We start from the raw sequence: 135,775 nt of genomic DNA on the forward strand, positions 1-135,775 counted from the left end.
GAATCAAAGTGATGATGTGGATACAACGTACACTTGATGATTCCACATCAACAACGATTTGATGATAACAAAGAGGAATGATTCAAAGACGAAGCAATATTCAAAAAGCAAATGTGAAAGCATGCACCAAGTCTCAAGCATCAATCCAAGTCCAAAATCTCAAATGATATATTTATTTAGGACTTAAGAAAAATATGTAAAGATGTATAGATACAAAGCATTGCATGAGCTCAAGGTCATTCATCACTCATATATTTCAAAAGCATGCATCCTTAAAAGAAAAATCAAGACAATACGTGATACAAACTTTTCTAGATAATTTCCATAACCAATAACATGCATTACAAGTCATAAAAATCATTTGGAAAGAGAAGAAACTCAGAATTCGTACAAAAAGTATGCTGCCATGAAATATCCGAATATTTCACTTAGAATATTCGGATATCCAATATCCGGATATGGAACAAAAATATCCGGATATGGAACCAAAAATATCCGGATATGTGCCCGATAAATATCCGGATATGTACGGATTACAACGGCTACAAACCGCTAGTTTTCTTATGAGGTGTCATTATAAATACCCACATCAGCTGGGATGAACAATACACGACCCTAGATCATTTATTTGCTAGCCTTTTATTGCTCATTAATGACTTACTTTGATCATTGCATACACTTGAGCTCATCTTTCCTTTGAAGTTATACATCTCTTAGTTCTTCAATTTGTTCAATCTGTACTTTGAGAGTACTTAGCCACTTCTAATCACCTCAATATTACTTCTTGATTTGAGAGGGGAGTGAACCCTATACTTGAGAGGTTACCAAATTCTTAAGTAAATTTGGAGTGAAAAATTGTGAGGCATCAAGAGCCCGAAGTCTTGAAAGATTCTAGAGGTTTGTCAAGCACCCTCAAGCTTGATAGTTAGTGAAAAGAATTGATCGAGCGGCTTCAATCTGGACGTAGGTCACGGTGGTGGTGACCGAACCAGGATACATCTAGTTTGTAATTTCTCTAATCTTTACCTCTTTACTTTATTATTGAAATTGCATCTTTAGATAGTCTTTATTAATTCGCTTGCTTACTTTGTTAATCTCTACACTTGCTCTCACACTTAGATTTTTTCCTTATTAAATCACTTTATTGAAGAAATAGTCTTTAAAATTTCAAAGGAGATACTTTGCGAAAAGATTTTGTAAAACTCAATTCACCCCCCTCTTGAGTATTGAAACCACTTGTCCAACAAGTTTGAGATAAGCTTATCTCAAGTGACTGTAGAAATGTTTTTCTTATATATATATATGGGGTAGGATCCTTTGACACCAGTGTCAAATTTAAAATTAATTTGACCCCTCATCTGAAAGCTGTTAGATCAAAAAAGATCAATGATGTCACATGCTTTCAAATCAGAGTTGTTGATCTTTTTTTATCTAACCGCGCTTTCAGATAAGGTATCAAACTTTAAATTTGACATCAGTGTCAAAGAATCCTATTCATATATATATATGTCAAGATTATTTTATAACGGTATAAGTTATCCCCTTAATCTTAATTATTTATCTAAATATAATTAACGACTCCGATTTATTAGATAGTTAAGCTGTTAGATTTAAGTAAATTAATAGTCAAAATTTAATGTAATATTTTTTATTCTTAAACTACTATAGGAATAGTTGAAATTGGTCCTAAAAATATTTACCAAAAAAAAGAAAAAAGAAATTGGTCCTAAAAATTATGTCATTACTCGTGCTATTGCTGCGCGTTGTGATGGAGTGAAGGACCAAAATATGCCAATGCCATCTTTAAATGCATGCTGGTCCTTTACGTGGAAAAAAAGAATGAGTCTCTATCTCCTCACTCTCTCTCTCTCTCTTTCTCTCTCTCTCTCTTCAGGGCTATATCCGTAATTTCACATCGTTTGTCATTGTAGAGCTTATTATAAATGCAGAAGATAATAGCAGAGACAAAAAAAAAAAACGTTGCTAATGTAAAATTTCTGAATGGAGCAACAGCCACACTGCGCTACCGAAGATGACGTAACCGCCGCAGCCACCAGCGCCGTTTCGAAATCCGATAACCCGCGCGTGGGGACGCGCCACCCTGTCTACCGCGGCGTCCGGAAGCGGCGGTGGGGCAAATGGGTGTCTGAAATTCGGGAGCCACGCAAGAAGTCTCGCATATGGCTCGGTTCCTTCTCGGCGCCGGAGATGGCGGCGAAGGCCTACGACGTCGCCGCCTACTGCCTGAAGGGACGCAAGGCGCAGCTCAATTTCCCCGACGAGGTGCACCACCTTCCGCCGCTGCCTCCGCCGTCAGTCTGCACCGCCAGGGACATTCAGGCGGCGGCTGCCAAGGCGGCTCACATGATGATGAAGGCCGCTTCGCCTGAGAAGAGCAGCATTACTTCCGACGGCGATGGCGACAGCGGCGGCGATGATTTTTGGGGTGAGATAGAGCTGCCGGAGCTCATGAACAGCAACTTGTGGACTTCCTCCGGCGAAATCACGGCGTTTCCGGAGGCTGAGCTTCCGCCGCAACAACCTTTCACGGCGTGCCTATAGTGTGTATTATTATGGAAAACTGTTTTGTGTTTTCATCCTAATAATAATATTATATTTATGATTAGAATTAGTAATTATTTTCACTAATTATTTTTTGCTACAAATTAATCCCGTGAATGCATAGACATGTGTTTTAATATATACTTTATTAATAATTATTACTTTATAATGGTTTCTTATTTTTAATTCCATGCCAGTTTTTAGGTTCCATGTGGTTGATTTATTATAATATGTAGCCTAATAAGCCGCATCATATAGCAGTATAGTAAAGTCTTGAAGCTTTGGCTTTTGATTTCTGAAAGCTAAACCAAACATAATGTTCTTTTAAATTTCAAGTTTGAATCTAATCTCTTATATATTTATCTTTGTTCAGACTTGGAAAGAAGTGGTGCATTTTTTTTGTTTAATTTGTTGAAGTAACTATATGTATGATAAGTAGTCTCATTCAGATCAAGACTTCTCGAAGAGTAATTAAGAGTAGAAAATTATAGAGAGAGAGAGGCAAAGAGAGTGTGTTTGTTTATGCATCTAATTTTTGTCTTAATCATCTAAATGAAAATCTCTCCTTAGCTCTCGCGTGCAAGTCAATGTAACCGAGCAAATTGTTTAAATCCATCTCTTTTTGAGTAATGGGGAATACACATACTTTTTCCATTCACCGCAAGAGTTTTATAGTTTGAAATTTGAATCAACCTCTTGCATGTTTCTTTTTATGGACCTATTTTATTACATTGATACTTACACATTTGTTTCCATTAACCAGGGTTAGGAATTTCATTTTGAGAAGTCAAAGATTATTTTAAGGTTTTAAGGAAACTTTTGAGGGTTGTGCTAGCCCTCCTTTCCTCACTCATTGCATGGGCCTACTTTGACTCTTGTTAGTACCTATATTAAATATCTTCTTAATTAATGTCATTTCTTCGTTTATAAAAATTTTAATTTATGACTTCTTCTCTCAATCTGATCCCCTCAAATGAGAACTGTAGATCTTATTTTTCTCTGTTGGTAATTTACTGTTAGTCAAAACCCAATTAAGCTAAGAAAAATTGAATTCTAGGTAGGTATATATATTTTCTCCATGAAATGGCTAATTTAACACTGAATGATGACCTCCACTAATTAAAGTCAAATTTATATAGCACGTCATTAACTAATTTGTTATAGGGATTTCGTACAGCAATGCATTGATGTTACGTTTGAACTATTGAAGAATCTTACATATATAACATTATTACGGACAATAATAATTAATTATCTGACTTAGACCTATTAAGAAGGATATTGTGCTACTTTGGGGGCATTACGTTGTCTGAGAATCAACGACTATTTGTATTTTTCAGGGAAAAGTGACAGGTAATTGACCTTTTACTCGCCGTTTTCATATCATAATTTGTCTTTAATTCAATATAAGTTAGTGTATCAATGTAACACTCAATCATGATGTTTCTAATTTTAGAACAATGTCGTGAACGTGGTGATTGTTTTGGCCAATCCCCATTCAGAATATTTAACTGTACTGGATCTTTCCTATGGGAAAATTAACCTCAGGGTAAGGAGGAATATTCAATCTTAAGAATATAAAATTTATTTAGAGAAAATGATCATTAAATTTCCCTCAACAAACAAAAGAATTGTTAAAACAATAGTTGTCAATAATAATAATAATTATAAATGAAGGTATATATATGAGATATATTATGTTAGAACGAAAGTTGTAAATAACTAAATGCTTATTATTGAGATTTTTTTTCTTTTTTTGGTAAAACTTATTGAGAAGTTGTTTGTTTTTACTAAGTGATGAATAATAACTAATAAAGTTCTTTTTAATAAAAATATATAAAGTTGGGAATGAAATAAAGAACTATTAATTGTTAACGAGTGATTATTGCTTTGTTTAAAGTATTTTTGTCAATTATGTGGAATATAAAGATCCTTCTTTTTAAATAAATTTTATGTGATCTTTATTAGCAATTTAAACCTTTTATTTCATTGGACATTAAAGATTGCTTATTATCTGTCTTTGGCATTAATTTTTTGTTTGTGTGTCAATTGAGATAAGGTAGGGTATTATAATTGATAAAAATATATTTTATAGCGAAAAATGCTGATTAAATAACAATGTTCTATAGAACAGGTATAAAATAAAAAAAAAATAGATTAGATAGATTATGATAATAAGGTGATGATGGAGTCATGAAAAAAAGATAATTTTATTTGGATTATATATATAAATGAGGGAGTTATCTCACTTTCTTAAAATCCTTCTCGATGAAAATAAAACTAATTTATAGATTTTTCTAATGGAGACATTCAACACCTTCAAGTAATTAAAATTGTTTAGGTGAAAATTGATTTAATGCCACTCCATCTAATAAAGAAGCATCTCAACTTGAAAGATATGGAAAAGGCCAAAATGGAAATACAAACACAATGATATGCAGTAGAATCAGTTTCCAGGGCAGAAATGACCCAGCAAGCATTTAAAACATTGCAATGAAATTGAAAGCCAATACAGAGTAGGAAAAATATAGGTATATAGCAGTAATAATGAATGTCATTTTTAGACCTGTTTAAAGTCATTATTAGAAAAAAGGCATAATTCATAGCAGAAATGTAGTAATTCCACACTCTTCATATAACCCCACTTCCCCTCATTCATTGATCATAAAACTTATATCTCTTGATCCCAAGAGTGGTACACTTGGTAATATTCGATTCCTAAGCGAAGCAACTTGGAACCAGTAATAAAAATCTTTACGAATGGAATTAATCTCATCCAAATTGATGTAGACACCTTGAAATAAAAATTATATATATCCTCATAAAACCAAAATTTTAATTGCTGATTCCATAACAAAAGTTCATTAGCCTCACATTAGAATTATTGTTGTTGTTGTTTTCTTTGAGTAGTCCGCGCCAGTAAAAAGACAGAGGCCTTCTAAGATTCTCTGAAGAATTCCTTATAGCCCATGGGAGAAGATATACTATAGACAAAGACACAATTAAGAAGAGGTTGGAAGAACTCAATCCACCCACTTCTATTAGAAGAAGCAAACAAATGCTTATCAAGCAGAAGGACCACATTGCAACTAGTACCTACAAGTTTAAAGGACATGATTCACCTTGCAACCATAAGATTGTTATAATAATTGTGAAGGTTCTAAAATGCACTTGTGGATCTTTATGCGCCGTGAATGCATTTTAACCTCCTTACGTACCTTTCAAGGTCAAACCTGCCACTAATGTGTTTGTACTGGTATAAATAATACACCGCAACTTCCAAAGAAGGAAAACTGAAACACCAAGATGTGACAAGATCGACTTGCCTACCCATTATAGTAAGAAAACAAAAAAGAGAACTCATCCACCACAAACCCCCACTCCATTTCAATTTCCAATTATCCTTTCAAATAGTCCTTCCCAGTGTTTTTTTTTTTTTTTTTCACAAATGTCAGTAAGATAACAGTTTCATCACTATTAAGCTTGATGTTAGCTATTGAGACCCCTCACTGTCAGTGGGTGATTGATTCTTTATATAAAAGGTAAGAGCACAATTTGCTTTGGTTGCAGGAAAAAGATTGCATGTGTTCTGGTGAGGTGACTATATGCTATTTTTTTTAAAGAAAATTACTATTCTAGCCCATAATCAGTCACCAACACAAGTTTTCATCTACAGCATGCAAGAATCATAAAGTTCTAACCCCCGAAGTTACTTTCAGTTGGCAACTGACTGTCCAAATATTTGCTTGGTTCAAATCTTGATCAAAGTAAATTCTTAAAATTCTTTGAGGATTAAAGAGAAATTGTCTCTCCTTCGAGGAGGAGTTAGTCTCACCCTTCCTCGAGTGAAACTAACAGTGGTCTAATGCACCATTTGTCTTAATAAAAAACTAGTTTCATAAGCCGTATTCCGAAAACAAGATGGCAAAAAAGATTGTGCGGAAATATTTACAAGTTATCTAAAAATAAAAAATCATTTTATCCCCTCATTTTTAGGACAGGCCACTCAAATTGATAAATAGATACCTCCAATATCTCAGCACAAAGTCCAAAATATATGTATTGTCCCTTATCTCAGTTATTTCATTATTTGGGGCGTTTGTTTTCTTCCTTCTTATGAATGAATAATAGAACACTGTCATACACAAAATACTTTGCAGTAGTTGTCTTCCATTCTTGAAGAAGAAGAAAAAATCCGGTGCACAAACCTTATCCTTATATTTTTCAGTGACCTTCTGGCCTTCTGTTGTCACTTTTATGTAAATGTTATATATATATATATGGTGCCTTTTTCTACAGTAACTGTAACTGCACACCTTTATTTGATGTGGCAGACACATAAAAATGAGTCTCACTGATCCTGGCTTTATATAATGCTGCTGCAAAAGTTTTTTTGTACAGAGTTACAGGAAAGCTATACAACTCATATATATATATATATATAGGAATATCCATTTACACTTTTTTTTAACAAATTACACTAAGTATTACTTAGTATAGTTTATAAGAATGTAAACAAAAAGTTTGTAAATATAACATTCTTCATATATATATATATATATATATATATATATATATATATATATGGGAAAAACTATTCTTATGTCACATGACATAAGTTTTCTTTCCTACACACTCTTCGATAATTGTGTCACTTTTTTTTTCTTTTTTCTTTTTTCAGGTGGTGGAGCCCACTGGTTTGTCTCTATGACATGAGATAATTATCTCCTTTAACATGAGATTAATAAAACCCTAATATATATATACATAGAGAGGTATGATCCTTTGACACCGGTGTCAAATTTGAAGTTTGACATCTCCTCTGAGAGCAGTTAGATTAAAAAAGATCAACGGCTCTGATTTGTAAGCATGTGACACCATTGATCTTTTTTTATCTAATGACTCTCATATGAGATGTCAAATTTCAAATTTGACACTAGTGTCAAAGGATCATGTATCATATATATATATATATATATATATATATATTTGCCATTTGGTGCTAATTAAAAGTCTTCATCCAAATGTTGAAATGTGGAGAAAGAGTGCTCCTTGAACAATTCCACTTCAAGAATTAAGGCAGGAACATAGTATGAACAATTTTTATGGTAAAAGCTTAAGCAACAGGAAACAGGAAACGCGATTGCAGAGTGGTTTTGTAGAGTTTGAGACAGAAACATACTAATGAGCAGAATGGTGAAAACTGAGCATTTTGAACTGCTACGGAACTGAATAACATTGTGTCAACTGTCAAAGGAAGAGAAAAATTCAAAACACGTTTATTTTGTACGGGGAAATGTGGTAGTATTCATTGTCAGAACCGTGACTTGTCTATAACAACAGTTTTGGAAGCCAACGAAGGGGACGAAGAGCGGCAAGTGGGTGGCGTATGAGACAGAACACAATTTTGTTTGGTAATATAAGTACAAACATTGTATGCTCACTTAGTCACCATAAAATGGGACCAGCCTATTCTCCCATAGAGAGCATCACGTGTAAGTAAAAATTAAATGACGAGATTATATGATTCATGTTGAAAATACAAGAATTCATATTTGTCAGAAATGAATTCATTGATAATCATATAAATAGAAAAACCTATAAATTTAATATTTTAAAATTTTGGGTTCGGACGTAGTGTTATTAATTTATCTTTGCTTTGTACCTCATGAAATGAAATTTATCTTTTTCAAATCTATTGTTATTAATTTTTCCAATAACAATGCTCATGTTAATAGTTCCCTTCTCTTCTTCATCTTATCAGTTTTACATGAATTATGCATATATAATCTCATATAGTGTAACTTGGAATAAGAGTATCAGTGGCATTAAATTGCCAGAATATTATACACGTTTTTTTTTTTTTCTTTTGTAGATTTACATGTTTTTAGTTTTCCTATGCTTGATATTCCTGTATCTGAAATTTCAAGTGCTGTAATGCCGTTTGTATAAATTTTTTTTTTTTGTTATAGTGTTGTTTCATACCTCTGGTACCGTACAAGATGCATTATACGCTTATGGAGAGAAACAATAGGATCATGCTCTTTCTTTACAATTGCTCCCAAAGTTTCAAGGCGAACTGAATCAAATGGAACTGAACTATAAATTTCAAAATCAATTTTAAGAATCGAATTAATTTTATAAATTAATTCAAAAAATTAAATCGATTCAGAATCGATTTGTATATCCGAACGATTCTGAATCTGCTCGGAACCGATTATAAATCAATTTATCATGAACCGATTTCAAATTGGTTCGGGAAAAATAAAATCAATTCAAATTAAATGAAACAATTTGGTTCAAGGAACCAAATTAATTTAAACGCATTCAATTCGGCTGAGGAAAACAAAACAAAAAACACTTCGCATCACCGTTCCCCTTAATTGCCATATTGGAAGCTTAGGATGGATACCACTAGCACATCTTGGGTACTACAAAGGCATCAAAAATTGAGAGTGTGATATTGACTTTATATTACGTATTACTTTTAGTACATAGTATAAAATATAAGAGTTATTTTTTATTTCTTTTTTTATTATAATTATAGTTGACATGGCGCACTTCTATTCACTAAATCTATCTATTCCAGTAGAATATTAGATTTTTCGGTATACCACATGAACATGCTATGGAACGTAGAAATAGTACCATTATTCCATTATCAATGTGTTGTCAAACCCAAAAATTTTCCCAGTCACTTGGCAAAAAAAAGCCCAACCCGTTTCTATTTGTTATGTTTCCTTGGGTTTGTCTAATCCAAGCCTGTTATTATAATGGGCTCTAATATGAAATTGTTATACCCAATCTATCATAAACCACCGCGTCTATTTTTATCTTTGTTTTTTAAATTTTGTTTATGAAGAACTTTTATTTTATTTTATTTATAGGGAATTGTTTTCTTATTTAACATGAGATAAACTTATTTTCCTACACTCACATATTGAGTGGTGGGACCCATTTTGTTACAAGACGCGGACTTGTAAGAATGAAAAGAGAAATCAATGATTCACTATTTGCAAAAAAGTGAGTGTTACAGTAACTAACTGGTGTCTTTATATCCTAATGACACCTTGTCCCTTACGTGTCCTTGTTACAGACGGTTACACGGCCACTTGTATACCAATAAGCCTATCAGAATAGTAACTACCTTTCTATACACAATTTGGGCTACAACAATTAATACCTATCAGAATAGTAACTAACTATCTATTTTCACATTGGGCTTCAACAATTATTGTACATGGTCAATGGCCCAAGAAGGAAAACCCTTAATCCTGCAAGGTCTCCCTTTAGATGTTGTGCAACTCGTATCAACAGCCCTCTCTTCAACAGCCACCTTGTCCTCAAGGTGTGGATAAATGTGACACAATTCCTTAGCATTTTCCCAAGAAGCATCTTCCGGTACTGAAGCCGACCATTGCACCAAATATTGGAGTTCTACTTCCCCGCGTGATGTATGTTGTCTGGATGCCAAAATAGCAACAGGTACTTGTAAAGGCTTGCTGTCCACACTCCTCTCTGGTAGAGGTTCATGACTGATATCTGAAGAACCATGAAATGGTTTCAATAATGAGACATGAAATACATGATGTATTAAACTACCCTCTGGTAATGTAATCTTATAGGCTACCGAACTAATCACTTGTTCCACAATAAAAGGGCCAAAATATCTTTTTGCCAACTTGTGATGGGCTCTTCTAGCAACAGAAAGCTGCCGATAAGGTTGCAGTTTAATGAGAACCTTGTCACCGACATTAAACACTCTTTCTTGACGATGATGATCAGCCTTATCCTTCATCCGCTGTTGTGCTCTCTGCAACTGCATTTTAAGTTCATTTAAAACTTGTTCTCTGTCGTATAACATGGTGTCAACAGCTTCCAGCTTCACATTCTCCTTATTATATTGGGGAATTAATGTAGGACACTTCCCATATACAGCTTGAAAAGGAGACATATTTATAGAAGAATGGACGGAAGTGTTATAATGGAGTTCAGCCCATCCCAAGAAGTGAAACCAGCGGCTGTTTTGATCATGACAAAAAGCACGTAAATATTGCTCGAGATATCTATTGGTCACCTCCGATTGGCCATCGGATTGCGGATGATATGAAGATGCAGCATGTAATTTGGTACCACTTAATTGAAAAAGTTGGCGCCAAAACTTGCTCATAAACACCGGATCTCTATCCGATACCAAAGACTTAGGAAACCCATGCAATTTAACAACCATGTCACAAAATAGGCGAGCCACAATTGCTGTTGTATAGTGTGAATGTAATGGTCCAAAATGAGCATACTTGGATAAACGATCCACTACAACTAATATAGTAGAATAGCCATAGGACAAAGGCAGAGCAGTGATGAAATCTAAAGTTAAATCATCAAATATAATATTAGGAATAGGTAATGGTTGTAATAAACCAAAAGGAACCTGAGTAGGGTTTTTAATCTGTTGGCAGATTATGCACTCCTTAATAAATTGTTCCACATCTTTGCGCATAGACTTCCAAGTGAAAGAAGTTGACAATCGGAGAAACGTACGCTGAATTCCAGCATGTCCTCCAAGAGGAGTGCAATGAGCTTCGGTCAACAACACTTCCTTTAAGGCTGATTTGGATCCCAACAGGCATCTATTTTTATGGAATAGCATGCCATCTTTCCTAAACAGTGCTGGATCAGAATTGGACCCATCATCTAAGCCTTGGTGAATTGCCAATAATTCTGGATCAGTAAGATTTTCTGATTTAATCTAAAGCCAAATATCCAGTGTAGGTTCAGAGCGCAGAGCACAACAAACAGCCACTTCGTCATCTGGAAATTGTCTAGAAAGTGCATCTGTTACCATATTGGATGCCCCAGATTTGTACTCAATGGTAAAATTATATCCCATCAATTTGTATACATATTTTTGCTGATCCGCTGTTTGAATATTTTGCTTCAATAATTCCCTCAGGCTCTGATGATCTGTTTTGATAACAAAATGAGACCCCAACAAATAGTGCTTCCACCTTTTGATAGCTTCAGTGATGGCATAGAGCTCCCTAACATAAGCTGAAGATGCAGCCATTCTGGGACCTAGTTTCTTGCTAAAAAAAGATACTGGTTTCCCCCCTTGCAAAAGAACAGCACCCACCCCCACATTAGAAGCATCAGACTCAACTATAAAAGGAGAAGTAAAATCTGGTAAACACAAGATTGGTGTGGAAGACATGGCAACCTTAAGTGATTGAAACGCAGCTGTTGCCTCTGGACACCAATGGAACTTGTCTTTTTTTAGTAACTATGTCAATGGATGAGCCAATGAAGCATACCATTTAACAAAACGCCTATAATAGCCCGTAAGACCCAAAAAGGCACGTAGTTGTTTAATGGACCGAGGAATAGGCCACTCTAGCATTGCTGAAATTTTTTTGTAATCTGCCTTAACACCTTCCGCAGTAACCAGATGACCCAAGTAAGATATCTCATTGACCCCAAATTCACATTTGCTTGATTTGACAAAAAATGAATTGTCCAGTAAACATTTCAGAGCTGTTGCCAAATGTAAGACATGAGTTTCCAAAGAGGGGCTGTAGATGAGCACTTCATAAAAAAAAACAACAATGAACTTCCGAAGAAATGGACGAAAAATCCCATTCATAGCCGATTGGAATGTGGCAGGTGCATTTGTCAACCCAAAGGGCATGACTTTGAACTCATATTGGCCTTCATGTGTCCTAAATGCAGTCTTGTGAATGTCCTCTGGCTTCATTCTTATTTGATGGTAACCTGATCTCAAATCCAGCTTGCTAAAAATCCTAGCCCCAAACAATTCATCCAACAATTCATCGATAGTAGGAATGGGGAGAGCATCCTTAATGGTTAAAGCATTCAAGGCTCTGTAATCCACACACATTCGCCATGTGTTATCATGCTTTTTGACCAACAAAACTGGGGAAGAAAAAGCACTGTGACTGTGCTGAATCCATCCAGCTTCTAACAACTCTGAAACCTGCCTTTCAATTTCAGTCTTTTGATGGTGTGGATACCTATAAGGTTTCATCTTAACAGGTTTTGATTCATCCACCAACTGAATAGCATGTGGTCTTCCACGAAAAGGAGGTAAGGATTAAGGCAGTGCAAAAACTTGTTGATAACAGACTAACACATCCCACAAAATTACAGGAACTTTATCTTTAAAAAATAAAAGTTCAGAATGCACCTCATTTGATTGTGATGCACAAGGTTGGACAGCAAGTGTGTTACAGTTTTCTTTGAAATTCTCCAGTTCGAGTTTGTGTGGAGGAATAACTCCTTGCAACCTTATCAATGCACCTTCCCAACTAAATTCCATGGAAAGCTCTGCATAGTTGTGAGTAACACGACCTAAAGAAACCAGCCACTGCATCCCCAGAATAATACTCATGTCACACAATTCCACCACATACAAGTCAGTTATAAACTGATGACCCTGAATCAGTAACGGAACCTGCACACATTTTTTTCACACTGTAAAAATTCCCCATTACCCATAAAGACCCGCATCCTTGTTGCTTGGACCATAGGTAAATTTAATTCCTCCACCAAGCTTCTACTGATGAAACTGTGAGAGCTTCCTGAATCCACCAACACCTGAATCTCCCTCTCACGAACCATAGCCAACAGAATTAATGACTTAGCATCCACATTACCTGACAAAGAATGTAATGTGGCATCCCCTTTTGCAACACTAGACTCCCCCTTCCGCCAAATGTTTTCCTCCTCAATCTCCTCTTCAGAATCCTTTGGATCAGCTATCATTATTGACATTTTGGCTGGGCAACGGTGTTTAGAGTTCCACTTCTCATCACAAGTATAACACAGCCCCAAATCCCTTCTCTTATGTAAATACTCGGTTGACAACTTCTTCACAGGTAAAGAATTGGAGTTAGATGTTGATGCTAATGAGACAGAAGGCTGAATAGACTTGTCAACTGTTGCCTTCTCTGTTGTTGTTCCCATTGATTTGGAATACCCAAAATTTTTCTTTTGATGCCCCGTAAAAGAAGAACGCAGTTCCCCATGGTGATGATCAAAAGCTATAGCTAATTGCATAGCTTGATGCAAAGAATTTGGCCAACACAATTGGATAGCTCCTTGAAGATCTGCTTGCAAGCCAGATATAAAGAAAACCATCAACATCTCATCGCTGATGTCAGAAACTTGGTTCATCAATTTCTGAAATTCAGCCATATAATCTTGTAAAGAGCCTGTTTGAACAAGCTTAGACAATATTCCCCGCACATCCTTGTAATTGGATGGACCAAACCTTTCACGAAGAGCACAAACAAATTCCTCCCAAGAATTTATTTTTCCACTTCGAAAAACCCACTGATACTAATCAGCTGCGACTCCCTCCATGCGTAAACCAGCCAATTCCACTTTCAATTGATCTGGAACTTGCTGAATTCGAAAAAATAAATCAGCTTTAAAGATCCATGTATTTGGTTCTTTACCTTCGAATTTGGGTATTTCCGTCTTCACATATTTGAGGACTGCCCTAGAATCCTCCATGCCTGAACCCGAAAGCTGAACACCCTTGTGTGGATGAACAATGGATTCCGATGAGTGGGTCCCCGTTTGTGGCCTAGATCCCTAAACAAAAGTTTCCCGCAAGCAGGATTCCAGCGACTGAAAACGAGATTCCATCTCCTGAAATCGCGAACCCATCGTCTCCAAGATCTGTTCGAACCGCTTGTCATTTTTCTCACAATGCTGTGAGAATTCCTCGGCTAATTCCTGCACATGCATGGCGGATACAGTGAATTCACTAGAATGGAAGCACCAGTTGTTACAAGACGCATACTTGTAAGAATGAAAAGAGAAATCAATGATTCATTATTTACAAAAAAATGAGTGTTACAGTAACTAACTGGTGTCTTTATATCCTAATGACATCTTGTCCCTTACGTGTCCTTATTACAGACGATTACATGGCCACTTGTATACCAATAAGCCTATCAGAATAGTAACTACCTTTCTATACACAATTTGGGCTACAACAATTAATACCTATCAGAATAGTAACTAACTATCTATTTTCACATTGGGCTTCAACAATTATTGTACATGGTCAATGGCCCAAGAAGGAAAACCCTTAATCCTGCAAGGTCTCCCTTTAGATGTTGTGCAACTCGTATCACATTTATACTTTTTCTCTCTTCTCTATTCTCTCTTCTCTCTCTTATATATGTGAGTGTAGGAAAATGAGTTTATCTCATGTTAAATGAGATAAACAATTCCCTTTATTTATTTGGGAGATATTTCAATTGCTTCATCACTTCGCGACTAGTCTGATTTGGGGCGAGTCTCGGGATTAAGGCTTTAAACTCATCTCAAAGATGATACTAGAGAAGATCGAATGGACACTCTCATCCCCACATACTTAGTATCCCGTTAATTGAACTACCATTTGGTGTTTTATCTTTTATTTTGTTAAACTACAGTACTATACTACTATGTTGCACCGACACCGATACGAGATATGACACGACACGACATTCCGACACGTTAATTCTAAAAAATATTAGATTTCGACACGTTAGGACACGTTTTGATATTAACTAACTTTTTTAATATATGTACTGTATACTATATTTAATATTCAATAATTTAATAAAAAAGTGAAGCTAGACTTATAATACCAATCAATTTTACAAAAAAACATAAGATATCCTAAAGATTTATATTAAACTCAATAAAATGGTAATCGTAATCCAACGAATCTAATAGTTTGTACTAAAAACGCAACGCAACGCAACATTTGAATTCTTTTTTGAGTCTCTGAAATGCGTGTTGGAGTGTCGGAGTATCAGGAAAAATCAAAAAGTGTCGGACACGACACGTCGAGATTTTTGAAGTGTTGATGCTTCATAGCTCTACTATTCTTCGAGGTAAGTTGTTAAATGGCCGTCTAAGTTTTAATTTCTTTTAAATTATTTGTTACTTTAAAAATTGTGAAATTAAAAAAATATTAATTATTTTAGTTTTTTAGTCTCTTAATATTTTCATTGAGTTGAATGATAAAAAAATAGAATAAAAGGATAATATAGTCTAGTATAATTATTTCTGGAAAAAAAATCAAGGGAATTTAATGACATTTTTTAATCTTTGTGTAAAATCTTACACGAAAGTTATTTTATAATAGAGATAGTATTTTATACCATGAAATAAGCTATAGTATTAAAATTGTAATCAGAGTGAGAGACAGTGATTGCCTACAAAGCTGATGTGACACAAGGCATAGTATAATATTTTTCTTATCATGGGATGGGAGCATATAAAATTATCTCTTATGACTGAGTTTAACTTGGTTAGAACTTAATCCAATATTTAATATGATTAACTTTTTAAATTTGAAGTTGATCTAATTATAACATGACTAATTATTGATGACTAAACTATTTAATTTTAAAAGTTCAAAACTAGAACTAAAGAATATTTTATTATATATTCCGAGATATATTATATTAATATAAAAGTATTACCGTATTTTATAATAAGCATTAATTTAAGTAAGAAAGTCTTACAACTTATTAATTTAAAAATAGGGATAGGATATTGTAACAATCAATTAGTGTTAGTTTTTTTTGACCCTTTTATCCTTTATTAATTAATTAATAAGTATTTTTCCCCTTATTCAAAATTATCTATCAATCTGTCCGTCTTTAATCGATTAACTTGAAGACTTAATCGATTAAATGGTCAAAACAGGTAAAAATGGTTAAATCGAGATTTAATCGATTAAATCTTCAAGTTAATCGATTAAATCTCCCAACAGGCAATAAAGGTCAAATCTCCTCCATAAACAAAAGCAGATTTCATGCATATGAAGCAAATCAACAATCATAGATAACAAACAAACAAAGAAACCAACAAAAGAAAAACGATTATTGGAAACTGGATTGATTTACATGAATTGATTTTGTTACTTTCCTTTTGACATAGTACGCCAACCTATTAGGTTTTAAAATATGCTAAACAAGCAAATCAAATAAACAAAAAAAAATCGCCGAGTACGCCAACCTCAAGCTGCCACGCACCCTCTTGGATCTTCGCCTTCTCAAGTACTTTCCTTTCTTACCTATTAGGTTTTAATGATTATACGATTCTTTTGTTCCTGAAAATTTTATTTTTATTTTTTTAAAATATGAAATACTTTCAGTTCTTTGAGAGAATTTGAGTTCCAATGTATTGGTTGATGGTTAAAATCTATCTGTAGTAGTTACAATGTTTTTTTTTTGTCTTGTTTTTGCATAGATAAGCAAATGCAAACATTGTTAATGGTTTGACTTAGCAATAGCACGAAAAGAAAAACAATTCTTGGAAACTGGATTGATTTACATGAATAGGGCTGGCTCCATTTCTACCTCTCACATGAAAACCTTGCTTATTACATGAAAAACAGCACAAAGTGATCCTATTGTCAACATCGGAACGATGACAGCGATCAAGGCGAACAACGAACCCTTCCTGTCTTGCATATTCATCATAAAAATACTTAGCAGAATCTTCAATCAGTTTTTTGTGTTTGTCTCATTCAATCAATACTTTCACGCTCATTTGAGATATTTAATCGGACTTTTTGACCTTTTTATCCCTCATTAATTAATTAACAATCATTTTGCCCCTTACCCAGAACTATCTACAAATCTGCCCCTCTTTAATCGATTAACTTGATTATTTAATCGATTAAATGGTCAAAATAGTTAAAAATGGTTGACTCGAAATTTAATCGATTAAACCTCTCAAGATAACACTCGAATTTCGTTTTCGAGTTCGTTGCGGCTAAGATCAACATAAGTTAACAACTTGCATTGACTGATCTCTGAGGCAACAGGACCCGAGAGTTTGTTGTGGCTAAAATCAATCTTTGAGAGTTATTGTAACCTACCAATCTGAGGGGGGATTGGACCCGAGAACCTGTTGCCATTAAGAAGGAGCTTTTGCATGCTGGAGAAGTTACCAATCGAAGGAGGCAAAGGCCCATAAAGTTGGTTGTTGGAGACAGTAATCTGACCAAGATTCAGAGAAAAAGCATCAGCTTCAGGAAACTGGCCAGAGAGATAATTGTCCTGAAGATCAACCTGGGTGAGTTGAGGAAGTCCAAAAAGGCCTTTCGGAATGGAGCCATTGAAAAAATTGTCACCCATTCGAATTTGTTCCAGAGATTGGCACCTACCAAGGGATTCAGGGATTGGACCAAAGAGGAAGTTCTCCAAAGCTAATGAGCCTGCATAGGTGAGGTGGAAGAGTCCCAGTTAACTTGTTTGAAGAAAGATAAAGACTAATGAGCCTATCGTTCTTCCCCAAACTCTCAGGAATGCTCTCTGTGAAGTTGTTCTACCGCAGTTGAACCACCACCTCCGAAAACGAAATTCGAGTGTTATCTTGGGAGATTTAATCGATTAAGAGGGAGATTTAATCGATTAAATCTTGAGTCAAACCATTTCTACCTAATTTGACCATTTAATCGATTAAATATTCAAGTTAATCGATTAAAGAGGAGCAGATTGGTAGATAGTTCTGGATAAGGGGCAAAATGATTGTTAATTAATTAATAAGGGACAAAAGGGTCAAAAAGCCTATTTAATTGATTAAATATAAGTGTTAATCGATTAAATCAATTAAAAGAGATATTTAATCGATTAAATCTCGAGTCAACCATTTTTGCTTGTTTTGACCATTTAATCGATTAAAGAAGGACATATTGGTAGATAGTTTTGGATAAGGAGCAAAATTGTTATTAATTAATTAATGAAGGGCAAAAGGGTCAAAGAGCCATTAGTGTTACTACCAATCAATTTCACCGTTAGATCGATTATGTGGATCCAACGGTTATATTTATTTCCATATTTGTATGGTTATGATTTTTCATATTTTATGTGAAAGCATTAAATATGAGAAATCATAACTATACAAAGGTAAAAATAAATACAAAGCATTAAATATGAGGAATCATAATCATACAAAGATGGAAATAAATATAACTGTTTGATCAACATAATCGATCTAACGGTGAAATTGATTGGTAGTAACATTGATAGTAACACTAATTAATTGTTACAATATCCTTTTCCTTAAAAATATTATAAATATTTAAATTTTAAATAATATCAATTTAGAACGAAGCGACGTGAAAACACCGAATCTATTTTTCATAACTCAAAGTAAGTATGATTAACTTAAACAAAATTGAGTTATTAGAAAGAAAAAAAAATCAAGAAAAAGAGTTATTGGCCAATTTGAATATTGAGATACTCTGTTTAATACTTCCTTTTAAACACATTGCAAGTGGCTCTGCCAGTTCTAATTAGAATCTTAAAGAGAAATATATTTTTCATGGGGTAATTTTGTCTCGTGTAATATATAAAAAATAGATGAATATTTTTTTTCTCTCTTTTCTTCGTAGTAGATTTCACTCACTTTTTATGTATTGTATTAGGATATATTTTCCATAGGATAAATTTTCTAAGGAAGAATATATATATATATATATATATATATATATATATATATATATATATGAGGTAGGATCTTTTGACACCGGTATTAAATTTGAAATTTGACACCTCATCTGAGAGCCGTTTGATCAAAAAAGATCAATGACTCTGATTTGTAAGCATGTGATACCATTGATCTTTTTTAATCAAACGGCTCTGAGATGAGGTGTCAAATTTCAAATTTAACACTGGTGTCAAAGGATCCTACCTCTATATATATATATATATATATATATATATATATATATATATATTTATTTATTTAATTCAATTTAAAGTGTACCTAATAGACTTAAACAAATTAATAGATCTAAATTAAAAAATTTACTTTTTAAATATAGATCCAATCATATTTATAATTTAAACTTACATAAAACTAAGGGGTTTGTATTTGTCATTTAACATTACACAACAAACTTTCCTACACAGATAACATTTTGTGAGACACACTCCTTTTGAAGAAAAAAAAAAATTAGAGCATGCAAAACGAATCTCTATAACATTAAAGACTCACTTCTCTTACAATATAACTCTGATACAGGCTAGACTGTAAACTATTTTTTAAGGTGAAGTCTAGCTCGTAAGCCTATAAACCCTTTGGTTTTTTGCCATTCTCTAATCTCATTTCATTTGAAAAGCGGATTTTCGAAAACATAAACCCTAGCCACTATGGAATGGAACCCTCAGACTGTCCAATTTCTCTCAGAATGCTTCCTCCACACTCTCTCTCCGGCGCCGGAACCTCGCCGCCGAGCCGAATCCTCCCTCGCCGAGGCTGCCGACCGCCCATACTTCGCCCTCACTGTTCTCCGCCTTGTCGCCGAGCCATCAATCGACGAGCAGATACGCCTAGCCGCCTCCGTCAACTTCAAGAACCACCTCCGCCTCTGGTGGACGAGATCAAATGATGAGGAGGAGATCAAATCCCGCATCCTTGAACCCGAGAAGGAGCAGATCAAATCCCTAATCGTCCCACTCATGCTCTCCGCTACTCCCAAGATCCAATCGCAGCTCAGCGAAGCCCTAGCCGTTATCGGAAACCACGATTTCCCCAAATCGTGGCCCACTTTGCTCCCCGAACTCGTCTCCAGTCTTCAGAAAGCGTCTCAGGTCTCCGATTACGCCTCCATTAACGGTATTCTCGGCACTGCTGACTCTATTTTCAAGAAATTTCGATTCCAGTACAAAAGCGAGAGTCTCTTTCTTGATTTGAAGTACTGTCTAGACAATTTCGCTGCTCCTTTGCTCGAAATTTTCCTCAAAACCGCGTCGTTGATCGACGCTTCAGCCGCATCGGCCGCAAACCTGCGACCCCTATTCGAGTCGCAGAAGCTTTGCTGTAGGATATTTTACTCGTTGAATTTTCAAGAGCTCCCTGAGTTCTTCGAGGATCATATGAAAGAGTGGATGGGAGAGTTTCGGAAATACCTTACCACTAGTTATCCTGCTCTTGAGAGCAGTGGTCCTGATGGTGTTGCGCTTGTCGATGAGCTTAGGGCTGCGGTTTGTGAGAATATTAATCTTTACATTGAAAAGAATGAGGAGGAGTTTCAGGGGTATTTGAATGATTTTGCACTTGCTGTGTGGACTTTGCTGGGGAATGTATCCCAGTCATCTAGCCGTGATCAGCTTGCTATCACCGCGATTAAGTTTCTGACCACGGTTAGCACCAGTGTTCACCATACTCTGTTTGCTAGCGAAGGGGTTATACCACAAATTTGTCAGTGCATTGTGATCCCGAATGTTAGGTTGAGGGAAGAAGATGAGGAACTGTTTGAAATTAATTATATTGAGTTTATTAGGAGGGATATGGAAGGTAGTGATCTTGATACTAGGAGGAGGATTGCTTGTGAGCTACTTAAGGGTATAGCAACACATTACGGAGATGCTGTCAGAAGCATTGTTTCTGCACAAGTGCAAAGTTTATTAAGTTCGTTTGCTGCAAATCCAGGGGCAAATTGGAAGGACAAGGATTGTGCTATATACTTGGTAGTCTCTCTTGCAACCAAGAAGGCTGGAGCCAATTATGTCTCTACGGAACTTGTTGATGTTCAAAACTTTTTTGAATCTGTCATTGTCCCTGAGCTGCAAAGTTCAGATGTTAATGGGTATCCTATGCTCAAGGCAGGTGCGCTCAAATTTTTTACCATGTTCCGGACTCAAATATCGAAGCATGTCGTATTGAAGTTTTTCCCAGATTTGGTTCGTTTCCTTGCTGCCGAATCGAATGTTGTTCATTCTTATGCTGCAAGTTGTATTGAAAAACTCTTGTTGGTAAAGGATGAGGGGGGTAGAGCTCGTTATACTTCGGCAGATATCAATCCATTTTTTGCAATGCTGATGAACAGTCTTTTCAATGCCTTGAAGCTCCCAGAGTCTGAAGAAAATCAATATGTAATGAAATGTATTATGAGGGTTCTTGGGGTTGCAGATATATCTGTTGATGTTGCGCGAGTTGGCATTGAGGGGTTGGGCTCCCTTCTTGCAGAAGTTTGCAAAAACCCAAAAAATCCCATCTTCAATCACTATCTCTTTGAGTCGGTGGCCATTCTTGTGAGGCGGGCTTGTGAGAGGGACTTATCTCTTGTGTCCGTCTTTGAAGCAAGCCTTTTTCCTAGGCTTGAAATAATATTGACCAATGATGTAACTGAGTTTTTCCCATACACATTTCAGTTGCTTGCTCAGCTTGTTGAGTTGAACAGGCCACCCATCCCACCAATCTACATGCAGATATTTGAGATTCTTTTGTCGCCTGATTCGTGGAAAAGAGCCCCAAATGTTCCTGCCCTTGTGCGTCTACTCCAGGCCTTCCTTCAAAAGGCATCGAATGAGATCAGCCAAGGGGATAGACTGACCAAAGTGCTTGGCATATTTGACTCACTAATACAATCTTCAAGCTCATCCGAACAAGGATTTTACGTGCTTAACACTGTCATTGAAAGTCTTGAGTACGATGTTATCAAACCTTATATTTCTCACATTTGGGCTGCCCTTTTTAGAGAGCTACAGAGAAGGCGGACAGTAAAGCTCATCAAGTCTCTCTTGATATTTATGTCACTCTTTCTGATTAAACACGGTTCTTCAAATGTTGTTGATACTATGAACAGTGTTCAGTCTGGTATATTTGTTGTGATTCTGAATCAATTTTGGATTCCGAATCTTAAACTAATCACTGGAGCTATAGAGCTCAAGTTGACTGCAGTTGCTTCAACCAGACTCATCTGTGAGTCTGCAGTCCTTTTAGATCCGGCTGTTTCTGTGTCCTGGGGTAAGATGGTGGACAGCATCGTCACACTACTTTCCCGGCCAGAAGAGGATAGGGTTGTGGAGGAACCTGACATGCCAGATATTACAGAAAATGTGGGTTATACTGCCACCTTTGTCCGTCTTTACAATGCTGGAAAGAAAGAAGAAGATCCACTTAAAGATATAAGAGATCCCAAGGAATTTTTTGTTGCTTCATTGTCCCGACTTTCTGCACTTTCCCCTGGGAGGTATCCTAAGGTCATCAGTGAAAATGTTGATCCTGTGAATCAAGCAGCATTGCTTCAGCTTTGCAACACTTATAATCTCTCAATAGTTTGAGCGAGAGTAAGAAGGTCTTGAGTTACTTTCTCCTTTTTTTATTATGCTTATTGGGTTTTTGTCAATGTCTTTTCCTTAATTTACAATTGAGATATGGGCCTAGTGGATGAGGGGCGCCACTACCTTAATTCAACACAAGATATTGTTTCCAAATGTTAAATATTATGGATGCATGGTTGATCTTTTAAGTCGTCAAAGGTTTGCTTGAAGAAGCATAGGAATCTGATGTTGCTACTTGGTACATTGAAAATACAAATGGATGGGGAACACACCTGGTTCATGAGGTCCTGTCGGGTGATAAGACACTCTCTCCCTCATATAAATGATATCCAGCATACGTTAGATCTAATGGTTGAAAAATTATGGATTGAGGGCTTCTGGCCCATGCCGTGTAGGGCCAACCTGTATAGTCCTAACTCACTTGAAGTCAGCCCACATATGATGTGGGCCTTTTGACCTGGGCTTATATGGATTAAAATTGGGTGGGTGGGCTTATCCATACGAAGAGTCCTAATCACAATGTTCTATTTGTTCATATATTATGCACGAAGCTAGCTAATCATCTCGCGGAAGAGCTGTAATTTGCAAAAGATAAATATAAACACCAAAAGGAGGTGTATTTATGTACATAGTAGATGCAAAATCAAATCCTAAATGAAAACTCAAATTAAAATATAATAACATATAAAAATAAGATAAAATTTTAAATTTTTCATTAGTAGAAACAAATTATTAAATTAATATGCTTATTCATTTTAATTTGAACTCTATTGCATCTTCTAGTACTAAAAGACAAATGTCATATTTAAATAGACATTGTCTTCCTTTTTTTTTAATACCCACACATTATATTTATTGCATGTTCATGGAAAACTTACGAGTTTAAATGTTTTATATTATTTTTTTGGCACAAATATAAGTAACATGAGTTAGTCGCAATTCCATTTTTTTAATTATAAAGAATTAAAAGGGTTTATTTTAGTGTTAAGATAACTTCAAATACAAATTATTTGAAATATGTCAAATTTAAATATCCCTGGCTGTGAAGAATGTATACCTCTTTTTTTTCTTTTTTCTTTTGAAAACAATGTACACCTCTTTTTCATGAATGAATGAATGAAGTTTCCTATCTTTGGAGGATTTTTACACTCCAAAGAACGGGTCGTATCTAACACGGCGGAACAATTACCAATATGTGAGCGAGTCAAATTTTGTTGTATTATTATCCTATCTATGTTTGTGTTAGTGTCCATGCTTCTAGGATTCAAAGTCATAAAATATTAATGATATGTTGTTACATACAAAATTTAATTTAGTTACTTACTCCATCCCATAAAGTTAAAAAAAAATTGTAATTCATTAACTTCTTATTTTCTTTTTATGACAATTGCATGATATGAATTTAAATTTTAAAAATATGTTACACTCTCTATACCTGAACTTTCATATTTTAAAAAAAAATTAAAAAGAAAAACCTATTTGAAAAGCAAACCCACATTAGGCATCTAATTCTTTGGAAAAGTCAATTTTCAGGTCTTATTCAATGTAAAATCCACATTCTTGCTCCAAAGTCGACAATATTCAAAAGTCCATGTCTTTCTGGAAAATATAATAATAAGGTGTGCTTTAGAAAGTTATAAGAAGAGGAAGTGTAAAGAAGAAATAGGCCCCATAATTAATAAACTGTGGTGCAAACCCACTCACCTATGCTCATTTTAACCCAATTGCCCATGATTGTCTTCACATGTTTTTAACATGAATTCCGACATCAAATGCACTAAAAGTCAGATGAACCAAACCTTAATTACTACAAAAATATTAATTAATAAACCAACATATAAAAGAAAGTGGTTAACAAAAAAAGTGACCAAACCTGAGAGAATAAATGTGCCTATGTGTTGTACCGTTCATGATGGGGTAATGTGTGCAGTTTGGGGAAGCAAAGGAACACAAACTGAATTGGTCTTCACATGGGGTGTGCATTCAAATCACTTGCCCCACCAAAATTGTAGTTTTCTAATATTATGTCCCTAGCTAAAGGCAACCAATAAGGAAACAGCATAGAGAGGTCAACTCTCTTTCTCTCCCTCTCTCATAGCCATAGAGATGAGAGAGAAGGAAAAGGGTCTATTTCACAACCCAATCCAAAGTAATGGTCATAATGTTTACCAAAAAAATAAAATAAAAAAGTAATGGTCATAAGCATTTAGAAGATTCTGCCAAGATACTAGCTTTATGCGAAAATTAGAAATTAATTATAGCTAGGAATAGAATCATTTAGGTCAAGTCAGATCAGGAGGACAAAATTAGCTATATTCAAAGCAATTGTTACCAAATGATACAATCTCTTAATGTTTGATTAATGGAGGGATCTGATCCCTAATCTAAATGGAATCTACAGATCAGCATAATAGAATTATATGATAAGGTTAATGCTGCTTTTGCTATTTAGGGTTATTTATACATATATATTAAAAAAATGAAAAGAAAGAACATAGCCCTTGAGAGGGGGCAAAAGTCATTTCATATCTTAATAAAAATTCCAGCAATTGTTGGCATTTATAGAATACCAAATGCTGGCATTCTAATAATTAATAGGAAGCTTTTATATACTCCACTTTGATAATTGTGCCACTACAATTTGGCCACAGAAGTATACTCCAATGTTATTGGGTATGTCCTCTAGCCCAGTTTTTGTCCCATGTTATTATGATATTTATATCAAACATTGTGGAACCAGAAATTTAATTATTGATGATTTACAAGTTTCAACAGTCATGGAGAGAAGCATTTTCATGAGTGCACATTAATGAAAGTCAAAATGCATTTTGCCCAGAAGGAGGTCACTATGCATTTCAAGATTGTTCTTTGAGCCTGCCCATGAAGTTTTGTTTAAAAATACTAGGCTGTTTCAGTTTTCTTTTTTTTTCTTTTTTTTTTTCCTTAGTCAAAGTATAATAATATTTAATTGTATGTGTAGTAGCATCTTACAAGTAATTAAACAAATATGGGACTAATTTATGTCTTATGAGCGTCAACTGTGTAAAAAAGCACACGCCATTTCTATCCCTTAGCTTATGAGATGTGCGCCAAATTAAATTAAAAGATGTTCAAGACTGCCTAGGTTAAACTAATTCTTGTAAATTCATATAGATTTATATTGGTCTTTAAATACATGATAAGGAAACAACTTATTGAAACTAAATAATTAACTTTGTGTTAGATTTTTTAACCAGTTTTTCAAATTTCATGTAATTATCATACCCTAAAAAAAAGTTAAATTCGATCGCACAGTTATATGATTTATAGATGCTCACAGGCATTCCCATATGATAAAAACGGTAGATATATAAAGTGATGTTTGTTGTGTGTATGTATATTTAGCATATTATTCTTCACAACTAGCATACAACTCATCGTGCTGGTTTATTGTACGTGTTGCCAACTAATAAGACTTTTGGCAAGTGTACTAAGTGGCGCGAGTAAAAAAAGTAAGAAAAAAAAAATAGTATTGTTCCCCACGGATTAAGAATTACCAAATACTAATCACTAAAAGCAATTCTATTTGGTCGATGGATTGTGGATTGAAGAGAATTTTAATATGATAAAATTATTGGGATTAAGAATTCAAGCATGAGTAGTGAATTAGTTCCACATTAGTTAGAAATATGTTAAGTGATCGAGAACCATATAAATAGAAGGACACATAAATTTAATGTCTTAAAATTTTGAGTTGAGATATGACATCCAAATTTATTTATGATATGTTGGTAGGTCTCATTCTATCATGGAATTGGTCCCGCATGGCCCAACAAAAATAAAATATAAAATTAAAATTGACAATTTAATGGATAAGAAGTAAAATATACTCAATGAGAATGTTTGGATTTTAAAGATGCAGGAAAAAGCATGTGTTAGGATATTGATTTCATTCAACCTTCCACATACAATCTAACTTCACCTAATTGAATCATTTTAATCTTACGTATTACCAGCTCCTTAGTTAATTTCTAAAGATAAGATGGGATTAGAGGTACAAAAGATTCATAAGCAAACTACATTACTTAAGTACTCTATTCGTGGTGCAACAAAAATAAAAGAAGCAATTATTAAATTCTGTTCATGCATAATTTTTTTTTATCTATCAAATTTGTAACACAGTTATGTCTAAAACTTAAACTCGAGACCACTGATTGAATTAGAACAATCTCATATCACTTTATCCACGTACTAGATGGTCATGTATAAATTTTCTAATCGATGCATAAATCATAATTCAATTTAATATTGACCAAATTGAGACTATTTAAAATAAAGGAGAATTGCTCAAATCTTTAAGAGTAGAATACTAGATTAAGAATTACGTTTCAATTTCACAGTCCAGTATGAATTTAATCACCATCTGAAGTACCCGAAAGTTTAGTTACTCATTAATTAGCAAGTAAAAATATGAAACCCTGAGGAAAGACTGTGAGAGAAGTTGGCAATTAATTCAATGTGCAATCATGTTGTTCTCCATTGATTCAATGGTCCAAAACTAATAAAAGTATCAAACTTTGATGGTGACTTCTCCTCTCTATAGTCAAATGCAAAGGCTCAAATCACACGCGGGCAGTTGCATTTACGCCTCAGTACAATGGAAAAAAATAATCAGTCTTTTTTATTATTTTACCATTATAAAGATAATAATGAATCTAATGTCGAATATGAATTTTCTTATTGATTCTCTAATCTATTTTTTGTTAATAGTTGATCATGTATCATATATGCATGCCATGTTTCTATATTTGTGACTTTACGTGCAGATAAGATAACTGTAGCCAAATATACGAACTTATACTGAGTTTTTTTTTTACCCCCGAAAGATAATGGTTAATTGGTTATATTTACAATAGTTGACATCATAAGGATAATCTTAAGAGTTAATTGGTTAATATGTTTAATTTTGTAATTTAAATCCATTGCGGTTTCGAAATTGTATCATTTAGACCTGTTGTAATTATATATATATATATATATATATATATATATATATAGGGCTTATCATTTCTCAAGCTGCCGGAGATAAAATTATTTCTGGCTACTAAATCATAATCGTACAAATATAGATCAATGGTGATAAAGGAAGAGAGAGAAAAAGGAAATCATAATCATTCAAAGGTGAATCAATACATGATATAAGGAAATAAATAATCAAAACGACGTAGTTTTGAGGTAGCGAGAGATAAATTTATCTCAAGCAACTTGAGAAATGTTTTTCCCATAAATATATATATATACATATATAAAGTTTTTATTTTCTCTAATTTTTAGCCTACATTGTTATGGTATTATGGTTATCAATTAAAGGTTTAATATAATTATGTTTTAAATATTAAATTAAAAATTATCTAAATTTGTTTATTTAATTTATTTTAAAAATTTATTGCAAAAAATAAATTAATTATTTAAAATTATCTTAATAATCAAAAAATTATTATTTAAGACAAATCAAAAAGTATTATTTCAAAAAATGATTTTAATAAAATTTTGAATAATCATTTACTTTTAGATTTATTTCAATCGATAATATTATAATGATGTAGAATGAAATTTTGGAAAAAAAAATTATTTGACTTAAATTTTTTAGCTAAAAATAAGGGAAAATAATTTTTTTAAATTTATTTTAATTTAAAAGACAATATGATTTTATTTTGGTTTTAAAGTTTCTACTAAGTTATATATATTCACTCACAAAACGACATCATTTTAGGTTGAAAGATTAAAAAATTATAATTACAAAAACTATATACTATAACCTTGAATAAATTATAATTACAAAATCACCTTGATTTTCGTCCAAAAATGACGTCGTTTTGATCTTACAAATAACTTTTTGTTTTGTTTTGGTGAAAAGATCTTACAAATAACTTATCTGTATTCAATGCAGAAAAAAAGAAACTTTTTTTTATAAGCAAAAAACAAACCCTTTTACTTTATCTTAAACATGTTTTCAATTTTTAAAATAGCTTTTAAATAAATAAATAATTTTTAATGATCATTTCTTAAATAATATGAAATAAAAACAGGAAAATAAAAAGTTATATGGGAAAGGTTATACTTATGATATCTTTTTCTTTACAACCTCTTATGACCGTTTTTATGGTTGTTGGATCAAAATTAAATCAATGGCTCTCACTTATTATCATTTTATAATCTTTGGTTTAATTTTGATTCAATAACCATAAAAAAGTGGTTGTAAGAAAAAAGAAGTTGTAAGTATAATCACCTCAAGTTATTTATATATATATATATATATATATATATATATATATATATATATATATATATATATATATAACCACTAAGAGTTTAAGTGGTACAATTTTGTAACCACTTGGGTTTAAGAAAACATAGAGGTTAAGTAATATTCTCCAATAACTATAAATAGTCTAAGTAATACAATTCTATATGACCACAAGGGATCTAAGTAACAAATTTAAAATAAGATGATTAACTGATACGCCATGTGAATTACCCAATGGTTGAAAAAAGAAGTTTTTCATTTTTTTATATTTTTAATATTCTTCCACTTTTATAAGAAGGTACGACAGATTTGATACCTTTTTAAAATTAAGAAAGATTAAAAAAAGTTAATTACAATCCATTGACATGTTCTCTAACCTTCACTTTGTTTATGAACAGTAGTGTGAATGATTAATATTTGTTTGTAAATGCAACTCATGCATGGCATCTGCTTTGGGAAAAGTTTGAAGATTATAACTAACAAAAAATATATTCCATAAGATAAAAGGTGCTTCAAAATAGCTTAAGAGTTAAGAGGATAAGACCATCATTGAGAAAATTTATTAATATTTTGATATCCATGATCCTTTTAATAGTTCATGATCGTTTCGGTGCCATATATCTCTTCTCTATATGGGCTCTCACGGCGTAATGGTATTACTATTGCATAATTGACTAGTGTTTTACTTTTTTGTTTTCAAAACAATAAAGACAAGGAAAATACATAATTAATTTGGATATCTATAAAGTTAAATAAAATCAGTTCCATAATTTGTTCCAAGCTTATTGCTTTCTGCCTAAGAAAAGGGCAGGAAAGAGTTATGTTTATGTATGTAAAAGAAGATCCCATTTGTCCAATTTGATTGTTTTTAATGTTTAACTTTTCAACTTTGATTTTGTCATCATCAATCTCTTTTGAAACACAACCACTAGAAACAACATATGTGTATATTAAAGAAAGATTCTATATATTTTTCATGTCGTTGAAATTTTTTTTATGTATTATAAATAGTTTATAATTGATAAAATTATTATTTTTCGTCATGTCAGTCGATAATGTTTGAAAAGAAAGAAAAATAAAATAATTTTAATATTATAACTATGTATTACCCGTAATATATAATTATTATTTTTTATATGAGAATTTTTTTTTAACAACATAAAAAAAGAATTTCCGATTAAAGAAATTAAATAATCAAATGTGCTTAATATATGAATTGTTGACTAGTGGTTCTTAGTTTCATGCACTGAATGGCATATATATGGAATCATGAATCTAATTACTAGTTGACAAATGGAACTTATTAATATTAACTAGCAAAAAGACGAAAAGATTAAGTCACGTAAACGAGGGTAGAACCTATGGAAGTTGTCTACATGTAGAATTTGTAAAATTTTCAACTAACAGGCTAAACGGATGCGAAAAACCGGGCCCCTCCTCCGCTCCCAAAAAAAGGGATTTCAAATAACACTTACGAATATTTTTATTTATATTATTATTACTTTATTCACTCTTTTTTAATGTAACGCTTCTTTATTCGCACTCACTCATAACTCGTTTGAATAACTAAGAATGTCAATGTATTTCATAATTTGAATTGCTACATCAGATTCATATTTGCAATGCATAGAAACTAGTCTCACCCTTTTGTGGGACTCCTCAAATTAAACTCATGTCAATGCTGATATAATCATAGAAAAGTCACCCATTTTCGCTAGATTTTCTAAGCACTTCAGTTCCTATACTCTTACGATCTTTTAGAGAGTAGTTTCATTATTCCTACACCTAGAAATGGTATAAATCAGTTCTATTGTTTGCCTAGAAAAAAAGAGACATATGTTATTAGTTTATTAATCAAATAGTACCTGTTGTTAACCAATAATTAATTCATTATTATTATTATGTATATAGGTAGGGTATATAAGAAGGGTTTTATAAGAGTTATGTTGTAGGAAAAGTGATTGTGTAATGTTATAGAGATTCGTTTTGCGTGCCTTAATTTTTAATTTATTTTTTTGTTTTAAAAAGTGTGGGCCCCACAAAATAGTGTGAGAGTAGAAAAGTTTGTTGTGTTATGTTAAAGGATAAAACAAAAACCCATATAAGAATTTATGTGTAGGTGAAACATTTCTCTCCAAAGAGCTACCATCCCCATTAAACCCAAAACATATTGGGAGGAGGAAAGGGAAGTACCAAATTAAATACCATTAATTTTTAGCTGTTAAGACATTAGGAGAATGCGGAGGCTAGAGGCTAACGAAGATAATGCAAGCCTATATTATGTTCTCTTCTTGGATAATGAACTACAATTTTCTCCACACATAAATTTTATAATCAAATACTGTGTGATAGATTTAAGTTTATTTCTCTACTAAAGAGGTTGGTTTAAGTAGTACATGCTTGATTCCGATTAAACAACGTCTTAGGTTCAAATCTTTGTGAATACAAATAATTTCCTTTGGGAAAGTTTGCCCCACCATAACGTGGATATTCCCGACTCGAATATAATTGTCTAATGTGGTTTATCAAAAAAAAAATCTCTTTAAGAAGTGTTGTAAGTCAATATAACAAGGGTTTGCTTTTCTAAAGTTACTTTAGAAAAACTTGTCTAATATTCACTGAAACGACGTTATTTTGGGATGAAAGTCATGGTGTGTTTGTAATTTTAATTTATTTAAGAGTTATAATAGTCTTTATCATTCTAATTTTTTAATCTTTCAACCCAAAAACTATGTCATTTTAGTGAACATTACACACAAATTTGTAAAGTAACTTTAGAAACTTTATTCTCATATAACAATGATATAAAAACGGAATAATATAGATTTCTCTTATCATTGGAGAATTTTATCTACCTATAAATACCCCTCATTTTTATTAAGTGAAACTTTTTTCTTACTCAATCTCCATATTGTTGTGATGCCAAAATTCATTCTAAGTCATGGTGCCATACACTCTTTCCTTAATTCTCTACCAGTATTTAAAACTCATTTATGGTAACTCGTGTTAAACTTATGACTATACATTTATCTCATTAAATTATTATTAGTGCACCCTTTGAAAATGGGGTATTTGACCCATTTACCCTTTAAATAATTAAAAATTACCACTTCGCCCCCATTTACAAACTATTTAAAATATTTGACTTTTTCCTTAAACATAACACTAATCTGCCCCTATTTGATCGTCGACCAAAAATACAAGACAATATACTCAAGTATATTGTCCTGCTTGAAGATATTCATTATTTCTTGAATTATTTATCCGAGTATGAACCCTCTTACCCGAGTATCACAATGAATACTCGAGTATACATCGGCCAAAAACCCTTAAATGAGTGGGTTTCTGCCTCATTTGTCACTCACACGTTTTCTACCACAAAATCTCCCTCGTCTCTCATCTCTATTCCAAGCTATGAAGTTTGTATTCCATCCCATGGTCTTCAAAGTTTGTATCTTGTGAAATCATTGTCAATACACTTACAAATTCAATTTTTTTTTTAAAAAAATATGAATCCAAGCCAAACCCTAGACCAAATTTGAGTTGAAAGATGAGCTCAAGTTCAGACACTTATCTTGCAGTTATCTACCACAATGAGAGAGAAATTGAAGGTCTCAATGGTGCCCGATTTGGAGGAAAAATGAAAACAATAAAAATCAAACGGGGCACTACATATAATGAACTGAAGGACAGAATTCATCAAAAATTGGGGCTACAAGGCAACCAATCCATTTATCACATGATATCCAGGTTAGAGACTGTAGTTGATATGGATACAATATACTACATTGGTAACAATATCAATGATGAAGAAGATGTGAGAAGTCAGCTCGCCCTGTGAATAGTGGAGGTTCTAGTAGAACGCCTTCACCATAACATCCGAATAGGGGCACTCCATCCGAGCAAGGACATGGATGTGAAACCAATGCGCTTAAAATGAAGAGTTCATTTATACAAGAGTTTTGATGATAACAAACAAGCATAGAAGCGACGTCAAAGATAATACAACTCGCAACAATCAAAAGTCCAAGGAAACAATTCAACAAGACAACAAGAGCAAATCATTCAACACACAAGATCAAGATTGCAACATGTTCTTGAGAGCTTGGATCTAAATGTAAAGGTAATTGATTAATGATGCATAAATGAGCTCAAAGGATATTTAACTCTATGCATGCATTATCCATGTCATCAATCACTTGAAAGCTTTAATTATTATGAAAAAGACCCTTGACATATTTCGTAACCTCAAAACATGTTCTACAAGTCAAGGAAATGCATTAAAAGTGATTAGAGACAAAAAGGAATGCATTACAACTCATAAAATTGCATTATTAATGTTCTGTCAAGAAAGTATTCGAATACTTTCTTGACGGTATTCGAATACTTGTGCTGAGAACAAAGTATTCGAATACCTTAAGAAAAATATTTGAATACCTGTTATCAAAAAAAAATAAAAATATTTGAATACCAGATGAAGTATTCGAATACTTCACGAAAAGTATTCGAATACTTACTGGACAGTAACCAGTGTAACGGCTATAAACGGCTAGTTTCGTGCCAACACCTATATAAACTCATATGTTACGAACCAGCAAGCCAAGTTTTACTGTTCCATTGATTTTGCAATCATCTTTTATCATTCTCATTGAATTAAACTCATTCATTGCTTGTTTCTACTCATTTTGATCATAAAACTCCTTTGAGCTTTATTCTTGTGTCATTGATCAATACCCATAAGCTTCAACTTGTATAATCTGTACTTTAAGAGTACAAATCCATTTCCAAACACTCTCATTCTGTTTATTTGAGTTGAGGGTAGTGAGACCCTAGTGTAAATGTTGCTCATAGCCTAAGAAAGTGAGCGGAAGTGTAAGGGTTTCAAGAACCAAAAGTCTTGAAGGTTGTAGTGGTTTGTCAAGAACCCTTGAAGCTTGATCATTAGTGGAAAGTTGAACGGGCGACTTCAATCTGGACGTAGGTCACGGTGGTGGTGACCGAACCAAAATATATAGTGTTTGCAATATCTCTAACCCTTTATCTCGTTACATTAGCATTATTTGATTACTTGAGCTTATTTAAATTTACACTTTGCATACTACTTGCTTGTATTGATTTCTATTCTCTTAGTCTTGCTTGTGTATAAATCATATTAATTCAAGAAAATCTTTTTCAAGAAAGAAAGTGAGGCATTTTGCAAAAATATTTTTAAAACTCAATTCACCCCCTCTTGAGTTTGAGGCCACTTGTCCAACAATGGAGATGTGTCTGTCCCAACAGTGTCACAATCTGGAACCTCTACAATTTGATGAATGTCGAATCAAGCCATTTCGGCTCACATATGTTGCGGCTCATGAGGGACTTAACGAACCGTTCGTGTGCTGCGACATCATCCTCAAATAAATACCCAAAAGGCATGTCAACATCCTCCTCAAAATGTGGCTCATGCTGAGAGGATGAGGACCCGACATGGCAACGCTTTGTCCTATGCTCGGTCGGTAACTTTTTCCTTGAACCACGTCTGTCAATCATTTTTGAAGAATTTCAACCTGAAAAATAACAAAGGATAAGAATATGTTTCAGATACTCATGTGAAACAAAACCAATTGAAGTCTTGTAAATTGGAAACTCAAAAAATAAATGAGTAACAGTACACAAAACCACACAATCGAAAATCAACATAAGAAAAAGCAAAACTCAAAGAAAAAGCTTTAAATGATATAGAAACAACAAACCAAGAGAAGAATCCACAGAAGCAATGAAAATCCGAGCCTAAAAACCCAAATTTCGAGCCAAATAACAGGTCCCAAATTGTGCTCTAAAAACGTGGATGGAATGGCCCAAAAAGATAGGGGTTTTGTTTGTGACACTTGAATTAGTGAAATAAACGGTTCAATTTGAAGAAAAAAGGGGATGAAATTGAAGAGGGAGGGCTAGGGTTTCTGGTTTAGGAGGGTGTAGTCGGGTATTGGTTATGGGGGGAAATGAGAGAAGAAAGGCTTTTAAAAAACCCAATTCGCGATAGATAGGGGTGATAAATGAACCAGGGGTCTTTGGCTCGGCTTGTGAAGGCATGAACTTACATGCCTAAAATTGATTGTTGGAACCAGGCTTGGACTTGTATAAAAGCTCGTTTAATAAAATGGTCTCAGGCTTCAATTCAAAAGTTCGGCCTTAAAGCCTCTCAGGCTAGCCTAGTATATTAATTTTTTATACTATTTATAATAGCCATCTATCTCTCCTCAATCAATTTCACCCCATTTTATTAGTTAAACAGATTTTTTGAAAGATTTTGTTCTATATTATATTGTTTGAATATACATTAAATTTATAAATATTTATGAAATTACTAGTGCTGTTGATTGTACATTCTGTTTGGATAAATTTTTGTTATCTTATTTTTTTTAAACAGACTAAATCAAGCTTTCATTTTTTGTAAATAAATAAGTCAGGCCACAAGCGATAATTATATTCATAACAGGTAACAAGCTTGATCAGACTGACACATTTAAACACAGATTTAGCCTTTTAAGACCAAAGCTCGACTCGACTCGACTCGGCCGGTCAGTTAACACTCATAGGGATAGATGCTCGAGTATCCATGAGAATACAGGAGTACATAATTCATTAGATTTCCCAGAATATGAACACTACCCGAGTAGGGCACGTCCATACTCGGGTATCCATTTTCTTGCGCAATATACCTGTGGGCCGTGTATTCTTTCATATACTCTGGTACATAATTGAATCAACGGTAAAATATGGGGCAAATGAGTGATATGTTTTTAAACGGGGCTGAGTTGATAATTTTTAATTAATTAAAGGGTAAATGGATCAAATACCCTTGAAAACGATGTTGATTCACCATACAATTACACGATAAACAAAAGGCAAAAAAAATATGAAATTAATATTTTTCATATTATAAGATAGGGGTGTCAAAACGGGTTGACACGACACGAATACATCAACACTAACACGACACAAATTTTTATTCGTGTCAAAATCTTCAACACTGACACGACACAAATTTTTTGCGGGTTGACACGACACGACACGACACGAATAACACGCAAAATAAGGGTCAAAAAGGTAATTGACAAAAAAATTTAAAAAAAATAGTTCAAAATTAATTTTTTTTTTAAAATAAAAATAAAATAATTAAAAAAATATGGGTCGACACGAACACGAATACCTCAACACGAACACGACACGATTCTTTACGTGTCATTTTTCCTAACACAAACACGACACAAATTTTTTTACGGGTCAACCTGAACACGAATTTTCGTGTCGTGTCGCGGATCGACCCACGTGTCATAACCTATATTGACACCCCTATTATAAGATATAATTTTATCTTTTACACATACATAAAAATATAAGAGGCTCATGTGGAGCCACATGTGGAGAAAAGAAACAAAAATAAGCTCCATATATTTCTTATGGGTTTTCGTTTTATCCTTTAACATAACACAACAAACTTTCCTACACTCACAACATTTTGTGGGGCCCACACTTTTTAAAACAAAAAAATAAATAAAAAATTAAGGCACGCAAAACGAATCTCTATAACATTACACAATCACTTTTCCTACAACATAACTCTTATAAAACCCATTTCTTATATATGATAGATAAAATTAATATCTTATAATATAAAAAATATTATTAAAAAAATATATGTGTAGGTTGAAGACGGAGAAAAAATGACTAATTCAATTGAAACTCGGTGGCTTGCGCTTTCTTAAAAGCCTTCAGAGTGTCAGAAACACATTGTCCATGCATTGGGAGTCGCAAAGCTAGGGGATCATGTATTGGCCTAATGGCGGAATTATGACTTCAAAGTTCAAATTTCTAACCATTAGTATCATGTCTATAATTTTTTTAAAAACTGAACATCTTTGTAATACTTCAGAATTTTTTTTCTGTAAATAGCATATTTATTTCTTATGTTAATGTTGGGTTTAATATTTTTTATTTGTAAGAGATAAATTATTTTATACACACATATTATAGTATATTAAAGTATGTTGAATTTTTTTTTTATATGATCCATGTACTTTTGTATATATATAAAAAAAGAAAAATGTGTATCATTTTAAATGATATAAAGTTATGTTATTTTAAGTGAGAGAAAGAGATAGATAAAAGGGAAGAGAGAGAGTGAAAAAAAGAAGAAGAAGGAAAAGTGTGAGTCCTACCTCTTTATGAAAATAAAATGATATAAATTATATCATTTAAAATAATAAATATTTTTTTTATAAAAAATAAATTATAAATTTATCTTATGAGAAACGTTAAACAGTTTTAAGTTTTCTTTATTTTCTTTCTTTTAGATGATTGCGACTCTTTCTGTTCTTGCCGGTTGGACCACTACAGCAAAATCGTTTTTTCAGTAGGCCGTATCTTTATCTAAGGCTCCACACACACCACACACACATCACATTCCATTGTCATTGTGTAGCATCCTCTCTCTTTTTTCCTCCTATCTTCCTCCCCTTCCCCACAGATATTCAATGGAGGAATCGAATGGATCCATTCTCGGGTGATTTCACATAATATGGTTATGTGGAAAGTTATAAATTATTGGTAGATAAATTAAAGGTTATTTTTTTTCTTTCATCTTTTCATGATTGATTTGTCTATTAATGGATAATTTTTTTTTCATATAACCTAATTATTGAATAAGTGGTCAAGAGAGAGTAAATTAAATTTTATAAAATCTTTTCACAAAATGCCTTCTTTGATATTTTTGAATAATATTTCTTCAATTAAATGATTTAACAAAGAAAATTCTAAGTGTACGTACTAGTGTGTGATTAATAAATATAAGCTAGTGAACAATTAAACAAAATCTAATAATGCAATTTCAAGATAAAAGTAAAGACTTAAAGGTTAGAAAAATTACAAACAAGATGTATCCTGATTCGGTCACTATTACTGTGACCTACGTCCAAATTGAAGTTGCTCAATCAATCTTTCACTAACCATCAAGCTTGAGGGTGCTTAACAAACCACTACAATCTTCTAAGACTTCGGGTTCTTCGATGCCTTTACACTTCACTTCAAATTTTCTAAAGTATTTGGTAACCTCTTAAGTTAAAAGGGTTCACTTCCCTCTTAATTCAAGAAATCAAATAGAGGTGTTTAATAATGATTAAGTACTCTCAAAATACAGATTATACAAGTTGAAGAACTAATAGGTGTATAGCTTGAAATCAAGGATGAGCTCAAGTATATCGTAATGATCAAAGTATGTAATCAATGAGCAATAATGAGTTAAAAGGAGTAATAATGGTTGAACAACTGATATATTTTCGTCCAACATGGATTATTGTAGCTATAAGTATATATAAAAGCATCTCCAACAAAAATTAGTCATTTATAGTCATTGGACACTGTACATATTCAGATATTTGTTGGGGTCATATTCGGATATTGATATACGGATATCATATTCGGATATTGATATCCGTATATTTATATCTAGATATTGAAATTCTCATATCAATATGCATGTCATATGTGTCTTATTGTGTTATGTCAACCCGTATTAAGTGACTTGGTGGGTTATTCATTTTGTATCGTGTCTGCCTGTAAAATAAATATGTCGTATTTGTGTTGAATATTTTGACTCATTTCCTAATTTGTGTTATGTTTGTATTTAATGTATTCATATTCGTGTCATGTCAAGTGAAATCACACGTAAAAAATCCATACAGAGTGGAATATATTTATTTACATATACTTAAATATATCATTTTATATTAACATTTTCGTATTAATTATACTTGATTCTACATTTTATTATGTATTTTTTGAAATATTCCAGTCGGTTCATCGTTTCATAATTAATCCGATTCGGAGCAAGTCAAGGATTAAGACTTTAAATCCCTCTCAAAGGTGATACCGAAGAGATTCATTTTATTATGTATTTGTACTCTAATATTATCACATAACTTAAAATGAGGGGCATTATATGAGTCGGGGATAACTTATTTCGAAGAGATAATTATTGATAATTTAAGCGACAATTCATTGTAATAAATGAAGCTAATATTATACCTTAATCTCAAATTTTAAATAATTGGACTCATGGATCTTTTCCTCTATATAATTGTCACGTAATTTATTCTTAATACAACAAATCCGAGTTACGTCAATCACCATGCATTTTCAAATATTTGGTCTTGACAATTTTTTTATTAAACATAATTTATAATTAAAAAAGTTTAAAATGAAAAAATAATTATTAATTTTTTACTAGATCCTATTAATAGTAGAAAAATACTCACACATTAATCTGGTATTTAAGAGATTTTTATTAAGAATGAAGGGAGGAAGAGAAATTTTTTTTATTAAAATTGTTAAATCTCTAATTAAAAACCTACAAATAATTATTTCGTTTGTATAAACTAGATACACGACATAAAAGTTTTTAAACTGTTCTTATTGAAAACTCAACTAGTTCAGTTTCAATAATTGTCGGATCCATATATGATTACTTTTTTTTATAATTAAATAGAGAAAGGTTATACTTATAACTTTTTTTTACAACCTTTTACAATCATATCTTAACACCGTTGATTTTCGTCAATCAACGGTTAAGATTTATTGTGAATTAATAATTAATTAATAAATTTAATTTCTAAAAATCTTAACCGTTAATTGCAAAAAATCAACGGTTAAGATATGAGTTGTAAGAGGTTGTAAAGAAAAATAGGTTGTAAGTATAACCTTCCCCAATTAAATAAGGGAAAAAAGTATCTAATGTTACTTTAGACAACTTTGTATAATGTTCATCGAAACGACGTCGTTTTGAGGTTGAAAAATTAAAAAATTAAAATAATAAAGACTATTATAACCTGAAATAAATTAAAATTATAAAAACACTATGATTTCCGCCCCAAAACGACGTCGTCTCGATGAACATTAGATAAAATTATCTAAAGTAACTTTAGAAAAAACAAACCCATTAAATAAATGGTTTGATGTTTGTCATTTAAAATGACATAAGTTATGTCATTTTAGAAGAGAGATAACCACAGGAAAATGAAAATCATGGGAGAGAGAAAGTGAATGATTTTTTAAATTTAAAATTTAAATAAAAAAATTCTGTGTCTATCTTTCTTAGAATGACATAATTTTATGTCATTTAAAATGACAAATATTTTTCTCTTAAATAAATATAAACATGTTTTTTTTTTAAGTAAAATTTGGTATCACTGTCTATTTTGGAAAGTGACAAGCGAGTAAAAAAGATAAATCGGATAGGGTAAAATGGACATTTAAAAATAAAACATCTGATGAATGAAAAAAAATTGAAAATGGATGCCGGGTTTGGTTGAACAATGAGGTTTGCCTGCCACGACGACAGAGAAAGCAAAGACGAAAAGGAAGAAACGGCGTTTGAGGCCATCAAATATAACGTAAGGGGTGAAATATCCGTTACAGTAGAATGGTCACGTTTCCCGTAGCGCCGTCAGTTTGCTGTTATTTGATCCGTTCTCGTATTCAATGCCCGTAGCCGTTATCTGACGGTTGCCGTTTGCTTCTTTGGAAGCGTTTCTGCACAGTTCTCGCAACCAAACCAAACCAATGGATGTAAGTTTTATAAGACTTGTGTTATTTTAAGTGAAAAAAAAATATAATTTAATATTTTTTATTTAAAAATTAAATTTAAAAAAAATCACACACTTCTTTTTCTATGATTTTCATTGCTCGTATTTTTCTCTCACTTAAAATAACATATACTTATTGCTCGTATTTTTCTCTCAGTTAAAATGATATATACTTTAAAGAGGAAAGTTATACTTACAACCTTTTATTTTTACAACCTTTTACAACCATATATCATAACCGTTGATTTTCGTCAAACAACGGTTGTCATTTATTATGAATTAATAATTAATGAACGAATTTAATTTGCGAAAATCATAACCGTTGATTGGCGGAAATCAACGGTTATGATATATGGTTATAAGAAGTTGTAAAAAAAAAAGGTTGTAACTATAATTTATCCCTACTTTAAAAGGACAAACATTAAACGACGTGCCTCTCTCCTCAAATAGGGAATTAGTCTATTCCTTCTTTCGGTGGTGAAACTCAATGCATCAGCTGTTCCAATGAAAGGTAGCCTTCAGGACCGTACTCCGAGAACAAAGTGACCGAAGGAGGTTGAATAAGTTATAAAAAAAGGACAAACACTAAACACATAAGTTTATGAAGTGAATATTCTTATTATAAAAAAAATCAGTACCAATTCATTACCTATCTAATAATTATCAGATCAATATTTTCTCTTTTTTTAGAAATTTTTCAACATTCAATAGTGATTAAATAGATAGTGAGTTAGGAGTGATTGTTTTGTAATAAGAATATCCCCTCTAAATTTATTACTGATTACTATCTCTCTTGAAACTGTTGGATAAAATCAATTCAACTCTCTCATTATTCAATCATTTTCTTCAGCCTCTCTCTTATCTCCCATTTTTCTATTATATTCTACCCCACTATCTAACGCTTACAGAAAAAATAAATAGTAAGAGTTATGTTGTGAAATAAGAAGAAAAATGTAGAGAAAGAGATGAAGACATATAAAAAAAGAAAAGTAGACAGTTGAAATATGGATTCCAAAAGTCTAGCTCTTCAGGAACTAGCTATGATATTTGTTTTCTGATTCTTGTTTTCATAAGATACATCTCATAATAGAAGAAGAGGTTACACCATGTATATAATGAGGGGGGATATTTTGACTACCAAAAGTATCCACTACCACCTTACTACCTATCAAATCACCATTGGATCAAAGAGAGAGAATGTTAAAAAGTTTTTGAAGAGAGAGGAAATGTTAATCCAATGGTGATTAGATAGGTAGTAAGTGGTAGTGGAAATTTTTTGTAGTCAAAATATCCTCCCTCATACATAATAGGTAGGTTAATGCCATTATTTAGGAATACAAAATTTTCTAACCTTGAAGCATATAATCAAATCTAATGATTCGTAGGTTGTAACCACAAAACAATTTAAGTAGTCATCCACCACGTCAAACATGTGTGTTTTACAACACTTCTCCTTGAACGACTACACATTAAAAATATGTCTCACTTTTCCTTGGATGACTCCACCATGTAAAAGCTTAGCGAAGAAAAAAGAATACAATATTCATAATCAATTTACTTCTCTTGATTATGAAAAATATTACTCAAATAACATAAACTAATATTTTACAAAGCTGTTCAAAAAAATTTAGTAGGGTGAGACAACGATATTGATAATGACTTTGCAAACAAATGTTTATTTGAGCAAATCTAATGGACATCTGTCTCACAATACCTTTGAAGCAGATTTAGCTAGCGAGTCTGTGCAACGATTTCCTTTGCGATGAACATGTATCACCTGTGCAAGTTAGAGTTTTCAAATATCACTTGGATATTTGGTCAAGTTTTGAGTTTCACATCTCACCCATTTTATAGGACCTATTTCACGTAAAAAGGAGCAAGATGATGGACCCGAAAGTGCTTGAAATCTTCCTTAGATGCTATTATTTTTGTTGAATGTTATTTATGAACTTTCCTAGATTTTTTATATCTATTATAATTTTTTTTTGTCTTACTCACATTCAATCTGAGTATGTATTCTCTTTTAATTATGATATAAAAAAATAGTGAAAGCGTACAAAAGAAATTGAAAGAAAAAGCTCATCTTGATTGACGAATTCCATGTTAAGAAAAAGAGAAAAATATTTGTTCTTTAAAAAAATGAAAGGATATACTTATCACGACAAAAGTTTATCACCCTTACAATCAGTCTAATTACCGTTGATTTTCGTCAATTTAACGACTATAATTTATTAGGTTTATTGAGAATCAATAATTAATTAATAAGAGTGACTCAATAAATCCAATAAATTATAACCATTAAATTGACTGAAATCAATAGTGATTAAGTTGGTTGTAAAGGTAGTAAATTTCTGTGGTGATAAATATATCTTGCCCCTTAAAAGATAATATTAAAAGAAAAAAGAAGTCTCATATTATAGGAAATTTTCAATCATGTTATAGATACAACAAATATGAAATCTACCTATTTAAAAAAACAAAAAATAGAAAAAGAGCGACACATCTTTTTATGGTATTTGTCGTAAGGGTTTGTTTTCTCCTACTGCATAAGAAAAACAAATCTCTTAGTTAAAATTTGAATTAAAAACAAAAAAGTATTTATCATTTTAAAAGACATAAAATTATGTCATTTTAAGAGAGATAGACACATAATAATTTTTTTCTTTAAAATTTAAATTTAAAAATAAAACCGCTTTCTCTCCCATAATTTTCATGTCTTGTGTCTATCTCTCTCCTAAAATGACATAATTTCTGTCATTTAAAATGACAAACGTCAAATCCTTAAAAAAATATCTCACTTTTTGATCTCCCCATAATTTTTATTATATAATTTTTTCTTATTTAAAATGACATAATTTTATATGTTTTTAAAGAACAAACATCGATTCCTAAGAAAAATGTGAATGCTAGTTTTTTTTTTGTAAGCAAAATAACTTCAGTCATAACGTCAGTGCATGCTTTTTATATAGAAAAAAATAATAAAAAAAGAGTACGAGATGTGCATCCGGAACAAAATTTCAATGCGTATGATTTTTAAGATTCTAAAAATTGGCACAGAATCCATATAAATATATATATTTATATCTTATAATAAATAAACTATTTAGTGCATCGGCTTTGCATCCGAGTGTTCTGTGTTCATATATTTACTATAATATATTTTTGTTTCCTAACTATTAATTTTAATAATTTAAAATTTTCTAAAAGTTCCATAGAAATTTTGTGTTTTGTAATAATATAAATAAACTGTGTTTAAATAGTAGCCAATGAGTGTTTTGGAGAATAAGTTGCAGTGTGAAGGTAAATGAATGTTCAATTTCTCAGACAAACAGAGAGAGAGAGAGAGAGAGGGAACACTCAGCACAGCATGATGATAAAGGCATAAACGTTGGCAGGTTGGTAACGTGGATTCAGAGGTCTTTTGGGGGAAACAATCAACGACAACGACAGCAGAAAAAAGGAGAAGAAGACGACCCAGAAGAGCTTTCAGAACTCTCACAAGGCCTTTCAAAAAGTGGTTTTTGGAGTTTCAAAGTGAAGAGAGAAAAAAAGAAAAAAAGAAGAAGTGATCTTTGATTCTTGGTTACCATGTTTTCTGTAACCGAAATTTGAAGCAAGTCGTTACAGAAGAGAAGAGAAGAGATAAAGAAAAAGAAAAAGAAAAACAACTCAGTAATTATCATTAACTCACATTTAACTGTCGTGTCTGGTTGGTGTTTTCTCTTTTGAGGTAATTGAAAGTGTAATCTATTTGAGGAGGCTGCTTTAGTTGTTACCCTTTTGTCTTTCTTTTTTTGTGTTTTTGTTCTCTAGGTGTTTCTGTGGTACGAGGTGGTTTAATGGCACATCTTGGGAATTCTCATTCTCAACCGGAAGAAGGTACAATGGGTTGGGGTTGGAATTTCATGTTGGATTTCTCTGTTTGGTTACTTAGAAAGTTAAGCCATTAATGGGAAATGCTTGTGTTTTTTTAGCAAGTGGGGGGGATGTATAGTGTTTTTTTTTTTTTTTTTTTTTTTTTTTAATAATGAAATTGAGAGATGAATGCCCCTTTTCCCTTGTGAACATGGAGGAAACTGGGGCAGGGCTAAGAAGAAAAATGAAAGAGAAAAGTAGTTAACTTTCTAAGAAACCATGCAGAGCCATTAAGCTTCCGTTTTTTTCTCTTCTTATTTGTTTTCATTTTGTGTTTGACAGGTATAAGACATGACGATCTGTATAAAGAGTTATGGAAGTTGTGTGCAGGACCTTTGGTTGATGTTCCTGTTACTGGAGACACAGTTTTCTACTTCCCTCAGGGTCACATGGAACAAGCATGTTTCTTTTTCTGTGGCTGTTTTTGTTTTGTTTTTGTTTTGTTTTTTGTTTTTGTTTTTGTTTTGACTTTTTGGCCTTGTGGGATTTTTCTTTGTTGCAGTTGCAAGCATCAACCGATCAGGAATTGAACCAGGAAATTCCCCATTTCAATCTCCCGTCCAAGATTTTGTGCCGTGTTATGAACATTCAGTTGATGGTACTATTGTTTTATTCTTTTCTTTTTCCTTTTTTTTTTTTTAATTTTTTGTTATGAACATTCAGTTCGTTTTGTTGTTGAATTCGAGTCTATTTATCATAGAATCTTGTTAATTTTTGCAGGCGGAAAAAGAAACTGATGAGGTTTATGCTTGTATCGCGTTGCTTCCGCAATCACATGTGAGAATTTATGTGTCTCCTATCCTTTTTTTGTTTAGTCTTGTCGATCTGTTTGGTTAATGAGAGAATGAGATAAAATTTCTGAACCAAACTTATCCTCATTATTTTCCTATCTAATTCTGCTTTATGATTTTCGAGCTACTGACAGAAGAGGCCTAATACTAAAGAAACAAATTTCAGGTAGAAAAAAATGGGGGTCGAAACTTTATCAGTTTTTAAAATAATCTTTTTTTTTTTTTTTTTTTTTTTTTGGTGATGGTTTTATAAAGCAAACTGAGGCTCCACATCCTGATCCAATTCCTTCCGAGGCTCCAAAAGAAAAGTTTCACTCATTTTGCAAGATATTAACTGCCTCTGATACTAGCACACATGGAGGATTTTCAGTTCTGCGGAAGCATGCTACTGAGTGTCTGCCTCCTTTGGTAATTAGCTCTGTGAGTCTCCTTTAGCAGAGGTTGAATCTATATATTTAGTTAAGAGAGAAAAAGAAGATAAAATTTTCTGAATTTTAAATGCTTTTTATATATATATTGTAGGACATGACCCAAGAAACCCCAACTCAGGAGTTGGTAGCTAAGGATCTTCATGGAGTTGAGTGGAAGTTTAAACATATATACAGAGGTAATTTGGTTTTTATATTGTGAGCCTTCTTTGATAGGTTTTAATTAATGAATATCATGATTTGCAATGAATGAGGAATGCTAGGTACTTAGTCCTCATATTCTGCTCTATAACTGGGGATTTTGCTTATCCCTTTCACTAATGTGATCAGGTCAGCCAAGGAGGCACTTGCTTACAACAGGCTGGAGTACATTTGTTGCATCCAAAAGATTGGTTGCTGGAGATGCCTTTGTTTTCTTAAGGTATTTAAATTTTGATGCCTTGTATAATATTCTGCTTTTGATGTTGGCCTCCCTCTCCCTTTGTGGTTGTCTGCACTTTGGTCTTGACATGAATGTTGCAGGGATGAGCACGGGCAACTGAGAGTTGGTGTTCGGCGTTTGGCTCGGCAACAGAGTTCTATGCCTTCATCTGTGATATCAAGCCAGAGCATGCATCTTGGACTGCTTGCCACTGCTTCCCATGCTGTTATGACTTGTACCATGTTTGTGGTTTATTACAAGCCAAGGTTTGAAATATTTTTGAATTGTAATTTAGATGTCATTAGCTTATAATGCAACAGTTTGTGTAACTTTGCCTGAACATGCCTTTTGATCCATTCAGGACTAGCCAGTTTATTGTTGATGTGAATAAATATATGGAGGCAGTCAACAATAACTATTCTGTTGGCATGCGTTTCAAGATGAGATTTGAGGGAGAGGACTCACCTGTGAGAAGGTATCCTTGTAAACAGTTTTTATGGTCAGTGTCCCCTTACCCTGCAAGTTGGTATGTTATTACTGTGTAATTATTTGGTCAGGTTTTCTGGTACTATTGTTGGGGTTGGGGACATGTCTCCGGGATGGTCCAATTCTCAGTGGCGGACATTGAAGGTTAAACATTGCTCTAAATTATCCATCTCAATTCTTTATCTGTTAATTGTATACTCTCCATTTTGAGCATTTATAATTTCTTGCTGCTTAGATTCAATGGGATGAACCGGCAAACATTCCAAGGCCAGAGAGAGTTTCTCCTTGGGAGATAGAGCCTTCTGTACCTTCTACTGTTTTGAATGTCATTCAACCAGTGGTGAAGGGCAAAAGGTCCAGGCCTGCTGATGTTTCATCTTCTGGTAGGAGTGACTCTTGTCCTTAGTTCTCTTAATGAATTGTTTATTGATTTAGCATTAACTGGATCTAGATATTATTTCTAATTCAACTGCTTCAGGTTTCTGTTATCACGGGTCTTCCCATGCTCATGAGCTTACACAGTTAGGCGCTGCTGCTGAAGTAGTCCAAAGCAATGAAAATCAGGTTGTATGCTCTATGAGACAGAGAGACATTAATAGCAATCCTATTAATACTAACTCTATCAGTTCTAGTGTTCGGTTGGAAGGAAAATGGCCTTCTTCACCACATTTGAATGTCACTTCTAACCTTTTCCATGAACCCTCCAAAAACAAGAAATCAGGTACATCACAATCATCTATCTCTGGTTATCCTAATGTTTCATCTAGAGCAAGTGATGGCTTGACATGTGATCTAGTGGAAGATGGGAAAAAGACTGAGAATCCCATGAATTGCTGGTTATTTGGAGTTAATTTGTCCCAAAACTCTAGCAATGTTATTACTCCTTCAGACAAAGAACTTGGATGTCCGAGTGCAACTATTGTTCCTAGTGGTCCCAAAGAATCTATTCCTGCTGCTGCATGTGAAACTGAGAGGGTTCAGACCCCCAACCATTCACTGTCCAACAAGGGGCAGAAGCAAATTATTTCTGATGTATCACCAATGGATTGGCAGAACATGCAGGCCTGTGTACCATCCATGAGGACTCGGACTAAGGTACATTTTCAGCCTTGAGCGTAATAATGTAAGATTCCTTTCATATTTAGGTGGAAAGTCATATAATGTAAAATAGAAGGAAATTGGTCATCCTTTAAGAAATAAGGTTCAATGGTAGGTAGGAATTTTGACTGAAAATTCTTAAAATTTCCCTTCACAATTCAGTTTCATTTTTTTTAATTGTTTTAATATTTCTATTATATATGTTAAGGGATGCTAACTTTAATTTTTTTTTTTTTGAGAAGGTGCAAATGCAAGGTGTTGCTGTTGGTCGTGCATTGGACTTGACCACATTGAATGGCTATGATGATCTCATAGATGAGCTTGAAAAATTGTTTGATATTAAAGGACAGCTGCGTCCGCAAAGCCAATGGGCAGTTACTTTCACTGATGATGAAAATGACATGATGCTGGTTGGTGATGATCCATGGCCGTGAGTAACATGAACCTTGGTAGTTGTGCTTTTCAAATGCTTGTTTCGTTATGACATTTGTTTTTAATTTTCTTTCCTACTTGTGCCACCTTATTTGCAGGGAGTTCTGCACCATTGTGAAGAGGATTTTCATTTGTTTAAGGGAGGACTTAAAGAAAATGAAATGCAAGTTACCTGCTTCTTCATCAGAGGTTGTAGAGACTTTGATGAGCCCAGATTCACTTAATATGGATGAGACTCAACAATCTCACATGCCTTAGACAACTTAACTTTTTACCTTTTTTTGGATTAGGGAGGGGAAGGGTAACTGATGGTAGGGTTGCTTAATTTTATGGAATTTTCTCAGCAACTGCACAAGTGTGGACTAATATATAATATAAAAACCTCAGAAGTTTCAGTTGGATTTTAGGTATTTTTTTTATTTTGTGAATACCCTTTTTTTTTTTGGGTCCTACAGTGCCATCAGCATGTAAACAAATATGCTTTTTCCCATTAATGGATTGTTTGTCTGTGATGTGTCGGTATGTTCTGCTAAGTTATCATGTTTTGCGAAGTTTGTCCGTATATATCTCCCTCTATGTTTTGTGTTGTGGCCTTGTGGTTGATAATAAACATAGGAAGATGATAGAGCATACAACACTATGATTTTTTTAACGGCAATTATTTTAATTAATTAGTAATTATAAGTGTTGTGTGTATTAAATAATGTTATATACATATACAATTGTTTAAGTGTGTTGTTTAAGGTAATGTGAAGGTGTGGAAAGTTTGAATATATGCAATAAAGCATTTTTCATGTACATTTGGCCACACAGTCCTTTTGGGAACAGACAGTGACATGACATGACATGACAGGAATAGACAATTTTAAGTGTCCTTCAAATATGCAACTTTAGAACAATGATTGACTTAGTATCAAAAATGCACCTTGGATGGCTGCTAGTATTTTAAATAAACCGTGTTTCGTGCACGCTTAGTCATTTAAATGGAGGAATGTTCCTTACATATGTTTTTATACATACCCTTTACACATGTTTCACCATTTAATTCTAACTAGTTTCCCTAGAATTTCTACTTTATTTATGTGAGAAATATAAGATACAAAAATGAGAGGAAAGTATCATTTTTTACTTTAACGAGGCTGCACACAGAGACAAAGAGGTGGTAGAAATTGTTTGGGCTAATGAGAGGAATTGATGTTCCTTCTCTACCTTGTAACAAGTTGCCCAAAAAGTGGAGGCAAAGTTTGGTTTCAACAAGATTCTTTGTTCTTACCGATGAATTATAAACTATAAAGTTGTTTTAATTTTCAAAACAAGCAAAGAAATCAGTCATTGAAAGCAAGCTCAGCATTGTGTTATAAATGGGAACTAATTAAGTGCAATAACTAGAAAGTAAAAATTAGTTTTGTTGCCTTGCAATTCAATTTTATTTGTAAAAAACATTACTTACAAGGTCCACTAGACCACTACCACTGTACCACTCGTCTTGCAATTTGTTTTGGATTTGTCACTCTTATATTTTTCTTTATCGTGTCCACTACGTATTCGTTTGATCAAAGCTAATAAACATTCATAAACATATTTTTGTGTGATATGTTATCATAATAATCTCTAGAGTTTTCATGCATGCATGTATACGCATGTCAAGAACATACCTCACATCCTTCAACATAAGTTGACATCTAACATCCGTGGTCAGGGTCACATCACCGACACCAACAATATTGTTGGTCACCTGATTTTCCATCTTCACCACTCCAAAATCACCACCTGGGTAAGAGGAGAAAAAACCTTTGTGTGGAGTGACGTGGAAGGAGGCACCAGAGTCAACAATCCAGGTACAGTCATCATATGCAACATTCAAATAATTATCCTCACCAAGGAGGAATATCTCGATATTCGAGTTGGCAGCCACCGCAGTGGTGCTCTTGTCTTCCTTCTTCTTGGGAATAATCTAATCTGGCTTCACAAAGCCGTTCTTCTCGTCATTCTGCAGAGTCCAACAGTTTGGCTTCTTATGCCCTGTCTTCCCACAATAGAAGCATTTCAGCTCATATTTCGGCTTTGACCGACCTCTGTACTTTTCTCTTCTGTCACGATCTCGACCCGGGCTCTTGCTTCTACCCCGAGAGTCGGATTTTCCTCTGTTCTCAGCAACATTGGCCTCAGACGTGATGGAAACACCTCGTTCTCTTCTCCTGGCTTCTTCATTCAGGAGACTATCTGTTACGACATTCATCTTCAATTTTCCTTCTGGAGCCGAATTACTCAAAGTTGTAACATCCCGAGCGCTGACGAGGGCGATAAGTGATCGCCGGTGCATAGAGGCACGGACAAGGAGCGACTCCTGACAGGCTTCCAGCGGGGGGTTACATGCATGAATGAATCGAATCGACACCCGAAATAGAGGGATTTCAAAGACTGTGCAGGTATGAGACTACACAGTTTGGGATAGCTTATAAGAATTAATTGGTACTACCTATACTAACAAGATGCATCTATTTTTTGGTAGCCTGGAACAGAAGAACTCTATAGTTAAGCGTGCTTGACTTGGGGCAATTCTGGGATGGGTGACCTGCTGGGAAGTTTTTCCGGATAGTGTGCGAGTGAAGAAAAAGTACACTGAAAAGTCTCGTGTTAGTATGTAGCGATAGTCATTGATTCTTGAAGCAGCCAGACATTACAAGTGGTATCAAAACAGAGCCTCTCTTTCAGTACGGTGTGGTTCGAGGACGAACCAAGCGGAAATTGGTGGGCATGTAACATCCCGAGCGCTGACGAGGGCGGGGAGTGACCGCCGGTGCAAAGAGGCACGGACAAGGAGAGACTCCTGACAGGCTTCCAGCGGGGGGTTACATGTAGAATGAATCGAATTGACACCCGAAAGAGAGGAATTCCAAAGACTGTGCAGGTATGAGACTGCACAATTTGGGATAACTTATAAGAATTAATTGGTACTACCTATACGAACAAGATGCATATATTTTTCGGTAGCCCGGAACGAAAGAACTCCATAGTTAAGCGTGCTTGACTTGGGGCAATTATGGGATGGTTGACCTCATGGGAAGTTTTTTCGGGAAGTGTGCGAGTGAGGAAAAAGTACACTGAAAAGTCTCGTGTTAGTATGTGGGGATAGTCATTGATTATTGAAGCCGACAGGCGTTACAAACTCACCACCAGAGTATCCCAGCTTTCTGGCAGCGAGCTCAACAGCAGCAAAGCCTGCATTTTGTCATCAATTTCCATCTCGGCTTTAGACAACTGATTAACAATACCTTTGTAGGTGTTGAGGTGTTCAATCATGCTTTTGTCGTCCTTGTATTCCAGCTTCACAAGTCGGCGAACCAGGTGTGCTTTGTTCTTGGGAGTCTTCTTCTGAATCATGGACTCCAGCTTCGTCCACAACTCGTACGCGTTCGTGAACTAGATTTTAACGTGAGAAAACCTTCTCCAATGAAGAAGTAAAAACCCACGGGACTCAATGGACTTGAGGTTAGCATTGAAGGAGGAAGTCCAACATTTGTGATTTATTATATTCTGCATTTTAGTGTAAGTTATAACTTACATTGATTTCTCTCTCTCACTCTCTTTTTGTTGTGGAATTTATATTTTATTCTTTTATGCTTCTATCATCGATGATTGTCACTATGTTGTAGTTGCAGACGTTTGATCTTTTTCTTTTTCGGGGTTAAATCCTTTGGAATAGGGTTCATAGACATCAAATATCGAGATAAGGCAAACATATAATTAAAAAGAATAAAAAAAAGCTGATGAGATTACTCCGATAATTGGTGTGATTTAAGCTAACTGTATAACTAAAATTTTGATAAAATTAAAAAATATAATTTCTTATACTGAAGTTCCTCGCAATGTTTTCTCCATTGAATTTGTATATCAAAGTACACCTTACGTAGTTACGTTGATCAGCTTGCTATTTAAGTAATCAAATAAGCACAAAGGCCTGTGTGCTGGGTCAATTCCATCTTTGTCTTCTTTTCATAGTGGTGTTCTCAATAATGGACAAGGGAAACATGGAAGAACACGATAGGAGATGCAAGAAAGTGAAATTAGCTTTTAATATAAAATCTTTTGAGGTTGGTTGTTTCATTCTTCAGAGCAATATTAATAATATACTTGTGATCACACAAAAAGAAAAAAAGAAAAATGTTAAAAATATAATTATGAAGAAGATAGCGAAAATTCAAAACAATACAATCTAAGTAGGGCCTTCTATGATTTTACATTAAAAAACACGAGATAGGGGGTATGAACCGAAAAAGGAAAAATAAATATATTAGATATTGTAGCAAAGATGGTGGTTATATGTCACCATGAGGTCCATGACATTGATGTTCACCAGTTTCAGTGTGGAACTTTTACTTTTCGTCTTCATTGCTCTTTTTTTTTTTTTTTTTTTTGTAAATAAAGAGGGGTTAAGCCCCAGAAACAGAAAGAAATTACAAATCAGAAACTAACAAGCTAGACATATTTCTAGCATCAGCAACTATAAGTTCCATCAACTGAGGAGGAGGATCTTTAAAAATCTTGAAATGGAGATTATTAGTTTGCCCAGCTTTAGCTAACCAATGAGCACATTTGTTGTTTTCTCTCTTGGTATGAACAAGATGAATAGTCCAATCTGCTTTTAACCATAATCTCAATCTGCTAATGACTTGAGAGTCCCTAGGATCTTCATGCTGCTCCTTTAACATCTGGATGGCTTGGCTAGAATCACATTCTAGCTCTATTCTTTTTAATCCTGTTCCCCAAAGCAGTTCCAAACCTTTCAGTAATCCCCATAATTCTGCATCAAGAGGATTGCATGAACCTAAATTACAATAGAAGCTTCCCAAAAAGGATCCATTGTGATCTCTTAATATACCACCACAACTAGCTTTTTTCATGCCACTAGAAGAAGCTCCATCACAATTCAACTTAACCCACCCTTGCTTGGGGGCTGTCCAAACGCTATCGTTGGAATCACCACGGCGCTGATAAATTCGGGCTTGCAGAATCTGTTGGACAAACATCCAAATTGAAGCCTGTGATTGCTCATCATGACAGAAATGATCTTCATGGATCTCCAAATTTCTCCACTTCCACAAAAACCAACAAGTAGTAAAGAAAATATCCCTCCAGTCCTTCACTTTATTGGATGACCACATGTTATCGATATTTAAAGTCAACCAATCCTGCAAATTCGAATTCATAAAGGAATTGGGTATCGAACATGTAAACCAAGATTGCCAAATTTTCCTAGCATGTCTACAATCACGAAGAACATGAATAATAGTTTCCTCATGATTTGGACAACTGGGACAGACATTTGAACCTCCGCTCCACTTACTGGTTCTGCTGCGCACTGAAAGTTTAGCAAGCAAAGTCATCCACATAAACACTTTCACTCGTTCTGGTCCATTCCACGACCAAACTTTTTTCCATAAGCTAGTGTGAACATCTGCTGGGAAGTTCATAAGAATTGTTTTTCAATATTTATTTCAATTATTTTCTTTTTCAATTATTTTTTTCAAGAGTTTTTCGACGGAATTATTTTTCCGTCGAAAAATTTCGACGAAATCGAAATTCCGTCGAAAAATTCACAATATTTATTTTCTTTTTCAATTATTTTTTTAAAGATTTTCGACGGAATCTAAATTCCGTCGAAAAATTCACAATATTTATTTTCTTTTTCAATTATTTTTTAAAGATTTTCGACGGAATCGAAATTCCGTCGAAAAATTCACAATATTTATTTTCTTTTTCAATTATTTTTTTAAAGATTTTCGACGGAATCGAAATTCCGTCGAAAAATTCACAATATTTATTTTCTTTTTCAATTATTTTTTTAAAGATTTTCGACGGAATCTAAATTCCGTCGAAAAATTCACAATATTTATTTTCTTTTTCAATTATTTTTTAAAGATTTTCGACGGAATCGAAATTCCGTCGAAAAATTCACAATATTTATTTTCTTTTTCAATTATTTTTTTAAAGATTTTCGACGGAATCGAAATTCCGTCGAAAAGTTAACCATATTTAATTTCTTTCTTTTATTATTTTTTTCAAGAGTTTTTCGACGGAATTGCTTTTCCGTCGAAAAATTCACAATATTTATTTTCTTTTTCAATTATTTTTTTAAGAGTTTTTCGACGGAATTGCTTTTCCGTCGAAAATCTTCGACGGAATCGAAATTCCGTCGAAAAATTCACAATATTTATTTTCTTTTTCAATTATTTTTTTAAAGATTTTCGACGGAATCGAAATTCCGTCGAAAAGTTTACCCTATTTAATTTCTTTTTTTTTTTATTTTTTTCAAGAGTTTTCGACGGAATTCCTTTTCTGTCGAAAATCTTCGACGGAATTTCTTTTTTCGTCGAAAACTTTCGACTGAATCTATTTTTCGTCGAAATTTTCGACGGAAAACAGATTCCGTGGAAAATTCTGTCAATAATTTCAGCGGAAATATTTTCTGTCGAAAAATTCCGTCGATAATAAAGACTTTTCTAGTAGTGTTTATTTTTGGATTACAACGAGTTATTTGAACAAAATGATTGATGTAACCATCTTTTTGGTCTACATATAGCATGGCCAGGGATCGCTATACCCTGGGTGACATATACTTAACATGAATAAAAACACAAAATCACATTTTCATTTATGAATATATAAAGTAAATGAATTAAGTTGAGATTTCATGGTGTAACAAGAGAGACAATAGAAAAGTATGGAAATTGGGCATTATTTTTCATTTTATTTCATTTTTTGTAATATGTGTTTTCACTTTTCACCTTCACCAAACTCTAGATAAAAAGAATCAATGATTCATAATTAGACTATTAACAAACTGTTCCTTACCAGCTGCTAAAATAGTACCCTGGATAATTATAAAAAAAAAAAAGTACCCCGGATGATTTTGACATATCAATACATGAAAATCTTATTATTCAAACCAACGTAACACAACCATGAAAGTTTGACAACGATATGAAGCTCAAGTAAAATTTAAGAATTACTCAAGTGGTATAGAGTTTGATATATTATGTTATTTTAAACTTTTATACAACAAAGAAAAAAAAAGGTAAAAAAGTAGGTTAGAAATTTAGCCTTTCCTACAAAGATACTTTGAGTAGAAGATTAAGATATTAAGGCATATATGAACCTCAATTCTCAGTATGTGAATTTCAAATATGTGTGTTGCGAAGAAAAGCGTATGGGATTTGGTGGCAAATAGGAATGACTTGTTTTGAAGGGCATATAAATGTTGTGAGTTGGTACCAATCAAAGTCCATTATAGTCCATGCCTTGTTCACACCACTCAATTTTCCATCACAATTTGGCGTCCAAATCATATGGCATGGTCCAACAAGACAAATAAACTGTTTTACGTTTGTGTAGGCTAAAGGTTTAGGGTCCAAATCCATTTAATACGTGAAACTCGTGTGGGGTTTATAATATAAAATAATTCTGGTTCATTCGATGTGTAACGTGATGCAACTAGGGGTGGCAATATGGGTTGAGCCCGACGGATCAACCCGCCAAAACGGGGCGAGTTGGGTTGAGATTTTCAACCCACCAACCCGTCCCGCCTGGAAGTGGGTCAAAACGGGTTCAACCCACCGCGGGGTGGGTTGACCCGCCGGGTTATGATATATATATATATTTTTTATAATTTGATAGTATTTCATCAATCCTTAAAATTTTGTGATATCTAATTTTTTTTTTATCTTAGTACTTCCTAGAAAAAATAAAGAATAACAATTTTATTTATGACAAATGTTATCTATATATAAATTCTTAAAGAATGTTTGACAAATATTAGTATACATTTAAGATTGAGACTAAAAAAATATAAAGAAGTGTGAAATAAAATAAAATAATATTAGAAAAATTCATAAAATACAATTTATTTTTGAATTTTAATTATTATTTTTTTAATTGGCGGGTTGGTGGGTTGACCCGCCAACCTGTCAACCCACCATAAAACGGGGTGGGTTCATTTTTCTAACCCATATTTTTTGGCGGGTCAACCCGCCCTGCCCCGTTTTTGGTGGGTTGGTGGCGGGGCGGGGCGGGTCAACCCAAATTGCCACCCCTAGATGCAACTAAGAATCGTTTAATAGGGCCAAGGGATGCTTACAAGGTAAAAGTGTTGAAAATAAATGAAATTTAAAACGACATGTTTTTAGGTTTGTAAAAAAAATAAAAATAAAGCGCATTTTTAAAAATTACAAAAAGAAATAAAATTATCACAATATAATGTCTTTTTTTCTCGAAAACTTAAAACTAGATCATCTTAAGGTTGTAGAAGATAATTTCATTAACTATCTTTAACAAATTTACACTCACATATTATTTTATAGTTTTATATTTTTTTCATTACTTAATTATAGTTAGTCTCATTTTAATTTTGTTACCTCGTATAAATGTGAGATGATATGCTTAGTATCGGTTGTATTAAGCATTATTTTTTGGGTTCGTTTTTTCTAAGTTATCTGCAGTAAGCTTAATATGACGTCATTTTGAACAGAAATTATGGTATTTTTATAATTTTAATTTATTTTAGGATTATTATAGTCTTTATAATTATAATTTTTAATGTTTCAATCCCAAAACGACGTCGTTTTGAGAGTAAATACAGATAACTTATCTGCAGTAACTGCATAAATATTTTTCTATTATTCTTTATGTTAGAACTAAGGTCAATATATTTACATGATTTAAAATAATTTATCTTTTTTATAATATAAATTTCATCACGAAGAATTTTTTTTAATGTACAAAATATTTATAAGAGTAGAAGTTGATCCATTTCAATAGTGGCGGAGCTAGAAAAAACCCAGTCAATGTCAAAGTTATATTATTTTAAAAAATCCAACTAGTGCCAAGTATGTACCATAAATTTTAAAGAAAATCTATATTATATTTGAAAATCAGCTTGTACTGAGTGGTTCCGCCACTACATTTCAAGAAGATGCATGACACAAGTTTAAGTAAGGACTTAAGATAATATTTAAAATTAACTTAACGATGAGTGTTCATCAAACTTTTTGTCGATTTTGTTGGATTCTACCAGTAGCCCTCGTTAACAATCACAATAAGCTTTGAATCTTAAAACTTTCATGATAGAAATGCTTGTTAGCGAGTCATGACCAAGAAAGATGATGTATATTTTGAGTCTTTGACACTAAACAAAAATAATACTTAAATGCATTTTCACGTGCCAACAAAGGTGGGTACAACTAGCTAAGAGTTTGATCTATATCTTGTAAGGACGTGAGTTCAAATCCTACCGATCAATATGATAATTTTATTGATGAATAATATGTAATTTCTCACAATTTTTTAAAAGAGATCTAAAAAAAGGCATTTTCATACTATTTGGCCACTTTGGAAAAGTAAGCAGCTACAATGATGACAGAATTATGAAGTCAAAAAATATGACATTTTTGGAGGATTGATTTTCACTATTTTCTTTCATTTTTTTTAGGGCCGATAAATGGTAATATATGAAGCAATTCAAGTTACAATCATGATAGCTAAAATCAGAATTTTATCTAAAATTAAAATTTTATCTAAAATCGAAATGAGATTAAAAATTTGTAAAATATAAAATTTTAACGTAAAAAAATTTATAAAATCGTAAAAATATTTAAAATTTTAATAAAAATAATTTAATTAAAAAAATCATAAAATCGTAAAAACACATGTTTTAATTACGATTCTATACACATATTTTCAACAAAGCACACTAGAGGATGGTCCTTTTTGGATCTTGCTCCAGAGAAAGGCAAATACGACCAAAAAGACTAACATTTTTCTGCTGAGGAGCTTCCCTTTATCTCTTTTCCATTGTGACATTGTCTTTCCTTTTGTATGTTAATGTCATCAAAATCAAAAGCATAGCCAAAAGCTCAAGACTTCTAGCACAGAGAGAGAGAGAGAGAGAAAGACAGTGTGTTTGTGTGTGTGGTGATGGGTGGTTCTGAAGCAGAGGTAGAGCAAGGGAAGACAAACATACCAAAGCTACCCTTGTTCAGCCCTCCACAAATGCATTCACCAGAGAGATCAGGAATGGTAACTCCTCCACTTCACACTTCTGCTTCAGTCCCATTTGGATGGGAAGAAGAACCTGGAAAGCCAAGGCCTTGTACTGCTCTTGTGAGCTTCTCCAAGTCCACTCCAAAGTGCTTGGAACTTCCTCCAAGGTTTCTAGTTGATGCCAAGCTCAACAAACTACCCTCACCCACCACATTCCTGTTGGAAGGACCCTGTAACAGTTACCAGTCTCTATCTTTCAGAATGAGTGAGGATTGTCATGGTTATTTTAGTGCCAAGAGAGGACAACTTGGGACTACGATTCTCAGCAAAGGTGTGGGGATCAAGGATAATGGGTGGTTTGGTTCTTGGAGAGAAAAGGCCTTCAAGGTTAAAAGAGAAGTAAGTGGGGGTAGTCATGTTTTTCCATCTTCTGCTGATAAGGATATTGATCATGTTGGTACAATTGGAGGTAGTCACAAGAAGGTGAGGGTAAGAAAGATGAAACCTTCTGGGAGCTTTTCCAACCTATTTTATGTCAAGTCTCGTGTGTGGGTAAGTTTTAACTTTTCACACAATGTCATTGTTGTGTTTTCTTGGGGTTATGATTAGAGATTTTCTCAGTGCTTGAAATTGTACTTCACTATAGGCTAATTAAAACTTGTGTTACAATGTATAGATTGTGTAGCTTTGTTGTAGCAATTTATATCTGGGCTCATGTGGTTTTGAAGGCCAAGCTTCACTGGTTGGGGAGGAGAATAGGATTCTAAGAATAAGGGATTTTACTTAACTAGGATTATTGTTGTTTAGTGCAGGAAGCCATAAATAGAACTTTTTCTTTTTTGGCTCATATTGTTGGATCTAGTTTAGTATATCCAAGATATTTGTGCTATCAGCAATATGCATTTGGAATAATAATGCTGCAAATTTTTCTCAATTCTAGCGCTAGTGATTTTTCTCAATAGGGACAAATATAAAGTAGTTGATTTTTGTCTCATAAAACTGGATTTTTCTTTTATTTATTTTTTTGGTGTGTGTAAGATCTGTTATTTAAGTGAAAATGATCCCCTAATCTTGCACTACTTTTGATTTTGCAGACAACAATCTGGGAGGGCTTGAAGCAGGTTGTTCCATGGAGGACTAAAAAACTGAAGAAACATGGGTGTGGGGGCCCTTGGCTCTAGGACTTTTCCTTGGATACCATGGTCAAGTCAAAATCAATTATCTGCTAATTCAGCCACTGCATATGTACTATTTCCCCCCCTCCTTTTTGTCTTTTTCTTCTATCACATAGGTGGCATTCTGAACCTGTTTCTTCTGTTGCTATACCACTGTCCATTGCTCGAAACTTTTGTTTTATTATCATGGGACAAGATGTACAAGTTTTCAAGCCTTCATTATATGGTGTCTTGATGGATTATGGCAGTGAAACTGTGTTATCTATCCAATTCTCACAGTTGATGCCCATAACCATTGAGGACAGTGCTAATCCTATTTATTTCATTGCCTTTTAAAAAAAGATTAAAAAATTAAAGGTAACATAACCCTTAACAGGAAAGGAAAAATCCAAAACAGACTGATGGTATGGAACAAATATGATAATGCATGAATCAATAATTATTTCCATTACAGTTTTTTTTCCATAGTTTTTAAATTGTCTTATTTATTTGGAAAAATATGATCAACATGTACATGATTTAATGAAAATCTTAAGTTTGCATTTTAGTTTCTCTCACTGTTCCATCATCCTTCAAAGTAAGTAAACGTGTTTTTTTTTTAAAAAAAGCACAGCTAATACATGTAGTTACAAACGACGATCTCATTGACTTCATTTATCTCATTATTTCCTTTACTAATAATTAAGGACCCAAATCAAATAATTTTTTTTTTGGTGAAAAAAAGTTTAAGTGAGGTTAGATACTAGTATCTCACTAGAAGGGGTGTTCGCGATCTGGATTGGTTTTTGGTTTTATGAAAATCCTAAAATTTGTTTCATGATTATTGTGCAAATAACATCCTTTGTATATATTGACTTTGTAATTTTTTGTTTTTTGAAATACAAAAGCATTTTAGTAAACGATAATATAGTTTTTTTGTGGGAAAATAAGATATGAAGCTCCTACACAGATAAAATTTTGTTGATGAGACGTGACTAGACTTTTCCTTTGGTTTAGTTGATGGATTAATGAGTTTTGGGTTTAGAAATTTTTGAGTTATGATTGGAAAAAGATCCAAGTAGGTAGAGGGGAATTAATATATTGGATTGGATTGGATTGATTTTAATCAATCAATCCTAAAACTGATCTAATCCAATTAAAATTTGTGATTTTTTTTGGTTTTCGATTTATTCGGTTATCAGTTTTTCAGTTCGGTTTACCGCAGTTTGAATCAGTTTGTATCGGTTGATGAACACCCCTACTCACTAGGGTTAGGAATAACCCAAAAGAACTATGAACGAAGAAATTTTCTCACCAAGTAACCATCAAGGGCCGTCCACCACAATAAGCTGCTCACCACAACTTCAACAAAAAAAAAGTCCAGGTATTAAATTCATAGTTGCTACCACTTATACAGTCCTTACTAAATATATTTCTAACCAACGTGAGATTTCACTACTCATACTTGGATCCTAGCACCTAGCCATTAATCTTCCTTACGTTTAGTGCACCAATTTGAATAGAATTAGCTGCCTCATCATCTTATCAAATGTTTATGGACAAATTTAGCATCCATTACAGAAGCACAATGCAGAATGCATATTAGTGACTAACAAATCTACACAACTGCATAGACATCTGATAAATAAATTGGCCTTCTTTCTCTATTTTAACTAATTTCCCTCGTTTATTAATCGACATATAAAGCAGGACTTAGCTCTAAATCCAACAAAACTATAAACGAGGTAACATCCAACCAACATTCCATCCTAAGAGTAAGCCAGCCCCAACAAGACTCAATCCTAAAGCAAATGCAACAGCATATGTTGTAATATCAATAAATGGCATGCCTAGCATTTCTTGTTTGGTATTAGCAAATTTTTGCTTTCTCTTCTGAGGTTTCCTACCTTCAAATGACATCCACGGAAAAGCCCCTGGGAAGGGAGTAGAGATTGGCTGATCCTTATTCTTAACCTGAATGTTAAGAGTTTCCAGCTGCAATAGTCGAAACCATTGCTTATAGGCAAAAAGTTGTGATGCTTGTTCAAAAAAGAGTGCAATTATGTACTCTTTCTCAGCATAAGCCTGTTTTGCTACTTCTTCTGCTTCCCTAGCACGTGTTTGAGAATGACACAGTGCTTCCATAAGTTGAGTTTTGTTGGGGTCTCCCTCAAAAACTTGTTCAGTGACACCCTTATGGATGGTGGTATAACTGCAACAAAAATTGCAAGTCCAAGAAAATCTGTTACTTGTTTTATTATATCTATTTTGGAAGTAAAATATAGTCAGTTAAGGTGATAGTGCAACCTAGTGAACCAACATATATTAAGAGGAAAATACCTTGAGGATTTGTCAGAAGCAAAATACAAATGCCCTCCATTGGCTGAAGGCCCCAGATTTCTATGCATCAATCCTGAATCTAAACTTCCCTTTGCCTGAGCAGTCAAATTGGAGGCACTAGATTTGGCTTCCCAGTTCAAAAATGATGCTTTTTTTTTGTCATCACTAATATTAGCACATGATTGTCCTCCAAGATACTTCTTCTTAGGAGGAGGAAGGTCACAATTCTCAATATGGTTGAGAGATTTCTGTGAAACAAAACAAGCTAACTCATCTCTATCTGTTGTTCTCCACCATGGCTGGGCATTCTCACCTTCAATCCAAGAATAATCTGAATCAAAGGAGAAATCATTTGTTTGCTTGTACACTGAGCAGCCAACAGAATTAATCTCCATTGTCTCATGTTTGGTCATCATATCCATATCCATTAGTTCAGGATATGCTTGAGATTTTTTACTATATGCCTCTTGCATTCCTTCCATGGAAAATTTCTTTACAATACCATCCTGGAAGTCATAATGTACATCATCAGATGAAGCATGGTTCTCATCACCAAAGTGGGTAGCATTTCCTTTACATGTTTTATTTTCATCACTAACTTTCAAAATTTCAACCTCATCCTTTAATGCATTTACATGCTCATCTGTTAAACCTTTTTGAAATCCATAGTTTGGTTGCAAATGCAACCACCATCTTGAGTCAGGAGTTAGATTAGAAAATGAAGATTTCTGGCTAAAATGGTTGACATTAATCCAGTATGAAAAGAAATAGAAATAGATAATATTTCTACTAAAATGCAGACGAGAAAGTCTAGTATAAAAAGAAATAGAAACAGATAATAGTTCTACTACAATGCAGACTATAAAGAAAGAAAGAAGGAAAGAAGGAAAGAAGGAAAGAAAGAAAATCCATTATGAAAAGAAATAGAAACATATAATAGTTCTACTACAATATTGCAGACTAGAAGGAAAGAAAGAAAGAAGGAAGAAGATCCAGTATGAGAAGAAAATAGAAACAGTTAAGAGTTCTACTACAATGCAGACTATAAAGAAAGAAAGAAAGAAGGGAAGAAGGGAGGAAAGAAAAAAAGAAAGAAGAAAAATCCAGTATGAAAAGAAATAGAAACAGATAATAGTTCTACTACAATGCAGACTATAAAGAAAGAAAGAAGGAAAGAAGAAAGCAAGGAAGCAAGAAAGAAAATGTAAGTCCAAACTAACACAGGCATTTTAGCAAATGAACATGCTTATAGATTATGAGTGATGATTTTAACTTCGGCCACGCTAGGCTCAGTTGAACGAAAATGGAAATGTAATTGAACATGATAAAGTGTCAGCAAGAACAAATAAATGTTTCAGCTAAATGCTTATGCAGAGTTACCAGAAGCTATCCTCAAGACCTGCTTCAATTGTTAATCATCAAGCAAATGATCCACAAGACTACAAAACACACAAAATGTATGTATAGGACCATTTCAAAAGACAATGTAAACATCAACTACAAAGAAAAATAAAAATAAAAAAGGTTCTCAATTTTCACAAAAATCGGGAACAGTTTTGGATTTTCTTCACACATTCACCAGATCATACAAGAAAGTTCAAAGGTGGCAGGGAGCACATAACAAGAAATTGCAAAATCTCTTGAAGGGTAATAATGTATTGTACTATCTTGAGACATGGAGTCGGAGATTTACTAAAACAGATGAGAATGTTCAAAACCACAACCACAACCACAACCACCCATGTTCATTACAAGCAAAAAAAAACACAATATATCAGCACCCAGATGAAAACATAGAGAAGAGAACACAAGAAGGCATCAAAATTTTGACCACCCAGAACATCACAATTACTCAAAGAAGGTGCACTCATAACATTAACATACATGTAAGCTGTAAATTAAACACCCACCATAAAAACTCAAGCATTCAAGTGAAAAATGCAAAAGAAGAAACCTTTGCATACAAAAAAAGTTTAAGTCCAAAATAGAGGTTATTAAGAGAAGAATAGGTAGAAGGAGCCAAACGGTTATAGATAGAAAAAAGAAAAGAATAAGAGAGACCGCAAACGGTTTCCACAAACAAGACGGTTAAAGGGACAACTGAAGTGAAATCTGGGAGAGATCATCATATCATAACATACTGTGTTATCGAAAAACAAAAATCTCAGTCATGACACGTGGTACGTGTCCCAGATTTGGACGGCTTGATTAAAAGATAAGAACACTATTTAGTATTTTCCTTACACTAGGTTAATATTAAAAAAAATATGATACGGTCATATGCAAATATCATAATCATATAAATTTAAATTAACGGTTATAATTTTATAACTATTTATTTTAATATATTTTTTTCTATTTTTTTATTACTATTAATTCATCTTTATATGATTTTAAATCTCCACCGTGTTAATTTATTTTAACATGAGAAGATTCATATCCACATTAATACATAGAATTATACCAGAGTTTTAACTATTTTTTAAGTCCTAACTTGAGATTAATCCATAATCAATTCAAATAATTGAAGTTTGTGAGATACCAAAATGATTTGACTCGAAAAAATAATTAAGGTATACTAAAAACCATAGTAGTCCCGTGTCACATGAAATAAAATTCAATAACATTTATGAAATGAATTGAAACGATGTTATTTTGAAGTTAGAGAAAAAATTTATTAAACTAAATCATAAACTAAAATTATAAAATAATTTATCGCTTTAACTCAAAATAATGTCATTTTAAAAATTATAAAAAATAATTTTATTTCCTACCAGAGAAAAAAAATACTTAACCTTATATAATATTGATTTAAAAGCCATCTATATCAACAAGCTATATGGTGTGAGTTGCATTTCGATCACAGCCTTTAAGCTGGTGGTGGGTCAACTCAAACATTCTGATTGCCCAAAGTTCATAATTAAACATTGTGCTTGCCCATAGTTTTGTTATGGTTGTGTTTGATAATCACAAATTACAGTGGGTTGATAGGAAATAGTGAGCATTTGTGATCCACGTTTCACTTTTTGGTTGCTGAGAAGAAGAGGAAAAGATGAATATTCAAGGTTGGTAGGTGAATCTAACAGCAACCTATTTACTTAAAGCAAATTATAATTTAAAGGAAGTTGTTCTTTTAGGCCTTGGTGGTACAATCTATTAGGATTTTTTTTTAGGATTATATTTATCTCATTTTATATGAGATAAATAATTTTTTTACACACACAAAAGAGGGGTGGGTCCCACCACTCTTTTTCTCTCTCTTCTCTTACCCGTGAGTCCTACTTGTAATTTTGTTTCTACAACATGAGGTGACTACTTTTCTACAACATAAGAAAAATATTTCTCTTTTTTTATCAAGTGTTGTTAAAGAATAACAAAAATAATATTAAGTAAAAAGTATTAACTAAAAAGTAAGACAAAAAGTAATAAATAAAATATTTATTTAATATTTTATTTAAGACAAAAAGTAATAAATATTTAATATTTTTTTTTTTAAATTCTTAACAAGTGCTTCTTAATGGAACAGTGACCATTGTGCCACTGTTCCAACTCTTATTTACCTAAATGCCACGCTTCTGAACTTATTTCCCAAACTGCCATGCAAGTAAGTTCGCTGGGAGTAGTAGCGAACTAGGCATGATGATGTGTCAACAAGCTGCTGGTGCCCAAGTTCGCTTCTGACACAGGCGAACTTGGGTGCAATAAATGCTGACACGTATGGTGAGTTCGCTGATATGCCAGGCGAACTTGATTTGCCACGTGTCTGACCCCTACATAGTCCGTTGGGGCCCAGGCGAACTAGGTGACAAGTGGCCGCCACTGCAGTAGTTCACTGGACGCTGTAGCGAACTTAACGCCACGTGGCAGTTCCTTAGTAGTTCGCTGCCTTGGTAAGCGAACTACCTGCTGACAGTTACAGGTCGCTGTCCCAGGCAGTGAACTTAGTTCTATTTAAACGCCCCTCTTCCTTTCCCAAAGTCATTCTCGTCCATTTTCTTAAAAGTTTCCATTTCTGTTTGTGAATGTTTTTCTATTTCAGTACATAATGAGTGAGAATAACAACGATATAATATGCCTTCTATATTACAATGGGAGAAGATATTTTGGACCGAACGGTCAAGTGTTTGAAGGAGATACGAAGATATTCCGCATGAGTCCGCGTTGCAAATATACTGAGCTCAAGAAAATAATATACAAGAAGTTGAGATTACAACGAGGTCAATCCCTGTCTCGACTGATTGCTAGATGTGCTTCTGGTAACCCCGTGCAATGGGTTGCTGTGGAGGTGGTTGAGGATGAAGATGTGTCACTAGTAGTTGATGCATTTCGACAGCATGGAGAGTCCTCATACATCGAGTTATATGCGGAACTAAACACCGGTGGAGAGGCAAGCACTCAAAGTTTCATGCCCACCAGTGACTCCATAGACATTATTAGGGAGCCGGAAGTAAATCCCGAAGATATGAATGTGTCACCCCCACCACCATCACCCCTAATAACACAACCTTTAGATGTGATTCCTGCCAATGACATGTATGATCCGTCGTGGCGTACTGATAGTTCCGAGGAGGAGGTTGATGAAGGTCTAGTCCCTGACAGTGACTCGTCGGATACAGACGTTGATGGTGATTTCGAGTTGGAAACGTCCACTGCTTTGGTTGAACCGATTCCATCACCGGGTATTGTTGGTGCGCATGACCCACCACCTGCTGCATGTTAGGTAGTTTACCGTTTGAGTTTTTAGGTAGTTTACTGTTTGAGTTTTATTATATTTATGTGCTTAACGACATTTGAAACGTGTGTTAAACAGGAGAGGATAATGTTCCATTTTGGTCGCAAATACCACATTACACGAACATTAACTGGGCACACCCCGATCAAGAGTGTGATGACATGCAAAGGGCACAAGTACCAAATTGGCAAATGGGTCAAGAGCTTTATAAGGACCAACAATTTGAAAGCAAGCAGGATGTACAAATGGCCATCAAACAATATTGTATGGCAAATAATCGTACAACTGTCGTGCTAAAAAGTGATACGAAAAGGCTGATCATGATTTGTCAAAATCACAATGATGGTTGTCCGTGGAGGATGCAGGCATATATGAAAAAAGGCGGTCATGAATGGATAATAGGCGTATGGAACAACATCCATACATGTGTTAGTCAAACACTTTCACAAGATCACAAACAACTTAACTCTAGTTTCATTTGTTCATTGATCATCGGTAAGTCAACCATCTGCTGTATGTTTAAATAAATATCGTATTTGTAATGCTAATACGTTATTGTTTGTCAAACCGCAGAAATGATACGTGAAGAGTCTAGCGTTAAAATTGGCTTAATTCAGGAGAGGATTGCATCAAATCTAGGATTTCATATATCATACAGAAAGGCCTGGAAAGCAAAGCAGAAGGCAATTGTGAAGGTCTTTGGGGATTGAGATGAGTCGTACGTGTTTCTGTCGAGATGATTGGATTATATGTTATTGTTTTCTCCAGGGTCTGCTTATAAACTGGATGTGAATGAACATAGGATTGATGGTCGGCTCGATGGATCGCACAAGGTGTTCAGAAGGGTTTTTTGGACATTCAAACAGTGTTATGATGCCTTTAATTATTGCAAGCCTATACTCCAAATCGATGGGACACATTTGTATGGAAAATACCGCGGAACGCTAATGATTGCTACAGCTGTTGACGGTAACAATTATGTCCTGCCTGTTGCGTTTGCTATTGTTAGTTGTGAGAATATTGACAATTGGTCCTGGTTTTTTGCCATGTTACGGATCCATGTGACTCAGAAAGATGGAATATGTCTTATTTCTGATCGACATGTAGGTATATTGGCGGCCGTCAATAATGTTGACTTAGGGTGGCAACCACCCAAAGGGTACCATGTTTTTTGCCTAAGACATCTGGCAAGCAATTTCAATCATAAGTTCAAAAATATCATGTTGAAGAAGCAGTTAAATAAGTTAGGTATGGTTGTTACTCGAAATTTGCTGTTAGTTGCAATCATCGTACGACGCTGATAACGTTATTGATTAACAATTATGTGTTGTCATGTACAGGTTACACTACATCGCGATTGGATTTTGACGCTGGTTTGGAAAAATTTAAAGAATCAAGCCCACAAATTGCAGCATGGATTGATCGAATTCCGAAGGAAAAATAGAGTATATCGTACGATGCTGAAGGAAGGCGATTTGGCCACATGACTACAAACTTGTCAGAGTATGTTAACAAGGTTCTTAAAGGTGCCAGAAACTTACCAATCATGTCTTTGGTGCGCATCACGTACGCTAGGCTAAATGAATATTTTTTGGCCCACGGGCAGGAGGCTCGGGAAGAGATGGAAAAAGGTAATCGCTTCGCCAAAGTGTTCTGGGTTTCATACGTTAAAAACCAACAAAATGTTGCAACACACTTTGTTACGTCGTATGACAGACAGAAAACACGATTTGAAGTTCAAGAGTCTTACAATCAAAGAACTCATATAAGCGGAAGGAAACAGTGGGTTTCATTAGATGAAGAGACTACACAAGCACAGGCCTATCAGCCATAGCGGGAGACTAGTTTTTTTAAATTCCGAAGCGAAACCTAGCGTCTCCTGATAACACTCTATCACCTTAATCCATTCTTTTGTTGAGGGTCTGGCACTTATTACAGGCCATGATGTAGTGGCAATCCCTCGTGGCGTGCACGTTGGCTAACGCGGAGGACGAGGCGGCTCCACTGTTTGCACCACTGCCGGCGGAGGTGCAGGCTCTCCAGGCTCTGCGAGTCTGCCAAACTCGTCGAATGTAGACATCATCTGAAGGGCCTCGTCGTATATCTGGCGGTATGTGAATGCTCCTTGCGCCTCGTCCGATGCCATATGCAGAACAGTCTTCATGCGATCAGTCTGTGTAACGAATATAATGTTAAAAGTATGATGTCATTAAGTCAACAAAATACTTCTCATAATAGTCATGATCAGTCTGAAATTAACATACAACATGGGAATGAATGGCCGATCTCTGCATCATCCATCTGCGCGTATGCTGAAAATACCACTGCATGTACGTGCTGTTGATAGACAGATGACCATTTCCCTGCACGGGCTGTAGACCCTACACAACAAGGGCATCCCTGGAATGCCACTGCGCTATATAAAGTCCATGTCTGTCCCTCCAGTCTACATCACCCTTACCAGTCAGGGTGATAGTCAACAGCTCTGAACTCATGAATGGATCGCTCGGTATCGGCTGCCTAAAATGAAATTTCCTCAGCACTCTATCGGGCTGCTGGTAGACAACGATCTGGTAGTGTATGAGTGGGCATACAGCTAACCATCTGCGTGACTCCTCGGACGACGGAAGATGTGCAAAGAATTTGTGGTATGGCCTCCACCGGATCCTGCGGATAGGCATAACATCAATGTGACGTCGATATCGTCTGATGTGGGAGTACCGATGTTGTAGCGACAAATAGCTATTAAACCTGCAAAACAATAACAAAATAAAAATTACTAATTAACGTAACAGACAGTAAATTTGAAGAAAACAAAAAAGTTCAAAAGGCAGATACCTTGCTCCGAAAATAGCTTGTAGGTCTGTGATCAGAGGGAGTCCTGGTGAGATAGTAGGGAAACACGTCCATGCCCACAACTGTAGTAACAGAGCACAGCCCCCAATATCCGATCGTCCTGGGTCAGTAACCTTGCACAACTCCCTGTACAAAGTAGCCAGGACAGCGGAACCCCAAGAATACGTCCCCGTCCTGTGAAAATCATCCAAAAATAGGAGATACCGTGCATGCACGAATCTAGATGCAGTCTCAACGAACAAGCAACCACCGATAATGCGCAAAATCAATGCACGTGTGTATCTCATACGGTCAGCTTCATTGCCAGACCATTCATGCCAATGTAGATACCGTTCCCTCAGAAATGTTAGCGAAATTTGGTTCTTATATAAGTCGCGCTGCCGACCCGGCTTAATGCCCAATAAATCTCTCATCAGCTGGAGAAGGGATGAACTCCAACGCGGCCAGATACAACCTCTCCATCTGTAGGAAATCCAAGCAGATGGTGGACATCCTCCAAAGTAATGGTAACCTCACCCATCGACATATGGAATGTGCGCGTCTGAGGACGTCATCTCTCCACAAGGGCCGAAATGAGTGAGTGATCAATCTGACAATAAAAAATTATATTACATTTTATCACAATTTATTAACAATACAACATCTAATTCTTTTTTTTTATCTACTCTACGTATCACTAACCTCATGGTTGCGCAGACGCGCAACGTGATAAAATCCAGCCTGCTGCAGGTAAGGATGGATATCCTCAGGTATATCCAAATGATCCCATGACGCATCGTCTCTGATGTTGAGGACACTATTATCTGCATTTGCGTTATCAGATCTGTTCCATACAAGTGTCGAAATGTGTTTATCCTGCAACGTCAGGAGAGACGGCACCGATGGACCAGGGTCAATAAATGTCTGGTGCGGCTCCTGTTGCTCCATGAATCTATTTACAAATAATAAATACAAAAATTAGGTATGAAATAAATAAACATTCAAGTTTAATTAATTATTCTATACTCTACAATTAATTAAATATTACATACAAGAAAAAAACAAAATAATGTTAATTCATTATTAGTAACAACTATTGAATAATAAAAATACAACAATTGAATTATAAAATACGATAATATATAATGTTATACAAAACTTAAATAATATATAAAAATTAAAAACTAATTAGTAAGAAATAAATAAATCAATATTGTTATTTAATATAATATATTACATTTAAATTATATTAAATTTAAAAATTAAATAATTGCATACAAAGATATATAATATATTATACACAAATTATATAAATTCTAAAAATAAATACTAATTACTAATAAATAAATAAATACAAACATTGTGGTAAAAGAACTTTGTCACATTTATTTGTCAATCCTATAACTAAATAATTTTATTTAATTCAAATATTTTAATTATTGTATAATCAAGATTTTATTAAATATAAAATCTAACAAAATTAAAATTATTATTTTCTAACCTAGATTCCAAGCCTATAAATAATATCAAACCATTATTATTATTAAATAATACATTAATAAAAAGTACTACACCTAATAACATTAACATACATATTATATAAGCCAATGTTTAACATTTTCTAACCTATTTTTCAATCCTACAAAAAAATAATTTTATTTAATTCAATAATATTTTTTATTGCATAATTAACAAATTATTAAATACATAATTTAACAACATCAAAATATAAAAATCTAACCTAAATCCTATTAATAAATAATGCATATAAAATAATTTATTAAATAGATTAATTAAACAATAAAATATTTAACTACTGACATTAACATGCAATTACTAAACTACTAATATTAGACTAATTCAAATAATAAAATAAATAATATGTCATCTAACTTAATGTGTCATAAGATTAATCCTAAGAATTATCTTACCCTAAATTCTATAAATAAATAATACATATAAAACAATTTATTAAATACATTAATTAAACTATAAAATATTTAACTACTAATATTAAAAGGTAATTACTAAACTACTAATATTAAACTAATTAAAATAAATAAAACAATTAATATGTCATCTAACCTAATGTTTCATGTTACATATAATATAATTAACAACAATTAAATAACAATAAAAAACTTAATAAAAATTAATACTAACCTAAAATGAAGACAAAGAATGAAAATGAGAGAGAAAGAAAATTAAGAGAGGAAGAAAGTGAGAGAAGAAAGAGAGAGAGAGAGGGGGGTTTTGCTGGGGATGAGAGGAGAAATGGGGGGAGGGGGAGGGGGTGGGTTTATATAGTGGTGGGAAAAGTAGCCGTTACACCAAGTTCGCTTCCCCCCACAGCGAACTTGGTGCATGTCAGCCACCTGGCATGTAGCCGTTGCACACAGGTCGCCCACGTTGGCAGCGACCTCTGCTGCATGCAAGCCACGTCGCCTGACAGATGAGGCATTAATTGCAACAAAGGTCGCTTGGGGCAGTAGCGAACTACCCATCCACCAGAAACGTGACACATCATCAGTCAGAGTTCGCTACTGCTCTGGGCGAACTTGCCCTTGTGGCAGTTTGGTAAAATTGTTTTCTGGCGTGGCATTTGGGTAAATAAGTCTTGGAACAGTGGCACAATGGTCACTGTTCCCTTTTTAATGAACTTTATTCATTAAACAAAATTTGACTAGAAGGAATTATGCTGCAATGTAGTTTGCTTCGGGAAAGCGCAGATGACTATTTGATATGTATACCCTAATTTCGAGGGATTATTATATAATTAATATTTTGCGACAGTCATTGATTTATGAGAAAAATATGTGTCATTTTAAAGGATGTAAAGTTGTGTCATTTTAAGATAGAGAAAGATATAGATAAAAGAGGAGAGAGTTGATAAAAAAATAAAGGTGTGGGTCCCACCTCTTTGTGAGAGTGAAAGGATATAAGTTATGTCATTTAAAAGGATAAACACTTTTCCCTTAAACTATATAGATGACAATAATATATGCGGTGGGATATTTTGATATTGGTGTTAAACTTTAAAAATTGACATCAAATCTTACCGTTGATTTCTACCGATCAAATGTTATCATTTATTAGAAATTAATAAATAATAATCGTTGATTGACGAAAATAAACTGTTAGAATTTGATATCAAATTTCAAAGTTTGATACAATATCTAATGATCCTATCACATAATATATATATACACATGTGTGTGTGTTGTTAAGTTTAGCTTTATTTGTAGGTTAATATTTAATAAATTCATTTCAATCACTAATTTTATCAGGGCAATTTATATAAACTTAAGGGGGCATTTGGTAGAAGATAAATTTTTATTTATCCGAGAAATAATTATTATTGGAATGTAAGGGGAAATATATTTTTACCGGAATGTTAGTAAAATGTGTTTGGTATGACCAAATTTTCTTAGGAATTTTATGATTAAATTTACTAGTATGTGTTTGGTTGATTGTTAAATATTAGTGGGAAAGTGAGGTTACTTTACGAAAATAACCCCACTATATCACTTCACCCAACTCCATATCTTCACATATTGTACAATTAGACAATGTCATTTTGGCCATCTCATTGGCTTTTGCTTTTCACATCCCCAAGTTAAAAAGTTTCCATATATTCAATGGGCAAAAGGTTGCCATTGCCGTACCTAACTTTGCATACAAAACCAAAGAACGGAGAACATTTTTATACAGGAAATTTGTCTTTTTTTTATACCAAACATGGCATACAACTTTTCTCAAATTTACTTTCCCGGATAACCAAAAAAAATCCGCTTAACAAACGCCTCCTAAGGGAGCGTTTGGTAGAGGGGATATTTTTTTTTAGCAGATAAACATAATTAATGGGAATACAATAGGAAAGTAAGTTAGATGAAAAAGTTTAAAAAAAGATATTTGGTTCACAGAAATTTTACCAGGGAAATTCATTTAAATTTGCAAAGTCTATGTTTGGTTAAATGTAAAATAGTGATGAAAAAATTGGTTGAATTGACCAAAATATCTCATTATCAATATTTTTTAAACGAACCATTGCCTAAAAGTGAGAGTCCAAGTCAATAACTTGGTTTCCTTAAATACCACTTTCCCCTTATCCTAAAATACCACACCCAAAGTGATATTTGTGAACAGTTAGTTTCAGCAAAAAAAAAAATGCAAATCTAATTGCCTAGGCTTCCTATTCTGCTGATCTTTTTTTCTCAAAACGTTAACCAAATATGATCTTTTTCAATATCTAGTCACATTTTCCCATCAAACTCAAACCAAAACCTGTTCCCAACACACCTGAAATGTGCAATTGACATGTTCAACATCAATAATTGAGACCATTATGATGAGTCTGATAAAATTATGAGAGAATTAAGTAAAACATAAATTGTAGGTAAGCCTACTAATTTAAGAAGTTGCAAGAGTGTTCCTATAATCATCATACCTAAATAATTTTGGAAAATGATATTCTCCTGATGCAGAAAAAGAGAATAGTATTCTCGCATACAACAAAATAGAATAGGACATTGTAACAATCAATTAATGTTATTATCAATGTTATTAATTATCAATTAATTTCATCGTTAGATTGATTATGTTGATTTAACGATATATTTATTTCTATCTTTATATAATTGTGATCTCTCATATTTAATGCGAAAAATTATAACTATACAAATATGAAAATAAATATAAAGTATTAAATATAGGAAATTATAACCATATAAAGATGAAATAAACATAACCGTTGGATCAATATAATCGATCTAACGATAACATTGATTGGTAATAACACTAATTGATTATTACAATATCCTTCTCCCAACAAAATAGCATATATTGTTTGAATAGTATTTCCCAATAATTTTTACTCATTTATTGTTGCTTAGTTATTATTACATACAAACTTAGGGAAAGACTACTCTATGTTACATGTGATAAATTTCTCTCCTACACATCATTCGATAATTGTGCCACTTTTTTCTTTTCTTTTTTAGATAGTGGAGCCCACAAGTTTATCTCTATGACATGAAATAACTTATTTCCTTTAACATGAGATTAATAAAAACCACAAACTTATATCATTTTGTGAGCAAATTTAATAAGTTCTCAAAACAAAATGAAGTAAATTGAAAGACAAAAAATAAAAAGAAATTACCAAAAAAAAAATTAAAGCCATTTATGACATTGATCACTGAGCAAGGCTCTTCTTCTTCTTCTTCTGGTTCCTCTGGTGAGAGAGGAACAATGAGAGAGACAGACACAGAGTGAGAGAGACAAGACCAAACATGAACATGAACATGAACATGGACCTTAACCCCATCGAGCATCTTCCCCTTCGTCTCCACAGATCCGAGGTGGTCACACCCGCCCCAACATTTTCTGAATCCACCGTCGATTTTCTACCTGACTTTTGCGGCTACTCATGGATCGCTTATGGAGCTTCTTCCGTTCTCGTCATCACTCACTTCCCTTCTCCTCTCTCCACCAATCAAACCCGCATCGGTCCCATTTTCCGTCAAGTCTTCGAGCTCTCCGCCGATCGCTCCTCCCCCGTCGCCGCCGTCTCTTGGTCTCCCCACACCCCTTCTTCCGGTGACCTCGCCGCTGCTGCCGAAAATTGCATCTGGGTTTTCCACCATGATTCTGCAACGTCTAATGGTAACTCCTCAAGTTTGAAACTCTTTTTTTGAGTTTTTTGGTTTGATTTCTGAAATACTGGATATTATAACATGGTCTTAAAAATTCGGATTTTAATAGGTTTCCGGGTTGGGTTTATGTTCGTGGGTTCACTTCAATTATCCAAAGTTGTTAGAGAAATATAAAATTCATTGATGGTCTTCACTTATTCGCTTAAGTTGTTAGGTTGAATTGGTTATTTATCATGGTATCAGAGCTTAGGTGACCACGGGTTTATTAGTTTGATTCTCACCGCCCCCTACTTTCTAGTGGAATTAAGTCAGGACAAGATAGGATAAAAAAAATGGCTCCAAGCAATATCCATGTTTTAAGCCCAAAGAGTTTTTGTATGAGAGGGTGTGTTAGAAAAATATAAAAAACATTGATGGGTCTTCATTTACCAGCTTAAGTTGTTAGGTTGAATTGGTTGTTTATCAAAGGTGATACAAGTTTGGAAGATTTGACAGAAACTTCTATAACCTGAGCTCTGAGTGTGATGTTGGGATTTATATTTTATGCTTAGTCAGCAAAAAGGCCTCTCTTTTTTCACTTGAGATAATTATACAAGTTTGTGTGAGATGCTTATGATTATTTGATAATAAAACTTCTACTATCAATTTCCTGTTAATCCTTGTGACATAGCAAGCAAAGAGCTGTATATACATCTAGGTTCTGAACAGTTGGAATGTTAAACTTCTGCTGAGGGGGAAGGAGGGATGGCTCTTGAGTCACAATATTGAGCATGGGTTTGTTTTCATGTATACTAACTAGTATGTTTCACTCAGTTCTGAAAATTAAGGGAAGTTGGGTAAGGGGTTATAAAAATCAGAGAACATGCATATTCTCACAGCTAGACTGAAACTGGTACAAGAGCGTTTTTCAGAAAGTGAAGATTTCAGTGAATATTAAAAGGTCGCCTTTTGTATAAGTTTTAGTTCGAAGCTAACTCAACTACTCGTAATTTACATGCTTTTTAAAGTCTTTCATATTGTTTGGAATAAAAGCCTGTGTGACAGGCCCTCAATGTATTGTTTAGTCTGTCCACTTTAATAAGAGTTTACAACTGAAGGGGATAATGTCTATGTTGGAGGGGTTTAAATATGCAAAGATTTCGGCAAACTCTGATTTCTTATTGAGATTTTCTTGTCTGTTCTTTATATCTTTCTTTCTTGTTTCTAATATATTTATTCTTTTGAGAAAAACCGAAAACAGAAAAATTTATAATAGGATGAGACATCTCTTTGATTAGCTGTATATATTAAAAACACAATCTTGTCACTCATATTCAGGTTCTTTTTGTTGGAGCCAGAATGCAGTGCTTGTACAACATACAAAAGTGGGGACCATCAGATGGACAGGATCAGGGGATGGAATAATTTCTGGTGGAATGGAGGTAATTTTCTGGAAAAAGAGTAACAGGTGTTGGGAAATTGCTTGGAAGTTCAAAGCTGATCAACCCCAAACTCTTGTTTGTGCAACCTGGTCTATTGAGGGCCCTTCAGCAACTGCAGCACATCCTAATAAAGAACATATGGAAGGGCCCTTAATCAATGAGGTAAGCAAATGTGTGTTAGTATTTCAAAGCAATGGACTATCTGAATATTCAAAAGTCAAATTGCACCATCCTCTACCTGTCATAATGATTCAATGGAGACCATCAAGAGGAAAGCTATCAAACAGACATGGTAGGCATTCAGTAAGGCATGTATTACTGACATGCTGCTTAGATGGAACTGCAAGGTTATGGAGTGAGATTGATAATGGAAAGGCCAAGAGGGCTGGGAAGGACATCATTGATCAGAAGAACTTGGGGCGCTCTTTTTGTGTTGTTGCTGTTATTGAGATTAATCAGGCCTTAAATGGAACTCTCGGATCAGATATATTTGTAACATGGGGAACAGAAATTGAGGGAATATTTAGAATTGGTGAAGGAGCCAAACAAGTTTTTTCCAAAGAAGAATTTGGGCACGATGTTAGAAAATGCGATTGGTTAGTTGGTTTTGGTCCTGGAATGTTGCTTAGCTTTTGGGCTGTCCACTGTCTTGATGATGTCTCCCCACTGAGATTTCCCCGAGTTACGTTATGGATAAGACATGAAATCCAGGGTGACGACATAGGAAACGTTTATAAGTGTGACTCATCTGATTTCAAAAACGCATTACTTCTGCACAAAGTCATTATATTGAGAAACTGCTTGTCTGGCCCTCCGATCTTATGCTCTCCACTTCAGTTATTACATTGTAACTCCTTAGTTTGGTCATTTTTCCCTGTTCAAACAGTACATGATGCTGAGGAGAACTCCCTTGATAATAACACAGATAACATCTCCTCCCATTTGACTGGTGGAGTTTTAAACTTAGATGGTCACAGCGGGAAAATTTTAAAGGTTTCAATTCATCCTTATATATGCAAAGTTCAATTTGCTGCTTCTCTGGATTCTAATGGGCTGCTTCTTTTTTGGTCACTTTCGAACATTTCAAACTGCATTTTGGGATGTCCAACTTTAGTTCCTACTTGGGAACTATGCGGAAAGCTTGCAACTCAAGACTCATGCTCCATATATACAAGCTTGAGGTGGGCACCTTCAATACTTGATGACAAACTGGTTTTTTTTATGGGACATGCCAGGGGGATTGATTGCTTCATAGTCAATATTCGTCGAACTGAAGAAGAAAACATAGAATGTCACTATGTATGCACTATTCCTTTCAGTGGTCATGGTCCTTATGAGGATGGCCCATCTGATATCTTTGCAATTCCTTTGAACTCTACTTGTAATAAAACATTTCGTAATAGTAAACTTATGCTATTGGCAATTTGGATGGGGAGATTTCAGGCCCTGTCATGGGAAGTTAACTTGCACTCATTTGACATGTCAACAAGCTGTTGTGATTGCGATTTTGATGCCAAAAGCCTAGAGGACTGCGGTGTTTGGGCATTTGAAAGTACATTTGCTAGTAAAAGATATTGCGTTACTGTAAATCCATGTTCATCTGAGTTTCCAAGTTCCAATGATGTAGTTACTAGTTTTGCGGTGGCTGATCCAGGAACTTTGAGCCATAGACAACAAGAGTTTGGCTTTACAAATGATCTTTGTAGTAGTTATCCTACATATATCATGGCCACAGGTTGCTCTGATGGCAGCTTGAAACTTTGGAGAAGCAACCCAGGCAACCCATTGACCCTACACTTGCCATGGGAGCTTGTGGGTATGTTTGTTGCACATAACGGTCCCGTCAAGGGTATATGTTTCACTGATTGTGGTCAGAAGATTGCTACGTTCTGCAACATAAGCAATTCAAATGCTGTCAATACCATCCATATATGGGATGCTGTAAATTTGATCAGTGCAGGGACTTTTATTTTGGAAGATAAACTAACGCCTGAAAGTGATGTTATTACTCTAAATTGGTTAACTTTAGGGACTGGTGAATTATTGCTTGGAGTTTGTTTGCAAAATGAATTGCAAGTATATGCTCCGAGGCGTTATGATGGTCTGACTTTGTCAAACTCTGTAAATTTTTCAAAAATAAATATATGGGTTCGCATTGCATTTGCTCACACTTCCCTTCCAATTTATGATTTCTTATGGGCACCCAGAGCTGCTGCAGTGGTAATTCATGGAAATTACTTCAGTATATATAGTCATTGGTTGTTCCACAGGGATGAAAAGCAAATGAATAATTATCGTTCTTGTGATTCAAAGCCAAATGCCTATAATTGCAATGGTGAAATATATGAAGACATTCTTTCTGCAGTTTTTACTGATTGTGATATTGGTGCTTTCAAAGAACTGTCAATTGGAGACAGTCGTGCAGATTGTGATTCCATAGAGTCCATCAAAATTAATATGAAGGACAATAACCAATCCAGTAGCTTGTTTCTGGCCAAGGAGCAATTAAAATCTGAACTTCTTAGCAGCATTGGTTTATGGAGCATGCTAGAAGTAGCTGTAATAATTAGTGGATCTTTACCTACTTATCACCCTGATGTACTCCTTACTAATATAAGTTCAGGTAATGGTGGAGTAAATTGTTTTCTTTAAGGATGGCTGATGACTCAGCTAATTTACTCAAGCATTTAATGGGAATTATATCATATTGTTCATGTTTAATTATTATTATTATTTTTAATGTTTTCAGGCAACTGGAAACGTGCTTATATAGCTGTGAGGCATCTTGTTGAATGCCTGACTTCTGATTACGAATCTAAAAAGAGACACTTCTCCAAAAAGACGGGTCTTCCAAATATCATATTGTCATATTATATAGAAGGCCATATATCAAAAGGTTCCGAAGATAAGGGGTTCCCATGGAGTGGGGATGCTGCTTCAATCACATCAGTTTCACAGGCTCAAAGTAGCTTGATCCAGTTTCCGTATCATTCAGGTTCCAGTGCTGAAAATAAAAGCATTTCCACCTCAACCAGATCTGAGCTTAATGTCTTTATTGAATCTCTTGAGAATTTGCCTGATTTACCACTATTGATCAACATAGAGAAGACACAGATTCTTGCAATCATTGATCTGCTCAGTGAAGTTAGTAATCCACACTCATCTTCTGCATATCAAAGTCTTGATGAACCTGGTCGAAGGTATTCTTGAACCTGTTTAATATTTGTATTGTTTCCTGTTTCATCTTCCTTTGACTTTTTTCTTTTTTCACCCCCCTCTTTTTGATAAATGACAAGTAAAAGTTAATTGGAAGATAAATGAAGCATTACCAATCGAACTCACAGGTATACAAAAAGGACATCCTGCAATGGGCCAGGATGAAATACAATTTCATCAATAAAATTAACGATGGAAATTTGTGATTAGAGAACAAAATCCAAGACCAAGTATATGAAATCTTGAATTAAAGACTTTCCTTTGAATCTCTGCAATAAGATAAATGCCATGCTTATGGAATCATCTAATTTTTATTGTTGACAACAGAGCAATTTATCCTCTTCCATTTCAAGAACTACGTATTGTGTTAGTAATTTTACAATGGAGATTCAATAACCTGTAAATCATATTGTTGACATGTCAAATTCCATCGAATAAATGGATGTGGGACTGCAAAACTATGGAGTGCCACTGCAGGTAATAATTATGAAATATGAACTTAGATGATGATTTATATATTTAAAAAAACAGTTAGCAGTGGTGGTGGGGCCAGATTTGTATATGTTTGCTTTTTGGTACATGAAGTGATATGGTTTCTAAACTTTACTTTGTAGGTTTTGGGTTGCACTGAGGTTTCAGCAACTACTTTTTCACCGAAAGTTTGCTAGAGCTGCATCTTTGGAAGAGTTGCTTGTTAACTCAAGGTTGTTTGTATGGGCTTACCACTCCGATTGCCTAGAAAATTTATTTGGTTCTGTCATACCCAATGAACCGTCATGGCAAGAAATGCGTGCTTTGGGTATGGGCTTTTGGTATGCTAGTATACCTCAATTGCGTTCAAGGGTAATGCTTGGTCCTTTTCTATCTTCCATTCTTCTCTGTGTTGTATACAGGGTAACAAGCATGAAACAAAAACTATTTCTCATCAGCTCTGAAAAATAAGCATGTGGAAGGAAATTTTTATTTCTCCAATTATTGTATTGTCGTTTGTGTATGTGCTTGTCATCTGTGTATTATTCTCATCAGAACACAGAATATCTGGTTATTTATTACTCTTTTCCCCATTCAAACAGTTTTAATAGTTCCTTTATTTCTCTTAACTCTAGATGGAGAAATTGGCAAGAGCACAATATTTGAAGAACAAAAATCCGAAGGATTGTGCATTGTTGTATATCGCACTGAATAGAATTCAAGTTTTGGCTGGCCTTTTCAAAATCAGTAAGGATGAAAAGGACAAGCCTTTAGTTGGTTTTCTTTCACGCAATTTTCAGGTAAATTGTCTGACAACACATCTGCAAGAACAGTGTTATTTTAATACGTGCTTGTTCGTTGATGCCAATAAGGGACGACTAATTAGATTGATAGCGATATGTATATTTGAATAATTGTTTTTAATATGAAGTATGTTTACCTATCAAATTTCCTTTTCCTACATGCAATGCTTTTACTATGTTTATGTTATTAATTATTAAATCATTTAAGTAATCATAATAAGTTGATTACAGGATGAGAAAAATAAAGCTGCTGCTTTAAAAAATGCTTATGTCTTATTGGGAAAGCATCAGCTGGAATTAGCAATTGCTTTCTTTTTGCTTGGAGGTGATCATTCTTCTGCTATTAATATTTGTGCTAAGAACCTTGGGGATGAACAGCTTGCACTAGTTATTTGTCGTCTTGTGGAGGGCCATGGCGGACCATTGGAGCATCACCTTATTACGAAGTACATACTTCCTTCTGCGATTGATAAAGGAGACTACTGGCTTGCAAGCCTTCTGGAGGTGCCCAAATTACTTTTATTCATTTACATTCCGTTATATTCTGCTTGTAAGGCTTGTTTGGGACATGATCATATCCTAATTATAACTAAGTATCCTTGATTTGCAGTGGAAAATGAGTAATTATTATCAGTAGTTTTATAGAATGCTAGAACTTTATCAAATTCTTTCATAAGTAATATACAAAACCTCCAAGCATTCAAATGTGAAGAAGATAAATGTAAAGAACCAATTTACTCCAAAAGCTTAAGCTGGTGGGTGAAGCTACATTAATGGTTTTTATATATCTCTACCACGCCCCCTCACATGAGAGCTCATTGGGCTTGAAGGGTGACAATGCACAGGTCTACCTACTTGTGCTAAGAAAATTCCACAAGAGAAAATGGGGGGCGGTGAGGATCGAATCCGGGACACGAGACTCTGATGCTATATAAAGAACCAATTCAACCCAAAAGCTTAAGCTTTTGGGTGAAGGCCCATCAATGGTTTATATACTTCTTTAATACGCCCCCTCACAAGAGAGCCCATTGGGCTTGAAAGGTGGATGATGCATCAGGCTCTGCCTACCTATCCTAAGAAATTCCACAAAGAAAATGGGGGGCGGCAAGGATTGAACCCGGGACACGAGGCTTTGATACCTTGTAAAGAACCAATTTAACCCAAAAGCTTAGGGTTGAATTAGTTCTTTACATGGTATCAGAGCTTTGTCCACCCTTCAAGCCCAGTGGGCTCTCGCGTGAGGGGGCGTGATAGAGATATATTGTTAAGATATATAAAACCATTAATGTAGCTTCACCTAATTGCTTAAGCTTTTGGGTTGAATTGGTTCTTTTTGTTAGAATATTAGATATGATATGATTAGATATGATTGGATTCCGTCTTATCCGTAAATATTCTGACTGTATTCTGACTGTATTAGGATTAGGTTTGGGCCTTTCACTTAAGCCCATTAGGGTCTCTATATATTGTAACTCTCTGACACAGATCAATACACAACATATTATTCTTCTATTATTTTATATTCAAGTTGGTACCAGAGCTCTTTCGTTTTGGGAACCCTCGCTTCCGCTTAAAAACCTTGTTTTTTGCTTTAAAACCTAAGCCCATTGCTTAGGAGTCCTCTTTCTTGCCGTGCGTCCTTCCGACAAGCCTTCTAGGGCTGTAAACAGCCTCTGAGTGATTTTTCCAAACGCGACAGCACCTCCGACGGCCACCGGAACCACCGCCCGCCGTCAGAATCACTGTTCAGGCAACCAGAGACTTTTTCCAGCGACTTTTCCGACCAAACTTCACGCGATCAGGACCCTCTCTTCCTGGCGACCAGGTCTGTGGTGGTCCGGTCAGCAACGCATCTCCCACGCGCCGTCACGCACCACCTGTCTTCTATGCGCGTGGGCTTCACGCGCCACCTTCTGCCGGCGCGTGAGCACTATTCCGGCGGCTTTTTCCGGCCGATCTTGGACAGAGAAGCTCGCCTTCTCCTCCCCTTTCTGGATCTGTGATTGTTTCTCTGTGGGTCTGACCTTAGACGCGTGGTTCTTCTTGATTGGATATCGTTTGCCTTCGTTTACGGCTTTGATATTTTATCTTTAAATGGCAGCAGCATCTCCTGATCTCTCGGAGGTTAACTCTCCTTCTATTGTTGCAAATATAGCTCAGTCAGACAATGCATCATTTGGTTCAGGTTCGGACTATGCTGCACTCCAAACCCCTCTCAAGAAGGCTTCTCCTCAGTCTCAGCCTTATACTGGTAATCCTGTTGCTTGTGTTTCTCATTCTACATCACTTGGCACTTGGATATTTGACTCCGGTGCTACCGATCATCTCTGTGGTAACAAGGATCTCTTTACATCTCTTACTTATTCTGATCATTTACCGTCTTTTACCCTTGCGGATGGAACCAAAGCCTCAGTTCGTGGGATTGGACAAGCTCGTCCGACCTCTACCTTGGCCCTGACATCTGTCTATTACATTCCTGGCATCCCTTATAACTTAATTTCTATTAGTAAGTTGATCCACTCCCTCACTTGCACCATTACTTTCTCTAACCATTCTGTTTCTGTGCAGGATCCGGGTACGGGGAAAATGATTGGAGTGGGTCGTGAGTCACGGGGGCTTTATTATCTGGATGTGCCTCGTCCTTCAGTAGCATGCTCTCTCTCAGAATCTCCACAACTTATCCACAGTCGCCTTGGTCATCCAAGTCTTTCAAAGTTGCAGAAAATGGTTCCTCTTTTGTCCGGTCTTCAGTCTTTAGATTGTGTGTCATGTCAACAAGGGAAGCATACACGCTCCTCTTTTGCCAGTCGAGTCAATAAACGAGCTGATGCCCCTTTCTCTCTTGTTCATTCAGATATCTGGGGTTCAAGTCGTACCTTGTCTGTCTTAGGTTTTCGGTATTTCGTTACCTTTATTGATGATTTTTCCCGTTGCACTTGGACCTATTTAATGAAAAATCGTTCCGAGCTATTTTCCATTTATAAAAAGTTTTCTACTGAGATCCATACTCAATTTGGTGTTTCTATTCGTATTCTACGTAGTGATAATGCTAAGGGATATGTTTCTATTGATTTTTCTAATTTCTTGGCCACACAAGGTACTTTACATCAAACTACTTGTCCTCACACTCCACAACAAAATGGGGTGGCTGAACGTAAAAACAGACATCTCATTGAAACTGCCCGTACCCTTCTTATTCATATGCAGGTTCCCCTTCACTTCTGGGCAGATGCTGTACTCATCTCTTGTTTTCTCATCAATCGCATGCCTTCATCTGCGCTCCACAATGACATTCCTCATAATCTATTGCTTCCAGATGTTCCTCTTTATCCTCTAACTCCACATGTCTTTGGTTGTACTTGTTTTGTTCATGATCTCACTCCTGGTAAGGATAAGTTAACATCCAAGGCCTTTCAGTGTATCTTTCTTGGTTATTCTCGTCTTCAAAAGGGTTATCGTTGTTATTCTCCCGACCTTAAGCGTTACTTAGTTTCCGCTGATGTCACTTTTCTTGATCAACAACCCTTTAATTCTATCCCATCTCAGATGTCACAGGTTGATCATGTACTTCATGTCCCTTTTCTTGACTTGTCTTTGCCAGCTGCAGGTGCTTCTATTCGAGATGAGCAACCTATTACTTCTATACCTGAGGACCGTCCACTTCTCACCTATCAGCGTCGCAAAACTGTGCCTCCTGTCGACTCAACTCTTGCTGACTCATCGCCCACTGCTGTTGCTTCTTCCCCTCTGGATCCTTCATCAGAGACTCTTCCCATTGCTCAAAGAAAAGGTACACGTACTACTCGTAACCCTTATCCTCTTTATACCTTTTTGAGTTATGACCGTCTTTCTTCACCTCATTTCACCTTTGTTTCTAGTCTTTCTTCTATTTCTATTCCTAAGACCACAGGTGAAGCACTTTCCCATCCAGGGTGGCGCCAAGCAATGCTTGATGAGATGACTGCACTTCATTCCAATGGCACTTGGGACCTTGTTTCTGCTCCTCCAGAGAAGTCTATAGTTGGTTGTCGCTGGGTTCTTACTGTGAAAGTTGGACCTGATGGCCATATTGATCGTCTTAAGGCACGTTTAGTTGCCAAGGGTTTTACTCAAATCTTTGGCCTTGATTATAGCGATACATTTTCTCCGGTCGCTAAGATGGCGTCAGTCCGCCTCTTTCTTGCCCTTGCTGCTGTTCGTCACTGGCCACTCCTTCAACTTGACATCAAAAATGCCTTTCTTCATGGTGATTTACAAGAAGTTTACATGGAGCAACCACCTGGTTTTGTTGCTCAGGGGGAGTCTGGAAAGGTGTGTCGTCTTCGGAAATCCTTATATGGTCTCAAGCAGTCTCCTCGAGCATGGTTCAGTCGCTTCAGTTCTGCTGTTCAGGCGTTTGGCTTAATCCGCAGTAAAGTTGACCATTCTGTGTTTTATAGGATTACATCTCCTTTTAAGTGTATCTATTTGTTAGTCTATGTTGACGACATTATTCTCACCGGAAGTGATCAAGACGGAATTCGTCAGTTAAAACAACATTTGTTTAGTACATTTCAAACAAAGGACCTTGGGAAGCTGCGTTACTTCTTGGGAATTGAGGTGGCGCAATCCAGACAGGGCATTTCTATCTGTCAAAGGAAATATGCCCTGGATATCCTAGAAGAAACTGGTATGTTGGGGAGTAAACCAGTTGATAGACCTATGGATCCTAATGTCAAGTTATTGCCCGGACAGGGGGAGCCGTTATCTGATCCTGGACGTTATCGGAGGCTAATTGGGAAGCTCAACTATCTTACTGTGACTAGGCCAGATATTTCTTTCGCTGTTAGTACGGCTAGTCAGTTTCTTGATTCCCCTTGTGATTCACATTGGGATGCTGCTGTGAGGATCCTCCGATACATCAAAGGAGCACCAGGAAAAGGTTTGTTGTATTCAGATCAGGGAAATACAGAAATTTGTGGTTATTCAGATGCTGATTGGGCAGGATCACCCTCGGACAGGCGCTCTACTTCTGGCTATTGTGTCTTCTTTGGAAGAAACTTAATTTCGTGGAAGAGCAAGAAACAACCTGTTGTTGCTCGATCTAGTGCAGAAGCTGAGTATCGTGCAATGGCAAATGTTACCTGTGAGTTAGTCTGGTTAAAGCAGTTGATTCAGGAGCTTCATCTTTGTGAACAGAAACAACCCATGACACTCATCTGTGATAATCAAGCTGCGCTACATATATCCTCTAATCCTGTCTTTCATGAGAGGACCAAACATATAGAGATTGATTGTCACTTCATTCGAGAAAAGATTCAGTCAGGAGAAATCAAGACTGCTTTCGTCAACTCCTCTGATCAACTAGCGGATGTTTTCACTAAAGCTCTTAGAGGTCCTCGGGTTGAATACATTTGTAACAAGCTTGGTGCTCATAATATATATGCACCAGCTTGAGGGGGAGTGTTAGAATATTAGATATGATATGATTAGATATGATTGGATTCCGTCTTATCCGTAAATATTCTGACTGTATTCTGACTGTATTAGGATTAGGTTTGGGCCTTTCACTTAAGCCCATTAGGGTCTCTATATATTGTAACTCTCTGACACAGATCAATACACAACATATTATTCTTCTACTATTTTATATTCAAGTCTTTTCATAGTATCAGAGCCTTGTGTCCCGGGTTCGATCCTCGCCGCCCCCCACTTTCTTTCAAGTGGAATTTCTTTGTTGGCACAGGTAGGTGGGCCTGTGCATTGTCCACTCTTCAAGCCCAGTGGGCTCTCGTGTGCGGGGGTGTGTTAAGATATATAAAACCATTAATGTAGCCTCACCTAATAGCTTAAGCTTTTGGGTTGAATTGGTTCTTTACTTATATCAAAACCATTAATGTAGTCTCACCCACAAGATTAAGCTTTTGGGTTGAATTGGTTCTTTACAATAAAGTTATTGCATACTTGCATGTATAAAGCATTCAATTCCTGATGATGAGAAGCAGAAGATTTTATGAACCTGCTTGTGGCAGCATATGTCTAGATTCATGACATATTATTTAAATTTGATTCTTGCTGGATAATATGCTTATAGGGAGGCTGCTCTCATGAATATGCATTCTGGTAGCAGTAGTTTAGATTGTTCTGATTTGGCTTGTGTGATTTACTTATTCATGTAATGGCTTGTTTCGTACATGATCCTAACTGTAACTAGCTCTCCTTGATTTGCAGTGGGAAATGGGTAATTACTATCAATCTTTTGATAGAATGCTAGAATTTTCAGTGGATCCTGTGGCTCGGCAGTCCACCTTCATGTCCAATTGCAGTCCTTTTCTGGACCCGACTGTTGGTTTTTATTGCCAAATGCTAGCAACAAAAAATAGCATGCGGAATGCTGTAGGGGAGCAAAATTCTGCTATCCTTTTAAGGTGGGCAACTTTGATGACAGTTACTTCCTTAAAAAGATGCGGTAATCCTGTAAGTTTATTTTACATATTGCACAGTTATTTGAGTTTAATTGTACTTAGAAAATGATTATGCTTGAAATACAAGCATATCTAACCAATTCAATTTAATATGTTAAAATTCAACCTTTTGTTGAATGTGTCCTCAGCTCTGTTTATCTAGGGCTGGCTGATATGAAAACTTTGAACTTGCCCACTTTTGTCTTTGTGTGAGGAATACTTATTGAACCTTCCATAGCTTTATATTTAGGTGTGGTAAATGCTTTTGTCCTATTGAAAGTGGAAAAGTTAGTGTCTGTTAATGTCTTATTACCTATGTTTATAAAATGATCCTTTCTAGAAGAAATTCTTGTCTACCTTTTTGCAGTATGTTTCTTATGCATTTCTCATGTAAAAGAGTCCACCTATTGCTCCTGTTAATCTAAGAAGGTTCTGTGATGAAGATGATTTATCTGCTATACCCCTCCAACTACCCAGACAAATGCTTAATAAAAACCTTTGAGAATTTTTAAGCAACTCTATAATCCTAATTTTTTGAACTGGTTTTGCAATACATCAAATTAAATTTTCTTTGTGGAAGCTTTAGATTGGTTGCTACTGCTTTGTGTATGCCTGAAGTATTGTATGCACACAGAGATATGGCACACATGTTGGTACAATGCCAATATGTGACATTATATCGATGTGTGTACTCTACCTATGCTTCTCGTTAGTAATTATTTGTAATGTTTTCTTTTTTCAAGCTTGAGGCATTGGAGCATTTCTCATCTTCACCGAGCATGCTTGGGACTGCAGATCAAGGGAGTGAATTAGGTGACAGACATGATGTGCTGTCCACCGCTTTAAAGCCTTCGCCAAGAAAATCCTCTAACTGGTTATCTGCTGATGTGTCTGTGCATTTGGAATTCCAAATTAAATTGAATTTGGCACTTCACTACTTATCGAAATTGATAAGAGAGCATCCAAGTTGGCCTGACACTTTTGCTGAATCTAATGAGGAAGCTTCTTATTTTGATGAGTACATGATGCAATATGAGGAATCAGTTGAGAGTTTTAAACAAAAGTTATACACAGGGCTTTCTCTATTTGAACAGAGATTTTCATTGGCTCCGCCCTGTCTAATCAGTATGGTATGCTTTTCTATTCCTTTCCCCCCCTTTTGTGTGTGTTTGTGTGACCATTGTCAGCAATATACTTCAGTGATCGCTCTTATTCTAATTTCCCCTTTCTGCAGATTTTGCTCTTACTCTGCCGTCATGGATTATTGTACATTGGATGTGATATGACACATGGATGTACTCCTGGAGAGATATCTCTAAAGAGTGATATATTTGATGCTTCCAATTTATGTCACTCTCAGTTTAAACCCCTCTTCCAGACTGCAGAAGAAATCTCCTTTTTGTATTCAAGATTTTTTACTGCCTGCAGCATGGAACATTCTCCACAAAGTTCAACTTTTCTTGAGAAAGGTGCATCTACTGAGAGTAGATCTAAGTTTTTGGATGCTACACAGGGTCATTTTGAAGGTCTTCTGATTTCATTGCGGTATTTAAGAGCCATTTTGAGGATCCAGTTGAGTTCTGTTAGCAAAGATGTTATCAAAGAACATGTTGATATCCTTGATTTATTTGAGTACTATTTACATTTTTCATTAGCTTGGCTTCAAAGAAACTCAGAAGCTCTTTTATATATGGTGGAACCTTTCTTGATTGCTCATGCTAATGGTTGTAATCCTTATGAGGTTGATATGGTGAATCTGAAGAAGCTTATCCCAAAAATTGCAGAGTTGTTGGCTCAAAAATCTTTGGTAACTAACATCCAAAACCTCCAAGTATCCAAATGTGCAGAAGATAAACAAGTTGCAGATATAAAGCATTCAATTCCTGATGATGAAAGATGGAAGATTCTAGGGACCTGCTTGTGGCAACATATGTCTAGATTCATGATATCTAATTTGAATTCGGTTCTTGCTAAACTTGAAGATGGTGATTTGTCCAGTTCTTTCAATAGAAAATATGCTTATAGGGAGTCTACTCTTCTATGTATGGATTCTGATAACGTCAGCTTGCCAGAGCAGATTCGATTAGTCTTGTTTAGCTTATGTGATTTACTGATGACAACAGTTACTCACATTTCTTCTTATCATGTTAAACAACTTGCGGAATTTCTGTGGCAGAAATTGGAGAATGATTTGAATGTAATGACTCTTGAATGGTTAAAACAACCAAGTCAATCAGAATCCAATCAGAACAAAAACCTAGAAGTTTTGGAACTGGTGAACAGGAAAGATAACTATTCAGTTCATCAGTTATTATGGGATCGCTGTGCTGATCTAAAATTGATATCTGACTGCTTTGCACAGGAAAAACTCAATTGGTCAGATGATTTGGATCATATACCTACTAAAGGATGGAATGATCTGTATATAATTATGACAGGACTGCATAAAACTGATGGTACCCATGATAATAAAAGTAAACTTAGCCCTAGAACTTCTAATCTTGAAGTTGGATCTCCTGTTCAAGGAATGTTTCTAAATGGCCATGCTTCTACAAGATCCAACCAGAAAGATATAACGAGTACACATGTTGCAGTTTTCCATAGTCCCAGAGAGATGTACAAGAGAAATGGAGAACTTTTGGAGGTGATTTTACCTTCTATTTAATCATTTTCACATGGCCACATATATGTATATATAAGAATGACATTGATGCTATGATTGAGCAGGCACTGTGCATAAACTCTACAAATCAACAGGAAGCTGCAGTTGCTACCAACCGGAAGGTTTGTCCTCGTAATTTTCTGTTATTTGAAGCTTGGGATGCATGGATGTCGAAATGTTTTTTTTTAACACCAATGGCGGCATGCCTGTATCTTTTATGCAGAAAAGATTGTACAATTCATTTTCACCTGGGGGCATTTGGTATGGTTTTGGTGTTCAGTCTTTTGTTGTGGGTGTTCATTGAATGTGGAGCCAAGAATTGAATTCTGTAGTGGAAGAGAAAAACAATGAATTCTTGATCCTGAATTTTTTATAAATAAATATAGTTCAAATTAAAGTATAAAAATTAATTATGTATAACACTATTTTTAAGTATGTGAAAAACTAACATGATGTCAAAAATAAATTAACATGTAAGAACATACATTTATCACTATTTATCAATGAGGAGATTAAAAGTAAGCAATAAAGTTCATATATACTAACGTGCATAAAGGAAATGCAGAACATTTATCTATCTATCTATCTTCAAAAGTTTGTTTCATGCCTTATCCTCATTTATTAACTTTTCTAGGTTTGACACTTATTTTTGTGAAAATGGTAATCTTATTCCCTGTCATGAATCATTTCTTTATAAAAATAGGTGTGGTGTTAAAGTTGTTGTATCATATATACCCTTTTCTTCTGTATATAATTGGGAGTATATCAGGCTGGCCTGTAATCATAAGCACAGCCATAGCATACGTTTAGGTTAATTGCAGATATGCTAACTTGGGTGAAACACAGCTATTATAGTAATTTGGAACTAACATTGCTGTCTGAAAAGGGTGAAAGGACCAAAAAAGGACATAGAATCCACGTTACGCATATACCAAAAATGATACTCAAGACACCATGATGCAATTGTTGTCTCTGAACCCTTTGAGCTCTGTGATTCGTAAGCATTTACAATGTGTAGCATATGGCTGTGATATACATAAGCATGGACAGAGGATATGGAGAAGCTAATGTTTGAAATATTTGCAACACATGTTTACTCAATTTCCCTTGTGTCAAGTGGTGGCCCATCCACCGATTTATTATGCAAATAAAAATATGGATATTGTTATTTTATGGAGATGGTAGTGATTATTACATATGTTTATTGTCATTTTAGTTTGAAATTGTAATTATTTTACAATTATTCTTAGTCCTCCTGTTAGATGGCTTTAATTTAAATTTTATTGCATTCAAACTGACACTTTAGAAACCTCGTCATCCAACATCTGAATATACAGAAAGTATATAAATGTCTTTGTTTCCTTTTTTATAATTCAGGGCATAGTATTCTTTGATCTGGAAGATGGAAGTCCTTTTAGTGGTAAATCAGACCTTTTGTGGGCCAAGGCTGATTGGCCACAAAATGGGTGGGCAGGTTCTGAATCCACTCCTGCTCCGACGTGCGTTTCTCCCGGTGTTGGCCTTGGGAGCAAGAAAGGGGCACACCTTGGGCTGGGTGGAGCAACTGTTGGTGTGGGTTCTTCGGCTTGGCCCAGCAGAGACTTGACAGGTGGTGGAGCATTAGGAATTTTAGGTTATGCTGGTACTGATGCCTCTGAATTAGGTTGGGAAATTCAACAAGACTTTGAAGATTTTGTTGATCCACCTGCCACTTTGGAGAATGTAACTACTAGGGCTTTGTCTAGTCATCCAATGAGGCCTTTCTTCTTGGTTGGTTCAGGCAATACACACATTTACTTGTGGGAGGTAAGAAAATCTTAAGTTGCTATGCATGCATGATAGATTTGACTGTATGTGCTTCTATTTGTATAAACAAGTCTAGAGACAGCTTTTTCTTCTTATGTTATGGTATCTTCTATTTATTTATTTGTTGGTGGCAAACTTGTCTTATGGTTTCTTAAGTTCGCATGTTTACTGTTCAGGCTTCATGCACAATTGCACATACAGTTTTTTTGTCATTAGGGAGATGTTTGTCACATACAGGCTTCATTTTTACTCTAGTACAGTTAATTAAATTCATGTGTTGTCAGTATTTCAAGCTTATGGCTAATGAGGAGCATTATAAATACAGTTCAATAAAGACAAAGCTACTGCTACATATGGAGTGCTGCCTGCTGCCAATGTCCCTCCACCTTATGCTCTTGCATCAGTTTCATCTGTACAGTTTGACCACTTTGGACACCGGTTTGCCAGTGCTGCATTAGATGGAACTGTCTGCACGTGGCAGCTGGAGGTAGGAGGAAGGAGCAATGTTCGTCCAACAGAATCATCCCTCTGCTTTAATGGTCATGCATCGTATGTACTTCATTCTTCTGAACTTTCAGTTACGATTTTACTCGTCATTGACTTTAAGCTGTGTTTGGGAGTAAATTGTTGATTACGAATTTGCATCAAGCAAATTATTATAACCTTTTAAAGAGAGTTATTTTTGACTCTCTGCTCTGGTCTGCTCCATGAACAGAAATTGTCTTTCTATGTTTACTTTCCCTATGGGGTGGCTTTTTCTCAAATTTGTTATCCTGCTTGGTGGTTCTAGTAATGGTGACCATCTGGAAATGAAGGACAAGGATAGATTCAGGACAGCTTGTCATTAGAACTGTGCTTAAAAATAAAACATCATCCTTAGTCAGGACTGATTTATCTTAAGATAGAGTTCAACAAGTTCGACTTATGCTTTGTTGGTATTTTTAATTGTTATTTTTGTCCTTAATAAAGATGTTATTTCCCAATTTTCTCTTACATAATTGCAAATCTATTCTACATTTTATTTCAGGGATGTCACATACTTTTCTTCAAGTGGATCAATAATAGCTGTGGCTGGATATAGCTCTAATGGTGTTAATGTGGTCATATGGGATACTTTAGCTCCGCCTACAACTTCTCGAGCTTCCATTTTATGTCATGAAGGTCTTTTCCCAAGTTAAATGTATTAATGAACATTTATACATATCATGAACCAACTATCTTAAAAGGCTTGAACTGTTAGGTTAAGATATATCAACATCAATAATACCTTTATTCCAAACTAGTTGGACTTAAAGTATGGATAATGTACTGGCCTATCTACCTTGTGCAAAATTTCAACCTTTTTATTTAGAAGAATAGGGACGGGAAGAATCAACCTCCTGATCACTGGGTCATACAAACCCTGTTGTCATGGTGTGAAATAACCCATAAAGCTTAAAAATGGTAAAAGCACATGAATAGTTTTATATTTACCACAACTTTGCTAGAGCCCTTTGGGTTTGAAGTGTACCCTACCTTGTGTTGAAATTTAATTTTTATTTAGTAGAATGAGGGTAACAAGTATAGAACTCTAAACCACTTGTTTATAGAAACTCTAATATTGTGTTATGGACTAACTATTCCAAAAGCTTAAGCTATTAGCTAAAGGCATACAAATGGTTATATATCTAACTACGTAATATAATCAAATCATTGAATTTCATGGATCCATATAAACCTGGTTAAAATTGGGGTGGATTTACAACTTATTACATGATTAAATTTTTTTAAAAATAAATAAATAAATAAATTTTCTTCGGACTAGGTAGGGTCGGGGGTTTGAATCTTGTCAATGAAATATGTAATTTTAGTGCTGAAATGTTTCTTTAGCAAAGGTCTGGATGTCCGTAGCTTAGATTGAACATGCATATTGACTTTTTGTTTTTTGTATTTTTCTGTGAAAAGTGAATTACATTCTAAGGTTTATCCCTTGCTTTTGTCTCTAAACAAAGGTTTACGTCTTTTTATGTTACCAACCTTAGCTCTTGTCTTGTGAAGGTGGAGCTCGTTCTCTTTCTGTATTTGATAATCATGTAGGAAGTGGTTCTGTTTCCCCCCTTATTGTGACTGGTGGTAAAGGCGGTGATGTTGGACTTCATGACTTCCGTTTTATAGCTACTGGAAAGGCTAAGCGGCACAGGCGTAATGATAACGTTGTGCAAAGCTCTATCACATCTTTGACTTATGACAAGGACCAGAATGTAGATGGAATGCTTTGGTATATTCCAAAGGCTCACTCAGGTAAAGAAAGTTTTTTGACCCTGGTAGTTATGATTTATATTCTATTCTTTATCTAATGATTTCTGCTTAAATTTTATGATCATAGGGAGTGTCACAAAAGTAGTTACCATCCCAAATACCAGCTTGTTTTTGACTGGAAGCACAGATGGAGGTGTCAAACTCTGGGATGCCCAAAGCACAAAGTTAATACATCACTGGTCAAAGATACATGAAAAGCACACCTTTCTGCAGCCAAGCTCTCGGGGATTCGGTGGTGTTGTTCGGGTAATTTTTTCACACTCGCAAATTAAAATCTCATATTTTTTAGTAGAATACTGAATAGATCAATTTTAGCCTTAACAGACATTCCCCACCATGACCAGAGCCTGGTGGCTATGAGAATCATAGTTGCTTTAGAGTTAGCGCCCTAGCCCCTAGGGTATTCTATTAACTATTAAGTCAAACTCAAATGAATGAATGATATTTTCTTAACAAAAATAGTTTCTAGCTAAATGAATTGTGCAAAGGTGTTTTTCTAAACAAATAGATGGTTCATCAGACATAGTTCACACACTAATATGCAAGCTTAAATTGTTACAGGCTGCTGTTACAGACATACAAGTTGTTTCCAATGGTTTTTTCACATGCGGTGGGGATGGAACTGTAAAGCTGGTAAGGCTGAACAGTCACCTGCATGGCTGAGGTAAGGTGTTGAACTCTACTATGCGGCAAATGATTCATGAAAGGTGTCATCAATGAGTGGTCATTATCATTTTCTGGATTACTAACTCCAACAATTTGCATAAGAAATGTGCACATGGCTAGCCAGTAGCCACCATCTATTATGAAAAGGATACTTCATTGGTATGTTCAGAAATCCAAAGGGTCTGCTTAACTTCATCTGGGACACGAAATAGTCCTTAAACTTGGGGCAAGCAATCCATCCAGGAACATGAACATCTCATGCTAGTGAACCAAATTGCTTCTTTGAACACAATGCATGGGGTTCATTTTGATTCCAGTCATTCTTTCTGCATAGAAATAAACTTAGTCAGTGGCCGGCATAGAATTCTCTAAGTTATTAATACATCGAGCCTGGCAAAATATCTGAGAAAAATAAGTTTTGTTTTTGGTGTATATTACTCGTGTCTATTAGGTCCCCTAATTAGCTTTGTTTTGTGTATATATTGAGGAGTGGAACTAGAAGAAAATTATAATATGATTCATTACTTTTGGTTGGCAAATGTTTTTTCTTTTTTGAAGTACAACAATAATCAAAGACGAGAAACATACTAACCTGACAGGAGTGTGTATGATAATCATTCATGTTTTGCTCTATTTTTAAAAAAGATGAATGGTGTCACATGCTTACAAATCAGAGTCGTTGATCTTTTTTGACCTAACGGCTATAAGATGAGGTGTCAAATTTCAAATTTGACACCGGTGTCAAAGGATCACACACACACACACACACACACTGGTGTAAGAATAATAAATCGTGCACTAAATCTTAACCGTTGATTTTCGTGCATCTAACGGTTGAGATTTATTCTCACACACACACACACACACACACACACACACACACACTGGTGTAAGAATAATAAATCGTGCACTAAATCTTAACCGTTGATTTTCGTGCATCTAACGGTTGAGATTTATTGAGAATTAAAAATTAATTAACGAGTGAGACCTAATAAATCTTAACAGTTAGATGCAAAAAATCAATGGTTAAGATTTGATGTAAGACTTATTATTCTTACACTGGTCTAAGATGATCCTGCTACACACACATCCCTTGAAGCTTCAGCAATTGGAGTAAGTTATTATTTCCCAGGTCGAATATTCATGGTCTTTTTTATTATTATTATTACAAATATTCATGGTCTTCTTATCTCAAGCCTATCAAAGGGTTATTGACTTAGGATCTAATGTTCCGGCATCACCAAAAAAGCATATTAAAAATAAATAATCAGCAAGAGAAAAAGAAAAAGAAAATGAGCTATATAACTTTTACATGACTTTCATTCACAGAATTCACATAATATCAATCATCACTCCTCATTTCCTTTCCTATCTCCCCTTTTTTTCATCAAATGACCAAAAATTATGTGAAACCATAATTACTTTTGAAATATATAGGAACAGGGAAGCCCCTTCAGTTTTAAAACCTTCACAACTTCTCCAAAATGCAAAAGAAAAGAGATCGTGTAACGATTTTTTTTGTTTTATTTTAAGATAAGACCTCTTTAAGTTCTGAAACCAAAAGCACCCCATCTCCTTTTTCCTTCCTTCTTCATCTTTAAGGATTTGGAATCTATAAGGTTTTCAAGTGATTTTCCCTTTCTATTCCGAACTCTTCCTGCTTCTTTCAAAAGCTCAAATAGTCTTTTCTTTTCATCATCAACATCTGGATTTGCAGTTCCAAGTTTTTCTTCTCTCATCTTGAGTATGTATTCCAATATCTCAATGGCATCTTCAACTCTGTACACAAATAACATTAAGGAGAAAAAAAAAAAAAAATAATCAAAGATTTCATTTTCATCCAGCAAGAAGCATTCATCACATCTTTATATCTTATATGCCAAGAAAATGCTATATTTCATGAATCACAAAAATCCTATACTGATTCCTTTCTACACTGACCAAAAAATGTACAAATATTAAAATGCTTTTGAAGTCAAACTACAGGAAGATGAAACAATCAGTTCTCATAGAGATAATGTGGAAATTCCTATGGTGCAACAACATGCTTGTCCATGTATTTGAGAGGAAAAACCAAACAGAGCCACAGTAAGCTTGAGACACCTTATTAAACCCCGACTAGCGAGGGTAGGGTGAGAGCAATTCTTTTTCGCAATCTTACCCTTGCAAATTTGCAAAAAGGCTGTTTCACAGATTAAAACCCGTGACCTTCCAATTACAAAAGAACAGTTTTATAACTACTCCAATCTCGCCCTATACGCATATCATGATATAAAGAGACAAAAACCATGGGAGTCACTTAACGTGTGCGAAAAAATTACTCCCCATAAAATCCCAACTTATAAAGACATGGATGAGGAAATTCGTGATTTAACATGTGCAAGTAAATGTAAACTTACCTCCCCATGGCATCATAAGTTGCTGCAAGATTGCTATAGACACCTAGAGTGTCCAAATGATATGTTCCACACTCCCTCTCCAATATCTCTCTTGCTTCTTCAAAATGCGTTGCAGCCTCCGCTATCTTATACAGTTGCACGCATGCTAGGCCCATCTGGTTCAACACAACTCCAAAAAATGCACATTTCCTCTCCCCACTGGTTCTCAGCTTTGTGATAGCATTCTCAAAAGATTTCCAAGCATCCACATACCTCCCAACCATGTAGAAAATCACTCCCATTTGAGCTTCTATTCCTGCTACTGTCCTATATTGTCCAGGGATATCCTCCAATAATTTCACCGCCTTCTTCAGGAGCTTTAGCGCGTCCTCGGGCTCATTTAGAGCTTCATAGATGGTAGAGATTTCAGTTAAACCACTTGCAATCTCTCCATGGGTTGTTCCAGGCACGGGTTTGCTGTATATTCTTAAGGCATTTTCACAATAGGATTTTGACTCTCTTAATTTTCCTGTCTTGTAGTAAAGGTCAGCAAGGCGAATGTAAACTAATGCCACAGAACTGTGATTTTCACCCTTAGTGGATTTGAACACTGTTAGTGCTTTCTGATAGGCAAAAACAGCCTCATCAAAACGACCTAGTGACAAGTAAATATCTCCAATGCTAACATCAATAGCTGCAACCTCATTGTCTTGTCCATTAGCAATCATTGACATGCTGGCTAGGACAAGGTGCTCAAGTGCTGGTTCATAATCTCCCTTTGCCTCACATATAAGAGCCATAAGACGCCTATCAGCTGCTTCTGTAAGGGAAGAAGGTGAGCAATGCTCCCTATGAATTTCAAGACTCTTCTTGCAAAAGTTCTCTGCCTCATCAAATTGCATGGCTTGAACATGGGCTTCAGCTAAGTACCTGCACTTCAAGGAAAGCAATTATTTGGAGAAATTCACAACAATGCTCTAATCCTTCTAACCAGACATGATATCAACAAGACAATGTAAATATAAAGAATCAACTTCTCTTATGTCCATTACAAGACGGAAAGAATACACTATCTCCAAGAGTTTTACCTAAAAAACAGATAATATGGCAAAGGGTTTCACCTAAAAAGAGACAACGTACATTTTAACTTATAGAGACTCTCACTAGTGGACTAATTGAAGGCGATATCAATTGCATTGTAAGAAAAATCGTCACAAAATTGTTCTTCACAGTAAAGCTACTCTCTTAATTGAAATCAAAATTCTCAATTACGTAGTCCAATTTATTTATTTATTTTATTTTATTTTTGGATACCAATGCTAATTATTTTTTTGAGACGGGTAGGCTCCCCCGGGTTCCCTACAAGCCTCGGTTCTTTGAACCGGCTCGCAGATATTTCGATTCCGGCTAATGATGATGCTATAGCTTCAATACGATTCATTTTGAACAAATTAGTATTTGCAATTTATGGGGGTCGTTCTAGCTATATACGAAAGTCTTAATTCATAATAAGACGAATAAAATATTTTATTTGGTTGTGGGGCAGTTCATAGATTTATAGAATTGATTACTATACTATTACTAAATAGCGCAAAAAAGAGACTAATCCTGAGTGCTGGACAAGTCTGAGGACTGAGATTAAGATCTTATGCTCCTTCCAAAGATAATATGAGCAATGTCGGTTCGTACCACGGGCAACCCTCCCAATACAATTTTTTCCATTTTCAAAACTCGAACTTTGATATCTTTGATCAAGAGGAACAAGCTCATTGCCATTTGAATAAATGATTATTGATAAATTATTCTTCATTCCAATGGACTAAGAAAAGAAGATGAAACAATTTGCATTCAAACATACACCTTGGTTATACTTTCTGATGATTCTAAAGCTCTTCATTCACTTCATTAAACCAGTTCCTCAAATGATGGCATTTAGTTTAACTAGCACCTGTTCAAAGAAGCAGCATTTTTCTGCTGCTGCTTAAGTACAAAAGGAAGGAGCTTTTTGTTATCATAAGCCAAAAAAAGAAAAGAAAAAAAAAGTGTTTTGTTTTATATGGAGAGGAGAGACCAAGGTAGCTTAGTTCCAACTTCCAAGAAGGTTCAACCGACTTCTGTGTAGATTCCAAAACCATTGCATGGTCCACTCCACAGCCCCATGGTTATCAACACCGTATCGTCCAGCACAGCACAACACTGACTCATATTATAAATTACACATAACTGCGGTGGTGCATATGCCATTGCAGATGTGACGACTATTGGATAATGGCTATAAAGCCTATAATCATTTATCTCTATCCATATGTCAAGACAAATAAACCGCCCAATTTTTTTAGTCCATAACTCCACAATAGATTAAGGCACTAGATAAGTTTTAGCTGGTAAACTCAAAATTTATTTATGAAAATTTGACAACGAATATACTAGTTATTTAAAATGCAAAAAATCAACTCTAATTCTTAATAAATCATAAAGATTATGTTAGCTTTTCTTTAAAACTAATATGTTTGGTACATAAAGACTAATATAACCGGTACTTGTGAATTGGGATTCTTCAAATAATAGAATAAAGTTTTTGCATTTTCATAAACTAATTATCTTTGTCGTTTACACAAAAGTCTTACAATTTTATAATCATTATGACTCATACTAAATTAGTTAGTTTTCTAAGGTAATACAAAAAATGAAGAACAAAGGAATCAACTACCTACAACTGATTTAGTTTTAATCAATTAAAAATACTAAATAATTTTAAAAGCTAAACATGTGGCTGTGGAGCCCCAAAACCAACAGACAAATAAAATAAAATAAAATAAAATAAAAGACCCATTATTAACAAACTAAAAAAATCAATACACAGACAATTTTTTTATGTAGGGCCATATGGCAATCTAGGATGGATAAGATGTGTTACTTTACCTACAAGTTTCTGCAACTCTCGGGTCGGACTTACCCAGAGTCTCCATTTGGATCTTCAAACCCGACTCATAACACGAAATGGATCTATCCATCTGCCCAGTCATAGAATACGTATCCCCAAGTTGCATGTACCCGGAAAACTTCGCCAGGGAATGACCCGACCCGTTTTCAATATCCAGCCACAAAATGGACTGCTCCAAAGCCTCAACCGCCTCATCGAACCGCCCCAAACTGCTGTATATCGCAGCAACAACGTGTGAACACGTGGCAAGCTCCAGACCCGAACCCGAACACCGCTCAAAAGACTTGGATGCCCGAATAGCATAATCCAGTGCCTTATTCGGGTCACCCGAAGCTATAGTATCTCGGGCCAACTTCAGAAGAAACGGACCCAGATCCGGGTTGTCCAGGGAGGACTCGTCAATGATCAGCGTTTTCTTGATGGTTCGCTTCGCCGCCGGCGATGGGTTTCGGTGCTCGCCGCCGTCGGAGGGCTCATCCTGCGGCGGTCCACGGAGGAAAACGCCAAACGGCTGTGTTTGAGGTGGGGTTTCCACGGCGAACAACCCTGGCATGGCCAAAGATTGAATACCCACAATTCAAAATTGAAACTTTCTTCACTAACTTGAATGCCCACGATTCAATTTCTCGGTTTTGTGTTACTTTCTTGTTTAATTTGAGTGCCCATGTCTCAATTCTGGGTTTTGGGTACTACAAATTGGGGAAAAAAGGAAACTTTATTTTCTAATTTGAATCCCCACGATTCAATTTCTGAATTATGAGTTCTGTAAGTTGTTGAAAAAAAAATGGAAACTTTATTCTCTAATTTGAATGTCCATGATTCATGGTGGCATGAAATAGGGCACAAAAGACCTAGAATGTGTATATATTTACAGCTAAATATGTGGGGTATGATTGGGTGTTTAAAAAAAAAAAAAAGAAGAAGAAAGCAAAGGAAGAAGGAAGGAACTGAATTTTGTTTAGAATAGTGGAAAGCTAGATAAAGTAAGAGTTTGATGAGGAATGGATTAGGGATGGTAGTAGTGGAATGTTGCTTGGAAGAGACGCCTCATGATCATGTTATTTGGGTACTTTAATTTGAGGACAATCTTCACAAGGAAAAAGGGCAAGAACAGAGACACAAAATCCATGATTGCAGAGTTTTGAGTGTGCAATGTTTGGAAGTGGGAACTTGGAAATTGAGTTGCAGAGAAGCCACGCTACCTCTTCAGTTTCTTATTCTTCTTTTTGTTTTATGGTGCATTTGCTTACTGGTTACGAAGCAATGTCTTCTTTTACCAAATGAGAAAAGTCTTGCTCCTGTCATACCCGTAACAGTGATAGAATTTTTATTATTGTTTTTTTTAGTACATATAGAATTTTTATTTTTATTTTTGTTGGCATTTTGAAGGAAATTCTTATATATTATGATATTAATCCATACATAAAAGATAAGTACATATGCTTTCCAAAATTGCTTTTAATTTATGTTAATTTTAGTACATAAAATATATAGGGGCATGAGATACTTACTATCAAAAAAGTTTACTATCTTTGCAACCAAACTAATTACCATTGATTTTCATCAATCTAATGATTATAATTTATTGAGTTTATTCAAAATTAATAATTAATTAATAAATGCGACCAAATAATTTCTAACAAATTATAATCGTTAGATTGACGAAAATCAACGACAACTAATTTATTTGTAAAACTGATAGATTTTTTTAGTGGTAAGTATATCCTTTCTCAGATAAAATATAAAAGCTCTCTCCGAAGAATGTTTTTGGAAAGATTGAATTTTCGATCTTGAATTCAAACTCACATTTTTAAACATTGCCACCGGTATTCATTGGATAAGATAAATTATTAATTTTTGAGAATTAGTATTTGTCTTTTTAAATAACATAAAATTATGTCATTTTAGTTAAAATTATTATATTTTATAATGAAGGAAACAGAAATAATGATAAGAGAAAATGTGAGGCTTTTTTAAATTTAAATATTAAATAAATAATCGGAAAACTATTTCTGCAGTTAATGCAGTTAAGTTATCTGTATTTACTTTCAAAACGACGTTGTTTTGCGATTGAAAGATTAAAAAATTATAATTATAAAGACTATAATAATCTTAAAATAAATTAAAATTATAAAATACCATGATTTCCGCCGCAATACAACGTCGTATTGGACTTACTGCAGATAACTTATCTGCAATAGCTACAGAAAAAATAATTCATAAATAATAATAATTTTAACTAAAATAATTGTCCTTTTTGAAAGAACAAATATTTTTTCTAATTTTTAACCTTAATATTTTTGAGGAATTACAAAATATGAATGCTTCGCATTGAAGTTTGCATTTTTAAGTTGTGATCATTGCGATAAAAAAAAAAAAAAATTATCGTAATTTGATTTAGGACAAAAACAGAAGGGAAATCACAAATAATTTAAGAAATGGATTCTCTCACATTAAAAAATGGTTGTAATTAAGTCAAGACTTTGTTGTAGAGTAACTATCTTATCTAAAAAATATTTGTTTTATTACAAAAAAAAATAAAATAAAAAATATTTGTTTATATATTCTAACCACACACGTAATCTACTGTGAAAAGTAAAGATCATATAAGATATCGATTTTTTTCCAAGTTCGAAATTCTATTTCTTATGGTCTACATTTCATCTAAGTTCGAATCCTGAAAGCTTCAGGATGAAGAGAGAAAGGCAAGTGAGGAAGGCCCACTATGTCGGACTTTAAGGCGCACAGTGTAACAAAAGTGATAGGAACTGGTCTTGATTTGTGCGCATCTTAGCCTTGGATGCTGGGAATTTTCCCAACTATCAGTCTTGAGTCTTGGTGATGCTAACCATCTTAATCCTTCAAATTATTCTTTGCTTATAATTTAGTTTTCGAATTTAATCATTGATCAATTCCATGGTGATTGGTATTTTTATGTAGGATCAGTATGCTCGCAGGTGTTTATAAATGAGATATCACAATGGATCACATTGTGCACAAAGATGTCGGCATAGCCAAAACATGAACAATCAAAGAATACTAGAGCGTACAGTGTGTAACTAATGGTCTTAATTCCCTTTTATATGTAGATTACCCGTAGACTTATGGTCCGTTTGGTGGCCAGGATACAGAGGACAAGATAGGATAAAATATTATATCCTACTTTTATTCATTGTTTGATGAACCAATAGGACATGATAAGCTTATCATGTTGACTCATTTTATCGTGTCCGCAACAGGATAAGCTATGCTAAGAGAGGACTCGGGTTAGAAATGGACAAGATAGGATAGCAAATGTCACATCCTTCTCATTCCAAATATAGCCTTATGCACTTCTCCTACGAAGTTTGCTAAGCATGTGAGGGTTAGTCCTTGTCGTTGCCACTGCCGGCCATCAGCGGCTTCTAGCACTACCCCTAACCACCACTGCCACAATTAGGTACCACCACCACCACCATCACTTCCACCTGCCACCATTGCACCAACCACCACCATCGTTGCCGTTACCATTGGCCATTGCCACTAGTCCACCACCATTGCTGCTATCAGCCACCACAATTGTCACAATGCCACCATTACCACTACTTCCACTAACCACCCCCATCACCAGCCAGGTACTACCTTGGGCCACCTTCACCCCCAACCATTGTTGCCACCACTTGCCATCGTTGTTGTCGCTATTAATCAGCCATCACAATTATCATCGGCCATTACCAATGCCATCACCAGTCACCACCACCCATTGTCGACATCTTCACAACTGCCACCAACACCACCCGCTGTCATTAGCCACCGGCCACCAATATTGTCAAATAATTTAAAACAATTTTTAAAAATTTATCTGGCGAGGTATATTTTTTTATTTTTTAAAATTTTGTGAGTAATCTATGTATTTTAATATATTTAATTTAAAATTATGTCTTTTAAATTTTTTAAATAATTTAAAATAAGAACTAATGTGTAAATAAATAAATAAATAGTTTAAAAATCAATTTTAAAAAATCATATAAAATTATGTTAAAAAAGGTATTTTGTCTATTTATAACATATCATAGCACATATGTTGCACCGTCACCGGACATGAGACACGACACTCTAACACGTTAATTCTAAAAAATATTATATTTCGATACGTTAGGACATGATATTAAATAATATTTAATATTCAATAATTTAACAAAAAATAAAGTTAAACTTATAATACACATCAATTTTGCAAAAAAACATAAGATGTAAATTTTTATTGTTATAATCTGAGAGAAATAAGTAAAATATGTACAAAAAATAGACAATATACTCTATCACAAATATTTATATTAAACTCAATATAATAGTAATCGTAATCTAATGAATCTAATAGTTGGAACTAAAAACACAGTGCAACTTAACCTTTGAACCCTTTTTGAGTCTCTGTAACACGTGTTAGAGTGTCAGGGAGTGTCAGACATAATACGTCAGGTTTTTTTTTAAGTGTCAGTGTAACATAGCATAACATTATATGGTTCCTCTCAAACATCGGATATGATAATATTACCCTCTCAGACTGTTTATCTAGTGCACATCAAACACATGATATGATGTGAGTTTATTAGTCTCATATCATATCGTACTCTTATCTGTCTCTTTTATCCTATCATATCCTATAATATCTTGTCTATCAAACAGGTCTTGTCCTAATTGGATTAAGACTCTTGGTCAAATAGGATGAGTGACATATCACTTATCTCCTAGTGATAAGATAAGGTTATTATCCTTAACTTCTTTGGCTGCTCACTTACTATTAGGCTGTTAAGATATGAACCCATGAGATGGATCTAGAAAAATCATAAATACAAATTATCACTCAATTTAAAAGATCAACTCATACACATAATTAATATTAAAGATTTTTTTGGATAAATTAATATTAAAGATTAAATTATAAATGAAGAGAATTTTTAAAATTTAAGTTGCTAAATTACTCTAAAACATTTTCTATGAAAAAAATTATTTACACATTTTTGAATTTGTCATTGTACAACTAAATGTTCACTAACATATTAAAAATCTTCAATTCCCTATGAAAAAAAATTTGCAACTAAATGACATTAATTGAATTCAACAAAACATAAATAGGTAACATTAAATCTAACTACCAACGTTTAGACATGGGCTAATAGGTAACATTAATCTAACAACTAAATTGTTCCATTTGCTTGTTCACCCAATCTTATTTTTTTATGAACTTCTGAAAATCACAAGCAAGTTTATTCATGTCCAAACTCTTACTTATTGAAGCAAATGTCAAATGAGTTTGGCATAATTTATTCAGACTTTCATGTGTTTACTTATAGTGAGTTTGGACACACGATTAATGAGGTTGTACGTAATTTTTTTATTGTTTTTAGACGAAACCATTTTATATTTGTTTTTCTTCCTATGCTCCACATTAATTTATGGATGTAAAAATTATGCAATTATTACTTTCTTTTTTGGTGAAATTTAAGCAAGTATTAATTTTACAACAAATTCACAATTTTTACATATTCTTCAAAGTAATTATGAAGTATTTTATAAATGAACTGTAAGTTTAAAATATTTTTATATTAACATTCATTCAACTGAAAAACAATTAATACAAAAATACTGGTTAAGTTTAGGATTGTCAATATAAGTTTTGACACGCGGGTCGACCCGCGACACGACACGAAAATTTGTGTTTGGCAAAAAAATTCGTGTCGTGTTCGTGTTGGAAAAATGACACGTAAAAAATTTGTGTCGTGTTCGTGTCGATCCGTATTTTTTTTTAAATTATTATATTTTTAATTTATTATTATTATTATTTTAATTTTTTTAATTTCGATCCATTTTTTTAAATTTTTTTGTCAATTACTGTTTTGACCTTTATTTCGCGTGTTATTCATGTCGTGTCGTGTCAACCCGCAAAAAATTCGTGTCGTGTCAGTGTTGAAGATTTTGACACGAATAAAAATCCGTGTCGTGTTAGTGTTGATGTATTCGTGTCGTGTCGAATTCGTGTCGTGTCAACCTGTTTTGACACCCCTAGTTAAGTTTACCAAAAAAAAAAAATGGTTAAAATCTACTTTATTTCAAAATTAGGAGAGAAAAAAGGAAATGGAGGCCGTGAGAATTAAATTCGTGACAGTTTGGTCACAAGGTTTAGGTTATGATATTACATATATAACGAATCGGAATATGTTTCTTACGTTACATAGACAATGTTTTGTCTCATTCAATATACAAAAAAGTGAGTAAGACCTACTTATAAGGAGAAGAGAGAAAAATAAATTGAATTTTACTCACTTTTATGTATTACACAAGACAAAACATTAGAAATATATTTTTCTATAACTAATCACTTCAATTCAGAAACTTAAATGGAAAGTGAAAACACGTTAAAGATCTTATATTATATTTTTTATTTTTTTAAGAGATAAATTTGAGAAAGGAATAAAACTCACACCTTATTTGCACCTTAAATTTTTAGAATATTGGAATAAAATCATGGGATACACAAAAATGCGAGTTACCATAACAAAAATGTCTTATTATGCATCATGTAATAATATTGGGAAAAATATTTTCCTTTTTAAAAGACATAGAGTTATGTCATTTTAAATTAAATAGTAGTGATTTATTTAATATTTAGATTAAAAAACTCTGAATAACTCACTACTAAAAAATGCTATTTTTTCGATGGAAAAATTCTGTCGAAAATGAAGTTTCCGAAGGAATTATCAACGAAAATGAAGCTGTCGAGTATCTCTTCGTTGGTAATGATTTTTTCGACGGAATTAGCGATTCTGTCAAAAATTTTTGACACACATTATTTCCGTAGAAAATTTTCGACGGAATATTTTTCGTGGAAAGTTTCGACAAAAAATGAATGAAATTCCGGCCAAAATTTTCGACGGAAAATGAATAAAATTCCGTCAAAAAATCTTGGAATAATTTTCGACGGAAAACATATTCCGTCAAAAAATTTCGACGAAAAATGAATGAAATTCTGTCAAAAATTATTCTATCAATTTTTGACAAAATTGCTTTTCCGTCGATTTTTTTTTTTAATTTCTCTCTATAAAATTAATACCAATTTATGTTTTTCTCCTAATAAACAAATATAATGAAAGTTGATAACATATCAAAATGAAATGATCTTAATATAATTATGTGTACAAAAGTCTCTGTCATATACTAATCAAAAGAGTCTTATATGTATAAATTCTCAAGACATATACTAATCAAAAGAGGCGTACATACATACACAAAAGTCCCTGTCATATACTAATCAAAAGAGACCTATATATATAAATGTCCAAGACACATACTAATCAAAAGGGACATATATATACAAAAGTTCCTGTCATATACTAATCAAAAGAGTCCAACATCTATGAATGTCCAAGACATATACTAATCAAAAGGGACATACATATACAAAAGTCTCTGTCATATAGTAATGAAAACAGTCCATGTACAATAGTCCATGTCAAATACATCCAATCAAGATACAAAAGTCATGCTGGTGGATGACGTGCATGATCACGGTCATCACCTAGGTCCTGAGACAGGGGCTGAGTCTCGTCGTCGTCCTCGATATCAGATAATGCCTCAGGAAGCCTTCGCATAAGCTTTTCCATTTTATCCATTTGCCTCTGCATCATATCCATGAGACTATCCTGTTGCTCAACCCTTTTCTATTGTTGTGCAGACCTCTCCTCTTGCTGTGCAACCCTCTTCTCTTGTTGTGCAAACGTACCCTGCAACTGTATAATCAATGTGTGCATCCTATCATGCTCATGCTGGGACACTCCAAGTGGTAGTTTGCTGGAGAACCGAGATTGCTTATATGCTTCTGCCCGTGTACCTAAACTGTAGACCCGGCCTTTACGGCTAACCCTACCAGCCGCCTGCAAGATTAATTCATTATCCGAGACTGCACTGCTAGCATTCTCTCCTGGAGTGACCTGACTGTCTCTCTCTTTCCTCATTCTCGTAAAGTCATCCTAATAAAAACATAGAACAAAATTGCTGTGTTAAAGTCAAGTGCATTAAAACTAATCAGCTTTCGAAGTTAATATAATGTTGTAAAATCAATAATACTCACAGCTATTGCCTTTGCCCTTTCATATATATATATACATGTGTGTGTGTGCGCGCACACACACACATATATATGTATATATCATGCCAGTGTATTAATTGTTGCTTGATTAAGATGAAACCCTGGCCGGGTTGATTAAGATGGAACCCTCATTTTATTTCGAAAAAATAATTTCTCAAATGTTAAGTTAAAATGAAAAAAAAAAATCATATTTGAAAGTCATAAAAAGACTCACATGAAACTGATGAAAAATATTAATTAACGAAAAAAAAATGTTAATGTGTTATTAATAAAAGACATAACATAACTTTGTCATTGGAAATATAACCTTCATCCATAACTATTATTTATAAAGGAAAAATTATTTATCATTTTAAATGAGATAACTTTGTGTCATTTTAAATGACATAACTTTGTGTCATATTTAATTAAACTACGTCATTTTGGTATGTGAACCCTGACCATGTTTATATGACAAGTAGAATTCCCTTGGAGCCAGAGTTGTTCTATAATTTCACAAATATGATTTCTTCAAACCAGAGTATATTATACTGTGAAAAAGGGAAAGTGAAAAGGAGGAGGAAGGAAATGAAATGTCAACAATCTTCCTAATATTAATTATGAATTTGGTAATATATTAGTCAATCAATCTAATTATAAAATAATAGTTATAATCACATCGATATCTAATTTATAATTACATAAAAAAATATAATATCTATCACTAATTCATAAATAAAATTTATTTTTTGAATTATTTTTTATTGCGATTTTCGACGGATGCACATGCACATGCATACTTCTTTCATCGATGTATGTTTTAATGCACCGTGGAGATAATAAGTCAATAGAAATCAACATAAGTCACCAAGTCTGATTATTAGAATACTATTGATTATTCACCAGGGTTATCAATATTTCTCTAATTAGTAACTTTCTCAACATTTGTTTTACATTTATTTTGTATATAATTTCTCAATTCCGTCAAAAAGTCCACAATGTAATTGTTTTCACATTTATTTTTTCAAAAGGTTTTTGACATAATTGCAATTTCGTAGAAAAGTCCACAAGTGTAATTTCTTTTTCATTTATTTTTTAAAGGTTTTCGACGAAATTCAATTTCCATCGAAAAGTCTACAAATATAATTTCTTTTTCATTTATTTTTTCTAAAGTTTTCGACGAAATTCATTTTTCGTCAATAATTTTCGACGGAATCTAAATTCCATCGAAGAGCCCACAAATATATTTTCTTTTTCCTTTATTTTTTTCAAAAGTTTTCGAAGGAATTTATTTTTCGTTGAAAACTTTCAACGGAATTTAAATTCCGTCAAAAAGTCCACAAATATAATTTCTTTTTCATTTATTTTTTTCAGAAGTTTTCGACGGAATTCATTTTTCGTCGAAATTTTTTCACAAAATCTAAATTCCGTCGAAAAGTTCCCAAATACATTATTTTTTCATTTATTTTTTTTGAAAAGTTTTCGACGGAATTCATTTTCTGTCGAAAATTTTCAACAGAATCTAAATTCCATCGAAAAGTCCACAAATATTTTTTTTTTCATTTATTTTTTTCAAAAGTTTTCGACAGAATCTGATTTTTGTTCAAAACTTTTGACGGAATCGATTTTTCGTCAAAATTTTGGACGGAAAACAGATTCCGTGAAAAATTCTGTCAGTCATTTCAACGGGATTTTTTTCGTCAAAAAATTTCATCGATAATAAAGACTTTTCTAGTAGTGACTTCTCACTCTCCTCCATCATTATCTTTCATTGTGCAATTGTTTTTCTCACCCTAAAATACGTTAATTTTATGGAAAAAGTGTTTGTTATTTTAAATGACACAATTTGTGTCGTTTCACTCTCACAAAGAAGTAGGTCTCACACCTTTATTCTTTTGTCCACTCTCTCTCCCATGATTTATCTTTTTCTCTCACATAAAATAACACAACTTTACATCATTTAAAATGACATACACTTTTTCCTAATTTTATATGCTTTGAAATGACAAACGCACATTTTAGTACCAAGTTAAGATGATACGGATCAACCCCTCTTTTTGCGTTCTTGCACCAAAGATCTTACCATTTCTGAAGTAACTGGAGTTACATCTATTTTTAAGAGTGCGTAATAGCTCACTGATCGAGCGCTCTTGCGCCAAAGATGAACAGGGCTAAGCGATCTGCCGAAGCTGTGGGGTGTACAAATAATAAATCGGTAGGGGAGCGTTCTGGATATCTATATGATCCGATCGATTGCGTAAAGCGCGTGATAGCAACGGAACATAGACCTATTATTAACTTTTTACTTTAACTGCCAAAATTGTAGCATGTTATGTTCAAGGTAAAATAATTAGAAATGAATTTTTCCTGTATTTTATTTAACATGATATATTTATACGGAAGAATTATAACCATACAAAAATAAATTAATATTTATGATTTTATAACTATTTATCCTAATATTTTCTCTCTTTCGTTATTATAATTTCTCAATAATATGACAATGTCATGTTAGATAAAACATCACATGACACAGTCACAATCTATGTAGCACCGATACAGACACAAGATATGAAACACGACACGACACTTCGACACATTAATTTTAAAAAATGTTAGATTTTGACACGTTAGAACAAAATTTGATAGTAAATAATATTTTTAATTTATGTAGTGTATATTATATTTAATATTTAATAATTTAACAAAAAAATGAAGCTAAATTTATAATACTCATCCATTTTGCAAAAAATACTTATATTAAACTCAATAAATAATAATTATAATTCAATAAATCTAATAATTGAAAATAAAAACTTTTTTTGAGGTCTCCACCAAAATATGAGACACCACACGTCAAAGTTGAAGTGTCGGTGCTTCAGAAATGCATTCCATTCGACAGTGTGTTCCTTAATAAACCGATTAAGGAAAGATGAGTCCACTGCGGAAACAAACAACAAACAAAGAAGAAAAAGGCAACAACACACTATTATTGATCTTCATCTCTCCACAAAGTTCTATGCTTTTTTTGCATATTCAATTCCAATTCCTAATCCTTTGAGAAATGAAAATGGACAACAACAACTGTGGCTTCATGTCATGCGACAAACTGGACCGTGTGGCCAATTGGGTTGGCACAAACATGGCATCTGCTTTCTTTGCTTCACTGGAGCGTTGTTCTTGCATCAATCTCAGCACCATTGACAACGAAGATGACAATGATGATCGTCCTCTCATGCTCACCAACCCCATCTCTCATCTCCCCCAAGAGGGTCCCACCACCCCTCATGCCTCTAACTCCAAGCTTCATCCTTGATCTCTTCATCACACCATGATCTCAATCTCATGATCTTTTGTGGGGTTTGTCTTCTGAGTTTTCACTGTTTCTGTTCTTGGGGTGTTTCTGTTATTGATCATGTCATGAAAAAATGAGTCTTTTTGTTTTGTAAAATTCATGGATCTACATGTCAAGAAATTTGTAGGTAGTTTTTATTTTATTTTATTTTTTCGTTTTATCTTAAGGATCACTGGTTTGTATAACCGCTGGATTTGAAACTAGTGAGATGATATAGATCGTTTCATGAACCTATTAATCTTATGGTTAGAGTAAAGCAAGAAGGAAGTTAGCTGTTGATTGCTACATATTGGTAGGTTTGTACTTTTCTCTTGACTTTATCAACTAAATTGAACCAAAAGATATCTGTAAAAATCAGTACGTTTTTGTTTTATGGCTTGAAATCTTCAGTTTTCACCTTTTATATTGGTTGAAGACTTGAAGTTTATGGTGCCAATGATCTGTGTTCTGTTGGCACCCTCCTGACAGAGGGTGGAAGGGAAAGTTTCAAGTTTCAACCATTTGCAGATGCTACCTAGTTCCCTCTCTATCAAAATAAATTCCTTATGTTTATTAAAATATCATTCCTCAATCTGAGGCTCTGAGCTGGGCAAGTAATAAATCTGCATAAATGGTTACCCTGGAATTTGAAGAGGGCTAGCCTCGAGTAGTGGAAAAATTATTCTTTTATGACTGAAAGGTGATTGGTTCGATTCAAGGAAATAATCTCTTTGTAAATATGCAAGGATAATGTTACTTACAGAGATTGCCCTCATCTCACCCTCACTGGTCGGGGTTTGACGAGGAGTGGTAGTTACCATGGAGTTTGATAGAGGATGAGATTTTCTGCTTCACTGGTGAAGATAACAGGTTTCTACTGTATAATGCTTAAGTGGATGTCAAATTTAAGCATGTCTTACTCTTAGTGAATAATGCTTGGAAATCTTTGTTTTTGGAAGGGTTTTTCTTCATTTATGGAGTCAAGGGGGTTCTGTTTTGAGTTGAAATCTTATTCTATTTCTTTCCACATTATGAAGCAAATGACAACTATATCAATGCGTGTGAATTGGCTATACTATTAATGGTTAAATGGATATCTTCTGGATTTTCTGTTGTTGAAGTCGTTTCAGTTTCTTCAAAACTTGCAACCAGTGAGGCAAATGAAATACTGGGAGAGGTTTAAACATTGAAGATAGAATAGAATCCAGAGGATTTAGCAAAAAAACTAAAAGAATAGATCCAGAGAACAGCAGTGATAGACATTGAATTCAATGACCTTGTTGCACTGCTTACTGCATCAGTTTCAACGTAAATGACAACATTTATGGTTCCTTGTTAACTAATGGGTTCGATTTCTTAGAGTCACAATTCCTGAAGATGGTGGAGAGACTTAAATCCGAAATCGGATTAGTTTGGTTTGTTAGGACTTCGGACATTGGTTGGTATACAAAATTAAAATAAATTAACAAAGCACAATCTATGAGCTAGAATTGGAGATCAAATTCTGATAATTTATAATAGTCATAGAAGCTTTCTTTCCATATTCTGATGCTTTCCTGTAGTTGGTTCAAGATTTTTTCTTTTTTCCATTATTATTCATATATTAATTGGTACACTTATATTTTGATCTGTATTGTATTTTAGTTGAGGGAGATTATGCTGCTTTTACTGTAGATGATGTTCATTTTGTAAAACTGGAAAGTCCCATCTGAACAGAATAATAAAGAACAATCAAGTGCACATAATAAAATCTATAGGCACAATTTGAAACCAAACTTGCATTCAATGACATCAAATTTCTCTATAAATTCTCTGAAGTCTACGAAGACATGTGTACACTTATCAAATTAGAAGCAAAACACATTAGCATCAAAACACATCGCTAGATTATGGATAGCCTTGATGCTTTTCCTTTCCAAACTTTTCATTGTCTCTTTCGGGATCACTTAGACTATATTGCTATAGTAATTGGTTGAATGAAGGTGGGTTCTTTGTTTATTTTTTAAAGATACATTTGGGAGAGGAGGTTACAATGGTTTGGTGTAGTATCTTGTTTTTGAGCGCAACAAGATACTACTGAAACTGCTCCTTGTTTGTTGAAGGAAAACTTCCTTAAAATCTCTGCAGAGTAGTATAGAGTAAGTAACTATCTAGGCATAAAAAATAGTACCTTTATCAATTTGCCAGGCACTGATGTGCTTTTAATGGTTATATAATGCTTGAGCCTTTCATAGCAGAGCAAAGTTTACATGCTTCTTACACAGTTTTTGTATTCACAACCAGTAAATTAAAGTTTTACAACAATAAAATAGATGCTTCTTATTTGGGCACAGTTTCTAACTTCAATGCCTGCACATAGACCTAGATGGGACTTCATAAACTAAAAGAAAAGCATTAAATAAGTTATCATTTCATGCGCATGGCATCATTGTGCCTCAAAGTCTATGAACATATATTATGTTAGTTCAGTTGTTGTACATTCGCAAGAGAAGTTTCAGAAAGTATGCAGAGATTTATCAACAGTTTTTTTTTTAAGCATTGATCTCGCCTATATATATAGGGTTTAGCGGATGTACAATGATTGCATCTAAAGATTGGTGCAGTCATATAAAACTACATTGTTTTTTAGTGTGAAAACATTAAATATGAATAATTATAACTAGAGGTGGCAAAGTGGGCAGCCCGCCCCGCCCCGTTTGGCGGGTTGGGCGGGTTGGCCCGCCAGCCCGAGCTTATTTTACACTGACCCGTCTCAGCCCGCCTATGCTCGCCATCAACCCGCCAAAAAATGAGCCCGTCCCGCTTTTAAAATGGGTTGAAAAACTCAGCTCACCCCGTCCCGTTTGGCGAGTTAGGCGGGTTGGCCCGCCGAGCCGAGCCTGTTTTTCCGATTCTAATTATAACCATACAAAGGTAGAAATAAATATAATATTTTCATTTTCTACAATTAATTTTGAACGCGAACTTCCTTTATCCCACCCAAAACGACGTAATTTTTTAGTGATTGCATCAACGTTTATATGTCGTCACTTTACAAATCATTTTGCCATATATATATTCAAAAGAGTAGTAAAGAATCAAAGGGAAAACATAAAAGGTTGACACTTCATTAACAACTAAGTTTGGATCATACAACTACTTAGTTTATCTGTACAGGATCATCATAAAGGAGGAACTATTGCATCTGATACGCGTGGTTTGGCTAGGGTATTGAACAACATGCAACATATTGAATACAATCTTTATAGTACTTGGTATTTAATCTAAAGAAAAGGGGGGGGAAAAACTTAGCTAAAATAGGAAATGAGAAAAGGAACCAACTAAAAAGGTTATAACGTGAGAGAAGGTGCATGGAGTTATGGGAGGGAAACCATCCACTACTGTTCATGAGAGGAGCAATTTATAGTACGCAGTGGGCACTGAATACATCACACGCAGGCCAGAAGAGTGTTTCAGAAGTGACTATATATGTCATGGCACGCATGAGACACAATCATCTGGTTGCCCCATCTTGGCATGGCTAGCTTATACAATCTTGTTCTACAAGAGCCTCTCAAAGAATGGCATTTTTTTATTTGATAAGAGACTGAATTGTAAGGTGGGTAAGTTAGTTTATGTGTATTATGAGTTAGCTATACAAAATAATAAATGGGTTAAAAGTAATTTGGAGTGATGAAAAGAAACTAATCAATAACATATAGTTACATTGCCAATTATTAAAGTCCATTCAATAGTTTAATTGGATGCATTTGCAGTAAGTTGCATGAAGAATGTATTATGAATTACCAATCCAAAAATTAGTGTTGAAATGTTTTCTTTTCAAATGAAATTGTTTGGGAAAGGTATCATGCAAAACACATGTATTGCATCACCAAGTGACATTTCCTGTTAAGCGAATCAGCCAAACAGAAAGATGTTTGGAATGCTTTGAAAATGTAACGAAGGATGTGTTTTAAATTAACCCAATAATGGTGGTCTAGGGATGTGAAGGCGTGCATCAACTTTGCTTATGATTGAGAAGAGGAAGATGTCTAATAAAAGCAGAACAAAGTAACACACCTTTTACTCACCTTTTTCCCCAAATACAAAGTGATAATGAGCGTTTTGAGTTGTCTAAATCTTTGTCTTTTCAGTGCTTTATTTATTCAACTCTAAAAAATGTGGTTGGTTTTTTTACTAGAATAATAACCAATTCACAGCAACGTTAGCAGTTACAAACTTACAATTAACATATTGAAATATGATTAGCTGTTACTTTTGTCTTCTTGTTCCATACTAGTGATGGCTGAAGGGAGAATGCTGCTTTGTAGTTTGAGTTTCTACCATATGGTTTTTAATATCAAGAGTAAACTTGATTAGAATATGTTATTCTAAAATAAAAAGTAATAAGAGCGTTCAAATTTATGGAAACGAAGTAGAACAGAAAGGGAGTGGCTGATTATGGTGGGGTTTGATATGTAGCATGTGTGCCCTCTATTCTTAGTCAATGGCATGATTTGCAACAGAAAATAGATAAAAACAGAGGGGGGGAGAAAAGGGTATGCTGAAGCCTTCCCTACCATTGTAGTCATGTTGAATAATCACTTCCCAACACCTTATTATCACCAATTCACGCTAGAGGAATCATGAAAGCTGACAAATAGAATAGAACCTGCGTAGCCTTTTTCCAACTTTCCTATAATAAAAATATATCTACCAAAAAGAGTCCACCCTTTTAAAAGGGCTTCCCTTCCATTCCACCTCAAGCCTTCACCTCTATTCACTCCTCCTGATAATGGCCAACTTAGTCTCCTCGTTTATGCTGTGGTTGAGTATGATATCTACTATCTACAATGTGAAACTTATAGCATGTGGGAGTACCAAGGGAGAATCAACCCGTTTCTATGATTTCAAGGTATAATTTATTCTTGAAGTGTGCATTATTGTACTTTCCAATTGATTGCAATTTATTCTAATGCCCTTTTCTTTATATTTTGATGATCTTTTTGGTTACTGCACAGGTTCAAACTAAAAGAGTTACCAAACTTTGCAACTCCAAAGACATTGTCACAATTAATAGTATGTTTCCAGGACCTGTTGTTTACGCCCAAGAAGATGATAGAATCCTAGTTAAAGTTACCAATATGACACCTTTCAATGTTACAATTCACTGGTAATCCCAATTACAACCTCATGCATAAAACAACTCATTTAATTAATGATTTTATTATAGCTAACAATCTTGAATTTTTTTTTTCTAGGCATGGTGTCCGGCAAAGGCTATCATGCTGGTATGATGGACCATCCTTTATTACACAGTGTCCAATTCAAGCAGGCCAGAGTTTCACCTATAATTTTTCAGTGGTGAAGCAGAAGGGCACCTTCTTCTGGCATGCTCATGTTTCTTGGCTAAGAGGAACAGTTTATGGTGCCATGATTGTTTATCCAAAGAACAGGGTACCTTACCCATTTAAGATTCCCTATCAAGAGCACATAATCATACTAGGTAACCCCCCTTTGGCTCTGAATTTAGAGTGTTACAGAGTTGTATGTTTTCCATATAATGCTATTGTTGTGGGTTGATTCGAATTATGGCAGGGGAGTATTGGTTGCAGGACCTTCAAGAAATTGAGCATGCCACTCTTGCAAGTGGAGGACCTCCTCCTACAGCAGATGCATATACCATTGACGGTCATCCAGGCCCCAACTACAACTGCTCCACTAATGGTACTTGAGATAACAGAAGATAACAACTAACAAAGTAATTGTGATAATGGTGATTTACATTTATTGGGGTTGTTTAAAATTGTCTACTAATTGGGGTCAGTGATTGTTTTTAAAAGATATTACAATCAGATTAAGTTAATACAAAAAAATATGGATTAAGTGGTGAATGATGGCCATCTTCTTTCACTAACACTCTTTTTGACATCTTGACAATATCCAAGACACTACATAACCACTGGTCTATTAAACCTGTCTACCACAACTTACAACTGTTGTAGTTTAAATTTTCTGCCTTCCCTTTTCTTTCATACGTTTCTTTCCTTATTATTTCAGATGTCTACCAAATTGATGTTATTCTGGGGAAGACCTATTTGTTAAGACTGATTAATGCGGGTTTAAACACTGAGAACTTCTTTGCCATTGCTAATCACAAATTAACAATCGTGGAGGCTGATGCTGAATACACGAAGCCATTCACCACAGACATAGTGATGCTTGGACCAGGCCAAACACTGAATGTCCTTGTATCTGCTGATCAACCAGTAGGAAAATACTCCATGATTGTGGCACCTTACAAGTCTGGGAAGATTGTCAATTATCAAAACGTTTCAGCCATTGCCTGCTTCAACTATATAGGCGCTGCATCTGATAGCGTATATTTACCAGCTAAATTACCTAATCTAGATGATAAACTGGCTGTTAAGACAGTCATGGACGGATTAAGGAGTCTAAATCAAGTCAATGTTTTCAAAAAAATTGATACAAACCTATTCATCACCATTGGATTGAATGTTCAAAAGTGTCAGTCGAAGACACCAAAGCAAAACTGCCAAGCCATGAATAATGGGGTGCTGGCAGCTTCAATGAACAATATAAGTTTCGTTCATCCCAATATTTCAATCCTGGAAGCTTATTATAAGAAGATAAAAGGAACATATACTGAAGATTTTCCTGATGCACCCCCTAAGTTCTATGACTTTGTTGATGGTGCCCCTAATAACATTACATATGACACACAGTCATTGAATGGAACTCGAACAAAGGTCCTTGAATATGGTAGCAAGGTGCAACTCATTTTGCAGGACACTGGGATAGTCAACACTGAAAACCACCCAATTCACTTCCACGGCTACAGTTTTTATGTTGTAGGGTATGGCACAGGCAACTATAACCCACTAACTGCACAATTCAACTTAGTGGATCCCCCATACATGAACACAATTGGTGTTCCAGTGGGTGGATGGGCAGCAATACGTTTTATTGCTGATAATCCAGGTATAAACCTTAATGTGTGTTTCATTTCTCTGTTGTTTTACTTAAAAATCAAGGAATTATTGTTTTATTTTTTTGTGAATGGAATTATTGATTTCTCACTATCAATAACATGAAACTTTTTGCAGGGGTGTGGTATATGCACTGCCACATTGATATACACCAGGCATGGGGACTAGGAATGGTATTTATAGTGAACAATGGAAAAGGAGAGCAGGAGTCCTTACCACATCCTCCACCAGACCTGCCACAATGTTAAGACTACCAATGGATCATAACAAATAGTACTAACAGATGATTGTGTGACCTTTTTTCCCGTTCAAGCCTTCTTTAGCTCCAAGTCTGTAACTGCAAAATGTGGCACTGGTTCATTTCTTTTAAAAGCAAAAAATTATGGATGTAAAGAAGCAAAACAACTAGATAAATGCAAATGTCTTTCCCTTTAGTTTGAGTTATATCAGCTAATCTATCATAATTCTGAAATAAAATAAATCATTAATATTATTGGAAATCAAAGTGACAAATAGTTACTCCAGTGAGATGCCCATTAAGCTAAGATGTTATACACACGAGACTAATTCGCATCCAATCTTACTAGGTTTATATCGAACAAGTACAACCTTCCACTGTTCAGAACATTAAGAGGAATGAAAGCTGATCATCTAGTGACCAGTGTCAAACGAAAATCTGACTGGCATGTTCCAGTCAATCTTCTCTCTATACTCAGAACATGCAACTTGTTGCTTGCAGTAAAATCTAAGTATGACTGAGAACAGATTATGGGTTGACCCTCTCCATAATCCAGCTTTTCTTTGCTGCACTCACACTTGTTTTGCATGTTAGCCTCTGGTTACTCTTCAGATTCAAGTAATCAACCTGTAAAATGTTTAACCCAAAGTAAATATGTGAAAGCAAAAAGGAATGAATGTCAGACTAGGAGAGATATCACTACCTGATCTGGCTCTAGGATCAATAAACAAAAAGCATCAACTGGACCTGTAGAAGGATCTAATGTTATTTCTGCCTGTGGTTGTTCATTTAGACAGGGAAGTCCTGGGTTAGGCTCCAAATATTGCATCCTTGATCTCACTGAACTGGCAAACCAGGAATTTTCTCTTTGCTGCATTACGAATTGATAAACAGAGGGACAATTATAGCATTTGATAGCATCTAAATTTAAGAAGAAAGATCTGTTGTATAACCAGAAAATATATATATGTTGGAAGGAAATAAACCAAATCCAGCTCCATTAAGAGTTTTGTTTTACATTCCCTGTTTTGATTAGGGAGAATAATGCTTGCTTGATTTTCCAAGGGGCACGTTCATACAAAATTCCCACTTTGGTAGCAGATGTGTCATCCAGTCCACAAGTTTTGGGTTGCCCTAAAACTAGTAAGTAGCTTGGATTTAAGCAGTTTTAGGCATCTGGTAGGCCTGTCTGAGTTATTTAGTAAATTAATTATATGAAACTTTTCATTGATATGCCTAATAGGAAAATCAGAAGTGAAGTAATTAGTCATGTGCTATGTTCAATCCCCCACCGCCATTTCAATTTAATCTTCCTTTATCTTTAGCTCGTCTTCTCCTCAAATTACTAGAGTTGAGCTAGTTCAAATTGCTTTTACATAGCAGGTTGACTTATCCATCTCCTTGAGCATGAATAAATGCTGTAAGAAAAGAATCCTGTCTCAGTGGAAAACTCAATTTTCTTCACATTTTGAAATTCCTCACTATAAAGATCCTAATATTTCCTCATTGTAACGGCCTAAGAATATTTCATAAGAAATGCATGTAAACTTTTAATATTCACTCTCTTCACCTCCTGTGAGATCAGGGACATAAGCTGTTTTCACAGGGATGAGCATAAGCACAACGCACTATCATTTATCACAGGCTATGCGTTGCATTTCTCACAGTTAGTAGTAAATAGCACAATTGCTTTATCTGGACTATATTTTCATTTTCACATCACAACTTTACATATTCATAACACAGTTTGTGCAAACCACACTTGATTCAAGAAACAGATGGCAAAGGGAATAACAACTTCACACAATGTGATTTAATGATAACTAAAAATTTCCAATCAAACCTGAAGTTTTATTGGATCAGGATTCGACCCATCGATGATATCTATGTTCCCATTTATCCGGAATTGCTCCCAGGAATCCGTGAAATACCAGCATATCTAAACACAAGAACTACACTAGTCTCAAAATCTAAGCCCCTAAACAGAAAAAAATAAAAAATAAAAAGGGGAGTGTACCTCAGAGAATAATTACCTCAGCAGAGGAGCAAAGCTTGAGCTCTTCAATCTGCACTATGAATAAGCCAACAGAGACTTCCAAATAAGTAACTTTTTAATGAAAACCTTAATCATGACAACAAATATGATAGGTTACATGACTAAAATAAATTTTATTGTAATATATATGTAAGCCGGATTTAGATTTCTCATTTTCTTTCTCTCACGTCTTGAGAGAGAAAGACATACAAACAACTTTAATAGAGGTTTATTAAACTTGCGCTTGTATTTTTCTATCTCATAACATGAGTAAATTCATGAATCAATTGGCCTAAAAGCTTAAGAAATTTATATTACATCAGCAATGCAAAAGTCCATCCATCTTATGTAAAAAAAATTCAACTTTTTATGACATCATATAAAGAACCAGGTATCCTAAAAGTTTAATATTAGGTGAAGAAACAGAAATAATTATATATTATATATCACTAACTAACACATGAAACGAAGAACATGAAAAGATCCAAATGCAATTCCCAGCAACTAAATTCCAAACAAACAAAAACCCAGTTTTTATTTGATTGAAAAAAAGTAAAGAGAGGGAAAAAGGAACAACCTTGCGAGTACGGGCATCAGTGTTAATTTGGAGGTTATCAGTGTTGTCTTGGAATCCTCTGAAAACCCAAAACACCCCATCTCGTGAATTTCCATTAAAAAAAAAAAGTGAGTGTGTAAGTGACAAAGACAAACAGAAGAACATAACCTAAAAACGACAGTGCGATTCGAAGGTTTTCCGTTGGTTCCTATGGTTGCCTGAAACACAAAAAAGAACCATCAATTAAGAAAAAAGGAAAAAGAAGAAGAAGAGGGTTTTGCAGTGACATTGACATACAAGCTGCATGAAAGAAGAGTGCTTAAGGTTACTGTTGGATTCCAAAGCGTTTAGAAGAAGCTGCTTCCATGCCACACTACCCATTTCCAATTCTCAAGCTTTGGGATTTTTTTTTCTTTCTTTTTTCTTCAGAAAAGTTACTTTTAATTTTGTTATTATAATTGTTATTTTATTTTAGATTAAATATCAATTTTGGTCCTCAGTAAATTTCACGATGTCCGATTTCGTGTTTAGCAAATAAAAAAAGCCCATCGTGGTCCCTGAAAAATTCAAAATAGACCATTTTAGTCCTTTTGGGACAAATATGGGTTTTTTTGAATTTGTGAGGGATCACAATTTTAACTAAATGGATTCATTTTGAATTTCTTAAGGACCACGATGGGCCTTTTTATTTACTTGGGACTAAAGGGGCAATCGTGAAATTTGGTGAGGACCAAAAATGTATTTACTCTTTATTTTATTTTCGTTATCCATATGTTAATGGATCCTTCGACTAGTCCAAGAGACTGTTTTGATCTCTCTTTTTTAAGCTATGAGCTACTTATGAGAGTTAAAGATAAAAAAAAAGCTTAGAAAAAAATTAAAAGCTGTTTGGTAATTATATAAAAATTTTAGTTTAAAAGTTACCTAAAAACACATATTTCAAGAAAATTATCTCTCTCTATCTTTTATAACTCTTCATTATAAAAAAACACACAATTCAAAAATAACAGATAAGATCCAAACAGGCACCAATTCAAGCCGTTAAAGTCCATGTGAGGGGCAAAGTTATCTCTTCAATTTTTAATACATGTTCCCACATAGTAAAACTCAAAATTATTGGTTAAGTTGCAATAACCAGAGCCGGCAAAACGAGCTCGGCTTGGCGGGCCAACCCGCTCAACTCGTTAAACGGGGAGGGGTGGACTGAGTTTTTCAAATCATCTCAAAAGCGGGGCGGAGCAGGTTCATTTTTTGGCGAGTTGATGGCGGGCATAAGCGGACCGAGACGGGTCAGTGTAAAATAGGCTCGGACTGGCGGCCCAACCCGCCAAACGGAGAGGGACGAGCTGAGTTTTTGAGCCAACTTTCAAAAGCGGGACGGACTGACTCATTTTTAGGTGGTTGATAGCGAGACAAGGCGGACCGTCCACTTTGCCACCTCTAACAATAACCCTTTAATAGTTGATCACGTGCTTAGTGATTTATTTATTTTTGTTATATCATACGCTCAAAAATAGTTTTTTCCTAGTAAAAGATGCATGCATGATTTATTCCTGCGTACTTATTTTTTAAAATATTAATATATATATATATATATATATATATATATATATATATATATATAGGGATTGAATATTGTGCCTATTTTTTTTTATGCCTGCTCAATTTACTTATCTTCAATAATGTCAACTAACATTCACATTTTCTCTCTTATCTTAAGATTCTAATCTAATAATATTGTTAATGAGTAGATATAGTCAATGTTAAAAAAAATTCGATCGACCCGGCCGGGTCAACCCGAGAAATGTTTAACTGGTCATTTAACCGATCCGGTTGAAACAACGGACCGACCATGTATCGGAACCGGTGCATCTCGATCGATTTTTATCATAATATAATTTTTTATATTTATTTTTTATAAAGGTTTTTGATAGAATCTTATTTTCGTCGAAAAGTCATAAATATAATTTCTTTTAACGTATACTTTTTTAAAAAATTTCGACGAAATTCATTTTCGTCAAAAAATTTTGACTGAATATTATTTTTGTCGAAAACTTCGTCGGAATAAGTTTTTTGTCGAAATTTCTGACTATAATTTTGATGAAATATTTTCCGTCGATAATTAAGACTTTTCTAATAGTGTATAATTTTTTCCTTAAGTTGGGTATGATTCGGTTTGATTTTCGATCCTAACTGAATTAAATCAAAAAAATATTACGTTCAAAAAATCAAATCATGTTAAAAAATTTATTTGGTTTTTAACTGATTTAAAATAAATATTTTAATTCTTAAACTAATACAGAAAAATATAATCCTCTCGATGGAATTCGATTCACAGTTTGATTTATATGAATTTTTTTCACACCCGTGACTAAAATAGAACACTTGAATTAAAAGTGCAATAAAGCCATTACTAAAAAAATTTAAATTCGTAATACTTTAATTAACGTTGTCAAACTTCTTGAGTTAAAAAGGATAAAGAAAACAATCTCGAATTTCAAAAGGACGGGAATATAGTAACGTTGAAGAAAGTTAGAGAAAAAAATTAATGAATTTAATTTGGATAAGGATACACTTTAATTTGTATTATTTGAGATTGTAAACTGAGTCATCCCTTACGTCAGAGTTAAGACCCCATAAATTTGTTTTTGGTACGGTATTATACACATATTATTATGGAATATATCCATCTCCTAACAGTCTATCTCATAAGTCCTTTAATAGACAAGGAAATAAAGATCTTGTCTCTATAAATAAGAGATTAAATCCTACTTCATTTGAGAGATATACACAACCCAAGTCCAAAAGATAATCTTTATAAATAAAAAGCTAAAGACCTTAAGTATACATACTAAACTGATTTATTATTAATGTCAATACTATGCACACACCCACGTTTTGATTATAAACCTATTGCTTGTGCACCGTGATTGAGATATTAGCTATAAACCAACTAAGATATCTGTCTCTAAGATATCTTTGAGCGCATAACTTATGGTATAATTCTACGGTTCCCTAAGACCGAACATATATCACATCCTATTTTACTATTTTTATACTCATTTTAATTCTATCACTTATACGATTATAAAAAATATAAAGAAGATATTGTCATCTATCAATCATTCAAAATTTAAGCAAATTTTTTCTGCATATATGTATGTTTCATCTAATACACTCGCCTTATTGTATCCATTCTAATAATATCAAAGTTAAAAGTATTTAAAAAAAATAAAAAAAAAGTTTAATATTTTTTAATTTTTAATTAAAGTTAATCAAAATAATAATACTTTTTATTTATTTATTAACATGTATCCTACTTACACGTATTAAAATAATACTGAATTAAAATACCCTTTTCATTCTAATTAGGGGTGTTCGCGGTCTGGATTTGATCGATTTTGGAGGCAAAAATCATTCGATCCAATCCCTTCGGTTTGATCATGTAATCATCCATTCGATTTTGATTTTTTTTCAAATCCGATCCGATCCAATTTTTTTCGGTTTGGATTAGATCGGTTTTCGGTTTTTGAAAATCATAAAATTTGTTTCATTATTATTGTGCAAATAACATCTTTAGTATATATTGGCTTTGTAATTTTTTTGGACAACGAGAGTTTTTTTGGATACTTAAATACAAAAGTATCAGACGATAATAGTTTTTATTTTTGGACAATGAGATACGAAGCTCTACATAGATGAAATTTTGTTAATGAGATCTGACTAGGTTTTTTCTTGGGTTTGGTTGATGAGTTAATGAGTCTTGAGTTTAGAAATTTTTGGGCTATGATTATATAAAGACCCAAGTAGGTAGAGGAAAATTAATATATTGGATCAGTTTTTATTTACCAATTTGAAATCCGATCCAATCCAATTAGAATTTGCAGATTTTTTTTCGGTTTTTCGATTTTCGGTTTATTCGGTTATCGATTTTTCCGTTCGGTCACCGCAGTTTGAATCGGTTTGGATCGGTTGATGAACATCCCTAATTCTAATAATATCAATTTATCCCATCTCAACCAAACCCACCGTAATCATGCAATATTAAAGAGTCGTTATGTTTTACCCAAAAAAAATAAAATTGTTATAGGTAATTTTGTATTGTAAAACGAGAGCCATGCCTTGCGCACACCATCTTGGGAAGCATGTCACACCATGTTCAATTCATTGATTTGATTCATTTGAGGCATGTCACACCAAATATTAGTTATAATAGTAATATAATAACCATTTGCACCTGAGTAATATAATATCGGAGGAATTATATTTAGAAATTTTTTATTTACAATCCTTTACAAATTATATTACGTTCTTCCAGAAAAATATTAAGTTACATTATATTTTTTTAAGAGTACATAATATAATTTTTAAAAAATTGTACACGGATCTTTCCGGTATAATAAACCATTAAACTCGCACATTTGATACCCGATATAGTTCTCTTCCAAAGAAAATTAGCGACTCACTAGGGTCCAAAATCGGACACGTATTTAGAAAAATCATTGCAACATAATTATTTTAAAATATTGTTTATAAATTATCCTATATCTTATCCATAAGATATTTTTGAGTGAAATCTTATTAATAAGAGATAATATAATTTATAAATGAATTTATTTTTTCTAAAGTTACTTTAGACAATTTCATTTAATGTTCGCCAAAACGATATTATTTTGGGGCAAAAATTATTATGTATTTGTAATTTTAATTTATTTCAGAGTTATAATAATCTTTATTATTCTAATTTTTTAATTTTTCAACCTCAAAACGACATCATTTCAGTAAACATTACATAAAATTATCTAAAGTAATATTAGATATTTTTTCTTTTATAAATTTATAAAAAATAAAATTTTCAATATAATCATCCTCTTGTTTTAATTTTAACCCAACATGCATGTAGATTTGTTCAGCACGTATCACTGTTTTGTTAGTTATTTCTAACGAAGGAATTAAGTGATGATAATAATTATCCAAATTATATATTATAAACTTTAAATGGTTTTATTCTTTTTCCATATCCATCGTGATCAATATTGGTTTCGGTGCACATCGAATTGTTCATTTTTCTAAGATTGGAATATTTCATACATGATAAAGTTAATATTTAAATAACATCGATGATTTTTTTTAATTTTAATTTAGGTCCAAAAAGTTTGTCTTGCGTAAGGTAGAATTCTAATTTATGTATGTACTTAATTATATTCCACGAGCTGGCGGTCATTACTAACAAAAAGAATCCATTGATTAGTTTAATTGACCACACCTGACACCACCAACCAAATTTGTCTTACATATGGTAGGATTTAAATTTATATATTTTTTAATTAGAGGATTTTGTTTAAAAAAACACCCTTGTCAATTATATACCATGTGCTGGCAGTCATTATTAATAAATTTTCACTTTAAGTTTTGGGTGATGCTACTTAACACTCATGCACTTGTGTTTTGGAGAATATGTTTCACATTTAGGGATAAATGAGTTGGGATGAGCTTTCATTTAAATAAGTTATGTTTATATGAAATATTTTAGGTTTGACGTTATTGTTAGTTTATAAGTCGGTTTGGTTTATATTTAAAAAACAAAAGTTTTGACTAGACTTGTTAGTCTATTTAAATCTATTAAACATTCAATAATTAAAATAATAATTTTATTTAAAATAAATAATATGATATAGGCCGATCTGTAGTCTTATATGTCTGATATGTAAAAGAAAGGTTATGGCTTATTTTTCTAAATAGGCTTTTTTAAAAAGTCTACGTCAGTTCTATTTGATTATATATAATAGACTCAGTTTGACCTGATGTAGCCTGTTAAGTCGTTTGACCCATTTACACCGCTATTCACATTATATATTTTTTTAGTTTTAATAAGAGTAAATACTCTTTTTGGTCCCTAACAAAAAACGCGGTCCCCATTTTAGTCTCTTACAAAAATAAATTAGTCAATTAGTCCCTAACAAATTCAAAGTGGACCCATTTAGTTGAAATCGTGGTCCCTCACAAATTCAAAAAAGACCCATATTAGTCCCTCATAAGGACTAAAATGGGTCCACTTTGAATTTGTTAGGGACTAACTGACTAATTTATTTTTGTAAGGGATTAAAGTGGGGACCGTGTTTTTTGTTAGGGACCCAAAATGGTATTTACTCTTTTAATAATAAGAGATAGGTTATTCTGCCTACTCTTATTTTGCCTACCTTTGCCTACCATTTTAATACTGTTAGATTACAATCTTATCTAATGGTGGAGATTTATTATATAAAATAAACTCTTTTACTCATTTCTCTCTCACTGTCTCTCATTCTTTCTCTCTCTTTAATGGCGCCTCGGCATCAAAAAAAGATGCAGCTTTTTTCTCAATTCATCAAACTCATCCATTGTTATGAGCATCTACATACAAAATTAAAAATGGGTGTTAAGAATAAACAAACTCAGATGCCCTATGTCATGAGATCAGGTATACATGTTGTTGGGAGTAACATAGAGAGAACAGAGATCATTTTCTCACTTCAAGGTGAAAAATAATATAAGAAAAAGAAGAAGATAAGTTGATTCGATTTCAAATTTCAACAGCAAAATAGAAACGTTACGGTAATCGTGGATTAATTCAAAGGAAGGGATTCTTCGTGGTTTTCATTTTTTTGTATTTTTGTGGTTTCTGTCGTGTTCAATTATATCATATTTAAAGAATTTTGAAAATTATATTCATCCAGCAGAATTATCATGTCATTAATCATTAATTGAATTTAGATTCAAATATAAATTCAGATTGTAAATTATGTAAATCGATAAAGAGAAAGTGAAGGAGAAAGAAAAAATATGAGACGTAGTAAGGAGATAGAAAGGAGAATAATATCAAAAAGCTTAAAATAAAAAATGAAATTAAACGCTGAAAGATTGGAGCACTCCAATGTTTTAAAAAGGTTAATATTATAATTAAAAAAAAACAGGTGTCCTTTTCACTTAAAAATGTGAAACTAGTTTGCATTCAAACACTGACATTGTAAGGAACTTTTAATGAGTTGGGTTAAGTTTAACTTGTTTTAATTTTGAAATGTTTTGATTGAATTGAAATTCTTATAGACTTTAGTTATTATATAGTAGGGAAAATTTTATTTTTACCTATTGTGGTTTTGTGACTTATCATTTGACTTCCTGTGTTTTTAAACTTATCACTTAAATACATTGTGTAAATACATTGTGCTTAAATAATTTCTCATTTAACCACTTGTAATTTCAAAGTTTCACTTAGACACCTTGTTGTTAGAAATTTTGCACTTAGATCACTTGTGGTTACAAGAATAAAAATTTAAAATAAATATTCTCTTTTTTATTTTATATCCTCATCTAATGCATTTATGGTTTAAAAAATAAAAATGAATCTTTTAAAAATTCACTTATTTTTATCAAGAAAATAAATTCAATTCAAATCAAATATTATTTTATTTTATCTATTTTTTACCCTATATCGTTATAAAATTATCTAAAGAAAGTAACTATCTTATTTTGATAATACATATTTAATTTATTTTAAATAATATATTTTTTAATTTCAGATATATTTAAAAAATAAGATAATTTATAAATTAATTTCAGAATAAATAACTTGAAATATTTCTTAAACAGTAAATACATTACATGAGGATATAAAATAAAAAAGAGAGAATTTTTTTTAAAAAAATATTTATTTTTTAAACCACAAGGTATCAGTGAAAAAAATTTTAACCACAAGGAGTCTAAATAAAAATTTGAAATCATAGGGAGTTAAATGACAAAATATCCCAGCACAGTGGGTCTAACTGATAAATAAAAACCACAGGGGGTCAAAAATAAATCATAAAATCACAGTGGGCGAAAATGAAGATTTTCCTATATAATATTTTAATGTTATTTTGATTATTTTAAAACAATTTGGATGAGTTTACCTCAAGGTGTTTTCTGAATATATAGAGGAATTTGAAATAAAATCAAATGAAGGGTTAATTGTTTTTTAAAAAATCAATAATTATATAATAAAAATTATGGGATGATTGAAATTTAATATGATAATCACTTATTTTGTTTACCTAATTTTGAACAAATCAAGGATAGTTTTTAGTTAAAATGATAAATTTTTCCTTTCCTTTGTTTCTCTCCAAAATTTTCCGTGCAAATATATCATTCGAGTTTGTGCAAGTATTATTATTCTTCCCAAAATAATCATGGTAAAGTGAACTATTCTATTATAAAATTATATTAATGACTTATACATTTCTCTTAATCAATATTTTTTGAGAAAAATAAAGGGGGGAAATTGTTTTCTTCTTTATTATCTTTGTAAGTAAATCTTTGTAAAATTAACCTTATGGAAACTCAAGAACCAAATGTCATTATAACTTGGATAATCAAGAGAGTCAACCAAACATAAAACAAACTAGGGGTGTTAACGAGCCGAGTCGAGCCGAGCTTTGGTCTTAGCGGGTCGAGCATGTGTTCAAATATGTCAGATTGGCCTTAGCCTGTTACCTGTTACGAATATAATATCAGCCTGTGACCTGGCTCATTTACAAAAAGTAAAAGCCTTGTTTAGCCTGTTAGCGTGTTTAAAAAAAATAAGACAACAAAAATTTATCCAAACAAAATATACAATCAACAACACTAGTAACTCCATAAATATTCATAAATTTAGTGTATATCCAAATAGCATAATATAAAACAAAATCATTTAAAAAGTCTGTTTAATTAATAAAATGGGATGAAATGAATTGAGAAGAGAGAGAGGGCTATCACAAGTAGTATAAAAAATAAAAAATAAATAAAAATAATAATATATTAGGCAAGCCTGAGAGGCTCTAAGGCCGAGCTTTTGAATTGGAGCCTGAGGCCTTTTTATTAAACGAGCTTTTATATAAGTCCAAGTCTGGATCCAACAACCAATTTTAGACATGTAAGCTCAGGCCTTCACGAGCCGAACCAAAGGCCCCTGGCTCGTTTAGCACCCCTAAAACAAACAAAACTTTTGCTTGGGTCTCATTTTTTTTTTTTTTGGAGTTACCCAACCCTAATTATCTCTTTGAGACGAGTTGGCTCATTTTTTTTTTAATGTTATGTTATTCATATTTATATAATTTAAAAATAATTTTAATCAAAAAATTATGATTTATTTACAATGTAGCTCATGAAATATTACTTTATTTTTATAAAATCAAGTTTTTGAAAATTTTAGCAATCGTTCGCTCATTCTTTTTTTTTTTTTTTGTATATATTCGCTCATTCTTTCAAGACACATAATTTGTTAAAATAATAATGTTAATCAATCATACCAAGTGATACTTTTCGTAATCAATGTCAATCATCAGAAATTGTTTATTATATAAGTTTATTTGACAGTTTTTGCATCTAAAAAAGCTAAAATGGCTTAAATTAAAAATTGTTATATTCAATAAGTAAAAGATATGTAGTAACAAGAGGTGTGCATGTGCATCAGTGCATGACATGATGATAAACAAATCACGCGTGATTTAACATTCAAGAAATGCATCAAAGATTAATGTATTAAGCGTCTTTATAATTGTCAAGAGAAAAACAAACTTATGTTCAATTCAAAGTCAAAAGCAAATTTCATAGCTATGCAACATACCTATTCCATTAATTTAGTCAATGTTTTCGGATGGAGGGCTAAAGTAAACAATTCATTAATTAATCTGGCTTCTTCCACCAAAGTGGCTTTAATAAGCATAGAAGCAAGTAAATCTCATTAAACCAATATTATTATACTTGTATAGTCTTTGGCCTAACATTTTTTCTATGGCTTTTCATTGTATAATATATACTATATAATAATTAAGTTATGTATTATTTGTCTGCTATATATGATTACCATAAAATGTGTTCAATATTCTTTCTTATTATAATGGGATCAACTGTCAAATAATCAGCATCCATATTTCTTTACTTCTTTTTTTTGGGGTAAAAATGCGTATTTAACTTTAACACTATATAAAATAGTTTAATTAGCTAAGAAACTGTTAATATATTGAAACTACTTCATTCTTTTAAGTTAATTAACAGTGGAAGAAATGTTCGGGGACAATTCATTTCTTAATAAAATTCTTACTTAATCACATAAACTAAAACTTATTGGTTATGACTTTCCAAAAAAATAAAATAAAATAGTCATGACTTATAGAGCGGAAGAACGATTCTTGTGTACTCACCAGTCACCACTTATTCAGTACAGGAGCAATTTACTGTGTACTCATCACTTTGACTAATAGTGCATAATAAACTCAAAACTTAATAGTGTAGTTGACTACTAATTTTTTTTTATACATAATTGACTACTAATTTAAATTTGACTAGAGTTATAAAAAGAAAGCTACATTAACATTCTATACGATAAAACTCAATACGTAAATATGTAGCCGACTACTAATTTTAATTTGTCCATGTGCAAATAATATGCAGTGCCACCTTGTGCTTTATTATAACATATTCTATAACTTAATTTACAAAAAAATTTAAGTTTACAAAAAAATCTTAATTTTGTATGCATATGGAACAAGATATCTCCCTTGGACATTGTGCCTGTATTCTAGCCAGGTATATAGTATATACTACGCTATCTTTTCATTAATTTTTTTTGATTAGAAATGTTTTCATTAATGTATGAAACATGAAAGATGAAACCATTTGTTTTAAGGGGAAAAAGTGTGTTATTTTAAATGATATATCTTGTGTTTTTTCACTTTCATAAAGATATGAGACCTATACTTTTAAAACTTTTTCCACCTACTATTTCTCCTATGATGTATCATCAAAAAGCAGCCTATGATCATTTGAAAATTTTTAGATGTCGAGCTTTCGTGCATACTCTTAAAGATGAAAGGGCGAAGTTGGATGCAAAGACAAAAGAATGCATTTACCTCAGTTCGCTAATATGCGAGTTCTGGTTCAGACTTTAGAATCCAATCAACAAAAAGATAGTGAGAAGCTGAGATGTAGTCTTTCATGAAAACGAGACTATTCAAGACATCTAGAATTTCAAAGTCTGGTTTACTTTCCGAAGTGAAGAACCCGACTCTCCTGTTCGAGCTGAAGCAGGGGAGAAAATCATGAGAATGAAGAAAATGTTGAAAATGAACAAGTTGATGAGGACCAATATGTTGAGGTCTGAGATGATGAGATCCAAGATGAGCATTATGAGTTAGATTCTCAACCTGAAGAATAACCTAGACACTCTACACGAGTAAGAATACCTTCTACAAGGTACCCTCGTAACGAATATACCATTGTTGCTGAAGAGGGAGAACCACAAAGCTATGATGAGGCCATGACGAGCTCAAACAAGAATGAATGAGAGAAGAAAATGCAGGGTGAGATGAAGTCCTTGCATAAAAATCAGACTTATGAATTGACTGAGTTGCCTTAAGGAAGACGAGCTTTGAAGGACAAGTAGGTTTACAAAATTAAACATGAGGAAAACGGCCAAAAGTCGAGATACAAAGTCAGGATTGTGGTGAAAGGCTGCAATCAGAAGAAAAGAGTTGATTTTGAAGAAATATTCTCTCCCGTTGTGAAGATGACTTCGGTCCGAGCCGTGTTAGTTATGGAGGTTTCAATGGACCTCGAAGTAGAGCAGATGGATGTGAAGACGACATTCCTTCACCGCGACCTAGAAGAGAAGATATATATGGAGCAACCTGAAGGGTTCCGAGTTCCAGGACAAGAAGACTATGGTCTGCCGTTTGGAGAAAAGCCTATATGGCTTAAAACAAGTTTGTATCTTTTTCATTTCTGCTGTGCATAGGCCGACTTGATAAGTTCCAACCTGATGAGATCAGACTGACCTCTTTGATAGCTGAGCTCCGAGCTCGATTTGACTTTCGCAAAAGCTTCTTAGCCGAAATTTAAGGACTGAGTTCGTCCCCATCACATTATTCACAATACATATTGTGGTGCATTTTCTCACGCACACAAGTGAGGTAATAAATAAATGGTTATGAGTCATCTTTCTTATCATGAAATATTTTTCATTTATATATATATTCATCTTTAATCATTAAAGAGGTATATTGAATCTATTACTTATCTGTTGTTCTATTAAAATATAGAGTCATTGTAAGCTTACACATTTGCCATCTCTCAATCATACATGAGATATGCACACTATGACTTCTCCAAAAGCTTTGGTCATTGCTTCCAAGAGTATCTCCGTAGCGACATACTTCAATCAAGAGATACTAACTTAGTTCTATTATACTGCTCAATTTTTAAAAAAAAATTGTAAAAAATTATATATCACTTTACTGGATAAAAAAAAATAAAAAAATCTGAACTTTTATAGCCCATGCCTATGCGATAATTAATAAGGTAAGAAACTGTTACTTTAGCAAGGACAAAACAGACTAAAATTAAAGGGCACTTGTTAAAATCTACGTAAGTTTTGGTTTTTTACTGTTTCGCATAAGTTGAAATAACCAACAGGCTTAAAATTAAGGGATTTGATTTTCTCATTTTAAATGAGAATTTAATTTTTATGTTGTAGATATAAAAAATATGTGAGATTCAGGTGTTAGAAAAAATTATATGTAGGATTCATATCAGCACGGAGATTAAAGGGTGTGTAGAAAAATTTGAATTCTCATGTTAAATAAGAATTATAAAACCTTAAAATTAATTACTTAAATCTGGTACAATGATTTCTAATTTTTTAGTGTCTTAACGAAATTTGTTAAACTTACTGTTCAGAAAGTTATTTGGACGGTTCAGATAGATAAGAGATTTCTGGCGTGATTCAATAATCTAGGAAAAATTAAGCTTGAAACTTTATATATTTTAATTGGAGAGTAAAACGCAGGATTAATAAATAATGAATTAGTATGACCCATGCGGCCATAGGTACATAGGGGCTAGCCAAGTTTGTTAATCATTTTTTTTAACATGCCTTCTTTTGTTTATATAACATGCCTGGATCTTACCCATCAACGTTTATGCTCTCTTTAGCTATTTTGGCGGATATATAGAACAGGATTCTTTTATATATATATATATATATATATATATATATATATATATGAGACATGATCCGTTTACAATTTATTTTTGCAATTACACTAATATAGGACCGGTCGTACATTGTGTGATTAATATAGGACCGGTCCTACATAGTGTAGTTTGTAAGAGTTTGTAAACAAAAAAGTTTGTAAATATAATCTGCCCCTATATATATATATATATATATATATATATATATATATATATATATCAATTGATACACTTTTGATTCACTGATTAGTAAACAAATTGTAAAGAACCTTGGGATACACCACCCCAAAAGTTAGCTCGAGTGCATGTATAGGCCAATATCTAATTAATGACTAGCTAGTTTATTTAGGGATTACATGTCCATTCTCATCTCTCTCTCTCTTAAATTCGATTCTAAACTATACGTAATAAATATGTATATGTATGATGATTTCACCTCCCACTCCCCACACACACACACAACACTTAACGTAGAAATTTTCACCTGAAATGATGCAATATTAATAATTAATTTTTTTGTTATTGTACATATTCTCGAACCAGCTTTTATGTTAAATGAAATATACACCTCCTATATCGACCTGATACCATTATAAATCTCGAGTCAATATTTGAACTCAAGTCATTTATAGTTCTCTTTGATACGAGATTATGAGCAAGTCATGATATTAAAAAGCTCATTAATGTCAAATAGAGTTTGACCAATCATATATACATAATTTCCAATTGTTTGCACATTTGATTATTACTCATGCATGAGTAATTGCATGATACATGATGAAAAATAAAACAAAAAGTATATTGCAATCTAGTAATTATAAGTACACGCTTATTGATGTTAATTTCCATACAAATAAACAAACTTCTCATAGTCCCTGTATGTTGTTAAATTTATTTCTAAATCAAATGAAATCCCCACAAATTAAACAATGACATCGGCTTTACCACTACAATGTCCTCCTCTTCTCTAATACTTATCTCTATTGTTATTGCTCGGTTTGGGTGAACCGTGAATGCATATCCAAAATGTGTTAATTGTATGTAGGATCAATATGCTCACAAATATCTATGAAAAAGATATCGTATAGAACTATAAATATACAGATTACTGTTCACCTATATAATACGACGATAGCCAAAATATGGTGTGTTTGGATCTATATAGTACGACGATAGCCAAAATATGATGTGTGTGTGCACAGTAATAATAAAAGTAAAAGGTATTTATAATTTCAAATGACATAATTTTGTACTATTTTAAATAAAACATGTATTTTAATATATATTCGATACTTTTTACATTTTTTTTCCTTCAAAGAATTAGGAAGAGAGAAAATACTTTAGACGAGAGAGAAGATAAAAAAACTATCAAAACACTATTATTTCGTTTAAATTAACACAAAATTATATGATGAATAGTACAAATTCTCTTCCATTTAAATATACTGATATACATTCTTAAATGTCAACCACTCCCTTTC

General features: G+C 33.9%; 9 protein-coding genes across 10 annotated transcripts; 6 read left to right on the forward strand and 3 right to left on the reverse strand.

Annotated features, from left to right (window-relative positions):
* Positions 1-1,995: 1,995 nt before the first annotated feature.
* On the forward strand, positions 1,996-2,594 carry LOC133313082 (ethylene-responsive transcription factor ERF023-like). The gene has a single exon (XM_061514402.1). The coding sequence runs from the start codon at positions 2,002-2,004 to the stop codon at positions 2,560-2,562; it is 561 nt and encodes a 186-aa protein (XP_061370386.1). The 5' UTR covers positions 1,996-2,001; the 3' UTR covers positions 2,563-2,594.
* A 17,135-nt stretch (positions 2,595-19,729) lies between these two features.
* LOC133313071 (exportin-2) lies at positions 19,730-23,180 on the forward strand. The gene has a single exon (XM_061514384.1). The coding sequence runs from the start codon at positions 19,752-19,754 to the stop codon at positions 22,665-22,667; it is 2,916 nt and encodes a 971-aa protein (XP_061370368.1). The 5' UTR covers positions 19,730-19,751; the 3' UTR covers positions 22,668-23,180.
* Positions 23,181-43,883: 20,703 nt separating this feature from the next.
* LOC133313088 (auxin response factor 18) lies at positions 43,884-48,592 on the forward strand. Of its 2 annotated transcripts, XM_061514409.1 has the most exons (15): positions 43,884-44,456; positions 44,775-44,890; positions 44,995-45,090; positions 45,213-45,269; positions 45,539-45,691; positions 45,806-45,890; positions 46,042-46,132; positions 46,234-46,398; positions 46,494-46,607; positions 46,690-46,762; positions 46,854-47,001; positions 47,070-47,339; positions 47,415-47,713; positions 47,959-48,146; positions 48,247-48,592. In XM_061514409.1, the coding sequence occupies exons 1-15, from the start codon at positions 44,417-44,419 to the stop codon at positions 48,404-48,406; spliced, it is 2,055 nt and encodes a 684-aa protein (XP_061370393.1). In that variant the 5' UTR covers positions 43,884-44,416; the 3' UTR covers positions 48,407-48,592. The 2 variants fall into 2 exon arrangements, with proteins under 2 accessions (XP_061370393.1, XP_061370394.1); XM_061514410.1 differs by lacking the exons at positions 43,884-44,456; positions 44,775-44,890 and having other exon boundaries at positions 45,031-45,090; positions 45,539-45,703; positions 47,097-47,713.
* Positions 48,593-58,120: 9,528 nt separating this feature from the next.
* On the forward strand, positions 58,121-59,697 carry LOC133313085 (uncharacterized protein At4g00950). The gene is made up of 3 exons (XM_061514407.1): positions 58,121-58,738; positions 59,281-59,345; positions 59,478-59,697. Exons 1-3 carry the CDS (start codon positions 58,121-58,123, stop codon positions 59,695-59,697), a joined length of 903 nt encoding a protein of 300 aa, XP_061370391.1.
* Positions 59,698-61,074: 1,377 nt separating this feature from the next.
* LOC133313060 (uncharacterized) lies at positions 61,075-62,426 on the reverse strand. The gene is made up of 3 exons (XM_061514367.1): positions 62,276-62,426; positions 61,681-62,146; positions 61,075-61,552 (listed from the first exon to the last, which is right to left on the reverse strand). The coding sequence occupies exons 2-3, from the start codon at positions 62,106-62,108 to the stop codon at positions 61,075-61,077; spliced, it is 906 nt and encodes a 301-aa protein (XP_061370351.1). The 5' UTR covers positions 62,109-62,146; positions 62,276-62,426.
* Positions 62,427-74,486: 12,060 nt separating this feature from the next.
* On the forward strand, positions 74,487-95,218 carry LOC133313063 (uncharacterized). Its single transcript, XM_061514371.1, has 17 exons — positions 74,487-74,911; positions 76,219-78,657; positions 78,877-78,945; positions 79,072-79,522; positions 80,153-80,381; positions 80,645-80,809; positions 81,044-81,316; positions 87,023-87,268; positions 87,999-88,385; positions 88,490-89,899; positions 89,983-90,039; positions 91,295-91,723; positions 92,049-92,272; positions 92,751-92,884; positions 93,761-94,003; positions 94,089-94,267; positions 94,583-95,218. The coding sequence occupies exons 1-17, from the start codon at positions 74,539-74,541 to the stop codon at positions 94,682-94,684; spliced, it is 7,410 nt and encodes a 2,469-aa protein (XP_061370355.1). The 5' UTR covers positions 74,487-74,538; the 3' UTR covers positions 94,685-95,218.
* Positions 95,219-95,805: 587 nt separating this feature from the next.
* LOC133313062 (protein KINESIN LIGHT CHAIN-RELATED 1-like) lies at positions 95,806-101,248 on the reverse strand. Its single transcript, XM_061514370.1, has 3 exons — positions 99,988-101,248; positions 97,087-97,995; positions 95,806-96,466 (listed from the first exon to the last, which is right to left on the reverse strand). The coding sequence occupies exons 1-3, from the start codon at positions 100,560-100,562 to the stop codon at positions 96,232-96,234; spliced, it is 1,719 nt and encodes a 572-aa protein (XP_061370354.1). The 5' UTR covers positions 100,563-101,248; the 3' UTR covers positions 95,806-96,231.
* Positions 101,249-116,221: 14,973 nt separating this feature from the next.
* Positions 116,222-118,684, forward strand: LOC133313091 (laccase-6). Its single transcript, XM_061514412.1, has 6 exons — positions 116,222-116,341; positions 116,448-116,599; positions 116,688-116,932; positions 117,025-117,153; positions 117,487-118,428; positions 118,554-118,684. Exons 1-6 carry the CDS (start codon positions 116,222-116,224, stop codon positions 118,682-118,684), a joined length of 1,719 nt encoding a protein of 572 aa, XP_061370396.1.
* A 250-nt stretch (positions 118,685-118,934) lies between these two features.
* LOC133313080 (pyridoxine/pyridoxamine 5'-phosphate oxidase 2) lies at positions 118,935-121,686 on the reverse strand. The gene is made up of 7 exons (XM_061514401.1): positions 121,563-121,686; positions 121,434-121,483; positions 121,287-121,344; positions 120,708-120,740; positions 120,518-120,613; positions 119,378-119,545; positions 118,935-119,301 (listed from the first exon to the last, which is right to left on the reverse strand). Exons 1-7 carry the CDS (start codon positions 121,644-121,646, stop codon positions 119,203-119,205), a joined length of 588 nt encoding a protein of 195 aa, XP_061370385.1. The 5' UTR covers positions 121,647-121,686; the 3' UTR covers positions 118,935-119,202.
* Between the last annotated feature and the right edge of the window lie 14,089 nt (positions 121,687-135,775).

This window comes from Gastrolobium bilobum, unplaced genomic scaffold, assembly GCF_033153095.1.
Source record: "Gastrolobium bilobum isolate Gb01-03AN ecotype WA unplaced genomic scaffold, APGP_CSIRO_Gbil_v1 utg5634, whole genome shotgun sequence".
NCBI classification, from domain to species: Eukaryota; Viridiplantae; Streptophyta; class Magnoliopsida; order Fabales; family Fabaceae; genus Gastrolobium; species Gastrolobium bilobum.

Excerpts from the sequence above, each read along its gene's own strand:
- LOC133313062 (XM_061514370.1), bottom strand. The coding sequence starts at position 100,562 with ATGCCAGGGTTGTTCGCCGTGGAAACCCCACCTCAAACACAGCCGTTT. Across the intron at positions 97,996-99,987 it reads AGAGTTGCAGAAACTTGTAG|GTACTTAGCTGAAGCCCATG; the intron begins GTAAAGTAACAC and ends CTTGAAGTGCAG. Across the intron at positions 96,467-97,086 it reads ACTTATGATGCCATGGGGAG|AGTTGAAGATGCCATTGAGA; the intron begins GTAAGTTTACAT and ends ATTTGTGTACAG.
- LOC133313060 (XM_061514367.1), bottom strand. The coding sequence starts at position 62,108 with ATGGATATGGATATGATGACCAAACATGAGACAATGGAGATTAATTCT. Across the intron at positions 61,553-61,680 it reads GCTTCTGACAAATCCTCAAG|TTATACCACCATCCATAAGG; the intron begins GTATTTTCCTCT and ends TTTTTGTTGCAG.
- LOC133313082 (XM_061514402.1), top strand. The coding sequence starts at position 2,002 with ATGGAGCAACAGCCACACTGCGCTACCGAAGATGACGTAACCGCCGCA.
- LOC133313085 (XM_061514407.1), top strand. The coding sequence starts at position 58,121 with ATGGGTGGTTCTGAAGCAGAGGTAGAGCAAGGGAAGACAAACATACCA. Across the intron at positions 58,739-59,280 it reads ATGTCAAGTCTCGTGTGTGG|ACAACAATCTGGGAGGGCTT; the intron begins GTAAGTTTTAAC and ends TTGATTTTGCAG. Across the intron at positions 59,346-59,477 it reads AAAAAACTGAAGAAACATGG|GTGGCATTCTGAACCTGTTT; the intron begins GTGTGGGGGCCC and ends TCTATCACATAG.
- LOC133313063 (XM_061514371.1), top strand. The coding sequence starts at position 74,539 with ATGAACATGAACATGAACATGGACCTTAACCCCATCGAGCATCTTCCC. Across the intron at positions 80,810-81,043 it reads TTCTTTCACGCAATTTTCAG|GATGAGAAAAATAAAGCTGC; the intron begins GTAAATTGTCTG and ends AGTTGATTACAG. Across the intron at positions 81,317-87,022 it reads GGCTTGCAAGCCTTCTGGAG|TGGGAAATGGGTAATTACTA; the intron begins GTGCCCAAATTA and ends CTTGATTTGCAG.
- LOC133313080 (XM_061514401.1), bottom strand. The coding sequence starts at position 121,646 with ATGGGTAGTGTGGCATGGAAGCAGCTTCTTCTAAACGCTTTGGAATCC. Across the intron at positions 121,345-121,433 it reads AATCGCACTGTCGTTTTTAG|AGGATTCCAAGACAACACTG; the intron begins GTTATGTTCTTC and ends TTGGGTTTTCAG. Across the intron at positions 119,546-120,517 it reads CTGATCCAATAAAACTTCAG|CAAAGAGAAAATTCCTGGTT; the intron begins GTTTGATTGGAA and ends TTCGTAATGCAG.
- LOC133313091 (XM_061514412.1), top strand. The coding sequence starts at position 116,222 with ATGGCCAACTTAGTCTCCTCGTTTATGCTGTGGTTGAGTATGATATCT. Across the intron at positions 116,342-116,447 it reads CCCGTTTCTATGATTTCAAG|GTTCAAACTAAAAGAGTTAC; the intron begins GTATAATTTATT and ends GTTACTGCACAG. Across the intron at positions 116,600-116,687 it reads TTCAATGTTACAATTCACTG|GCATGGTGTCCGGCAAAGGC; the intron begins GTAATCCCAATT and ends TTTTTTTTCTAG.
- LOC133313071 (XM_061514384.1), top strand. The coding sequence starts at position 19,752 with ATGGAATGGAACCCTCAGACTGTCCAATTTCTCTCAGAATGCTTCCTC.
- LOC133313088 (XM_061514409.1), top strand. The coding sequence starts at position 44,417 with ATGGCACATCTTGGGAATTCTCATTCTCAACCGGAAGAAG. Across the intron at positions 45,270-45,538 it reads CGTTGCTTCCGCAATCACAT|CAAACTGAGGCTCCACATCC; the intron begins GTGAGAATTTAT and ends GGTTTTATAAAG. Across the intron at positions 45,891-46,041 it reads GTTTAAACATATATACAGAG|GTCAGCCAAGGAGGCACTTG; the intron begins GTAATTTGGTTT and ends TAATGTGATCAG.